At 49.8% G+C, this 140,405-nt stretch overlaps 3 protein-coding genes, 1 long non-coding RNA gene and 1 pseudogene across 26 annotated transcripts; 3 read left to right on the forward strand and 2 right to left on the reverse strand.

Annotated features, from left to right (window-relative positions):
• The first annotated feature begins 7,735 nt into the window (after positions 1-7,735).
• Positions 7,736-12,703, forward strand: RCOR2 (REST corepressor 2). Of its 3 annotated transcripts, XM_038564169.1 has the most exons (13): positions 7,753-8,251; positions 8,356-8,418; positions 9,010-9,066; positions 9,374-9,454; positions 9,690-9,742; positions 9,829-9,990; positions 10,104-10,228; positions 10,322-10,391; positions 10,468-10,683; positions 11,029-11,106; positions 11,242-11,299; positions 11,439-11,668; positions 11,770-12,703. In XM_038564169.1, the coding sequence occupies exons 1-13, from the start codon at positions 8,125-8,127 to the stop codon at positions 12,082-12,084; spliced, it is 1,635 nt and encodes a 544-aa protein (XP_038420097.1). In that variant the 5' UTR covers positions 7,753-8,124; the 3' UTR covers positions 12,085-12,703. The 3 variants fall into 3 exon arrangements, with proteins under 3 accessions (XP_038420099.1, XP_038420097.1, XP_038420098.1); XM_038564170.1 differs by lacking the exon at positions 8,356-8,418 and having other exon boundaries at positions 7,761-8,251; XM_038564171.1 differs by lacking the exons at positions 8,356-8,418; positions 11,439-11,668 and having other exon boundaries at positions 7,736-8,251.
• Positions 12,704-12,910: 207 nt separating this feature from the next.
• On the reverse strand, positions 12,911-73,348 carry MARK2 (microtubule affinity regulating kinase 2). 13 transcript variants are annotated; one of them, XM_038564160.1, is made up of 19 exons: positions 73,214-73,348; positions 29,044-29,223; positions 28,768-28,821; positions 25,932-25,980; positions 25,552-25,617; positions 25,394-25,464; positions 25,117-25,173; positions 24,158-24,394; positions 23,343-23,462; positions 23,139-23,238; positions 22,949-23,061; positions 21,860-21,992; positions 21,375-21,556; positions 20,990-21,087; positions 19,818-19,979; positions 18,909-19,166; positions 17,852-17,878; positions 15,771-15,815; positions 12,911-15,128 (listed from the first exon to the last, which is right to left on the reverse strand). In XM_038564160.1, exons 1-19 carry the CDS (start codon positions 73,265-73,267, stop codon positions 14,768-14,770), a joined length of 2,367 nt encoding a protein of 788 aa, XP_038420088.1. In that variant the 5' UTR covers positions 73,268-73,348; the 3' UTR covers positions 12,911-14,767. The 13 variants fall into 13 exon arrangements, with proteins under 13 accessions (XP_038420088.1, XP_038420083.1, XP_038420084.1 ...); XM_038564155.1 differs by lacking the exon at positions 73,214-73,348 and adding an exon at positions 36,801-36,937; XM_038564156.1 differs by lacking the exon at positions 73,214-73,348 and adding an exon at positions 36,801-36,935 and having other exon boundaries at positions 21,375-21,553.
• LOC111091006 lies at positions 37,951-49,595 on the forward strand. 2 transcript variants are annotated; one of them, XR_005373652.1, is made up of 5 exons: positions 37,951-38,453; positions 45,432-46,003; positions 47,185-47,274; positions 47,382-47,523; positions 48,313-49,595. It is a non-coding gene; the product is annotated as an uncharacterized LOC111091006 (long non-coding RNA). The 2 variants fall into 2 exon arrangements; XR_005373653.1 differs by lacking the exon at positions 47,382-47,523 and having other exon boundaries at positions 48,313-49,594.
• A 9,551-nt stretch (positions 73,349-82,899) lies between the features above and the next one.
• Positions 82,900-98,679, reverse strand: SPINDOC (spindlin interactor and repressor of chromatin binding). 8 transcript variants are annotated; one of them, XM_038564175.1, is made up of 7 exons: positions 98,502-98,674; positions 94,951-95,033; positions 94,704-94,821; positions 94,465-94,614; positions 94,197-94,334; positions 93,839-94,036; positions 87,357-88,159 (listed from the first exon to the last, which is right to left on the reverse strand). In XM_038564175.1, exons 1-7 carry the CDS (start codon positions 98,626-98,628, stop codon positions 87,948-87,950), a joined length of 1,026 nt encoding a protein of 341 aa, XP_038420103.1. In that variant the 5' UTR covers positions 98,629-98,674; the 3' UTR covers positions 87,357-87,947. The 8 variants fall into 8 exon arrangements, with proteins under 8 accessions (XP_038420101.1, XP_038420103.1, XP_038420100.1 ...); XM_038564173.1 differs by lacking the exon at positions 87,357-88,159 and adding an exon at positions 82,900-84,419 and having other exon boundaries at positions 94,704-95,033; positions 98,502-98,679; XM_038564172.1 differs by having other exon boundaries at positions 94,704-95,033.
• A 20,517-nt stretch (positions 98,680-119,196) lies between these two features.
• LOC100686822 lies at positions 119,197-119,708 on the forward strand (annotated as a pseudogene).
• The last annotated feature ends 20,697 nt before the right edge of the window (positions 119,709-140,405 follow it).

Here is a 140,405-nt window from a genome sequence, read left to right on the forward strand (position 1 = left end):
AGAATGAAGTATCAACAGTGAGGGTTAAGAAGCAGGTGGGAGGTGAGCCTGCAGGGAGCTCACATCCAGAGCAGGATGGCCTCTCTGTCCAGTCCTGCTCAGACACCGAGGGAGACCATACCCACCAAGTGTCCTTTAGGTTTAGAGATAAAAGCCACTGGTGACCTTGGCAAGGACAGTCTCTGCCGAGTGGCAGAGAGACTCGGCACTGCACTGGGCTGAGGAGTGAGTGGGAGGTGAAGACAAGGATAAAGGGTGTGAACAACTCTTTGAAGATGTCCAGCTTTCAGAGAGAGAAAGAGAGAGGGAGGGAGGGAAGGCAGCAGTAGCTTAACTGAAAGGGACAGCTGAAGGTGAACATGGGATGGAGGGGTGCGTGTGTGATCGTGTGCTGGATGTAGGTGGGGGGTGGGAGGTTTTAGGAACGAGGGACTCAAGTAAATTGATGTTCAGACCTAGGAGTGAGGGCGGACAGGTACATGGGGACCAAGGACCCAGGAGTGTGTGGAAGCACATTAGTGGAAAGGGGTACATGGGAGCCAGGGACCGAGTTGGTCTTGAAAAGAGAAGCTGTAGGTACGATTGGAAGGGAGCCAGAAAGAGCTGAATCTCTGGGTGTGGGGGTTCCTCCCAAGTGGCCTCAATTCTTTCTGGAAGTAGGAGGCAGGGTCATGCATGTGCTAAGAGTGGTGCAGCGGGTGGTGTGGTGGAGGAAGAGCATGAGGGCAAGCAGGGTGCTGGCTACCAGGTCAGGAGCCCTGTCGGAGCAGCGCTGCTTGCTGGAGCCAGCAGTCTCAAGGGAGGGGCTGGGCATAGGGCATGCAAATAGGTGGGTTGGGCCAGCATTTGCAGATGGGGCACCTGGGGCACCAGGTAGGGCTCAGCAGATGGTGAGCAGACCTGCTTGGCTGGATCAGAAACAAGTTAGAAGGCCCTTGGGTCCTGGGTTGGGAGAGAAGTTCCAACTTTGCCTGGAAGGCAACAGGGAACCATGAAAGGTTATTGAGCAGGAATGGGCCATGATACAAGGAGTATTTAAGAATCTGTATCCAGGGATGCCGGGGTGGCTCAGTGGTTGAGCGCCTGCCTTCAGCTCAGGGCATGATCCTGGAGTCGAGTCCTGGAATCCAGTCCCACGTCAAGCTCCCTGCATGGAGCCTGCCTCTGTCTCTGTGTTTCTCATGAATAAATAAAATCTTAAAAAAAAAAAAAAAAAAAGAATCTGTGTCTAGAGGGGTGCCTGGATGGCTCAGTTAGAAGAGCATGGGATGCCTGGGTGGCTCAGCTGTTGAGCGCCTGCCTTTGGCCCAGGGCACAATCCTGGAGTCCTGGGATCGAGTCCCACATTGGGCTTCCTGCATGGAGTCTGCCTCCCTGTCTCTCTCCTTCTCTTTCTCTCTCTCTCTCTCATGAATAATAAAATCTTAAAAAAAAAAAAAAAAAGAACAAGAAATAAAGAAGAGCATGGGACTCTTGATCTTGGGGTTGTAGGTTCGAGCCTCCATGTTGGATGTAGAGATCACTTAAAAAAAAAAAATTGAGATGCCTGGGTGGCTCAGCGGGTGAGCATTTTCCTTCAGCTCAGGGCGTGATCCTGGGGTCTGGGATTGAATCCTGTATCAGGTTCCCCACATGGAGCCTGCTTCTCCCTCTGCCTGTGTCTCTGCCTCTCTCTCTCTCTCTGTGTCTCTCAGGAATAAATAAAATCTTAAGAAAATCTTGGGGCATATGGGTGGTTCAGTCAGTTAAGCATCCAACTCTTGATTTTGGCTCGGGTCATCATCTTGGGGTTGTGAGATGGAGCCCCAAATCAGGCTCCACTCTGGGCATGGAGCCTGCTTAGGATTCTCTCCCCCTCCTCAAAAAAAAAATAAAAGTAAAATTAAAAAAAATATTTTTTTAAGATTTTATTTATTTGAGAGAAAGAACACAGAGGGACTCCCCACTGAGCAGATAGCTGAAACGTGGCTCCATCCCAGGACCTTGATATTCTGACCTGAGCCAAAGGCAGAAGCTTCACTGACTGAGCTACCCAGGGACTCTCTAAATTTAAAAATCTTGGGATCCCTGGGTGGCTCAGCGGTTTAGCGCCTGCCTTTGGCCCAGGGCGTGATCCCGAGGACCCAGGATCGAGTCCCACATCAGGCTCCTGCATGGAGCCTGCTTCTCCCTCTGCCTGTGTCTCTGCCTCTCTCTGTGTGTCTCTCATGAATACATAAATAAAATCTTTAAAAAAATAAAAAATAAAAAAATAAAAATCTTAGGGCAGCCCAGCGGCTCAGCGGTTTAGCGCCACCTTCAGCCGAGGGCGTGATCCTGGAGACCCAGGATCGAGTCCCACATCAGGCTCCCTGCATGGAGCTTACTCCCCCCTCTGCCTGTGTCTCTGCCTCTGTGTGTGTGTGTGTGTCATTAATACATAAATAAAATCTTTCAAAAAATAAAAATCTTAAAAAAATATCTGTATCTAGCTGTGCACGCATAATAAATTAAATCAGACTCAAAGAAGGAATCTGGAGTGGTTGGTGGATGAGTCTGGAGGGAGGATGTCAGGTGGCAAAGGTGACAGGGGAAGAGTCTCTGGCTCTAGAGGTCAGACCCAGGGCCCTAGGGGGCAATGACCTCAGGCAGTCCACAGAGCAGGGGCTGCTTCAGAGAGCAGAGAGGGGACCTCCAGTCCCGTGGGAGGTGCTCGAGAGAACCCTTGCTTTGGAGGGAAACCAGCATCAATGGAGGCCCTAGTTACAGTCCCTGTGAGATGATGTTGGATCCTCCCAATAATCAGACGTCAGAATTATTGGCCTCTTACAGAGAGGGACTGGCTGAGGCTCAGAGAGGCCAAGTATCTCCCCTCAGGCCACACAGCGGCGAGAGCAGAGCCGGAGCTCACTGCGCATCGGAGCTCGGAGCTCGGCGGCCTACACTCTCCTACACTCCTGCACCCTCCCTGCTCTTCTCTCTCCTCTGCCGTTTCTCTGAGGGTTTCCGCTCTCTCTGACTTTGTGCTGGGAGGTTCTGGGTGGCTCCAGGCCAAGGAGGCTTGCTGGAGATTGGGTCTAAAGCTCTGGAACTCCAGAAAGCCCAGGGGTGGGGAGCGGGTGGCAGCCTTGATCCCATTACCCCAGAAGAACGGGTTCCTCAGGGTTCAGGCTCAGCCTCCCTGGGTGGACACTTGTGGCCAGTGTGAGGTGGGACCCCACCCCCAGCCGCTCCCCACCCCGCGCCCCGTCCACACTGTTGCCGCCAGAGGGCGCCCGCTGTTGCCCAGGTGAGGGCAAGGGGGGGCCCCCTTCCGGGCCTCGGGAGCGACGGAGCAGGCTCCTGGGTCTGGAAGCTGCGCCTGGAGGGTCCAGGGAGCCCGTGTTGCCTTCTCAAGTCTCTCAATGAAGGGCTTGCTGACCCTTCCTGCTCAGGTCCTGCTTTCCTGGGGGGTCCGATTTCCTCGGCGTCGCTGTGAGGAAGCCCGGGGTCCCCGGGTGAGCTGCCGGCGTCTGCTGCGCCCTGCCCCAGCTCACAGACGCGCCGCCTCGCCTCCAGCCTCGCCCCCCGCGGCTCCCTCCTCTCGCCGCCCGCAGGGCAGAGGCGGTGCCAAGCACCAGACTGCACCTCTGTCACCTTCTCAGCTCTTCACCACCTGGGTGGGGTGTGGGCCAGTGCAGGGAACTCAGAACTGGGACCCCCCCCCCCACCCCGCAGCCTTCCAGTGAGCCCCTGGGGCCAGGGCACTGGATTCCTGTCTGGGCAGGATGGAGGGGTGGGGGCCCCGGAGGGAGCTCCCTGGGCTCCTTCCACACGGTAAGGGCATCTTTTCCACCTCCCCCACTGCATCTCCCCTGAGGCCTCCAGGCCAGGGGAGCACCTCCCCCCAGCTCCCCAGCTGCTCAGCCAGGTTGCGGGCTTAGACTCTGCCAGCCTCCCTCCCTCACCCCAGGGCCCGCCCGCCTGCCTTCCTCCTTCCCCGAGCTTCGCCCCTTGGCCGTGGCCACCGAGGGCCTGGCCAGGGTCCCAGGCACCACACCGCAGCGGCCAGCCTCGCTGGGCCAGGGCTCGGGACAGTCCCAGTCTGTCTGGCAGGGCTGCGGGTTCAGGATTGGCTGGAGCTGCCCCCGCCTTTGGGAGGAGGGAGATGCGAGGGGAGGCCGGTAGCTCTCTCAAGGTCACCCTTCTTTTTCCTCCCAGCATCCCTGTTTAACCTTTGTCCCCTCTGCCTCCCATTGAGGAGGAGAGAGGCCAGATGCCCAGCAGACAGAGGGGACAGAGGAGTCTAGGGAAGAGGAAGCTTTTGGGGGGCTCCCGGCATTTACTCACTCAGCAAATATTGAGTGCCTGCTGTATGCCAGGCACTGAGAATACGGTGGACACAGTCCCTGCCCACAGCCCAGCAGGGAGACAGACAGGAAATAAACGATCACACAAATAATGTAAACTTGTGTTCCTAAGCTGTGTGGCAGAAGCACCAAGCTGGGATTCAGTCTGGCTTCTCCCGGGATCTCAGGAGTGACGACTCTTATCTGGCCTAGGAGAAGAGGCAGGCTTCAGACAGGCAGATGTCTTTTCTGAGGCCCGTGGGTGGGGTGGGGTGGGGTGGGGTGGGGGGGCCAGGGCCCAGCAAAGCTTCGGTTTTCTCAACCGGGAAATGCAGAAAATAAAGGTGCCCTGATCACAGGGTTGCTGCATGGCACTGGGCTGCATCCTGGCCCCCGGTCCTCAAAAGGAAGGGCCTCTCAGCCTCCCTGAGGAAGGGCGAGTGGGAGCTCAGCAGTGAAGATGGCGGGGAGGTGATTCCCAGAGCCCAGAGGCTCTCACAAAGCTCAGAGGTGGCCTGGGGAGTTCAGGGACCCCAGTCCTAGTGCCGTGCTACGGAGCTTTGCAGGCCCCACCATTCTAAGCCTGGAGGAGAGGAGGGGCTGCTCCCTGGGCTGCCTCTCTGTCTCTCCCCTCCCACACCCCCATGTTCCTGGCCACGTGGCACCTCTGCGCCCTGGGCCTGGGGAAGGGTGTGTGATTCCCGACCTGGAGGCAGGGGGCAGGGGGAAGTGGGTGGGATTTGGGGTTCTACCGAGATCAGGTCCTGTGGAGCAAGGCTCTACCCCGCCCCACCGTCCCCGGGGCGGCAGGGAGGGGGTGCTGTCTCTTTAAGAGCCTTCAGGCTGCTGGGAGCAGATGGCCAGGCCGGCCAGGGCCCCTTGTCCTTTGTGTGGCTTTGCACAAAAGAGGGGGCCAGCTGGGGAGGGGGCAGAGGCAGCAGGTGGGAGGGTGGGGCCTGGCCCCTCCCCCTCCTAACCCTGCACCATTGCCCCTTGGGGAGGGGGTTGCTCACTAGGAATACGCCTCCTTCCGCGACACTTTGGTCCTCATAGTTGCCCCCAAACTCCTCGGATACCCCTCCCTTGTCATGTCCCATCTCCTAGGAAGAAGCATCATCACACCAGGGGCCAGAGGATGCCCCCCCCCAACTCCAAGGAATAAACCTCCCCTCCTTGCTCCTACCTTCAGAGCAGAATCTTTCTCTGGCTACGAGCTCCAGGCTCCAGGGAGCAGAAATAGATTGTTATAGGGCTGGGGGTGGGGGGCAGAGAAGGAGGGCTTGAGAAGGACGGACTCCAGTGGCTGGGGGTACCTGGGGTAGCCCTAGAGGAAGGAGCCACAAATAAGTATGATGCTGAGGCCTAGGGGTGAGGGTCAGGGCCCTGTACCTGAGGTATTAGGACAGAAAGAAGGCAAAGGTGGTGGTGGGGGGGCGGCAAAAGAGGGCCTGCCTGACTGGGGGCGCCGCGTGGGCAAGGTGGAAGAAGACTCCATCATATGAGAGGGCTGTGCACAGTGATGGCTGCCTGCCAGCCAGGAGGGGATTCGATGTGCTGGGCACCACGAGGTGGCACCTTGCCACTCAGGAGGGGTCAGGCCGGGAGACTCTCTTTTCATCTCCAGGCCGACCCCTTAGGTCAGACCTGCCCTGGGCCCATTTATTTTCCTCCTTTGTCCAGAGCTCCCCACCCTGGGGCTTGGTGCCCAATCCATGATTTAAGAGAAGGAAAAAGGCTCCATAGGTCTGGCCCGAGGTGTGGCGGGCAACGTGGCCGCGGGCTGGGTGGCCCCATGTGGCCCGACAGCACCGCAGCCGGGTGGGGTCGTGGCCGGCTTGCCCGGCCGCCCACAGGAGCCCACAGGAGCCCACAGGAGCCCCCAGGAGCCCCCAGGAGCCCCCAGGACCAGGCAGGCCCCAGCCGGGTCGTGGCCCGACCGCAGGACCCCGGCCGGCTGGCCGCAGGCAGCGGGTGGGGGCGGGGATCCCTGGCTGGGTCCCGGGTTGCTTCTAAATTTAGGAATCTGATTACAGAGCGGCCGAGGAAGGGAAGGGAGAGGAGGGTGCGAGCGCAGGCTCGGCTCGGTCTGGGCACAGCGGGGTGTGCCCGGGCGGAGGTGTGTCTAGGAATCTGGGGCTCGGGTGGGAGGGGCGGCAGGCGGGGGCTCCGGCCTGTGTGCGCCGCAGCACGTGCCCTGGGCGGCGGGGACCGGCACGGGCGCAGCTCGCAGGCTCAGAGCCGCCGCCGCCGGGGTGTGCGCTGGCTCTTTGTGTGCCTGGCAGGGTGGCTGGGTCTGGCTTTGAAAGTCTCTGCCCACCCCCTCCCCCATCTCCGTCTGTGCCGCTCTACCCGCTTCCCGGTCTGTCACTCTGCCCGCGCCCGTCCTGGGGGAGGGGGATGCTGCTCCCAGCTGGGGTGACAGTGAACCCAGGGGGGAGGAGACCCGGCTCCTCCCACTCCCTCCCAGCGGTCCAGACCTTCCTCTACACCTCCCACTCCCCAACCCTCAGCCCCTTATGCCACTGCTTTGGGGGTGCATGCTGCAGCAAAGGGAATTGAGGTGACCCCTGGAAGCCCACAGATGGACCAGAAGCCAGGCTTGGGCCCAGTAGCTCTTGGAGGAATTCATCCCTTGCCTGTCCGGCCTCCCATCCGCTCCGGCCCCCAAGGGCGCAAGAGGGAGGGGGTCCCCCTTGCGGAAGGGGGGGCGGGGAGTTCCTTGGCAGGAAGGGAAATGGAAGGAAAAGCTGGGCTCCACCCGGGCGGGCGGGCAGGCGGCCCCAGGGCCCCCGGGGCAGGCGGCGGTAACCCGAGCCCACTGGTGTGCGGGGCTGGGGGGCGCGTGGGTGGAGCTGACCCCAGGGTCCTCCTGGGGGGCCTCAGGGGTCTCCCGGGGGCAAGTCAGGGAGCCCCCGGGGGCCCGCCGAGGGACGCGCTCTCCGCCCGGGCCCTGACCCCACCCCCTGGAGGTCTAGCCCCGGCCCCAGGCCCCGCCCCCCGGGCCCTCCCTCCCACCCCAGGGCCAGATGTTCAGCTGGCGGAGGCATCGGCTGGGGGAGGGGTGCTGAGGCCGCAGCCGGCACTACTTCCCTGCCAGCAGCTTCATTGTGTGCGCGAGGAGCGAGCGGCGGCGGAGAGCGGGCGGGCGAGCAGCAGCCCGAGCGCGGCGGGGAGAGCGAGCGCGCCGGGGAGGGTGCGAGGCGGCGCCCGCGGCTGCGCTCCGCCCGCCTCCCGGCAACTCTGCTCGGCGCGCCGCGCCGTGCGCGCCGTCCCGCCGCCGCCGCCGCCGCCACCGCTACCGCCGGGGCCCCGCCGCCTGCCGTCGCAGGCAGGGGTCCGGTCGGGACAGGGGTCCCCGCCCGGGGACCGGGGCATCCCGGTGCAACCGAGGGGCGTGCAGCCCGCGGGGGGCGCCACTTGCGCCGCAGCGCCCGCTCTCTCAACTGCGTGGGCCGGGAGGGTGGTGGGGCTCCGGGGCGCCCCGAAGGCAGGGTGCCCCGACCGCTCCGGGGAGCCCCAATCCCGTGGAGCGCTCGGAGCGAGCGCGCCCCAGCCGCACCGGACCTTGCGCTCGTCCCCCGCGTACCCCACTTCTGCACAAACTTTTCTGACGCTCTCGCCCGTGGGGGTCGCGGAGAGCACTGAGCCGTCCGCAGGGTTCCCGCCCCGCGGGACCCTGGCCACGCTGACCTCCTGCCTCTCGTAGCCTCAGTGGCGACCTCTCCAGGCCGGGCCGGGCACGGCACTCGAGGCGAGCGCGGCAAGCACCGCGGCTCCCCGAAGGCTCCCGCGCCCCCCGGGGCAGCTGGGCGGGGTAATGCCCTCGGTGATGGAGAAGCCGAGCGCGGGCTCCGGGATCCTGTCCCGCAGCCGGGCCAAGACGGCGCCCAACGGTGGACAGCCCCACTCGGAGGATGACAGCAGCGAGGAGGAGCACTCGCACGGTGAGCCCGGCGGCCTAGGGTTAAAGGTGCACCGGCCGCCAGTGGGGCGGGGGGAAGAGTTGCGGACCGCGGGCCTTTTGGACTTGGTGGTTCCTGCCTCCTAGGACCGGAGCCTCCGGCTTGCTTCTTCCCCGGGCCTGGGGGCTGCCGACACAGGGAGTCTGGAGGTTGGGCCCCTGGCTGCGGAGGAGACGGTCCTACCCACCCCCGCCCTGCCCTGCGCCGCCCTGCCCTGCCCTGCGTCTCGGAGGGACTCGGGCGGCCCTCTTTTCCACAGTTGGGGCCCCACATACCTTGCCACCTTGCAGGGGACTGAGGTCTGGCTGGGGTAGGGGCTGGAGAGACACTTACACACGGAGCTGTGAGGCTCATGTGGTGGGGAGGAGCCTTGGATTCCCTGCAGGGCTATGGTCCAGGTCTAGGGGCAGCAACCCCCCCCCCCCCCCCAAGCCAGAACAAAGGGCTCTGCTTGGCCTGGGCTTTAAACTGGCCCCGTTGTCCTCACCACCACCCTGCCCGCCCCCCCCCCCCCATGGGCCATGACTAGGCAGGGTCTCTCATCTTCCAGTTTCTTCTGTGGCTGAGGGTAACTGAGAGGGGAGATCAGGGAAAAGTGAGCTTTCTGGGAAGGTGAGGGCCCCGGGTGTTCGGGAAGGAGAACCCCAGGCCAGGCACCTCCCCCCCCCCCCAACCACCACATCTTCCTGTCCTCCCTCCCTCCGTCCCTGGAGTCCTGACTGCCTCCCCTGGCTCCACAGACAGCATGATCCGCGTTGGAACCAATTACCAGGCCGTAATTCCGGAGTGCAAGCCTGGTGAGTGGCAGGACAGGCTGCAAAGGGAGGGGAGTAGAGGGCCCATGGCTTGGCCCCGAGCCCCACCTGGGGGAGCCTTTGGCTGGCACCCACTAGAAGGACAAGCCAGCGAGCAGGCAGGCGGGGGTGGGTGGCCCATGGCATGGTTAGTTTTCCTGCTCTGCCTTCCTGTCTGGGACTCTGCCCCTCCTTCCCTCCTGGGCCTCACCTCACAGGCCCCACTTCTCTGCCACCCTCTGGCCATGGGTCCAGGCTGGTGCCACCAGGTTGATCTGAATGTCTTCCCCTTCCTGCTCCTGTCTTTCAGAGAGCCCTGCACGCTACAGTAACAAGGAGCTGAAGGGGATGCTGGTGTGGTCACCCAACCACTGTGTGTCTGATGCCAAGCGTGAGTGGGGCAGGATCCCGGTTCACTCACAGCCCTGGGAGCTGGGGGTTGGGGTTCATGCCAGTTGGTGACCATCTCTTCTCAGAAGTGGGCAGAGGCTGAGGGGTACAAGGTCAGCCCCTGCCCTGGGGCTCAGGTTCAGGCTTAGCCTCCGAGGGGCCTACCTCTGTCTGGGCAGGCTTGGGTCAGGGAGTTGTAACCCCTTCTCCATACCGGATCCCTCCCATCCCTACAGTTGACAAGTACATTGCGATGGCCAAGGAGAAGCATGGCTACAACATTGAGCAGGTGAGCCTTGGCCCCGCATCTATTTTGGGGGGGTGCAGGTCAGTGCTGGGGCAGCTGAACCCGAGTTCTTTCCTCTTCTGGGCCAGGCACTGGGCATGCTCTTGTGGCATAAGCACGATGTGGAGAAGTCACTGGCCGACTTGGCCAACTTCACCCCATTCCCAGATGAGTGGACCGTGGAGGACAAGGTGCTGTTTGAACAGGCCTTTGGCTTCCATGGCAAATGCTTCCAGCGGATCCAGCAGATGGTAAAGCCCCTTCCTTACCCCTGCCAACGTTCCTTAGCTCCTCCCGTTGTGATGTGCCTGCCCCGGGGCACTGGGTCTTGGGGGGGCCCCAGCCTCTGGCCTTGCCCTTTCAGCTGCCTGACAAGCTGATCCCCAGCTTGGTGAAGTATTACTACTCATGGAAGAAGACCCGCAGTCGGACCAGTGTGATGGACAGACAGGCTCGGCGACTGGGGGGCCGGAAGGACAAAGAAGACAGGTGGGGGGGCCCAGGGTGTCCAGGGGCAGGGCAGACTGAGCTCTGGGGGCCCTGGCCTCTGCGTCACGCCCTTCCTGGTGCCTGTGTCCACAGTGATGAGCTAGAAGAGGGCCGAGGAGCTGTGAGTGAGGGAGAGCCAGATGCTGGAGACCCCAAGAGAGAGGTGAGGTCTGGCTCTGCCTCCCCGCCTGCCTTGTCCCTGGGCTCCATACCACCCACTCCTCTCCTTTCCCTGGCAGCCTCTGCCCTCTCGGCCCCTGAATACCCGCCCAGGCCCCGGGAAAAAGGAGGCCCAGGGTTCTCAGTACCGCCACCATCCGCTGCGAACCCGGCGTCGCCCACCCAAGGGCATGTACCTGAGCCCCGAGGGCCTCACGGCTGTGTCAGGAAGCCCAGACCTCGCCAACCTCACGCTTCGAGGCCTTGATTCCCAGCTTATCTCCCTGAAGCGCCAGGTGGGGCCTGAGAAAAGAAAGGGCCATGTGGGGGTGGGGGGACAATGGGCAGCTGGGAGCTACGTTTTGGGGACGGTTGAGGTGTTAAGGGGAGAGGATGTTGCAGGCGCTAGGACTGCCTCTGCCCTATCCTTGAGGCTTCTGGGTAACTTGGTCTTCTTTGCTGGGCCCTTTAAGGAAACTGGTCTGATCTGTGATGAGAGGGGGAGAAGCCCGTTGTGAGGTGGGAGCTAGCTGGATGGTGGGTGGCCACGAGCTGTGTTGGGAAGTAGAGCCCTGATGAGAGTTGGTATTGGTGGCTGCTCTGGCAGGAGAGTTTGATGTGTCATTGCTTGGCCTTTGCAGGTGCAAAGCATGAAGCAGACCAACAGCAGCCTCCGCCAAGCGCTGGAGGGTGGCATCGATCCATTGCGCCCTCCTGAGGTAAGGTGACTTAAGGTATGGGTGCGGGAGGGGCACCCCCTCCCACAGTGGAGCGGAAAGGGCAGTTCTGCTCAGAGGGCAGGGCCTCCCGTTTCCGTACTTTTGAGTCTAAAGGATGAATTAACTGCTGTCCAGGCCAACACCAAGTTCAACTCCCGCTGGACCACGGATGAGCAGCTTTTGGCTGTCCAAGGTGGGTTGGACTGGGGAGCATGGAGAGCCTCTGGTAGCTTTTCCCACCTTCCAAGGAGCTTGGGCGGAGGGGAAGGATCAGGGAAGGAAATGGTTTTCTAAGGGGTATTCACACCTCGCTGCCCTTTTGACCCTTGCAGCCATCCGTAGGTATGGCAAAGACTTTGGGGCTATCGCAGAGGTGATTGGGAACAAAACTCTGACCCAAGTGAAGACCTTCTTTGTGAGCTACCGGCGCCGCTTCAATCTGGAGGAGGTGCTGCAGGAGTGGGAGGCTGAGCAGGATGGGGCCCCAGGAGCCCCAGTCCCCATGGAGGAGTCTAGGAGAGGGGCCTCCTTGCCAGCCTCGGCCCTAGAGGAAGATGATGAGGTGAGAAGGGGTGAGGGGAAGCCTTTTGGGGGAAGTGGGGAGAGGACCACCTCCATCCTGAGATGGGGGTGAGGGTGTGAGTCTGGTTTCCCTTTTCTCAGGTGCAGATCACCTCCGTCTCGACCTCTGTGCCCCGATCGCTACCCCCCGTGCCTGCCCCCCCTCCACCTCCCACCTCCCTGTCCCAGCCGCCCCCACTGCTGAGGCCACCTTTGCCTACTGCTCCCACCCTGCTCCGCCAGCCACCCCCGCTCCAGCAGGGTCGTTTCCTCCAGCCCCGGCTGGCCCCCAACCAGCCCCCCCCACCTCTCATCCGCCCTGCTCTGGCTGCCTCCCGCCACAGTGCCCGCCCCGGCCCACAGCCTCCACCCACCCTGATTGGAGCCCCTCTGGAGCCTCCAGCACCCTCACTGTGAGCCCTGAGGCCCTCCACCCACCAAGCTCCAGAACCCTGTTGCTGGCTTCACTAAGGACAGAAGGGACTACAGAGCTTTTGGCCAGGCCTTTTCAAAGATCCAGAGCTGCCAGTGGGCACAGTCTGGACCTGTGGGCTCTGCACAAATTTCTGGCAGCTGAGCCTCTCTGCCCCCACCTGGCCAGGAGCTGGGGCTCAGGAGCCTTCAGAGCTGACCTGAGGGTACTTTCTCTTCCTGGCTGGGGCTGGAATGGCTGCCTCCTAGTCTGCTGGGGCTTGGCCTTTGGGCCTGGCCCTTTGTGTAGAGGGGGTAGTGACCTTAGCTTGGGGCATGGGGGAGAGGACAGCCTTGGCTGCTCTCTTTCTTTTAGCAATAAGTTGGGAGGAGGTGGGGAGGGGGCTGGAGGGGGGAGGTGGGCACAGGTTCCTTTGGGGCCCAAGTGTGGCAGAACTGGATGGGCAGCTCTCCTGTCTTCTGGAGCCTGCTGAGAAGTGCTGAGGAGCTCTGAGGGTGCCCACTATACCCACAGCCCAAACGCTTAGAGAAAGGAGGGCTGGGAACATATGCAGACATGGGTTTATTTTTCAATGTTTTTAAAAAATAAAATCTTCCACGCTCACGGAGTGCTCTCTCTTTTGGTGTTGAGGGCCCTGGGCTTTGCTTCCTGTCTGCCCTGAGGATGGGAGGGAGCAGCCACCCAGCACCGGCCTCCCCCAGGCCCCAGACTGGAATCCATTCTCTCCTGCAAGGCTGGCGGGCTGAGCCACATCTTGCCCACAGGGACTGGGTCCCTGCCTGGCTGGGAGAAGAAACAGGAGGAGGCAGCTCAGATTCCAAACATTCTCTTTATTACGTGTTTGATCCAGAGGAGAAACTAAGTGCGGGTGGGGGGTGGGCTGGTGGGGAGGGGCCACCTTGCCTGGGAGCCCCCCCCCATGGGCCACCACCCCCCTCTGAGAGCCAAGCCATGCCCTCCTGGCCCCCTGGCCCCCTCAGAGCACCCGGGCTGTTCCACTGGGCAGGAGGGGTTGGGAGGGAGGAAGGGAGAGAAGGAGGGAGGGAGGAGGAGCCCTTGGTCTGAGCCTGAGCTCAGCTCAGAGTCCACAGTTGGGGCTTGGGGCAGGAGGGCTGAGGTTGGCTAGGCCCCTTCCTGGAACCCAAGGGCTCGACTTGCCTCAGAGCCTGGGCTGGGAGTGGGGGGTGATGAGTAGGGGTGGAGTCATCATAAATCAAAAAAAGAAAAAATAAAATAATAAAATAAAAAATAAAACCCATCACAAAAAAATGTACAACTCAGGTGAGGGCAGGGGCAGCCTCTGTGCAGGACCTCCCTCCCCCAATTTCTCAGGAACAGAAACAGCAAAGAAATAAATTAAGGGATGCAGCGGCCGCCACCAGCCAAGCGCCCATAACCAGCCACTCCCACACTGGCCAAGGAGGTTAGCAAGCTGGGAGTCGCTGGGCCTATCTGTCCCCCCACCCCCTGGGAGGGCAGATGCTCCCGGCCCCGCTGCCCTGTCCAGCCTCCTGCCAGGTGGCCATGGAGGCCCTGGGCAGTGTCTCCTGAGAGGAGGGGCGACAATGTCAGGAAGAAAAGGCAAGGCCGGGAGATGAGTGGTGAGGGGAGTCACTGCTATGGAACGAGCTGGTGCCCAGATTAATGCCAATGAAGGGGGCAGGGGAGAGGAACAGCACGGGGCTGTGCTTTCAGACAAAGGCTCTCCCATAACGGAGAGTGCCTGGCATCCCTGTTCAGAGACTAGCAGCCCAGGCGGCCCCCTGGGGGCCGAGGAGCCAATCTGCCCTGCATCCGTCCCCTCCCTCTCCGGCCCAGGGGTCAGCCCCGCCTTCTACCCAGGAGGGGTGGGAGAAGATGGCACAGAGTTTTGAGGAGGGGAACAAAAGTCCCCACAGCAGCTTGTGGAAGGAAATGCCCAGCTCTGGGGAAGGAGGGGCAGAGGATACAGTAGGGAGGGGGCCAGGGCCCGGGCCTCACCAGTCAGCCCAGGGCAGCTGCCAGCCCCCCACCCCCACCCCCACCCAGCGCAGCGCCCCGCCCCCAGCCCGGCCCGGTAGGCCTCCAGCCCCGTGGCCTGAGGTCAGGGGAAGGCCACCTCTGGTGGTTTGCTTGCAGGGGAAGGGGGGAAGGAGAGGGGAGAAGCCCAAAGTGGGCCTGGCGGAGGGCCTGACAGGGAACTCCACCACTCTTGCCTGAGAGTGTTCCAGCCCTGAGCCACCCTCCCGGGAAACCCCACAGATCCAGTCTCAACTGTCCCAATGGGGCAGGGAGGAAAGGTGGCCGCTGGGATTTTTTTTTTTTCTTTTTTCTTTTTGGTAATAAAAAATTTCTTGGTTTAGGCGAAATACTCTGTGCAACCGCAGTACCGAGGGGGAGCCCTGCCCCCCCACCTCCCTCCCCTTCCTTTGCCTCCTGTTGGGGAGAGGGGGGAAGGGGGACTTTCTGGGCAGGGGTAAATGTTGGGGGAGGGGAAGAACCATCTCCCGTCCCCCCCCCACCCAACAAACATGGAAGAAAGAACCGAGAAGGGCGGAAGGGAAGAAGTGCCAGCAGGGGGAGACACACCGATCCATCTCCACAGTCTCGCCCAGGTGGGTTGGAGCCCGGCCCCAGCAGCTAAGTCCAGCTGGCCCGCCTCCGTCGCCCCCCACTCCCGGCAGCCTGTTAAAGCTTGAGCTCGTTGGCTATTTTGGAGGCAATGTTTTTGAAGGCCATGGAGGTGCCCGATATCCGCTTAAATCGGACACCGTTGAGAGACAGCCGCGGCAGTTTGCACACCTCCATCTCCCACTGCACGAAGTTCTCGTGGCCAGGCGTGCCGTGCATGCACAGCAGCATGTACTTCTCGTGCAGCTCACTCTGGCAGCTGTTCGCGTCCAGCACCTTGCGGATCTCCCGCATCATCTCATTGGGCTCCATGGAGCTGGTGGTCTTCATACTCCACGTGAAGCGTAGTGAGCGCGGTTTGGCCTCCCGAAACTCTTCCTTTTCTTTGTCGTTGCCTCCACCGCCCACCACGTGAGGTCTGCGGAGAGGGCAGAGGTGGGGGTCAGGGTGGGGGGCTGAGGCACCCCACCCACGGGAGAGCCACCCGGGCAGACAGCCCCCGAGACCAGAGAGGAGAGCGGGAGGGTGCCCGGGAGGCGACAGTGCCAGAGGAGGGAGCATCAGACCTGGTTGGGGGAAGCAGAGGGAGGGTGAGAGGGGTGGGCTGTTCTGTGACTTCCATCTCTCAGGGAGGGCAGAGAAGGGGAGGAAAAGCCAGGCCCCGGCGGGAATGGGAGGGCGCAACAGTTCCATGCTTGTCTTTGACGAGGGGAGGGTCAGAGAGAAACAGGGAGCACGTGCTCAACAGCCCTGAGCGGTTCACAGACGGGCAGAAAGCAGCAGCTGAGGTACAGAAAGGTGAGCTGGTTGGTCGGTAGGAATCTGTAGCCCCAACCGCCCAGCCTAGGGCTCCTGCTTCCAGAATGCACCAGATGGGAGAAGGACCCATGCCTTCGGCAGCTGGGCTGGGGTTTCTCTGAGGAAAGGGAGGCCCCAAGAGGGCGGGCACAGGGCAGAACCACCGGAGGAAGAGCCAGGTGGCAGAAGGAAGAGAGGAGCAGGAGGCTTGTGGCAAGCCCGGTGGCCTGGGCAGGGCTGGTGCTGGCTCCAGCCCTCTCACCTGAGCGTCTCCACTCGGTCTTTGCTTTCAGGTTCATTCAGGTTCCTCAAAAAACAGAGCGAGGGAGAGTTTAGTGCTGGGACCTCTCGCTCCTTCCACCGCCGCAGACCCAGGTGAGGGTGGGTCTGGTGAGGTGCCACTGGACGGTGAGCAGGACCCAAGCTCCAAGGTCACCTGCCCATCACCTGGCCTGGCAGGCCTATATGGCTCTGCAGCACCTCACACAGGCAGCTCAACTGTCCCTTTCCAGCAGGGAGCCCAGCACGTGGGGCCTGTCCCTCCCCACGCTCCCAGACATCTGTGCTGGGGAGAAGGAGCCTCTGCTCTGGGGGAGGAGGAGGAGGAGGGATGTACAGGCACACGCATCGAGCACGCAGCCACAGCGTGAGGCAGCTCCCCTACCAGCCCACAGCCAGGGTCTCACGCTGTGAATGGGTCTTCGACGCCAGTGTACCTGGGTCCTGAAGGTACAGTCCTTTTGAAGGGAAGGGGCTGCACTGGGGGACATGCTGGGGGAGCTGGACAGAAGCCTCTCTCAGGAGGCTCAGAGGGCCAAGAGCTGGAACTGTGAGTGGGCCTGGGGATGGGTGCCTGGCCCTGAGGCCATCCATGGACAAGCCTGTCTCCCTCATTCTTTTAGAGCTCCCTTGCCTGCCAGGCTGCCAGGCCATCTGCTTGGACAGAAGGGAGGACAGAGGGCAGGGCAGGGCCAGCACCTTGGGAGGGTGGGTGGGGAAGAGGTCTGGCCCCGCTGAGCGGCTTCTCCAGCTCCTGGCTGGAAGATGGGTGCCTGGAGCCGGGAAATTGGGGACTGCAGAGGAGGATGAGATAGAGCAGCAGCAGCACATGGAAAAGGAACACAAGGACACGACAGACACACGAAGGCACACAGGCGCAGGGCAAGCAGGGAAGGAGCCTGCTGCTCTCCCAGCCCCACCTGGTCCCTGCCCTCTTGGGGGAGGCGCCCTGCCGGGCAAGCCCCCACCAGGGCCTGTGAATCCACAGCCAGCCATGCAGTGAAGAGCTGGGTGGGGAGCAGTGGTTCGAAAGGGGCAAGCCTAGAGACCCTGGCCATTAGTCAGCTGCGTCACCAACGTGTCTGCCAGGTGTCCTAGCCCCAGCACTGGGCCCGGGCTGCCAACCTTGGGGAACTGGTGCTCCCAACCCAGCCCTTGGTCTTCAGCTTGGTATTTGGCCCACCGAGGCCTCCGAGAGAATGAGGACAAGGCCAGTGGGTGGCAGAGCCAGGATTCAGCCCAGGAAGGGAGATGCCTGGGGGGAGGGGTGGAATCCCCCACTGTTTTGTCAGAGCTAAGGAGTAGATGGCCCCTGGCTCTCTGGAAGCCACAGACCCTATCCAGAGAATAGGGCCCAGAGGAGAGACTTGGCTTGATTCTTCCAGGTACCGCTGGAGGCAGGAGATGTGCTGGGTGGGGGTGGGGGTGGGGGTGGGGGTGGGCCTAGTTCTGCAGGAGCTGCCAGAAGGGGGTGCTGTGCCCACTCATGAGGCAAAGGCTCCCCTGCATCATACTGAAGCCTGGGGACCCGGGCATCCCTGTAGTACCTCCAAAGTCCTGCTATCCACAGGACAGGGGCAAGAGGTCACACAGGCTCTGAAGTGTCCAGGGTACCAGCAAAGGGAAAGACCCAGAGACCCAGAATGAGATCCCATCCCAGATGCTCTTGCAATCCCCATGGAGCTTCTTCACAGCGCATGCACAGACAGGGGAAAGGGCCAGGGAAGGAATCCAGGGCTTGAGACCAACACCCAAACCCAGGGAAGGGGGGCGTGAGGAGACAATCTTAAAGGGAGAACTCCCTGAGAAAGTCCCCCATGCCTGGGGACAGGCCCCTCATTTTCAAAGCCATCTGCCCTGAGTGGCTGCCCAGTCAGAGGCAGTCTTCATCCCTTTAAGATGGCAGAGAGAGGGCCACACAGACGTGGTTAGCAGATGGAGGCAGGAGCAAGAGCCAGAAAAGGGGAGTTAATGATGGAGGCAGGACACAGGACACAGGACACAGGACACAGACACACAGACACACACACAAACACACACACACACAGCGGGCTGAACGCCTACCTTCTGGCAAACCTGAAAGACAGATTTCTAAAAAAAACAAACAAAAAAAGACAAAATAAAAAAAGAAATAAAAAAAACCCAACAAGACAGTATGTGGATAAGCAGGTGGGGAGTGGGCTTTACAGGTTCAAGGGTCACCCTATTTGTGGAAGAGCCGCTCAGCGAGACTAGACTAGAGTCCTAGACATCGTGACCTGCCGCCACCCCTGCATTCCAGGGCTGGAAAGGGGCATGGCTTTTGGCTACTCCAGCTGAGTGAAGTGCAGCAGGAAGGGCAGCATGCCTGCTCTCCTCAAGCCCGCTGCTGTTTCCTGAGCTACGCCAAGGTTGGAGAGGAAACGGTGGGATGGGGACAGGGAGCATCCCACCAGGCTGGTTTGCTGGATGCACCTTAAGAATCAAAGCTGTCTCTTTGGGGTGGCTGGGGTCAGGTGTGAGAAACCTCATGAAGAGAATCCCCACCCTGCTTGCCACTTCAGAGAGCATTAACCCACTGGGCTATGAGGGAGGCGCCCCCCACCCCGCCCCCACCGGCTATTTCATGTACAGCCTTCATCCTGACGAGCCCCGGGTAGAAGCCCAGGGTAGGAGGACGCGCTGAGGCAGAGACAGTGGCTACAGCTGGACCCAACCAACTAGGTGGGGGAAAGGAGGTCAGAGGGGGCGAGACAGAGGACCAGGAAAAACTCTCTTTGCCGGCCCAGCCTGTCTCAGGCCTTATGACTTTGCAGCTGCGTCACCAAATATAAGTTTCCATGGGAACCCAGGAGAGAAGAGGGGGGCTTTTATTTTAGCATCTGAGTTCACACTCTCCTAGAGAGGAGGCGGCAATGGCCATCTGCTCTTGGGGCCAGAGAACGAGGGGTATGTACAGGAGCTGGGGAGAGACAGGGAGGGATGGACAGGTCTGGGATCATGAGGAGAAGCAAGGACCGGATTCTTTAGGCTTCCCCAGGCCTCTTCTAACCCCAGGACCCAAGCCTAGTCCTCATCCCACTCCCAGGCAGGTAGGAAGACCTGGCCTCATTTTCTCTACCACTCTTAGCCCTCTACTCACCTGCGTACAAACTTGGAAGTAAATTTGCTGAAGATGCTCCCTGAGGCCCCCCGCCGGCCCTGGCTGTTGCCAGAGGGAGAGGCTGGGGTCACACCATAGGGCAAATTCTGCTGGTCCCGCACCTGCCGGAGCTGCCCAGCATGGAAGGTGCTTCGACTGGACACACCCCGGGGGAAATTAGTTCGGTCGGGGGCTCCACCGCTGCTGCTGATGTTGTGGGCGGAGGGGGAGGCGACAGGGACGCGTTGAGGGGCTGTGCTGTGGGAGAAGAGGTGGGGTTGAAGGAAATGCATCAGGGCACAGGTTCACTGTCACCACCGAGCACCTGAAGTGCCCCGGGGTGGGGACAGGGAAGGGGGAATGCTAGGGCAGAGGCAGCCATCACAGAGGACACAGAAGGAAGGGGTGTGACCACTGAGGACACCGGAGAGGAGGACATCTGGGTGGAGGTGGACGTAGATGGTTTGGGGGAGGGAGGGAGGCGAGGGAGGTAACGTGTGTGGAGAGCTGTACAGGCCGGAGAAGTGGCTCCTTGGGAGCTAGGGACACTGGCACCTCAAGGGGACAATGTTGACCAATCCTCAAGGACTGAGTCCCTTTGATGCTGACTGTCCTTGGGGTCCTAAGGAAGTCCAGGAAGGTTCAGAACAAAAAGGCTTCCTTCTGGAGCCTCAGGATGGCTTCTTGCATATCTGTTCTGAGAGGGAGAACTGGAGGGAAAGAGGGGCATTAAGCTATTTTTTTTTTTGTTCTCTCTACTTCCTGACTGCAGGGGACAGAGCCATTTCTTGTGGCTAAGATGCCAAGAATAGAGCAGGACCCCCCCAGGGGTGGGGGCAGAATTTGTGGAGGGTGGGGGGTAGGGCAGGCTGAGGGCACCAGGTGCACCAGCTGCCTCAGCACACTTGCCTGGGCCGCGGCACCTCACAGTTACTGTCCGTGGGGGGCAGCCCAGTGGCCTTGTTGGGGTGCACGGAGGCCGACATGGATTTCTGGTGCTGGCGGGGCCGGGCCGCAGAGACTGCGGCAGAAGCAGAAGCCGTGGAGGCCCGGGACCCTGGCATGGTTAGGCTAGGAGACAAAAGCAGCGAAGAGGCCTGGGTTAGGGGTGGGTGGGGGCAGGAGGCTAGGTTAGGAAGCAAGGGCAGGGCAGAAGCACCAGAGCTGGGGAGCCTCAGCAGGATGCAGATCAGGTCCGGGGAGCAGCAATGGGACTCCAGTCAGAGACGTGGAAGGTGGGGCTGGGAAGGGGAGGGGGCAGGGTGAGGAAAGCCAAGCAGGCCAAAACCTGGGGGAGGAAACCAAAAGTGCAGGAAAGCCAACAGGAGGTGACTAACTGCCTCCAGGTTGTGCTGGTCTCCTAGGAATTCTAAGAACAAGGATGTTCTGTCGATAGAAAGAGCAGGGTGTTGCTAGGGGAATTTTCATTAAGCTCAGAAGAGGAGGAGCCAGAGATGCAACACAGCAAGAGATGCTGATGGTCAAAGCTTGTGGGGTGGTGGCGGCGGAGTGAATGTTCTCATAGGCACAGGGGGGTCACCCTCAACATATACACCTCTCAGATGGGCATCTCTTGGTTCTGCCCTGAGCTGGAGCCCCCAAAACAAAGCCTCAGGCACTGATGCCAAGGGGAACAGGGTTGCCATGCCCTGGTTGCAGTCAGGGAGGCAAGAAGGCAGGGGCTCCTGGCCGGCTCAGTCAGAAGAGGTGTGACTCTTGATCTCGGGGTTGTGGATTTGAGCCCCACACTGGGTATAGACATTGCTTAAATAAATAAATACGTTAAACTTAAAAAAAAAAAACAAAAAAAAAAAAGGAAGCAAGAAGGCAGTCGAGATGACCATGGAGTCCTATTTGGTACGCCCGCTGCAAGGAGCAGTCCCAGGAAGCACAGGGGAGAGGAGACTGGGTGGGGGGAGGTGAGAGCAGGGAGGAGGTGCTGGTGTGTGGACAAGCTAGACTGGACAGAGCCAGGACAGAACTCCAAGGAGCAGGGAGGGGAGGTGGGGCTGTTGACAGACGTCACTGCTGTGAGAGATGGCTCTGGGGCAGCATGGTGGGCAGGGCCTGGGTCTGCTCACCTGTCTTTGCCATTCTGGATGGAGGCCTGGCCAAGGCTGGCCCTCTCCAAAAGTGGGGAATTCCTGCTTCGATTTGTGCTGGTGGAGAGGACGCTGTTCTGTGGGGAATAAAGGGCAGAGCTGTATCACAGAAAACTAAAATTTTCTTCTGTTCACAGGACTGGCTTCCCTCTGCCTTCCAGCAGGCACAGATAGGGGTGGGGAAAAGAAAGAATTCTGCTCTTCCTCTTGGGGGTAGGCTTTCTATAGTAAGCAAAAGTGGCCTGGGAGGCAAGATCAGGTAGGCAGCCAGAGGGAGCTGCTGGGAGAGGCCAGGCCCCACTGCAGGAGGGCTGCAGGGAAGGGAGTGGGGGCCGGCTGGTGGGGGACCAGGAGGGACACTTACCGTGGAGGGGGTAGGGGTGGTCTTCTTCCTCTCCAGGCCGGGCAGCGGGCTGGCAGGCACTTTGGCTGTGCTACTGGCCTTCCGCCCTGACTCCCGGTCTTCCTCAGGCCGCTTATTTTCTGCGTTGTTACTCTGCGTCTTCTTAGAGTAGGAATTAGATGTGGGAATGGCAGGACCAGCTGCTGGGCCAGAGGGATGATGGGAATGGGTAAGGGTGAGGGGCCCTCTGAGTGCCTGCCACCCACACCCACCTACCCCTCCCTCCCCACACATACATAAACACAGTGCTCTCCTACAGTCTTGCCAGCAACTTGGCAAACCCCTTGTCACAGAGGGTGATGGAAGTTAAGTGGCTTGCCTAAGGCCACGCTACTAGCAAGTGGCTGAACTGGGGCTGAAACTCAGCGGTGTCATCCCAAGCCCCCAGAACCTGTGTCCTTCAGGAGAGGTTTGAGTCCCCACCTGCAACTCCCCAAAGCACTCACCCTGGTCACTGAAGCGTCGTTGCTTGGGGTTGGCTGAGACACTACGCTGTACCTTGTGGGAGGGGGAAGGGGCACTGCTATTGGTCAGATCAGCTGAAGGCCGGGGCTTCAAGGTGATGGTGTCGCCTTCCAACTGCAAGCAGAGAAGGGGGCCAAAAGTCATCGGAGATATGTACAGATGGACCCACTGACACACCACCCTGCCTGACACAAAGCCACTCCAGACTCACATGAAATATACCCCTGCAAGATCTAGGTGTTCCTAAACACTCCTGGAGACACATATGCCCCTACACAGGTCCTGACAAACAGAGCCAAAGAGCCCCCTGCCCCTGGCACACAAAAGACCTCCAGCCCCCAGAAGGGATACACATGTCCCTAGGAACACACATTCAGACTCAGAGAGTATGCCCTCTTGCCCCCAACTAGATACCTCCTGAGCAGCCTAAGGTGAGAACTAAGAGAAGGAGCCCAACACTACCAGAGGGAGCACAGGGAGGCCAGGAGTGCACGGGGGGACACAAGACCCCACTCCCACACAAACCCACAGACTCACACACAGCCATGGCTACCCAGATGGGGAGAACAAACACGGAGCCTCCAGATGAATAGACGGGAGGATGGATATACATGCACACAGACACAGAGCCAGACAGAAGCACTTGGCAGAAGCAGTACAAAGACTCAGGACTCCTACAAGAAAGGCACGGAGACCCACACACCCAGAGATGGACACTTCCAGATGCAGAGGAACACAAACACATGGAAACAGACACCAAGATTTCCAGATCAAGAAAGAGCTGATCCAGCCAGACTGACCTAGACCCAGCCCAGCCAACACAGACCGAGCCAGAGCTACTCACCCACATGGAGACCCAGACCCAGGCCTAGACACCACTAGCTTTCCTATTCATTCGCTGATGGAGACCAGTGAAAGCAAGGGCCAGAAATCCTTACCCACTAGAGTTAAGGCTTAACATTTGTCAGCAGAGAGAGAGCACACCTACTCAAAGAGCTTCTGCTGGAAGCACAGGGGTGCTATGACAGCAAAGCTGGCTGGCTGGCAAGAACAGAGCAGGGGGCACACACCTCAGAGCTCTTGTAGCCCAGGAGCAGGTAAGTAGCCATCACCTCGTTGTACCTCTGGCCCACCAGTGAGTCTTGGATCTCTTCCCGTGTGTAACCCATGGAGACCATCAATTCTGCACAGGAGGGACATACAGTTAAGGCTGGTCCAAAGTCCTAGGGAGTTTAACCTCATAGCTCAGCGGACCCTCACCTGTCCGCCGGGGGTCCTTGTAGTCAGGGAGTGGCTCCACATAAGGCTTTAATTCATCATCTTCATGACCCACATTCATCCATCGATCTTTCATGATTTGCTGGGGAGCAAAGGGAAGGGTATGGCAGGGAGGAAGGAGATTCAGCTTGGAGGGGTCCCTGAGAATCCTAAACTTTCCAGCCCACCAGGCTCCAGGATACTCACCTCTAAAGTGCCTCTCTTGCTGGGGTTGAGAATGAGAAATTTCTTAAGCAGGTTTTCACAGTCCGTGGACATGTAGAACGGAATGCGGTATTTGCCCCTCAGGACCCGCTCCCGTAGCTCCTGTAGTAGGAGAGAAATTTATTTTATTACTTTTTAAAAGTAAGTTCTACACCCAACATGGGCCTGAACTCACAACTCCGAGATCAAGATTTGCCTGCTTTATCAACTGAGCCAGCCAGGCGCCCCAATAGGAGGGAAATTTAAATCACTCCAAGGCCAAGGGAAGAAACCTAATATCCAGGCTCCTGAGAAAGACCGACCAGGCAGACATACATGAAACATGGTAGGAGCAGAGAGCCTCAGACAAGGCACCTCACCAGAGAAGCCTTGAGATCAAATACCCTATGCCCATTAGCTTGACCAGCCCAAGGCCTGCCATCCCAAGTGCCTTGGAGGGGTGAACGGACACATAATCTATCCCATCCCTTGAGGAAAGAACATGGGTCATTACACTGGGCACAGAAGACCCTGTGTCTGCTGCTAAAATTTAGCAAGTTCTCTGAAGCTCTGGCTTGGGGAAAATGTAGAGGTGGCAAAGGTGAGAGAGGTCAGGGGTAAGACCAGAGGCCAAGACTGGAAAGAAGCAATAAAAATGATCTTAGCCTCAGGGGCCTGGCTGCCTCAGTCGGCGGAGTATGCAACTCTTCATCTTGGGGTTGTAAGTTTGAGCCCCATGTTCGGTGTAGAGATTACTTAAAAATAAAATCTTAAAAAAAACCCCACAAACAAACATCAAAGCCTGTGCTTCACTCCACCTTGAGGTTCTGTCCATCAAAAGGCAGGGATCCACTGACCAGTGTATACAGGATAACTCCCAGGCTCCACACATCTACCTCAGGTCCATCATATTTTTTGCCCTGGAAGAGCTCTGGGGCAGCATAAGGGGGACTGCCACAGAAGGTATCCAGCTTGTTCCCAAAGGTGAATTCGTTGCTGAAGCCAAAGTCTGCTATCTTGATGTTCATATCAGCATCCAAGAGCAGGTTTTCTGCCTGGGAGGTAAGATGGAAAATATCAGGACCCAGCAGACCATGGTAAGGCACCAAACAGGAAGGAGCTGAGGGGAACAGGAGCACAAACAGGTAGCCATCCTCAGTCTCCAAACTTTCTCTACCAACTCCAGGGCAGGCCTTCAGTCTGTGCAGAGGCTGGGCTGGAGAAGGGCAGCGCAGGCCACCCCTCACATAGGCAGCGGCAGGAGTGTGGGGGTCTAGGGGCTGCACCACATCACACTCGGGTTAACTGCAGTCATATCTGCCAGGACCGCGGGGCCAGGAGCCTCCGAGGTGGTTCACACTCTAACATCTCAGGGAAAGAGGTGAGTGAATGCTAGTCACAGCAAAGCCGGCTTTGCTGCAAAGCCGCTGTGAGGCAGCTGTGGGACAGCCAATGCTCTGTCCTCAGTCAGCGGCTGGGCTGCCGGAACAGCGGGCAGAGCCTACATCGTTTCCCACCACACCCTGTAAACCCTGGAAGGTGACATGCCCAGCGAGGGGACAACAGAGAACTTCTCTGTTCACTGGTTGAGATGAGATCTAAGTCCAATTATAAGGCTTGTGTCAGAAGCAGCCCTAGGTGCTTTCTCATCATCTCCAAAAATTTAAAAGCTGGAGTTTCTCTGAACACTCAGGGCCTAATGGTTATGTCATTAATGACAGAGGGTAAACAACCCAGCCCCGACTCAAGGGACACAGGGGACAGGAGCATGCCTTACCTTTAAGTCTCTATGAACAATGAACTTCTGGTGGCAGTACTGCACAGCAGACACTATCTGAAAGGAAGGAAGAAGGGTTAGTCCAGTAGCACCTGAGGGGGGGCCATGGGGCTGGCCAATCTGTGATCCTAAGACTCAGCCTTATTCTGTGATAGGGATAGGCAAAGCCTAAAGGACCCTCTACAGGCCACTCAGAGAGAGAGGCAGCTCCTTCTTGTATGCCAAACCCCAAAAGGCAGAGATCAGGCCCATTCGGTGCAAAAGGAGCCACACCCACCTGGCGGAATTTGGCTCGAGCCTCTTTTTCTTTCATCCTGCCATGAGCCACCAGGTAGTCAAACACCTCTCCTGCAAGACACGGGGTGGGGGCTAGGTCGGAACTTACTGGGGCTGGGGGACACAGGGAAACCCAGGAAGAGGCAGTTCCACACCTACCTCCACTGGCATACTCCATGACAAGGTATAGAGTTTTCTCAGTCTCAATCACTTCAAATAACTTAACTACAAAAGAAAATCGCAAGCCACAAGTCAGAGAAGTAGTAGGAGCCACATTCTGAGCCCCAATGTGAACAGAGGCATCCTGGGGATGAAAGCCCTCCCTTCCGCCATGAGGGCAAGTTCCTTGCATGGCAGCCACACTACTAGGGATGGCCTGGTGTGCCAGAGGCAGAGCTGGATTTTGAGCTAGGCTTCCCCAGAGGCATCCTCAAGGACTCCAAACTTCAGAAAGCAGCGGGCCTTCAGGAAGAATACAGGCTGGGGAGTGGAGTTGTGCTGTGGGGGAAGAAGGAAGGACGACGACAGGTGGTTCTCACCTATGTTGGGATGATTCAAAACCTTCATTATTCTTACTTCGCGGAATAGCTGGAAAATAAAACATCAAGGGTCATGATTGCTTTACTTGCTCCCTTCAGGTCCCTTCCAAACAGAGCCATTGCTAGGATTTTTCTCCCAAAAGAGAAAAGGGGCAGAGAAAAGAAATAGGACAGCTGTCCAGGTCAGCCAGGCCTGTCCCCAGTGGCTGAGAAGTAGGTGAAGGGGAACAAGAGCAGAAGTGTCAGCAAGAGGAAAGCCGGGCTCTAGTGACTTGTACCCTCGAGTTCAGCATCTGGATAAACCAACCACGTGCCCTCTGTTGCAGTCTTCTCAAATCCAACCCCCAAACAGCAGACAGGTTTGGCTGGGTGCCTCTGAAGGAGGGAGTGTGAGCCCATGTACATGAATATTCAGAACCAGGGCTGCCGCTAAAGTTCAGTGACAAAACAGACTCATTTGGTCTGTGTGTGTGTGTGTGTGTGTGTGTGTGTGTATGTTGGGGGGTGGTCGGAAGGGGGTCCCCATCATCTGGTTTACAGAAGTCAGAGGACTCTGCACTAGTGAGCAGGCCCTCCTCTGCTGGGCCTCTGGGGCGGTGACAGAAGAAGCCGCTCCTATATATAGCTGATGCCAATTTTAATCAAACCCACCTCCACACACTCACGCTCTCTTTGTGAAACAAAATCAGGGACTCCAAACCATGTATTTCCATAAAGAAAGATGACAGAAACGAACTCCATTCTTTCTGCGGGGGCCAGAGAACTGGAGGTGGGGTTTTGGTAACTCCCAGGCCTCACCATTTGCACAGAGAGCAGAACTAGTTGTTTATATTTTGTTTTGGTTTTTCTGGGGGGAGGTGAGGTCTGGAGACCTAATTCAGGATAGTTTATGGAATCAAGTGAACATGGTTTTTCCTCTTAATGAGGTCTGAGAGCTTTTGTAATCTGGAAAGGAAAAGAAGAGACAAGCTTTCCAATCTTCAGGAGTCTGATTCTGAATTTGGCTCCCTTTTCTTGTTAGAGCCCAGGTTTCTCGTGCCTTCTTCCCTGGTCCAGCAATTGTCTTGGATAAGGAGGCAAAAAATCCCGGATACTACCACAGGGGTGGGAAGCAACACTGAGATGGGGTCGGAGGTGGGGGCCAGGGCTCTCCTCCTGAGAGCACCCACTGGCCTGGAAGGGGCATTCTCCTAGGATAATGTGGAGTTTTCTAGGCTTAGCTGAGAACCCTGAGGGGGGACAGATTCTTCACTATTGTCCTTTTTACGGATCACTGCTGGGATCAAATTTAAACAGTGATTTGGCCAGAATCAGATTGGCCTTGGTAAGAGTGTGTTAATAGGCTTTTCAAATGGCTACATTTGTCTGGCATTGCTGCCTTCCAGCCAGTCAGGAAGAGGCAAGGAGAAAAAAAGGGAGATAAGATGGCTTGACTGACTGTGGCTATTACCATATGGCAGGCTGGACTGCACCAAAGACCAAACGGCCCACACCAAACTGGCTTCCACCCTGTAGGGTCTGGGCCAAAACATCAAGAGTAGCCCTCTTTCCCTTCCTTCCGGAAAGCTCTAAGCAGGAAAGCCCTAGTGATGACAGCAGTGTTTCCTCTGAACCAAAGAACCTTGAGGGGATCCCAGGGCTAACAAAAAAATAGGAAACACCTTGGTTTTGGATGCCAGCGAGTCAAGGCACCTCAACCTCCATGATGCTAGTGCCTCTCTCAACACCAGCCCCTAAACCCTGCCCTAAGCTTCCCAACCTCACTGTAGTTGACTGCTGCATGAAGTTATGACCTCTCCTAACTCAAATAACACATGTGCTAATGAAAAAAAAAATTCAGTCTATCTCATGATAGAAAGAACTAAGGTGAATCAAGGTTAGCACATTTGAGCCAGGGTCAGGGGAGTGTGAGGGCACAAGGAAATCTGACCCAACTGACCAGGGGCAGCTTTTGGGGAGCCAGATGGGCTATTTCCTCCTTCCCCCTAACTGCTTGGAGCACAAGATGAGGGGAGAGGGCAGAGAGTCTCCAGTTCTACATCAACCTGTCACCACCAGCAAGCTGTCCCATACTGCAAATAAAAGCCTCCTTTTCATGTCCCCACGAACTCTTCACAGTTTCCCAACCAGGGGGTAGGTGTTCCTACCTAAAGGAGTCCCCTGACCAGCTAGCTAACATAGACCTCAGTTTCCCACCCTGAGTTAAGGAGGGAAGGAAAAATTCAACCTCACCTAGTGAACACTACATGCAAATGATGTCATGACTTTTAGCCAAGAGGAACTTAGGAGTGAAGAGGCAAACTGGGAGTACCTGTCCTCCACTTGCAAACTGTCACAGGCTTGACCTGGAGTTTAGCTTCTAAAAACCCCAGTGCCAGTCTTCCATATTCTCATCCCCTAAAATGTAGCAGGCATAGAATCTGGTGGCAGGGTCCCTGTATGTCTAGAGCCACTCCTCTGGATCATTCCCGATCTTGCAGTTACCCAAAGGCATGTTTCTAGTAATGGCTACGAAAGTGTGTTTTTGCACAGAGCTGGCCACAGGCCAGAAGATAACAAGATGTAGGAAGTAGGTCACCTAGATAGGCCAAATGGCAGGGAAGGGCAGAAAGACTTCTAAAGAGCCAGTGCCTGTGGTCAGGAAGCCTATCCAGGAGGGGTTAACGTGATGGATCCAATCAGAGCCCCAGAGATAGCAGAGCCATGGAGCAGTGAGGACAGTGAATGACTAGAGATTTTTAAAATTGGGGATTCAAAGGGAGGCCCACATGAGATCAGTAGATCACTGACCCCTAAAGAGAGGTTTAGAAAGCAACAGGAAATGCTGTATGCTTACTTTCTGGAGACTGGAGGAGTTCAGTTGAGTCTTGTCAATGATCTTCACAGCTACCTGCACATGAGACAAAAAGCCCCAGATTCCCTCTTTAGAGCAGGCTTAACCCAGGACTCAACTCTCCTCTCCCTCTTCCTCTATATTTCCACCTCTTCTGTGCCCCATCCCTCTCAGCACTTCCACCTGACAAACCAGAAGGTGGCTGCGGCAGTGGTGCCACCGCTTCCTGCTGGGTGCCAACAGCTGGGAGGTGCGGCCGGCCCCGCCCCCGGAGCTCACCTCTTTCCCAGTCAGGATGTGCCGGGCCAGCTTCACCTTGGCGAAGTTGCCCTTGCCGATGGTCTTAAGGAGTCGGTAGTTGCCGATATGGGGCTGCTCGTCAGCAGAGGCGGCTGAGTTGCGGCCCCGCAGCATGTTGGACTTACTGGTGGGCTTGGGGTCGAGGTGTCCCAAGGTGGGCTGCAGGGTGGAGACATGCACACCTTTCCGTAGGCTGCCCTCAGTTCCCCAGACCCTTGCCCTTCCTTAGCTCTCGGCAAAAAACCTAAGAGGCTGGAGGAATCAGGATGGACTGCAGGGGGCTGGCAGGCAGGGAAAGGATCCAAACGCAGGAGGGGGAAGAGAAATGAGCCAGTCTTCACTCCAAGGGAGTAGAGCATATGGTCCAGTGCCAACATCCTGTGGGACCTGTGGGACCTATGGGCATGGGAGCTCAGGACTGGCATTGTCCCACCGCTGTGCCACTGCTGGCTCCACCCTCAATAAGCCACCAGCATCTCCGCACCTCCCCCCTGTGGGCGAGTGCCTCCTGCTGGCCGCCCTGCTGCCTGTTCACACTGTGACAAGGCTACACGGCAAAGCCCCAAAGCCCCAGGAGCCGAACAGTCAGAATTTCGTCAAAGCACTCATCACCACCCAATGCTTCACCTTTACTTTTATTATCTATCACTTTACATTCATTTGTTGTCAATCCCGACGAGAATGGAAGCTCATGAAGGCAGGCATAACTCATTTATTCCCTGACACATCCCAGTACCTACACAATCTGAGTTATGGTACATGCTCAATGAAACTTGTGCTGTGAACAAACTGAATGACAGGGTCGGAGCAAGGCGACTGTCTGCCCTCCTCAGATATCCTGTTGCTCGAAAAAGGGTGTGACAAAGCAGAAGTGATGGCCAGGGCACCGAACAGCTACATACACATAACCCCAAAGTTGCACGGCCCAGAGGAAAACATCCATTTACTAAAAAATCTGTGTGCTCCTCAGGTGGCTAAACACAGAGCTGCTATGCCCCTTGGTGAGTATCTAAGAGGAAGGTGACGGACAGCCATACCAATGTGTGTTCATAACATCCTATGCTCACGGGAGCCCCGGAAGGGAAACACCATGAATGGCCATTAAGTGACAGATGGAGAACACACTGTGGAGAAAGCCACATAGCGGGATGCTGGTCGGCAATGAAAAGCAGCGAGTACTGACACCTGCTACCACATGAGGAGCCTTGAAGGCAGGACGTTGAGTGAACAAAGCTGGTCACAAAGCACCACACATTATATGGTTTCCATTTATCTAAAATGTTCAGAATGAGCAAATCCACGGAGAAAGATTAATCTAGGGCTGGCTGAGGGTGGGGACTTAGGGGGGACAAGTAAGGGGTGTAGGGTTTCTGTGATGACGCATGTGTTCTAATGAAGTGCTGACAGTGGTGATGGCTACATGGCTCTGTGAACTTACTCAAAGCCACTTAATTGTACATTTTATTGGGACATCTGGGTGGCTCACTGGTAGAGCATCTACCTTTGGCTCAGGCTGTGATCCGGGGGTCCTGGGATCGAGTCCCATATTGGGCTCCTTGCAGGGAGCCTGTTCTCCCTCTGCCTGTGTCTCTGTCTCCCATGAATAAATAAATAAAATCCTAAAAAAAAAAATTGTACATTTTAAGATTTTATTTATTTATTTGAGGGAGAGAGAGAGAGAGAGAGAGAGAGAGCAAGCGCACACACAGTGGGGGAGCCACAGAGGAAAAAGCAGACTTCCCACTGAGCAGGGAACACAATGCGGGGCTGGATCCCAGGACCCCAGGACCATGACCTGAGCCGAAGGCTGATGCCCAACCAACTGAGCCACCCAGGTGCCCCTAACTGTACATTTTAAACAGAGGAATTGGGGCAGCCCCGGTGGCGGAGCGGTTTAGTGCCACCTGCAGCCCAGGGTGTGATCCTAGAGACCCGGGATTGAGTCCCACGTTGGGCTCCTTGCATGGAGCCTGCTTCTCCATCTGCCTGTGTCTCTGCCTATCTCTCTCTCTCTCTCTCTCTCTCTCTCTCTCTCTTTCTCTGTGTTTCTCATGAATAAATAAATAAATAAATCTTAAAAAAAATAAACAGATGAATTGTGTGGCATGTGAATTATATTTGAATAAGAGTCTGGTCTAAGTCTTGTTTGGGGACCTGATTTACCACTCAAAGAGCACCTAATGCCATTGCTCTCACATACTGGGAACAGAGTGCTGCCAGAGCCTCGTCCCAGAACCATCCACAGCTACCTTGGAAACTTCAAGGAGACCGTGTGGAGGAAAGCAGGGTGACCAGAAGAGTATAAGTCCAAGTCTTCCTTTCATGGCCCCTTTGGGCTGTCACGAAGCCCTCCACAACCACAGGAACAAGAAGGACTTGCTACACCACCTAAGGAACTGTCCAGGGTTCTTTGCAAGAAGCTTGTTTCCCTAACCAGATGCTTCCAGGCAGAAAAACAAGAACAGAAAACAAATACCCTGCCACTGCCGTTCCCCCCCCTTCCTCCTTGTGTCAACTGAGGGCCTTTCTTTCTCTTTGCATAGTAGCTGCTGGCTGGTTTGGGGTAAACTGTCTGACTCAGATCCCAAAAGCTCATGAATTTAGGCGTTCGAGGAAAAAAAAGAAGAGATCCCATGCATATGGTCGATTTTGAAGGGAGAGCTTCCTGACATCTCAGCAGAGTCCTTTTCAACCTCTTACACCCTTTAGGGAGTGTTCTCTTTCTCCTGCGAGCCCTCACCAACCTTCCCATCTCCACCAAGTCCCTGGGGTCTTTGCTGTCTGCCCACTGCAGCCCACACAACTCTCTTGCCCTCAGTGTTTCAGACACCCTGTTGCTTACCTATGTCTGGTTGGTCCTGAAACAGTGTTTGCTAGACCAGTATATTTTCAAACACCCATTTTTTACCTTTCCAAAGCAACCCTTGGGGTCACACCCCTTGAAAGGAGGGCATTCCTAGGCCCTGCTGGTACCTGCCTTCAGCACAGTCTACCAGTTACCCTGAGCCCCCTCCATCAGGGTCCTGACAGCCTGGCCTCCACGGCCTCCCTCTTCTCAGCCCCATCTTCCCGGCAAGTGCTGCTAGACTGCCTACCACCCTACCTGGCCAACCTCAGGGTTTCCATGAACAAGGAAAGCCTTCTTCTGCCCGGCTCTCATGAGAGGAAGATGGGGGGCAAAGTGTCCTTGGCAACCTCCAATTCACCCCCCCTAGGTTTTTTGTTACTCCCCTCTTTTCTGAGGATATGAGCCAAAGGCGGCAGAAGCTTGGCCGTCTCCAAGTCTTCAAAACTGGTAACAGAAATTTAGTGTTGACTTGAAGATCTGGGCCCGTCGCCCCTCTGAAGCCAAACCTGGGAATCCTACTGGGCTTCCTAACCTCTGCTCTGCTCCTCCCTCCTGGTGTTTCTGGCCCTGGGGGCTCATCCATGCAGTGCATGCAGCAGGACAGCATTCCCCACCAGGCTCTGCTGCACACCAGACCTCAGCACATCCATAACCACAAGAGGGGCTCTGCCATCCACCTCCCCCCTCACACACAGAGAGAGGTGTGGTTAGAGTGTAAATGCCAGAGACAAACGGCCAGCATTCAAATCCTAAATCTGCCAATTACTCAACACATGATAACTTTATTATTACTAACACTAAACTTAAGTGGGAGAGGAGATTATTACAAACGGGGAAGAAAACCATCCAAAAGAGGACCAGCGCAGGATGATTTCACATACTTGTTGTCAGGAGATGGTCCAGTGGGTGCCAAGGAGCACTGTCAAGCAGAACCAGGTTCACATCCTGGCTCCCCTGCTTACTGGCATTAGTTTCCTTATCTGTAAAGTGGTGATAAAATATTCCCTACTTCACATTAGATGAGAGAACACACGTAAAATGCTCTATCCAGTGCTCAGTGAAGAACAACCACTTTTGCTATTATTTTTAGTTCCCAAATACGACTGCAAAGTCAAAGGTCTCTTTGTCAACGAGACTTCCACGTCTGAGTGGAGCCCTCTAAAGCCAGCAGTTGCCCAGCAGAGACCAAGGCCACAAGAGATGCTCTGGTCCTCCCCACTGGAGAGGGGTCTAGGCTGAGCTGTGGATGCTGTCCCATTTGACCCACGTTGGTAGCCTGCACCAGCCCTCCTAGCCTTCGTGGAAGGTGACCAGACAGGGTAGCTGTGAAGGGTTGGTCCCAAGCAGGGCATCCGGTACAGAAAGAGAGAAGGTTCCACTTGTCCAGGACCCAGGGAAGCAAAGAACACTGATCCATGCTCCCAAATTCACCCCATACCCCTTTCAGGACCAAAATCACCCAACTGTCCGGACTCAAAGACCAAAGACTACAGCCCTCCTCTCCTTCCCCTTCACCTCTTCTCTGAGACATTTCCCACAGCAAGGATGTGGGCCAAGGTGAGGAAAGCCCAGGGAAGGAAGCCGAGAGAGGGAGTGGAGAAAGGAAAAAGTGTCCAGTAGAAAATGTTTCTTGGACCATGGCCCCACACGAGGTCGCTGCCCTGAAGGCTGAAGTGGAGGCAAGGGTATGGAGACAGTCTCTTCTGTGGTCCTGACTAGGCCCACTCAGCCTGAATCCAGATCTTACCACCAGTTGGGGGGGCTGAGGACTGGCTGCCCTTCGAGGCCAACAAAACAGGATCTGGGTAGTCACACTCTTCCCTCTACCTCTGTCCTCCCTGCTCACAGTAAGATAGGAACACCAAACATTCTCAAAGCCCACAGCACACCACAAGCTAGCCCTAAAAACCTGAGGAAGTCTGTTGCAAGTTGACAGCCCGACTCTCAGGCAGCCTTCAGAAAGAACAGGGGGTCGCCTTGTGAGGCAGTATTTGGAACCAACAGCAGACTACACAGGTGACTTAGCAAGCCTGACTCAGAAGCAGGACCTGAACAGCTTTGGAGGCTCAACAGAGAGATGGAACATAGGACCCGGGGAGAAGAGAAAGAGCCTTCTATCCAGCAGGCCCTTCAACCTAGGATCTCTAAACTCAGCCTCAGGCGTGTTGCCAGGTTTGCCTGGAAGACAGCCTCCACCCCAGAGGCCCAGTGCTGACTCAGGTAGGTAGGGCTCCTTCCCTAACGCTGGGGGCTCCTACTAACAGTTCTCCCCTAGAAAAGCTTGTGTGGTGGGACTCCGCATTCAGGCCTGGACTTAAGTGTCCTGAGACTTCCCCAGGGTTGGGAGGAGTCAGGCAGGTACTCCCCAGCCAGAGGCACAGTAAGCCCAGGCACTGTGGGAAGAACAGGGTCCCTCGGGTGCTGGCTCCGGGCGGCCACCCCAGATCCGAGTCTCCCCTTACTGGAGCACTGGCACGCCCTCCCTGGGCCTCCATTTGTCCCCCCCGCCCCCACTCTGGGTGTGACTGCTGATTCAACCTATGGAGACTCTTCTTCCGGTATTTGCCCCCTCTTCCTTTCCCAGCCAGTGCCTCTTTCCATGAATTTTACTACCTGTGCTAGCGCCTGGCTCCATTTAGCACTTCTTTAAAGATCCTGTGTTTGGGTGGTTAAGAGGAAGGGGCAATCTCACAGCAGAAAAGGGGAAAACATACCCGGCTGGAGAAAGGGGCAAGGACTACCAGCAACTTCCATTCAGCAGAGCCCACAGCAGAACCTGTCAGGCAGCGAGGGCAAAGTACAGAGGCCAGGAAGAGCCAGGCCCAGGGCGGGGGCTGCCGGCTCTGCCAGCCACCCTTACTCAGCCGAAGCAGGCGACACCTTCCACCACCTCCTCAGTGAAAAACAGTGAAGCAGCCAGGCCCGAGAGGCTCCTGCCTGGGAACCTGGACTGTGTCGCAACCGAAACCACCACTAGCAGAGAGAGACCAGGCTTGGCAAGGAGACCGACAGGGACAAAAAAGCCCCACGGCTTCCCACAGGCCAGGGCCTGGTGGCCAGAAAGTGCATGCGGTCCCAGGACACTACAGGAGTGAGGTGGGAGGAAAGGGACAGGAGGCAGTGGGGAGGGGGGAGAGGGAGAAGGAGAGGGAGAGAGAGAGGGAGAGAGAGAAAGAAAGAGAGAGGCGGGTTTAAGATCAACTTCCTTTTCCCTCCCCCTCTCCGGAAGTGGGCTGCCCCACCCTCCCAAAGGTGCTTTGCTGGGTAACAGCTGGGAGAGGGTGAGGAGACAGGGCTGTCATAAAGTCCTTATCTCACCTGCAGCAGGTGGGACCTGGGTAGGGGCTCCAATTGGCTGGGAGGAGTATGTGTGAATCAGGCCTGCTAACCCTTGCCAAAGACCAGCAAACCACCTGAGAACAAGGCAGGGGTTAAACAGAAACCAGCAATCCAACAGTGGCAGATGGACCTCCTGCCTCACAAAAAGCAGTGTTTAACTTAGAAAAACGCACATTCCACTTATACACAAAATATTGGGGACATAACTTCAGGGAAGTCAGGAACCCTTTAGAGGTCAATGGGTTCTAGACTAAAAACTCTGGTCACCACAGAATGAGACATTTAATCCTAAAACTCACCCTAAAGATGGGAAACCAAACAAATGTCCCTCTAAGTCCCTTCCGGCCCTGATTCTGGGAGGCCAACCCTTGGTTCTTGTCCAACCTCCAAGCAGTCTCCATCACTCCCCCTCCCACATCACTGCTTTAAGAACTCTGAGGGCCGGGGCCAGCAGGGATGCTGGTCCTCATGCCTTCCTCCTGCAAAGCTTTCCTGTCTGGGCATCTGCTAATTTGGGGCTACTGGAGCCCTCCCTCGTCTGAGTTCTGTGTGCCGGTCATGCCTTTCTTCTGGCTCCCAGATTTACTTTGACTTCATCCTATTTCTCCAGGCTATGATGTTTCCCACTAAGCAACTTTTTTTTTTTTTTTTTTTTTAAGATTTTATTCACTTATTCATGAGACACACACACAGAGAGACGCAGAGACATAGGCAGAAGCAGGCTCTCATGCAAGGAGCCTGATGCAGGACTCAATCCCAAACCCCGGGATCACACCCTGAGCCAAAGGCAGATGCTCAACCGCTGAGCCACCCAGGCGTCCCACCACTAAGCAACTCCTGAAAGGTCTCACGTTGGTAGGCCATCAACCCATCTAGGGAAGGGCAAAACGTCCTGTGTGCCCTCCCACCACCTGAGCACGGATACTAGGGAGACCATGCTACTCAGTATTCATCTTACACAGGAGCCCTGATCAACAGATTGGACGTTCCTGACACTACCTTCTGCAGCCCCGTATTTCCTATGTTCTCCACACCTGCAGGGAGCACCCTAATATTACACATAAGAAACTGAATCACAGAACTGGGATCGGAGCCCAGGGCTTTCAAGTCCAGGTCAGCACTCTGCTGTTCCTTGAGGCCTCCTTTGCTGGTACCCACCCTCCCAAAGAAGATAAGGAAGTGGAGAGGGGAGCAGGGTGGGGGAGTGGGGAGATGCCTAGGGCAACAGGAATGCCTGGTGTCTGGCTCAGGCCTACATGTAGGGCTGTTGTGAGGACATAACCGGGAGGTCCCACAGCACGTCCTGCTCCTCTATCTCTCTCCAAAGTGGGCCCCCATCTCAGTGCAAGAGCTGAAAGCTTATTCCAGACCCTGGGCTCAGGACTGTCTGTGATCACCTTCCCCTTCGCTCAGAGGCCAGAATAGGATCAAATGGCTTCATTTTTCCAGTCCCTAGAGTTTTGCAATGTAACAGAAGGATTGTTTCCTCAATCCTGTTTGTGGGAATCAGTAAGGGGTTTTGTAAACTGAGGAAGTACTAAGCACTGACCTCAGAGAGGCTGGGGAGAAATGGGTATGGCTGAGCTGACAAGTCATGTGGCTGTGGCAAGTTCTTTAACCCTTCCTCCTTCACTGCATCCAGGAGACCTTTTTGCATCCTTTAATCCTGAGCAACTGTCACTCTCAACTGCCAAGAGTCAACAAACCAGAGGAGCATTGTGGGTAGGAGAGATCTTGTAAGGCTGTGGGAAGCACTAACTGGTAGAGAGCTTGGGTGCAACCTCCCTGCACTCAAAATTAGCCATGGTGGCTCTGCCTGGGGGACCCCCCACCCACCTTCCCTTAATACCCTGGTGCAGAAGGGAGGTGGGACTGTGTCAAAGTGTCAGAGCGCTGCTCTCTCTTTGTAGCCGGGGCAGGTGCTCCTCCCCGACAGAGGAGAACTGCAGAGCTGGCAACTGAAGCCCAAAGAGTGGTAGTTCACTGCCTGCTAGCTCTTTGAGCTGCAAGCCTCACCTGAAGGCAGAAGCCAGCATGTGTCTGGGGGGACCAGCAGACAAGACCTGACCTGGAGTGAGACCAGAACCGATCCAGCACCTCCAGCTCACTCCCCTTCATGCATGGAAGCCACAATGCAATAAGTACTTCTCAAAGCTCCGGCCTGTGCAGCTACTTGAAATGCTGGGCTCTTCCTCAAACAGGACAGATTCTACTGAGCAAGCAGAGCTTTACCAGCTTCTAGTACCATTTCATCCCTAAGAATCTGCTCACTGGGGTCTGGTCTCTATCTCAATTCCCAATTACTGTTGCCAATTCAGCAAACCTTTGTTGAGGGCCTACCTCTGGAGCCAGGGCCAGTTTGCAAAGTTCAGAGAGATCTGGTTTCTGCCTTCTAGAAACTCAGAGGAGGAAACTGTATATTATATTAGACGCATCACAGTTACCTCTGCTTACTTAGTAAGGGAGGCAGGATAGCACGACAGAGCTCTGGAAGCAGACGGCCCTGGGGTGAGAGCCTTGCCTTTGCTCCTTACTAGTTCACTGAGCACGACCAAGATTCTTTGACTTCTTTAGCGCCTGTTTCGTTATTTGGGATATGTGGACACCAGCTGTACCCACTTCACAAGATCGGCATGAAGACGAAAGGAAGAAACGCACCCCAGTGTGGACCGCAGTGTCCGGCGTGCAGTAAGGTCTCAACAGTGTTTCCTAAGATCTTGCTTCTCTTTCAGATAGGAACCTGCTTCCCATTAAGGGGTCCTCTGAGCCCAGAGAAGAGCTATTATCTCTAAGAACTTGACTCAAAGCATCAGTGGAGTGAAGCTAGTACAGGGAAAAGTCAAATTTCTACCATGGCTGGGCTGTCAGGCAAAAAGGACCCTCTTCCCTAACCTAAAACCAGCCATGCCTCTGGCCTCTTAGCCCAGAGGAAGAGGAAGGTGTGCCTGCTTTTTCTCTTCCTCGTGGGCTCCTTAACTCCTTCCTCCCAGAAAAGGTCTAAGAAATAGCCGACATACCAGTACCACATGGTGCCAAGGGCTGGGGGAAGCTCACATTGCCAGCCTCACACTCCATTCGGCGCCGCCCCGTACCAGTGGGTTACTGTAACCATGGAGACCAACAAGTTCCTCCATATCACAGGAGAGAGGCTGCCAGCAGCCCAGGGCTCTGGGGGAGGCAGAAGGCAGCCTGCAGCAAAAAGGTTTGGCTCACTTTACAGAGGATTGTGGGATATTGATGAAGACTAACCAGTGCAGCTGAGGTGCCTGGGCCTCCCTCTTCCTTCCTTTTCTATGCCTCTAGTTTGTGTTTTTATTTAGCACACAGTCTGGCTGTCTATGGTGCAGTAGCAAAGCGCATCACTCTGGGGTCACAGATCAGCAGCTGGACCCTAGCTCTACCACTCTGCCTGCCAGGTAGGGAATGGCTCAGAACTGTGGTATGAGAGTTATACACAGATGCACACAAACCCCCTGAGAGTGAGTCTCCAGCCATCACATAACATCTTTTAAGGGATCCAGGTCAGTAAACACTCGTAGCCCCAGTTTATCACAAATCCTTTTGTTCAAGGAATTACCAAACATCTTCTTAGCATAGAGTGATCTCTCCTTTCTCTGGATCTCACAGGAGATCCTGTCTCTATCCATTCATCTCTTTGGACTCAGTTGTCACCACACCTTCCCCTCCTGGAACTCTGAAAAATCAGAGACGGTGTTGGGCTCACCTTTTTATGCCTTTTAGTGCCTAAAGCTTACTACCCGCATCTAGTTGGCCCATGTTGAAATACTTGAGGAATAAAAATGGTACAAGTTTTTGATCCTTACAGTCACCTCACCCTCCTGGAAGGGAAGACAAGGGCAGAGGAGAGATTGAAACCTCTTGCCACAAGACCCATTTCTCCTCTTTCTAGACAGCTGCTGCCCTTTGGAGTCATTGGTTCCTGTATGGCCTTCCCACTAGGCAGTGCTTTAGAGAGGGACCCGGGTCCATCTTATTCATGGCCCCCACAAAGATGCCTCTAGCACAGTGTGTAAGCATGCAGTAGGTACTGGATGAATAAATGTGTATGAAGCAATAAATAAGAAAAGGTGTGGGGGTATCTTCATGATGGTCTCGGGGACCCATACCAATAACCCACGTCTGGGTCCTCCAAAGACAACATCCAAGCTGGTGGGAACCACAAGATCCCCCCTCTCCCAAGAATGGAGGGCATCTATGGAGCATTAGTTCCATGAGCAGGTGATGACAAGGCCTTTGGTGCTCTCTCCTGACACAATGCTGGAGGTGAAAGTGGTCCCCAAGGTAGACTGGAGACGGAATACAGGCAGAGCTAAGGGATAGGAAGGCCTACCCCCCCAACACACTCTCTCATCCCTGACACCCCTCAAACCTGAGCCCCCTCCTTTTGTCACGGGGTGGGGGGGGGGCTCTCCTCTGAACTTTTTTTTTTTTTTTTAAGATTTTATTTATTCATGAGAGACACACAGAGAGGGGCAGAGACCCAGGCAGAGGGAGAAGCAGGTTCCATGCAGGGAGCCTGATGTGGGACTTGATCCTGGGTCTGTAGGATCAGGCCCTGGGCTGAAGGCGGTGCTACACCGCTGAGCCACCCGGGCTGCCCTCCTCTGAACTTTCTCATGCCACTGAGCCCTCCCACCTAAGACCGCTCTCTGCCTCTCCACATTCCTTCAACCTCACAACTGCTCTGCTATCAAAACCACTGTCTTGCTGTAACAATGCAATACAGCTCGAGCCATTCTAAGAGCTACTGATTTGGAGAAGTGAGTGACTTGGAGGAGACATTTACTGTGAGATCACAGTAAATCACAATGAGCTCTGCTTTAATATTTCCTCCTGGAACCAATGTAATGACTGTAAAGCCCTGTCAACCTTAGAATGCCAAAAAACTTCATCCATACACACCTGCCTCCTGTCCTGCTGCACAAATCGGCATTCCCACCCTGCCCCCGACCCCTCCCCAAGCTGCCTCCTGTTACAGAAAAGCAAAGGAACTAAAAACGGCAGCTGGGGAGCTCAGTTGACTCACCCAGCATAATCATCTCCTCCCAGAATCTCCCATCTTCTCCTGGGGTTTTTGCCAACACAAAGTAAAAAAGAAGCACGAGATACTAAAATATACACACACATACACAAAACTTCTCTCAGCGTTTATGCAACAGCCTTTCCACCTGAGTGCAGGTTTAACCCTTTGTATTTGCCCTTCCAACATGGTTTCCCTTAGAACACCTTCACTCGGAGAAGCAGACCCAGCTCCAGGCTGGGAAACAGCCTTCTGGGTCTTACCCAGTTCCAGCTCCACACTGGAAGGTGCCGAATAAGACATGTGCCTCTTGCCACTGTATCTTCCTCTGGAAGTGGAAAAAAGACTGCCTCCTTACTCCTCCAGCTTCAAAGAGGGTGTTGAAGGAGGAGGAGTAAATATAAGAAAAAACACTGGGACAGTGCTTGCTGCCCCAAAAGTCACCCTGGCCAGAGGTCAGAGCTCAAGCAAGGAAATAAGTAAAGGAAACCACCTAAGGTTATCCCTGCCACTCTTGCCTTGGAACGGTCCCCACCTGGTCAGGCTGCAATGTGGCTGCTCTACTTATGTGACCATTAAAAATCCAACTGGCCACTCTGTGCAGGAGCAAACTCCCACAAGGCTGTCCTTACTCACAGGTGGAGGTGTCATCTTCCTTCTACAACAGATTGATAGGAACCCAAGCAGGTGACAGCACCTGAGCAGTGGCACTGGGGTAGGGGTCGGGGGACTGTTTCTAGCACCTCCTGACAAGGAGTCCAATCAGCTAAAATTGAGAATTTGGTCTCACTCAACCCTTAGAGCGATCAAGGGAGTGAGTGTAGCTCACAGACAAGCTTTCTGGGGGGTGGAAGCAGTGCTTGTGTTTCTTTTTGTCTTTGTCATTTGGTATCTAGAAGGACAACTTATTTTTTGTAAGAGATGCTATGACTACAAACTAGTAAGAACACTTCCACAAAGCATATGCAAATATACTGCGACACACTGGTCAAGAAATCTCCAACTTACCAAAAGTTCAATTAGGACAAGGAACAAATGTATCTTAGACCAACTCATGAGGGCCCACCATTGTATCTGGAGTAGTATGTTAACCATACTTAAGGATTTTGTAAAGATTTTATTGGGGGATCCCTGGGTGGCGCAGCAGTTTAGCGCCTGCCTTTGGCCCAGGGCGCGATCCTGGAGACCTGGGATCGAATCCCACGTCGGGCTCCCAGTGCATGGAGCCTACTTCTCCCTCTGCCTGTGTCTCTGCCTCTCTCTCTCTCTCTCTCTCTCACTGTGTGACTATCATAAAAAAAAAAAAAAAAAAAAAAGTTTTTAATTTTTTTTTTTTAATTTTTATTTATTTATGATAGTCACACAGAGAGAGAGAGAGAGAGGCAGAGACACAGGCAGAGGGAGAAGCAGGCTCCATGCACCGGGAGCCCGACGTGGGATTCGATCCCAGGTCTCCAGGATCGCGCCCTGGGCCTAAGGCAGGTGCTAAACCGCTGCGCCACCCAGGGATCCCAAAAAAAAAAAGATTTAATTGATTTATTTGACAGCACAAGCGGGGGGAGGGGCAGAGGGAGAAGCAGGCTCCCCATTGAGCAAGGAGCTCAATGTGGGGCTTGATCCCAGGTATCTGGGATCATGACCTGAGCCGAAGGCAGACGCTTAATGGACTGAGCCACCCAGGCACCCCCATACTTAAGATTAAGAAACAGTCCAGAATGGGAAAATTAACTCAAGAGTTCTGCCTTCGGACCTAGGAACATCTCTTTGCTCCCTAAGCAGCACGGACAGCAGTAACTGAGGCTCTGTAACCTTCAAACCTTGGGTGAGGAGCTCTTGAGCTGGGGGAGGGGGCTTCAAAGCATTTGGGGTGGTCAGGTGGGAGGGAGGGTCTGAGGAGAAATGAACCAAGGCTGAGTTGAAAAATGAGGCTGGAGTTTGTAAAGGAATTTTGAGTAGGTACTGTCTTACAGGAGAGAAAGGCTAATTAGGGAACACCTTTTGAGCTCTCTCTTCCAGCTAGAGAAGAAAAGGGAGCCTGGGACAGTCCCCTGACCTATCAGGAGCAAATGCTCCTTAGAATGGTCTCCCAACTCGGCACCTAAAGCCAGGGATGTACTTCCCATTTACCTCACTGGGATCACTGTGGCCTCAACCCTGGACTTAGGGCGGAGACCACTGGACCCTGTTACTAAGTGGCCACGAACTGGGCGGATGCCTCAGCTAGCTGGCCAGATATTTGGAAAAGGGCTCAATGGTCAGAAGTTAGGTTGAGAAGACTGGAAAGCTTCTCAGTGAGACTGTATATATGTCAGCTTCTGCTTGTAGGCCTGGTATCCCCTAAAGCCAAATATTGCTCACTTACTGGTGGCAATGGCAGCTCTACTCAGGGCACACTAGTTGTTCATGCAGCTGCCCTAGGGAGCAGAGAGTATATGGAGAATGAGAAGACAGCCATTATCCATTTTAAGTGACTTCTTAACAAGTACTTTTTATAGTTAATTCATCTTTTCAGACAGAGTCCTAGGAAGAGAGTCTGAGCTTTTTTTCTTTTTTAAAGATTTGTTTATTTATTTGAGAGAGAGAGCGCACAAGCAGAGGAGGAGGAGGAAGAGAGAATCTCAAGCAGACTCTACACACAAAGCACAGAGCCTACTCGGAGCTCGATTTCAGGATCCTGAGACCTCAACATGAGCTGAAACCAAGAGTCGGATGCTCCACCAACTGAGCCACAGGCGTCCCTGAGGGTCTGAGCCCTCTGTCCTCTGATATGAACCTGGGAGCAGGGATCTTTGGTGTGGATTACCAAAAGAGTAAGAGTAATAAGTAAAGAGTTCAGTGTGGTGGAAGCCATCTGGAACTAGAACCATCAATTCACAGGTGGTGCTGGGGAAGAAAGAGGCTACTGTTGGGTATTGTTAAATGCACTATTAAACAGACTGCAGACAAGAGAATGCTGGGTATTTTGAAGGAAGCAGGCAGCCAAGTCTCTAGCTCATCACCTTCAAATTCACCTAGAGAGGGCAGGAAAGAAAGGGTGCCTACAGAGGCAAACAGACCCTTCCTACCAAATCCCAAAGGGCAGCTCTAATTGCTAATAGGCATGGTGGCTTAAATAAGGATCTGAAGACTGAGACAAAAAAACCCACCCCGGATGCTTCTGATCAGAAGAAGATCTGATCTTCTAGCTGGGCAGCAGGAAGTCACTGCTACCCATTCTGTTGTTCTATCTAGTCCATGCAACCACCACAAAGACCCCACAGGCATAGAGGGGTTCCTACCAAGAGAATACAAAAGGTATCAAGTCAGAATTTACCAAATATCAAACCCCGTCCAAAATACTTAGAACAATGCCTGGCACATCCTAAATGCTCACGACATGCTGGCTATTATTACTATAATTCCATATGCTTTCCCAACTTCTTCTGTAGGTTACCAAAAAAGACAGGATTTTTGGCTTTAACTTCTTTACCTAATGCTCATCACAAATGCTATCTCCAGAAAGAGATGGATCTTTCTGAACTGGCCTGGCAGAGCAATTGAGATGAAGATCAAGTGCTGCTCATCTGTTGGCACGACTGGGACCTGGACTTGGGTTTCTGGCAGAGCCAGCAAAGGCTTCAGCAGCTCAACTGTTTTATACCTTCCATAAAAGGCCACTCTACTGTGCCTTGATAAAAAGCACATTAAACCCATACATCCCACCCTAGGAAAATCCGGAGTACATCCCCCCAGCTCCCACGATAGACAATTGTCAGCAATATTGCCAATATTTCCTAGATATACAGATCTGGAATCTTGCAAATCAGTAGTCGAAATGCAACATGTAACTAGCATTTAAGAAATGGACACACATAGCTCATACACAGTGTGGCTGGAGTCTCTGGCGTGTCCTGAAGAGTGCTGCCTCTTCAGCTGTGAGACAGGGAAGCCTGTGTGAGGGGAGGGGGTGAGAGTGGTGGTGGAAATTTAGCTGCACTCCCAGCTCCGGGGTGGTTCTGGCTCAGAGACTCAGCAGCCTTCAGCGGCAGCCAGGCTCCCACCACCAGCTGTTCTTCACACAACACAAGATCACTGTTTGGGAAGACAGGATTTTGGGTGTTGGGTTTTATATCCATGAATTAGCATGCATCTGTCTCAGGGGCAGTTTCCCGAAACAGCTGCATGTCCTGGGCCCCTGCAGCCAGGATTTGAGATATAGGAGAAAGAGAAATGAGACACCAGAAGTAGGAATTCGGGAAGAGTGAAAGCAAGATGAAATGAAACTGCCTTCTTCTCACCCCTGTCCCATGGGTGCTGACTTTCCCTACCTGGTCTCCATTAAGGAGTCACATCCCTACCGCCCCTTACAGCAGTCCCTGCTTATCCATGGGAGATATTCCACAGTACTCCCCGCTGGACGCCTGAAGCCAGAGATGGCACCAAATCCTATATACACCTGACCCTTGAATGATGCGAGTTTGAACTGTGCGGGTCCATATATACACGGGTTTTTTTCGATACAATACTATAGATGTATTTTCTCTTCCTTAGGACTTTCTTAGTAACATTTTCTTTTCTCCAGCTTATTCTAAGAATACAGTATTTAATGCATATAACATACAAAATATGGGCTAATCAACTGTTCATATGATCAGTAAGGTCAACAGTAGGCTATGGGTAGTTAAGTCTTGAGGGAGTCAAAGGTCATACACAGATTTTCAACTGTGTGGGGGTCAGCATTCCGAATCCCTTGTTCAATGGTCAACTATATATAACTTGTGTTTTCTGATAGATACATACCAATGATGAAGTTTAATTTATAAATTAGGCACAGGAAGAGGCTGACAATAATAACTAATAATAAAATGGAACAATTTTACTTTTTAAAAAGATTTTATTTATTCATTCATGAGAGCGGGGGTGGAGGGGGGCAGAGACATAGGCAGAGGGAGAAGCAGGCTCCATGCAGGAACTGATGAGGGACTCGATCTTGGGACCACAGGATCACGCCCTGAGCCAAAGGCAGACAGACACTTAACCACTGAGCCACCCAGGCTTCCCAAAATGGAACAATTTTAACAGTATACTGTAATAAAAGTTTTGTGAATGTGTTCTCTCTCTCAAAATATCTTCCTGTCCTGTATTCCCTCTTCTTGTCAGGACGTGAGATGACACCGTGCCTATGTTGTGAGATGAAGTGATATGAGTGATGTGGGCATTGCAGACTGACCTTTGGATAATGTGTCAGAAACAGGACCATCTGCTTCTGGACCTTGGGTGGCCATGGGCAACTGAAGCTGTGGAAAGCGTAACTGGCTAAGGGGGGACCACTCTACCTACCTTGGCAGATGCAGGCTTCCTCCTGGCATCTCCACCTCTCTACCCCTGACAGCTCTGCCACGTCAAGTGACTGCGGTATCTAAAGCTGATACTGGTTACCCCATGAAGAGAGGTCATATGAGCTGGCCTGACACGTTCTGCTGCACTTGTTTATAGGCCAGAGGATTAAAACAACCTGTCAGGGGAGGGAGGGGGCAAACCCTGTACACAGGGCAAACACTGGCAACACAGCACAGAGGCCTCCCGCCAAGAAATCTTTTGCTCAAATATAAAGCTGAAATCTCTCACCAAACGCCAAAGCAGCTAACCATGCCAAATGCACTTATGATCCGGCGACCTTGAGACACTGACCTTGAGACACGTCAATTCCTTTGACGTTCTTCTTATGAAAGGTTAGTTTCTTTTGGGGGTGGAGGGATGGGCAACATAGGACTCCTTGAAGAGCCCGAATCTAAGTTCATACTCAAGAACAGCCTCTCTGGCCCACCAAGAAATGTCTGAGGTATAAGGTTTATACAAAAAGGGACGTTCCATGGGGATATTTGGATAAAGCAAGTACTTGATTCTCAGATGCCTATAGGCTCAAACTACCCAAACAGAACTTCCTACAATCATTTCTTGCCCTACTCAAAGTCAGAATTGGGAGGCAAATTAGATATACCTCCACGGCAGAAGGGCTCAGGCAGCAAGGAGTCTGGGGACCAGATCAGGATCATCTTCTCTAACCAGAGGGTCAACCTGACAGTGATAGCACTAGCCACAAGACACAGAAAAGAGGAGGGAGACTGTTTAGCACCAGAGCCCGTGGCTTCAGGCAGTCTAAACTCTTGATGGCGATGCTGCAGAGAAGCTGGCCCCTGGCTCTGCAAAAGGAGGTTCTTTCTCAAACTTTGCTCCTCTGCAAAGCCATTTGTCACAGCCCCTAAATAATCAATCCTCCTCTCTCAGCAAGCTTGAGCTACTCTGGTCAGGTGTCTGCATCAGGCACTCGAGCCCTAGGAGCAAGATGATGTTTCCATTTGGGTGTTCCCTTGGCTGGCTGGAGAGGTGGGCAGAAGAGGGCTAGGGTGGTGCCCCTTCTCTGGCCAGCCAGAGGGGAAATGTGAAACATCTGCTGGCAACCTGTGCTCCCTTCCCCAATATCCCCCTTCTAGCAAGGGGGGGGGGGGCAGTTGCCATTTTCCTGACCTTCTACTCACAGTCTAGCTGAGGCCAGGGAAGATAAACCCCTACACTTTAAAAACAGAAGGTAGCAGTCTGGCTTAGGAACTAAAGAACCTGGCTTAGGAAAAAGAGGGATATTGTGCTGCAAGGGATTCCAAGAATAACCTCCCCAAACCACCCACCAAGCTCTTCTGAAGAGTGGGGTGTTTAGAAGCACTTTCCATTTCCCCATGCATCAGAGAAGAGGGTGGCCTTGGGCAGACACACATCTGGCTGGGTCACCATCTCCTTTAAGGAGCCCTGGTCTCCCTAACACCAGAATGAGTCCATATCTGCCACAGACAACTAGCCCAAGACAATAATGTGCTCTGGAGTTCACATACTCATGTGGGCATTAATCTTCCTACAGATAGCTGCTGTCATGCAGGGCAGTGAGGCAGGCTGAGTCCCTCTGGGAGCTTCTGAGATGGTCACTCCAGTTTGCTTGGCAGTTTCGGAGGTGGGTCAAGGTGGGGGGAAGAGGGGGAGGAAGGGAGATTATGATTCTCTATTTTCAAGCCCAGCCTCTAAAACCAGGGAGGGAAGCAGCTGAGTACCCCATTGCAGGAGAGCTCCAATCTCTGGGCACTACAGAGCCAACCAGCTGTGTAAGGAATTCTGGAGAACATGCACATCAAACACCCTGGGAAAAGGAGGGGAAGCCAACCCAGGAAGAAGTGAATTGGTCTCCTGCCAAGAACTCTGAATGGTACTCCTATCAGAACTAGAACATAACAGGAGGCGGGCAGGTTTATGGTCCCTGGGGAAAGGCAGAAAGGGAAACCGTAAAAGCCAGGCTAGCATGGGAACAAAACTCACTCCCTGGCAGGAGAGGGGGCAACCCAGCTGTTTGCTGGACAGTATCCATATGTGGTCAGAAGTGAAAGACTGTCCCATACACCTTGCTGAGGCGGACAGTCCACGCTCTAACCTTAGGTCAATTTTTACACGCTTTGCCAGCTTTGCTCTGAACCTTGCAGTTTGTTTTTTGTTTTTTCTTTTTCTTTTTAAAGATTTTATTTATTTATTCATGAGAGACACAGAGAGAGAGGCAAAGACATAGGCAGAGGGAGAAGCAGGCTCTATGCAGGGAGCCCGATGAGGGACTCAATCCAGGGACCCCAGGATCAACCCCTGGGCTGAAGGCAGGCGCTAAACGGCTGAGCCACCCGGGTTGCCCTGAACCTTGCAGTTTGGAGCACAGTCGTTTCTACAACCTTGTAAGTTAAGATCTGCCACTCCAGCACTTGATGATGGGCGGGAAGGGAGACTCTCACTGGCTGTGTAGTCCGAGCTAATCAATCTGTGACCAAGGGTGGAGCAGATGCCACAGGTAATGGCCCCTCCCATGGGGAGGGCAGAACCTTTGCCAGAGCAGATCCCAAGGCTGCCACAGAGAGGTGCTGTTTAGCGACAGAAACGTCTGTCAGGAGTGGCAGGAGGGACAGTCACCAGGTACTTCCTCTTTCTCACCAAATGCTACTACTGGCCTCCACAGGCTGCCTCTGAAAAGTTGGCAGAAGCTCAGGTGGCAGCAATGGCCTGTGAGTCACTCTTCCATGAGAAAAGGGAAATTGGTCCTGACCCCTGGGTCTGAAGAAGCTCCAGAGTGTCTTTAGCCAGCCTGCTCCAAAAGAGTTGCCCCACCAGGACTGTGGCCTCTGTTTCCTCTCCACCCAAACCAGCATGGAAAAAACCAGCCCGGTCACCCTACAACATGGAGTCAGGGCACCAACAGTCATGACAGCAGGGCACTCAGCACTGGCAAGAGGAAGTAATGGCTTCAGAGTCAAAGTATCCCTTCAACACACATGACTGATTCATATAAATGTGTATATACATGTGTGTAAGGGTGTGTGTGTGTGTATAACTGATTTTCAGACTAGACCCACATGGCTTCTGGATTTTTCCTTCAGCTGCATAATGAGCTGGCTGGCTCCCTTTCCCTGTCTGCAGCTCCAGCCTGGCCCCTGCCCCTTCCTCAAGTCTCACTGGGCTCCAGCCAACTGTCTTCAAATGTAGAATGTTCTCTCAGACCTCAAGGCCTTTGCTACAGTCTCTCACTGCCCCAAGTATTTCTCCTCCATCATCCATTCCCATTCTTCTTCCTGGTTAGCTTCCGCTCAGACATGGCTTCCAGGAAGCTTTTCCCTGCTCCATCCCTCTGACTTCACAAGGTACCAGACACAAATCACTTCAAGTCTCCTGTACAAAGACTTCGTGGCTTGCTGAAGGACCTACTTCACAACTCTTGGTGGCTGCCTTGTTCACTGTTACACAAGACTGAGAGCAGCCTGAGGGCAATTTCCAGGACTCAGGTCACCTCTGTCCTCAGTGCCTAGGTGTAGTACCTGGCACCTAACAGGCTCTCCATAAATGCCTTCTTAATTCACAAGGGAAAGTCAGGGTCAGGGTCTTCCTGCTTTTTCCGGAGTCTCCTCACCTGAGAGTTGTCACACAACCCTTCTCCACGTGAGCCCTCCAACCTAGGTCAGGGCTAGAATGTTGGTACTCGTTGCTTTCAATCCATTCCCTAAGGCCTTGTGGCACCGCTATGGATGGAGTGTCTGGCAGGATTTCAGAACTCATCTGGTATGTGAAGCTGGGGGACTGCTGCCTTTCTACCTATCCTTTTCCAGCCTCTCTTCTGCCATGAGGTCTGCAGGTCAGCCCCTACAGGCCTTCTCAGCAGCAGGACTGCCTCTGAAATGGAAGCAATGGGGGTATAGTGCCAAGGTAAGGTCCCCAAGAGATTCTAGGCCCACCCCATTTTTTAAAAAAGATTTTATTTATTTATTCATGAGGGACACAGAGAGGCAGAGACATGCGCAGAGGGAGAAGCAGGCTCTCATGGGGAGCCCAATGTGGTACTGGATTCCCAGACCCAGGATCACGCCCTGAGCTGAAGGCACTCAACTACTGAGCCACCCAGGCGTCCCAAGACCCAACCCCATTCAAACAAGTCATATTACCTTAAGCAAGTCATTCACCCTCTTGGGACCTGTGTTTCCCCACTTGCAAAATGAGGGTCTGTCTTGTGTGGGTGTGAGGGTTTTCAGTGCCTCTGTACTTTTAAGCCTTCCAGCCCTGTCCCTGAGACTATAGCAGGAAGTGGGCATGGTATGCACATCCTGAAGACCACATCCTGACCTTGGTTTACATCAGGTCAACCTGCCTAAAAGTCTGGCCTATATAAACCTCATCTAATATGCCTTGGACAATGGGCTCATATACTGGAAAATCTTCTCTGCCTAGGGCTGAAAAAAAATTAAAGTTAACCCAGGTGACTACTCCAGACTTAGAAACATTATAACATTGAACTCAGTGTGCTCTAGGGAAAGATCCTCTCCCTCCCCAGACTTCATTTACCCACAATTTATAAGCTCCTCAACCCTCCCAGCTTCTCTGCCTACTATGAGAGTGGCTACAAGGCACAAGGGAAAGGCACCATGACAGAGTCTATTTCCAGCAGGCCCCAGGGCTCTGCATGTTGAGCATGAGCAGTGCTGAAGAGGCACACCCCTCGTAGGGTACGTGGCACACCTAGTGCCTATGCCCATCCGCAGCAGGATTCTCCAGCAGCCTGGCTCCTCTGAGAGCTCCTGGGTGGGGAGCTGCCCACCTGACTGCCCTGGGGAGGTGACCCACGAGGAGAGACTGGCTTGGCAGAGCCCCAAGCAGCAGTTTCAGTCTCCCTGCCCTGAGTAAGGGGAGGGGGAAGTGGGTCCAAGCAGACTAGTCCAACAGGTCCTTTTGCTACCACCCTATACAGCTAGTGCCTTCAGCACCAGTTCCAAAACAGGAGATTCAAAAGTCAGAGCTTTCACACCCTGAGTCACAAAAATCAGCGAATTGAGAAGAAAGAAAAAAAAAATGGTCATCTTTCTCATTCTTGCCTTATACACAATGGTCCTGGAGAACATGGTCCCTGATTTCACAGTTCTTGGTCAATTCACAAAAAGCAACTGATCTCCCCCCAAGATGCTCAAAGAAAAATCTGGGTTCTCGTCATCATCAGGCACTGAGGTGGTGTGAAATCAGTTCTTCCTGTGCCACGCTCCTGAGCTTTTCTCCCACTATAAATAACTCCAGCCTTCTGACCACATGATCTCTCCAACTCTGGACAAAATTCCCAACACTTGGGATCCCTGGGTGGCTCGGCAGTTTAGAGCCTGCCTGAGTCCCAGGATTGATTCCCACATCGGGCTCCCCACATGGAGCCTGCTTCTCCCTCTGCCTATGTCTCTGCCTCTCTCTGTATCTCATGAATAAATAAATAAATCTTAAAAAAAAAAAAAAATCCCCAACACTCAGTGTGTACCTCTGTTCACCCATCCAAAAGAGAGAAGGATGAGGACAACTGAACCAGAAGCAACAATGTAGCCAGAGATGTCAAAGGCAAGAAAAGAACTCAGCAAAATTAGGAGGGCTTGCTTTCTGGCTCTAGTCCCTGCTTCAGGAAGCCAGACAGGGCTTCCTCAGCAGTGTGTTCTCCCCATATGGTTTCCTCTCTGGGTTCTTAACACAACCCAGTAACAGCATTAACTTTTCTCCTTAACCTCTCATCCTGAAAAAGTTGTTCTCTTTAGTCATTATTACACCTATTAAGACACAAATTAAGACTTATATGTCCAAAAACTGGATAAAGAGGTGTCTGATTTACAAATCAATATGGCCACACTCCCTCAAGAGTGGCTGTAAGTAAAGAATGCCTATTTTATAATTTTTCTGGCTCTTTATTTTACAAATAATTGAGAGATGACCATGCATAAAGCACTCCAAAAGACTCTGGGGGAGGAAGGAATACAGAAAAAGATAAAACAGCCCAGACGTCAAAAGAGCTGATTACTTAGTAAGAGAGATAAATAAGTACAAATCATACAGTCCAATGTGGGACCAAATCCAGGTATTAAATAAAATTCACAGCCTGCCTATTCCCCCAGTTTACTAGAAGTCTATGGTTTTGTAAGTACCATGGGCAGAGATCTGAAGGTCGCAGGTCTCACTTCTAGCTAGGACCACAGTTCTGAGTTCTGCCGGGATCTATCTAAACCCTGGGGTTTCTGTGAATGGGATGCCCACCCACTGGGTCAACCATGGTGAGTCATGTGATGCTGGCATAAGGGGAAGTCAACCCAGGGAGGGTCACCAAAGAATCAATCATTTAGCCTTCCCGGTCTCCTCCCCATCTGGTAACTAGGGACAGGCCTAACAGACAAGCAAAGATGATATGGGAAGAGCTTAAACACAAAGTCAAAAAAGTTGTTCAGGACTCAGATCATGGAAACGAAGTCAGAATAAACCCCTAGCAAGAGAACAAAAGACGGTGCTCTTGGGGAAGATTTGGAAGGGACTCCTAAAGCTCTGCATCTACAACCTCCATCACAGTGCTGACTACGAATAGGGAGGCTTTTATAGGTTTTTCCTTTTATTTCCCAAGTGTTGGTTGTCAAGCCTGGTCTCCCTCCTTAACTCCCACTCAATCAGTCCCATAGCTAAGTGCACACTGATACCAGTTTTTTTATTTTTATTTTATTTTTTTTTAATTTTTATTTATTTATGATAGTCCCACAGAGAGAGAGAGGCAGAGACACAGGCAGAGGGAGAAGCAGGCTCCATGCCGGGAGCCCGACGTGGGATTCGATCCCGGGTCTCCAGGATCACGCCCTGGGCCAAAGGCAGGCGCCAAACCGCTGAGCCACCCAGGGATCCCGATACCAGTTTTTATTTTTTTTTTATTTTTTAAATTTTATTTATTTATGATAGTCATCACAGAGAGAGAGAGGCAGAGACATAGGCAGAGGGAGAAGCAGGCTCCATGCAGGGAACCTGATGTGGGATTCGATCCTGGGTCTCCAGGATCGCACCCTGGGCCAAAGGCAAGCGCCAAACCACTGCACCACCCAGGGATCCCCCGATACCAGTTTTTAAATAGTAGCTTTACCTATCAGGCTACCAGCAGTGCCAGAGCTCTTTTAGAAGATAGTAGAAAGGAACAAATACTCACTCCTGAAAGTACCTGAGAAGAAATAAAATTCCCTAGACAAACAAAATTCTGTGCCATTACTTACTAAATAAATAAATAAATAAATAAATAAAGTCATTCCAGGGCCTGAGGATAAAGATCAAGGCCCAAGTCCTCCTCCACCATGAGGAAAAACAATTTTGAAACCAGTTCTTTTTTTTTTTTTTTTTTCAAACCAGTTCTAACTTAAAAATGGGAAAAGCTGGTAAGAGAGTTGGTCTAACTCACCTCAAAAGAAAATCACTTCCTGAAATTAAATAAATAAATAAAAATTTAAAAATTAAAATTAAAAAAGCAGGGGAGGGGGAATGGGAATTGGATTTGTTTAAAACCTTTCCTGCATAGTAGAGAGCAGATTAGCTATACAAGACCCTTCAGGAATGGTTTACCATGAAGAATGTTGTAATGTGGACATTCTGGTGGTGAAACCGGGAGCTCAGCACCTACACATGCATTACTGAGAAAATCCTCACACCACAATCATGACTACAGTGTGCCGTCAGTGTCTGACATTTGTCATTGGGGTGGGTTAACAGTGCAGGTTTGGCAGCTTGCCCTGGCGGCTGTTTCACAAGCAGTTTCTGTGGTTTCAAGAAAGGCAGTGTTTGCTTTTAAATACTATCTTAGAAATATATTTCAGAATAGAGTTCAACCATTCCAAGATAGGAGGGAATGAACAGCAAACCAAATAAAGGAATTTGGTTCTATCAAATAGAGAGGGAGCACAGAGGGGGCAGGGAAGAAAAAGACATATTCACCATGTGCACCAAAATGGCAAGAAAAGCCAACTTCGTGCTTGCTACCACGGTAGAAAATAAGAACACAGAAAAACCCCTAAAAACAGAAGATTAATCCCTACTCAGCTCTTCAGCATAAATTTACCTGGCTCAAATCTATTTGTTTATTTAAAAATGAAACGAAACAAAACCACCCAACAGTTGTGCATCAATGCAAAGGACTGTCATCTAATCAATTAGCAGCCACACCTCTCTGCCAGTGTGATGTGGTAATTAAGGTAGAGATTTTTCTCCCTGGGAATACAAGTACAGAAGGGCCGAGCCCCTATGGGCCTAACCCATTATGGCAGTCTTTTTATTAGCAAGAAAACACTGCCATGCACTCTCCAAGGAAGCGGTAGCCCGCATCACTAGAGAACACCTGTGTGTGAACAGTGGCTACCTCTGCTAAGAGATAAAAATATGTTGGAGGTGGGTGTGGGGAGGGGAGATCACTCATAAACAGGCCTAAAGACTGTGCTTCTCCACGTAATTTACGTGGACCTTGGTTTTACCCTTGTAACAAAAAAGATGGGTTCTATAGTAATTTAGAAATGGCACATAACCATTATCATGGAGAACCAAATCAGATTTGAAACACAAATCTGAATCTTCTAGTTGGACTCCCTCTCTTTGCTCTGTAAAGGCAGCAAGAGGGGCATGGGTGGGTCAATGATGCTTGCATTAAGGCCAACAGATCACCGGTTTACTCTCACTCCAGGCTGGTGTCTTAAAAATAGCCTTAAAATGTCAGAACTTGGGGATCCCTGGGTGGCGCAGCGGTTTGGCGCCTGCCTTTGGCCCAGGGCGCGATCCTGGAGACCCGGGATCGAATCCCACGTCAGGCTCCCGGTGCATGGAGCCTGCTTCTCCCTCTGCCTGTGTCTTTGCCTCTCTCTCTCTCTCTCTCTCTCTCTCTGTGACTATCATAAAAAAAAAAAAAAAAAAAAAAGTCAGAACTTTTCGGGCAGCCCTGGTGGCTTAGCAGTGTAGCACTGCCTTCAGCCCAGGGCGTGATCCTGGAGACCCGGTGTCGAGTCCAGCGTCGAGCTCCCCGCATGGAGCCTGCTTCTCCCTCTGCCTGTGTCTCTGCCTCTAATAAATAAATAAAAGCTTTAAAAAAAAATTTCAGAACTTTTAATAAAAGAAAAGGCACTACTGCCCAGGTGAGACAACCAAGTAAATCAAATCATAAACTCAAGTTAATTAAAATTCCATTGGGGGCACAGAACAATGACTCTAAGACACAAATGCAGAGGTCTGGGAGAACCAGAAGCATAGCTATAGGGCCGAGCGTCAGGAGAAGGAACCAAAAGAAAGACCGGACAAAAGCAAATAGGAAGTAGTGGCATATAAAACAAGCAATGGGATAAAAGAGGCACAGCAGGAAGCCAGAACTCAGCTCCCAGGACTGAACTGGCAAGGCGCAAATGCACACAGCGGCCTGGCACTACCAGCTACAGTGCTCAGCGCCCTTGGCAGTAAGGCTGAAAGCAAGCAGCTCTGGCCCTCTGTGGAAGTAGCAGGTAGAGGGCTGTAAAGGGAAAACATTATTTTCATGATAAAATGTACACGTTAAGATCCACACACAAAAGCTTTTTTTCTTTTAAAAAAAAAAAAAGCTTTTTTCTTTTCTTTGTGGGGGATGGGTGGGTGGGAATGTGGGAGAGTGCATACAAAGAGAGTTCTAGAATCCCAGCAATTCGTGGGTGCTACAGAGGACAGTCAAATCCAGGAATTTAAGCTGTCTCATACTATGAGGTACTTACTTGCTGGTTACAGATTTTGGGTCTCAGGACTGACTTTTCTCAAAAGGTTTTTGAAATGCCAGAAGATGAGAAGATAGAGAGAGGACAATCAGAAGCCAGGATTAAGTAAAGTCTAAAAGGGACGCCTGGGTGGCTCAGAGGTTGAGCGTCTGCCTTCGGCTCAGGGTGTGATCCTGGAGTCCCAGCATCAAGTTCCACATCAAGCTCCTTGCACGGAGCCTGCTTCTCCTTCTGCCTGTGTGTCTGCCTCTCTCTCTCTGCATCTCTCATAAATAAATAAAATCTTAAAAAAAAAAAAAAAGGTAAAGTTTAAAAAAAAGTTTCCCATAGCTTAGATGGAGCTGTCAAGACCAGGGAAGTAAGCCCAGAGAGCTGCATCTGCACCCTCGGGCCACAAAGGGTGGAAAGAAACCATCTGGGGCAGAGGAGGCCATGTACAACAAAAAAGCTAACCTGGGAGATGGGTTTTACCCCACAGTGTTTAGGAGTGAATTCTAAGGGATTCACCTCCCACTGCCCAGACACAACTGAAGCAGAACCAAAGGGTTCACCAACAGTCAAGAAAATTTTGTTCGGACACAGACAAACACTCTGGACCACTTGGGTTTGTAACCTTCAAGTTACTCAACATTTCTGGATCTCTATTTCCTCATCTGTAAAAGAGTAAGATCTACCATCTCACAAAGATTAAATGAGTCAATATAAGACAGCTAAACAAGTGTCTGGCACAAACTAAGTGTTCAATACATATTGGCTATTATTATGTCTATAGCTTCAGTGCAAATGATGCCCTGGGAGTGAGAACGGGCAGGGGTCATCGACCCTTCAAGTACTCAGTCCATTCTCTTCAAGAGTTCCCCAACCACTTGGGAGAGTAATGTACTAGAGGGCCATCCAGGAGGCACCGTTACTGAGTCATTGCCTTAGCTAATAGAGTGAACAAATCTCCTTTGAAAGCAAAAGTCTATCTTCCATAGAGACCAGCAGCAGAAGAGAGAGAGAAAAGCACATCAAGTTCAATTCTGGAATTGAAATGAAAGCCACATGTGAATCTGAAAAGAAATAAGCTTTGTGTAAAAAGCAGAGGATTATGGGACTGCTGAGTGATGGGAAATGGAGCTATAATCCCGCCAAGTCTATATGTAGACTCAAATTGATATAAGTTAAGCACTTGATTAAACAGTGTTTTTTAATGACCCTATGAGAAGTGATTCTGAGCAAATGAGATGAATTTTAAAAAGATCTGCTTCAAGCTGGTACAAGTGACTATTGCTGGGGGGGGCCCAAGGTCTACCACCAGCTGCCCCAAGGGAAGCCTTCCAAAGTCAGAGGGGCCACAGAGACTAGAAGATAAGTAAAAACAAAAGAAGGAGGCTGAGAATCCTAAAACACTTTAAAAACAGTGTTATCTATGGCTATTTTACCTGTCCCTTAAAGCAGGGATGCCTGGGTGGCTCAGTGGTTGAGCATCTGCCTTTGGCTCAGGGCATGATCCCGGAGTCCTGGGATCAAGTCCCACATTGGGCTCCCTGCACGGAGTCTGCTTCTCTTCCCTCTGCCTTTGTTTCTGCCTCCCTCCCTGTGTCTCTTGTGAATAAATAAATAAAATCTTAAGGAAAAAAAAGACTCATCAAGCAAATAAAATTCACACGCTGTTACACACCAAATCTGCTTACCTCTTACAGGAGAAAATAAAGCGTACCTCCGTTAAGTGTGGGATTTGGCAGGCATGTTTCATTAGGAAACAGAGCCAACAAAGAGTTAAACACAGAAGAAATAGGAACAAAATGTGTGAGCTCTGCAGCCACCCAGGGAACAGACTGTCGGGTGTTCTGGCGTGTTCTGGCCGTAGTAAGCGACTGGAGCTGACTGGCCTTCAGCTATTATAGGCACCAAGGTTCTTCAAGGATAGAGGCTAAGCAAGCTTTGCAGTTTTCAAATTTGGAATTGACCAATAGCCAACACATAAGCTTAAAAAAAAATCTGTCATAATGAAATCCAAGTAAGCCAAATGATCTTTTTAATGGCGGGGGGGTGGGGAGGCCAATGCTTTGTATTAGAAGGAGGAGAAAAGCCAACTTTGGTCAAAGTCCCTCAGGTCACCGAGAACCAGCTTCCTCAGCTAGAATGACTGCAAACGGAGGCAGCAAGTACCTTCCTGCAGCTTGGGCAGCACCCTGGGAATTGCAAAACAAAGGCTCAGTATGAGGTCATATCAAGTAACCAACCAATCAAGGACAGGGATGATCAACCCCAAGCTTGTCTACAAAAGATATTCTCACACTTCTGTCTGGAAACCCTTTACACTCTTAATTATTAAGGGCCTTTTTTTAAAGATCTTATTTATTTATTCATGAGAGACACAGAGAGAGAGGCAGAGACATTGGCAGAGGGAAAAGCAGGCTCCATGCAAGGAGCCCAATATGGGACTTGATCCCAGATCCCAGGATCACACCCTGAGCCAAAGGCAGAGACGCGCAACCACTGAGCCACCCAGGCGACCCAATTATTAAGGACCTCAAATAGCTTTTGTTTATGTGGGTTATAACAACTGTATTATAATTAAAACTGAGAAAATGTTCAACTATTAATTTATTTAAAATATTACTAAGCCATTACAACTACACATTTTAATAATTACATTTTCTAACATTAACTCAATACATAGCATCAGACTAAAACCTGTGTTAACTTTTTTTTAAAAGACTGACATATTTATTTGAGAGTGTGTACACACACACACACACACACACACACACACACACACCTGGGTGGGGGCAGAGGGAGGCGAGAATCTCAAGGAGACTCCCGGCTGAGTGTGGACCCTCTGTGGTGCTCAATCTCACAACCCTGAAATCATGAACTGAGCCTAAACCAAGAGTCGGATGAGCCACCCAAGTGCCTCCTGAATTAACTTTTAAGATGGAATTAAAAGGCAGCCCAGATGGCTCAGCGGTTTAGCGCCACCTTCAGTCCAGGGTGTAATCCCGGGGACCCAGGATTGAGTCCCACGTTGGGCTCCCTGCATGGAGCCTGCTTCTCCCTCTGCCTGTGTCTCTGCCTCTCTCTCTCTGTGTCTCTCATGAATAAATAAATAAAATCTTAAAAAAAAAAAATAAAAATACAGAATTTGTTTAAATGACGAAAAACTTCTAGAAATAGTAGATGGTTACATAACACTGTGAATGTACTTAAATGCCACTTGACTTAAAAATGATTAAAATGGTAAATTTTATATGTATTTTACCACAATGAAAAAGCGAATTGGAACATAAGGCCATGAGAAGATTGGGGAACATTCTATAAACTAACCAGTATTCTTCAAAACTGTCAACATTACAAAAGACCTGGCAAGACTAAGAAGTGGTCACAGATCTAAGGAGACTATGGAGACATGACAATTAAATGCAATGTGGGATCCTGGACGGGTCCTGGAACAGAAATCACACATCAGTGGAAAAATTGATGAAATCTGAAGAAGTTATGTACTGTGGTTAATAGTATTATACCAAGGTTAATTCTTAGTTTTGATACATGTTCTGTGGTTATGTAAGATGTTAACATAAGGGGAAGCTGAGTGAAGAATGTACAGGAACTCTTTGGGTTAGTTTTGCAACTTTTCTAAATTAAAATTATCTCAAAATTAAAAAAAAAATTAAATGTTTAAAAAAGCCTCACAAGGCCAATGCTCTGTATTTGAAGAAGAAAATGAGCCAACTTTGGTCAAAATCCTTCAGATCTCTGAGAACCAGCTTCCTCAGCTAGAACAACAGCAAACCAAGATGGCAAGTACCTTTCTGAGAACCAGCCAGGACCAAACAGGGGCTGGGAATTGCAAAATGTTTTTAATGAAATTACCAAGAAATTGACCAACCAAAGACAGAAAGAAGTAATTCAAGTTTTGTCTACAACTCTGATTCTTTTTTTTTTTTTTTTTTTTTTTTTTTTTTTTTTTTTTTTTTTTTTTTTTTTAAAGATTTTATTTATTTATTCATGATAGTCACAGAGAGAGAGAGAGAGAGGCAGAGACACAGGCAGAGGGAGAAGCAGGCTCCATGCACCGGGAGCCCGATGTGGGATTCGATCCCGGGTCTCCAGGATCGCGCCCTGGGCCAAAGGCAGGCGCCAAACCGCTGCGCCACCCAGGGATCCCTACAACTCTGATTCTTACACTTCTCGGTTTCAGAAATTCTTTGCAACTATTAAAAATAACTGAGTCCCCAAAAAGCTTTTGTTTCTATGAACTATTATCTATTAATACTTACTGTATTTAGGAATAGGAGAAAGAGGGGATCCCTGGGTGGCTTAGCGGTTTAGCGCCTGCCTTTGGCCCAGGGCGTGATCCTGGGGACCCGGGATCAAGTCCTGCACTGGGCTCCCTGCATGGAGCCTGCTTCTCCCTCTGCCTGTGTCTGTCTCTTTCTCTCTCTCTCTGTCATGAATAAATAAATAAAATCTTTTAAAAAAAATAGGAGAAAGATTTATTTACTTATTTTTAATATTTTATTTATTTATTCATAAGAGACACAGAGAGAAAGGCAGAGACATAGACAGAGGAAGAAGCAGGCTCCATGCAGGGAGCCCGACGTGGGACTTGATCCCAGGACCCCAGGATTGTGCCCTGAGCTGAAGGCAGAAGCTCAACCGCGGAGCCACCCAGGCGTCCCAGAGAAAAGATTTAAATAAATATCCAGGGCAGCCCAGGTGGGTCAGAGGTTTAGCGCTGCCTCCAGCCCAGGGTGTGATCCTGGAGACCAGGGATCGAGTCCTGCGTCGGGCTTCCTGCATGGAGCCTGCTTCTCCCTCTGCCTGTGTCTCTGCTTCTCTCTGTGTCTCTCATGAATAAATAAAATCTTAATATCCATCCATTTAAAAGAACATAATAAATCCATTACAAAGGTAACACAAGTTATCTTTTTTTTTTAAAAATTGTTTTTTTTTTTTAAAGATTTTTATTTTATTTATTCATGAGAGAGACATAGAGAGAGGAAGGCAGACACATAGACAGAGGGAGAAGGCTCCTCGCAGGGAGCCCGATGTGGGGCTGGATCCCTGGACCGGGGATCATTCCCTGAGCTGAAGGCAGATGCTCAACCCAGGTGTCCCTAATTATTTGGTTTAGAGAGAGAGAGAGATAGAGAGAGAGAGCTTGCACGGAAGGGCCGAGAGAGAGGGGGAGATATATAGAATCTCAAGTAGACTCCACATGGAGCACAGAGCCTGATGTGGAGCTCAATCTCATAACCCCGAGATCATGACCTGAGCTGAAACCAAGAACTGAGCCACCCAGGCGTCCCATGAGTTACTTATTTTTAATGGAAAAAAAAAAAAAAAAAAAAAAAAAAACAACACTGTATCTGCCGAACCACAATTTCACACGTACCAAAGGAAGTCCACCCCATGAGCTGATCTCATAATCCCCAATCAAAACACAATACTAGACAAAAACTCAAAAAAACCCACCTTAAAAAAACAAAGAAAAAAAATAAGGAAAACTTGAAACAAAAGAATAAAGAGAAAGGGAAAGTGAGAAAAAGAAAAAAAAAATAAGGAAAAAGAGGGAAGGGGAATAAACAAACAAGCCAAGATAAAACAACAATCAAAAACCTCACGGGGCCAATGCTGTATGTATGAGGAAGAGGAAATAAGTTAGCTTGGGTAAAAGTCTCTGAGGCCAAGACAGGGGCCATATGCAGCCAGAATTGTAAACAAGGGCTCCTTATGAAGTCATTGCAAATAACCAGCCCAAGAAAGACCATCAACTCAAGTTTTGTCTATAAAGTTTTTCTCACTCATTGGTCCCCAGAGTCTACCCTCTTTCATAAATTACCGAGGACTGCACAAATCTTGTTTATATGGATTACAGCTATTGATAGCTACCTTATTAGAAAATGAAAAGGTAATTTAAAAGACACTTTTATTAATTCATTCAAAATAATAAGCCCATTACATGTTTATTTGGAAAGCCTATTTTTTTTGTGTGTGAAAAAAACTGTATTTTCTAAAACAAAATTAAATCCATGGCAAAAGTTGCATTGTTTTACATTGTACAATCTTTAATGTCTTGCTTAATGGAAGAGGGCCAACTTCTCACACCTGCTTCTGCATTTGATGTGTTTCGTTATGTTGTTCTGGTTGTTAAGATATAAAGAAAATCTCAAAAAAAAAAAAAAAAAAAGAAAGAAAAAGAAAAAAAAAAAAATAAAGAAAATCTCACTTCATACAGACCTGTCATTGGAAAATGGAGTTTAACAGCTCTTCAGATATTGAGAATTTTTCTTCTTTGACACCAGACCAAAACTCAAAAGTAATTTTTTGAAAACCTAGTTTCAGTGTGCAATCTGAAATTTTACCAATGAATTTTTTTGTGTACTTTTACATTAAAATCCATTGGTCATCTTGCACTTTGAGTGGCTCTTTTACCTACTGACAATCTGGGACATGGTCCTTTGCTGAATTATACAGAAATTTCCAAATACTGACATTTCATACAATATCAAAAAATCACTTTCCATTCATTTCACCACTGATCTCATCAAAAAAGTCTCTGACAAATACAAGTTTTCAAAAATTTCATTTTCGCTTGAAAGTTTGAATTTTATCACTGGCAATGGTGACAGACTCACTTTGTTCCATTTCAAAAAAATGTCCACTAAATACTCAAGTATGAATAACTATAGTTTACCCATCAGTTGTTCTTTCAAGTAAAAATGATCCACGCAGCTACTTCAGCTCCAACACACTAGTGCATCTTCTCAAGACCATCACTATACTATGGTTGGTACCTAGGCTCCATGGCTACTTGGCATTTCATCACTCAAAATTCATTCATTCGTTTATTCATGAGAACACAGAGAAGCAGAGACAAAGGCAGAGGGAGAAGCAGGCTCCCCGCAGGGAGCCTAATATGGGACTCAATCCTGGAACTCCAGGATCACACCCTGAGCTGAAGGCAGTTGCGCAACTGCTAAACCACCCAGGCACCCCCTAATCACTCAAAATATTAAAAACTTTTATTACAGGGTTAATATTTAATAAAAATTACAAATTTTTAGTGCTTCCTCCAAGACATTATTAAGTGAAAATGTTTTTTGTTTTGTTTTGTTTTGTTTTTAAACTCACAAGCATAGAGCAGGAAGGAAGTCCATGACTACTACCACTAGTAGAGTCCTGGTGCCACTGCCTTGATTGTGTTATGATGCCAGCAATTTTCTCTGCCATTACTTCTGCACAAATAGTCCAAGTGGAAATGAAGCTGTTCCAAGATGAACCAGGAGAGTCAAAAGAATTATTCAATCCCTTGCATATTTATCACTACTTGTGTTCACCGCTGGGCATTCACATAAAAGAAAATTCTTTGAAGCATGGTTGGTGCTGACACAAGTCGAGCCACATCTGTAAATCTGCTCATTTTTAAGGCAAAAGCACAACTCTATAAACAAGACATGAACTCAGTCTTTGTATGTGTAGCTAGATTTTTAATTTGACGACTCATGGTAACACATGAAGTGGCCCTGCCCTGAATTTTACTGACTTTTCATCCAGTGGGTTTCAGCAACATCTGCTGTTCAACACTTAGTCTCTCGGCTATTGGGTGGGTTTCTCCAACCAAAGCAATGTCATAACTTATCCTGTACGATTCAGTGACATTTTCATTTCTAGGTTGGAAAGCTGGAGCAAATTCTGGCTTTTAAAGAGCTCACGGTGTGTACACTTAAAATACTCAATTCCTTTTTCATTAAGCTCTGAATGATTGGTATTGATGTGATATTGCAACTTAACACAAACGTGTTCTGTTGCATAAGATACAATAAAGTATGTTGTTATCATCTATAAAGCTGAGGAGAAGATAGCTTTCATTGTGATATTGTTTCTTTTAATAATTTTTCATTTCTTATTTACAGTTTTGCCTAGGTTCTTCAGATTCCTCCCATTCATTTGTTGGTGTATCCATTTCAATAAACAGAGATTGCAAGCCTTCTAATCTCCCTTTTTAAAGCCAACAATTCATCCTTAAATATAAGAGAAATATGATAAATCTTCCTGTTTTAGAATAAAGTGCTAAAATAAGTTGTAAGTGAATTTTTTTAAATCAGAAGCTTTTCCCGAAGTTTTTACAAGTTAAGTTTTACAAGTTGTACTTACTTCTTGTGTTTCCTCGAAGGTGCCAGGAAAATGCTGGGATCTCAAAATAGTGATTTATAGGACAATAATGAGGTTTGCAGGGATTACAGCAGACACAACTGAAGAAAGCTAGTAAGAGTCCAGAAGTACTGAGAACAAATGGAGTTCATCAATGCAAACTTCCATATTTATACCTTAAAGGACTACCTTAAACATTCCAGAAAACACAAGAATACAGAAGCACACATTTCATCAGCCAAAGGTGATGATGTCAGCACACATCATTCAGTCTCTGGAAAACTCCACTGTACACCGAAAGAATGAGAGTGGAAAAAGGCAAATACTGCATTAATGTTGTGATCAAATTAATTTTGATTTCATATACTGCCGTATGGGTCTCAGGGAGCCCCAGGGTCCTCAAACCTGAGGACTTCGGGAGCCAAATTCAATGTCGTATTATCACAATTACACTTTGGGAGCCAAATTCAATGTCATATTATCACAATTAACAAGTGCATCCTCAGATCTCCCCTAAGACAGGGTCCAGTGTTGTAGCATTCTGGATAGGCCACAGGAAACAGCCGAGAACTAGCTTAGACCCTGTCACTAGGGAAACTGGGATGCCAACCCTAATAAGTTGTCAGATCGCCAAGCTTGGCTTTACCAAGGAAGGTGGCTCAAGAGACATAAAAAGAAAATGTTTTCTAAAGCAGCGAATCCTTAACTTTATAAAACTCAGAGGAATAGGAGAAGGGACTGGGTGATTCTGGGATTCTATACATGAAGGAGATCTCAGACTATCAGAATTCCCCTCCTGAGCCCTGCCACAAAAGAGGCACAGAAACAGGTCAGGCAGAGCAGGACATAGAGATAAAAACCTGAGATGGACAGTGATAATGAAGGAACAGAGTTCAAAGAAACCAAACCGAAAAAAAGAAGTGAGAGAAGTCAGCAAAGGGGTCAAAAGGAAGAGGAAAATACAGTGAAAGAAATTCCCTGATGAGCTCTGGGGTGGCACTGTTACCCTTCTCCTTGGCCGCAGTTGCAATGTGAAAAACCTAAGCAACTTACTTGCTGTTCCGACCAGGCATTCAGGCTCTAGAAGCCACAAGAGATGAAGATAAACAAGGAACCAACTGAGACCAAAATCTCAGCCCAAGATTCAAAGCCTGCAAACTCCTAGGAGCGGCTGAGCAATGGCTGCGGTCCTTCCAGGCCTCACAAAGGGGAGGCTTTGTTCTCACTTCAGAGAAGCCAACAGAGATAGCAAGGACCTCCCCCAAAAGGCCCCTTTACCAGTGAAAAAAAAAAAACAACAAAAAACCTAAAATCATTAGCTGCTAGGTTCACAACTGGTCTTTAAGAGAAACGGGGAGCTTTCTCCTGCTGCCAAAGGGTTAATACTGCACCTGAAGAAAGGACTGAAGGACTGTGAAAGAAATCCCATGCTCCATCCCATGCTCCCTCCGGGGAGGTTCCCTCTCCCTCATTGGGTCTCCTGTAACACCTGGATCCCAGCACTCACAGAAACCTCGGGTGACTTCAGACTCAGCCTCCCAGGCACTGATGGGGTTGCACATACACATGGCCGCCGCTGCCACGACCACCACCACCACCACCGTTCACAATTCAGAAATATGGGCAAGCAGATGGTAATGTTTTGGGTTGTTTCTTTTTTCTTAATCGATAAAACCGGGATCCCTGGGTGGCGCAGCGGTTTGGCGCCTGCCTTTGGCCCAGGGCGCGATCCTGGAGACCCGGGATCGAGTCCCACGTCGGGCTCCCGGTGCATGGAGCCTGCTTCTCCCTCTGCCTGTGTCTCTGCCTCTCTCTCTCTCTCTCTCTCTCTGTGTGACTATCATAAATAAATAAAAAAAAAAAAAATTAAAAAAAAAATCGATAAAACCACCTAATATCGATATCCTGTAAATAGTGATCTCCATAGTACCTCAACCTCTCCAATAGCATTCTATTCAGATAGCTGTTTGGTTTTATTTTATTTTTTCTTATTGATTGATTGATTGATAGATTGCTGTTTGGTTTTAAATACCACCACCACCACCACCACCACACCATTCTAAAATAAATAAATTTTTAAAAGTTGCTCGAAAAAGCAGCTAAGAGACCCTAATTACTAAAAGAAACCAAGATTCTTTCAGTTAGGAGAAATTCCAATGTACATTCACCTGGAGTTGTATGGTGCTCAGAGAAAGCCCACTGAGTTGCTCAACTAGAACACTGTGGACAAGGATTATTTCGTCCTGCCAGGCATTATTCTAAGTGACTTAATATTCATTACCCCTTTTAATGCTCACAATAACTATACCTACAAGATAGGTACTATCATTACTTCTTTTTTACAGATAAGCAAACAGGCCTGGAGCAATTAAGTAAACCCAAGGTCATAGTAGCGGCTGACCAAGATTCCAGTACAGGGAATTGAACTGTAGAGCCTGCTGTAACCACAACACACTACTTATTCGAAGTCCCCAAGTGCTGGGATCTCCTTTCAACTCTGCCATAAGCTCAACTCAATTAGAATGCTCTTGCTAGACCAAGCCGACCTAAAGGGCCCTACTTCCTGTGACTAGAGAACCAGTAATTCAAACTCTTGTGGGCAAAAAAAAGCAACAAGCCGCAAGTGCATCCAACACCACATGCAAAGACACTCAGATGATGGCCATCTGTGGGGAAGTGATGGGGGGGGGGGTGCGGTAGCGGAAGGCCAGCAGACCCTTGGGTCTAAAGAAGGGGGGAATCCCTGGGTGGCTCAGCGGTTTGGCGCCTGCCTTTGGCCCGGGGTGCGATCCTGGAATCCCGGATCGAGTCCCGTGTCGGGCTCCTGCCATAGAGCCTGCTTCTCCCTCTGCATGTGTCTGCAATGAGTAGATCATTGTAGTAGGAACAGGAGTAGCCTACTCTCACAGGCAAGGGCAAGAACTCTATTTGCAGGTGGTTTCACTCACTAATCATCAAACTTTTGGACGTGGGGGTTTTCCATTTAGCAGGGGCTGGGAAAACGATCCTGCTGTATTAGTAGTGCTGCCAGTCACAGGAGCCTCAGAATCCTCTGTCCTTTTCCTGAGAAAGATTTCCTGCCACTGTTTAGGAAGTGCCAGCACGAGGTGACCGATAACCCCCATCTTTCCTACAGGTACCAAGCAGGAACAAACTCACACTGTTCCCTGCGGCTGACGTACCTGCTGAGTTGCCAGAGACCAAAACCCATTCTTTTCTCTTCCTCAGCAGGCCTGGACAGTCCCACTGCATCAAGCCAAAAGATCTGGGGTTTTACACGATTTAACCACCAGATCACAGAAGCCAGGAGTCAGTTCCCCATCCACAAACCACCGCCCCGGTCCCTTTTCCCGGACCAGGCTGGAGGGCCTTCTGCCAAGCCATGACCTGCGAAAGGGCCTAAGAAAAGGAGCTGTATCTTGGAGTGTCCAGTGAAAGGTGTGTAAGGTGAAGTTGCCCTGAGCAGCACTGGGGGTGGAGAGAGCCCACTCACGTAGAGGCCCAGCTCAGAGACCCATTCAGTATTGTGGAGGGGGGGGGGGGGTTTACAAACCTCATCCAGACTCCTACCTCAAAGAGCACAGCCCCAGAGGAGGCAGACCTTTGTATTGCCAACTTCCCAAAGAGCACACAGAGGAAAATAGGCCGAGGCTGCTCAAAACCAGCTTGACTGGTTCTACAGAGAAGCCTCGGGTCTGTTCTGCCTTCTTTATGTTAAAAAGAAAAAGATGGCTTGGAGCCAATCACTGAACACACCCCTCCTCTTCTCCTCTCCCCCTGCCCACCTTCCTCCCCCCTCCTATCTGCTGTTCCTCAGGATTCACCTAGCCATCAATATCAGTGTCCATCCGACCTTCACCTACCAAAACTGTGCTTGTCCGCCTTCATAAGTCTAACATCTGATGAAGAAAAGGAAATGCATTTGTTTTTGCCCCTTCTACCCTCATTTTCTGATAAGAAATGTAGAGAGAAATGGAAGTAGGGAGAAAAGTGCCTAGCGGCCGAGAAACTTTAAACCCTCTAGCAAAAGCAGACAGGCAGATGAAGGGATCTGACCTATTTCTACCTCCCTAAAGGAGGAGTGGGGTGAGTGGGTAAGAGAAGGAACTGGAATCTCTCCTTCAATGAATGATAACTGAAAACCAAGAGGCCAGGTTCTCTCATAGTACTGTTTCAGAAGCAGATGTACCATGGCAGCCCAAAAGACAGCAATGGCACTCAGTAGCCTCTACCAAAAGGGCTGTGGTGGGGTGGTGACATTCTGCTTTGAGAGCTAGAGTTTTCAGAGTTAACGTCAGGAGAGATGGCCTCTTCCCATGCCAGAAGTGGAAATGGGTGGTTTCCTCCCCCACAAAGTTTGTAAAGGCTTACTCTTCCCTCTGCTGAGATAGAAGGGGAAAATGAACAGATAACACTGCAGTGACTCACTCGGGTTTGATGAAACCTGCGAGAAAGCCTGGAGAATCCAAGCTAGAAGTGCAAAAAGGTACAAATGCTGGCATCTCCCATCAAGAGAAGGAAACTCAGCCACCTATCTGGTTTGTCACTTTGCTGAACTTCCGTTGGAGGAAGGCCTAGGTTTAAACTCCACCCACCCTTTCCCCATCCCTCTCAGTTTTTGCTTTGCTAGGCAAGTGGCAAACCTGGCAGCACCACCGGCTCCAAGAGAATAAAACCCTTTCTCCATCTCCTCTCACAGTGGCAGCCTAGAAGCCACAGTCTACAGCTTAACCAAGCAGCGGGGGCTGGGCGGGACCTGGTTACTGCAAGAAAGCCTTATCAGGCAGTCTTAGGGAAGGAAGGACAACTACCTTCCTTGCCCTTTCCATCTGCTGAGGTTACTTCATCCCAATCCATTAATGGGCTTCAAAGTGCTGCTGGAGGTGGGGGGGGGGGAACGGACGGACAGACGGACGTCGGACGGACTCGGAGAGTCCATTTAGCAGAGCTATCATGGGGCCAAAGGTGGCGCCCAGCCCCCATCCGGCTTGTGGATAATGGGCCACAAAGTCTGAGGCTAGGCTGCACTCTAGGCATAAAATATTCATTCCAGTCGACATAATACATATGTAGGAAAGTCATGGAAGCTCCTGGGAGAAGAGAAAGGCCAGCCAGGGGGCTAAGTGTGCAATGTGAAAGAGTTCACAGCGGCACCGGTTAGTCCTGGTCAAATGCCCACTGAGAACTGGGCTCTTTTGTCCAAAGGGGAAAAGTGTCTCGTCAGAGAAGTTTTTGATTTCCAAGAGATCTAACCATGCAAATCTCTCAGGCAGACAATTCTTGATTTTTTCCTATCTTACAGTGAAGGGCAGCCTGGATGGCTCAGCGGTTTAGTGCCACCTTCAACCCAGGGTGTGATCCTGGAGACCCAGGGTCGAGTCCCATATCAGGCTCCCTGCATGGAGCCTGCTTCTCCCTTTGCCTGTGTCTCTCATGAATAAATAAATAAAATCTTTAAAAAAAAAAAAAAGTGAAAAGAATCTCAGGCCCAATCTTTGGTCACCATATGAAAGATGGCAAGTCATTCCCTGTGCAAACTTGATTTTAATCTAAAGCAGGCCAAGTTTCAACGACATCTTGTATCCATCTGTTTAGCTACTTCCCAAAGTCCACAGATTGTAGAGAAATTATTACAATTTACTAGGTGGTTAGCTGTGCTGGGTTCAAAGATTATGGTAGGAAGAACAACTATGTGAACTCCAGACTCCTAAAGTCCTTGTTCTATCAAGGCCTCACTTTAATTTCTAGGGCCATGCAGGAAGTGAGAATGTATGGTCTGACACCCACCCAGACCTCTGACAGGAAGGCGACACCACCAAGGAGCCCTTGGCTAGAGTCAAAGGGTTGGAGTCTGTACCCAGAGCACAGTGCTGCACAGCTACCAGGACACAGAGGGAAACGAGAGCCAACCAAGCTCTCTATCAGAGTCGCCACTAAAACCAAATTACTCAATGCAACATTCAGCCAGAATCAACACTGGCATCCAAGGGATACGTGTTTGGAGCGGCTCAGCTGTTCTTTACAGGATTCTGTATGTTAGATTTGCTCACTTCAGCCAGACTTCCACACTCTTCTTCCTAGAACCACCCAAAAGAATAAACAATGCCACTCACTCCCCAGAAGAATGACGGCAAACCCCACCCTTGCCCACTGCAGCAGAGTTGGGGCTGGTAGTGAAAGGCTCCTGCTTTTTCTCAGGAGCCCTCCCTGTGGTTCTGGAGACCCAGGGGTGGGGCAGGTCTGAAGCCAGTAGGTCCTCTACCAGGTATTACAAGAAGCTCTTGCCAGCAGCAGGAGAGCTCTGAAGTTGGACCCCTCTCCACACCTGCCTATTACTGCTGCCCCTGGCTAGAAGACAAACAGTCATCTTGCTGATTGCTTTCACCATAGCCAAGCTTCTAGGCCAGCAGAGCCATTTGGACAAGAAGTGGACAGAATGCTCAGCTCGCAGACTGAGAATCCCCAAAACTACCAGCCCCAGGTCATAACCCTCCTTCTGCAAGTGAAAGAGAAGTCTATGGCTGTGAAAAAGCATATCCACAACCAGGTGTCACAAAAATCTTAAAGACAGGCTTGACTTTTATTTCCCACTTTCACTGTCAGAAGCAGAGTTGACAGCAAACAGGCACTCTTCCTGCAACACAAGGTTTATTTTTATGCTTCCACATTTTCTGTGTGTGTGTGTGTGTGTGTGTGCGTTATGGGTGTTTAATTCAGATGTGATCAAAGAGCTCCTGGAAACAGCTTCTCATTAGCCACAGGTTTTAATAAAGAAAGGGGGCGAGGAAGAGCAAAAAGTGATTGGAGCTTGAAGACAACCAGAAGAGTTTATTTACCTATTTCCTGGTAAAACCAGTTTAAATCATTTAAACCTAAATAAAGTGATGGAGAATCTTTGGGGCGAAGGAATCAGCACAACCGAATCCCTTGCTTTTTATTTCATAACATTATGGCTTACTGCAAAGGTTGCACTTCCGTGACTACTTTGACCAGAATCAAGAGCTTTCTTGCTCTTACCTGGTGGCATGATCTAGTCTAAAGGAGGCCACTGCTTCTGGCATCACTGGCCTGGTGACCAGAAAGGCTGCTACTTATTTCTTGTTTTGAAAAATACAGGCATCTGCCTGTGGTAGGTGTAGCTGAGCTTTCCCAAAAGCTGTGCTTTTACTGGGACGAGACTTAATATCAAGTGAGTAGCATGACTGGCTACCTTGAGAACACCAGAAGTGATGAAGTGGCTCAGGGGGACCCAAGTCCATGAAGAGTGCAAACAGGATGAGTAATTCATAATTTGTAACAGGGTGACAAAGTATGCAGCCACTGCTCCAGACAAAGTTATCAAAGAGCAGCTTGCAGTCCCAAATGGTTCACCCCCCATCACTGCTCTTATAAAATCAACGGGTGTGTACCGACTTCTTACTATGCACTCAGTGGTGTGCTAGGCATGTAGGAAAAAGAGGAAATCAATGCACACATTGCAAGAATGAGACCACGGTGAGAATACATTTACATTTAGTAAACAGCACAAAGAAACCACATCGAGGCAGTCTGTTACTCTACTTTGCTGAACACAATGCCCCCCACAGCCTCGGCGGACGCCACTCCCCACATGCCTGAGGGTGCCAGTCAGTAGTCACTTGGCCTCCTCCTACCAGCTCATAATCAACAGTCTGGGAAAGTTCTCTGGTTAAGCAGGGTTTACCTGCTAATACAAAGGTGGTGATAGGAAAAGGAATGGAACAGGCCACCTCAGGAGGGCCTGGAAAAAGCGGTTCCCAGCAAGGAGAGAAACAGTGGCAAGTGAGGGCAAGACTAGGAGCTACAGACCACGCTCTGGTTTCCAAAGACTTCAGTCCCATGCAGAGCCAGTTGCAAAACCCGGTGATGAAACTTGAAATCCACCAGCCCTCCCTCTCAACTCGTTTTGCCTCCAGAAGCAAGCAATCCATCAGGAACAAAAGGGTCAAGCGTGGCAAACAAAAACTCCTCCCGAGTTCCTGATTGCCCAGGTGAAGTAGAGCCAGGGCAGGGGACACAGAAACACAGGAAAACGCAACCAGGGCAGAATGTCCAGGGAAGGATGTGAACACGCAAGAGAAGAGAACAACAGTTCTACTGGGCTAAGGAGTGAACGAGAGGAAAACATAAAGAATGTCACATAGGAGAGGATGCAGAAAGGTGCTGCAGCCCCAGGGGAGAAGAGCTCCTTTTTCAAGTCAAGTTTTTCTGGCCTAGTAAAGTTCTCCACCGACAAGGGTGTGCCAGGCAGGGGACTCTCCCCAGAGCAGGCAGCAGTCAGCAAGGGACGCGGTGAAAGAAAGAGGAGGGGTAGAAAGTGGATGCCTCTCAGCTCACAGGTGAGGTGACACAGAAAAACGTTAAAGCTTGGGTGACAGATGATAGCAGTGATTGCCAGGAAGATTGGGGGGGGGGGGGGTGTTGCGGCGTGTAGCTCAAGAAACAAATATGCTGAGTGCCTGGACTAGGACTTAAAAACATAAGCCAGTCGGGAAGGAAGGGACAGGGGCATGTGTGGGGCAAAGACAGATGATGTGAAAAAGGCAAGAGGCGAATCCGGAGATGAAAGGCAACCCTGGTTAAGAGTAAAGACCAGGTGAGGGTAGAAAAACCAGAAAGCATCAAGCAGGGAGGAAGAAACTATGGAAAGTGACAGAACCAGGAGTGGAGACACAGGAGGGCATCATGGTTTGTGTTGCACTGTGAGGAAACAGAAAGGCAAGGATGGTGAGGGAGCGTGACCAGGGAAAGGATTCAGCAACAGGTTGTATTAATATGATAGAGCGGGGCTGGAAGGAAGAGTCCAGGGAGCAGGCTGGTAAAGCATTCGGTGAGAAACAGGAAGCCTGGAGACTAAAACCCAACCTGGGGAAAACAGAGCTGGAGAGGTCCAGACTCTGAAGGGAACCCTTCAGACTGGAACCCCAAAGACAACCTGTGGGAAAACTATGCGCATGACAGCAGTATGGGAAACACGGAAGCAACAAATGCCAGCGCGAGGCACCAGGGAGCTCCTGAAGAAGGGAAAGTGATGAGCAAAGAGTAGGCGAACCATTTGGAAAGGTGATGAGGGTGGAGCTGGTGGGTTGCAAGCACGAGGGAGAGCACGATTTGGAGAAGAGGGTAAAAAAAAAAAAAAAAAAAAAAAAAAAAAGGCTGGGGAACTGGAAGGGGATCGGGATCGAGAATACACTCCGGAGCAAGGACCCTGAGGGTGATAACCAAGGACTGGGAGAACCGGTGCGGGGAGAGGAGAAGCAGGGCTAGAGAGATGGAGGAAGAGGTGGACAACGATCTGGGGCAAATCGCGGGGTGCTATTCGAGGAGCAGGAGGGTGGCGGCTTTAAGCGTGGGTGGAGGAAGACCAGAAAGGCCCCTGAGAGAAAAAGGGAAGAGAAGGGGAAGCTAGGGAGGTAACACGGAAGAGCGCAGGAGGGCGGTGAGGAGAGAGGGAGGTCAGCAGAAAAGACAAGTGTGCAGCTTGGAGTCAGGACGAGGTGGGTCCCAGGACAGGACTCAGAGGGGGATGTGCGAGGCCGAGAGCCAGATGACAGGGCAGCCAGGCTTGCAGGGTGGCAGCAGGGACACGAGTAGAGCAGAGGAGGGAGGAGGCTCTGCAAGGTGCAGGGGCCCAGCCAGAGAATTCGGGGAGCCCTCGGGGCTCCTTACCTGCTCCGTGTCCCTCTCGTTCAGCGTGGGTAGGGGGGTCCGGGCGCTGGACATGGCGCCGGTATCTCAGGGGAGGGAACCGAGAAGCTTGGAGGAAGGGAGGGAAGGGAAGGCGCGGAGCCCGGCCGGGCGGGGCTTCTCACAGCAGGGGCACCCGCCGCATGGGCCCCGGCCGGGGGTGCGGGGAGGCCGGGCAGCCGCTCACGCCAGCCCGGGGATGCGCCGCTCGGGCTAGGCCGCGCCGGCTCCGAGCGGCTCCGGACCGCACCCCCCCGACCCCCGGCTGGGCTGTGCCGCCTTTCGGCCGGGCCGCGCCGCTCCGCCTACTCTCTGCCGCCGCAGCCGGCCGCCTGCCTCGCTCCTCCCCTGCCCTCAGCGGCACCGCTCCGCGCCCGGCACACAGGCAGCCGCCGCCGGACCTGCTGCTCCCAACATGGCCGCCACCACCGCCGGCCCTCGGCTCTTTCCGCCGGCAGCAGCCGGAAACAACCGAAGTGGAGAGGAACGGGAGGGGGGCGCGCCTCCTCCTCCCGGCCGCCGACTACGGGTGAATTCCGGAAACACCCGAAGAAGGTAACCCCTGGGGACGCGCGCGCCGCCTCGATTCCGAAGCCCAAGTTTCGGCTCTGTTTACGGAAATCCACGAAGCCACTCGGCAGCCCACAGTCACGCCCATAGGCTTTTCCCCGCCCACTTGTAGCCGCCTCGCTGCGGTTTCCGGAAATACCCGAAGTGGCTCCGCGTGCGGGGAGCCGGCCCCGCCTCCGCCCCGCCCCGCAGCCGACCGCGGTCGTCGGCCGTTTCCGGCAACACCCGAGACCCGGCGAGCCCGGAGTTGTTCCCTGGAGCAGTACCCAGAGCTTGACTCCTCGTTTCTTTCCGTCAGTTTCCGGGTATTTTCAAACCTTGCACGGGAAGCTTGGATCACCTGCGCACGTTATTATTCGACTAAATAGGAAATAAAGCTATTAGCCCGAACCAACGGTTGGCATCACTTGGTTCTTTCTAAAGCAGCTTCCCCGTCTGCGTGTCAGTCTGTTGGCTCATAAAATCCATCTCGTTTTTCATCCAACATATCAACATGTGTGTCACCTGTCAAATGCAGCGCCAGTCTACTACCTGTCTAGCTAGGATTCTTCACCTGCCATCGCCTCTCTGGGCTTCTGCCTCTCCACACACCCCACATTTGGTCTGCAGTGTTTGTTCCTTAAGGTCTAGCAGCACCAGGTCAGCATCCTGGGCGCCCCGCGGTGGGAGGCTACAGGGGTCCCCTCAGCTCCCCCGCTCAGGGGAATGAAAATGCAATGTGATCTTGGAAGGATTACATAACACCTCCGAGTTTAGACTCCTTGACGTCCTTATATTAAGAGAATTCATGCCTTTTGTTCCAGTGATGACATTCTAAATAACGTCTTTGAATTCCACTTACCTTTTTTTAAATTGTTCAAAATAGCACAAAATGACATTGCACTATGGTAATACTGAGTCACGCCTGTTACCTTTTAAAATACCCCTGTAAGGTAAGGCAGGGGAGACATTCTCATCTTAATTCATTTTTCATTTATCCCTCTTAAGACAAGAAAACTCACAGAAAAGAGACACTGGTTGGAAATGAGGGTTCCTCAGGATGGTACAAAGAATGGGCACTAGGGGAAGTTCCCTTCCTTTCCTCGGCTACAGTTTCATCAGTAAACTGAGGACCCTCTCGTTTTTTGAGAGACCCCCAACTCCAACAGGGAGTCCACGTGGCAACCTGAGTCCACTCTTCATTTCCCCCTAGACTGTTTCACCAGGGAGAAGCAGTAGGCCGGTTTCATGCCTCCCACTCCAAGCTGCCTCCACTCACTGTGGACATGTGTGGAACTTGCCCCACCCCCACCCCGGGGCTCAAGGTGGACAGAAGCCAGAGGCCCCACCTGAGCCAGGGACTGGGCTCAAGCAACAAGTCCCCAAAGGTACAAGAGCAGAGAGGCCCCTGAAATTGTGGGGAGAAAGTGCTGGATGGACCTCTGACACTTGACTTTCAACTCCCATCTTGGGCAGAGCCCTTGGCCAAGTCACCCAGAGAAATAGGCAGCTGGACAGATGCGAGGAGAGGATGTTATGAAAGCGATTCCTAAGGCAACAGGTGCAGCTTATGGTACTGCAGGGCACCTCCCCATAGCCCATCCTGGTCCAGTCAGGCACTCAGCCACTGAGGAAGAAGTTGATGAAGGAGCACAGGAGGAGGTGAAGGGAAAAGAGAGGAAGAGGTAGGGACAGAGGATAGTCTACTCCCCCCACCCCAAATTCATCGGGAAAATCCATGAGAGTGACCTGCCCTCTGGTGGCCAAAGGGAGACACACTGCTGATTCCCCATACCATTCCAAGGCTTGGGTCTGGAAAGAAATAAAAGAAGGGAAATGGGTTTAGGAGCAAAGGAAGGTGCACTTGAGAGTCTTTCCTGGCCATGTTCTTGTCTAAGCAAACCCTACCTTCTCCATGCTTCTAACTCACTCCAGTTCTCACCCCTGCCTTCTGTCCCTTAACCCCTACCCCCACCCCACATGTCCCTTCCTCTTCCTCACAAGGCTGCCTAACTGGTCTCCCTGCCTAGACTCTCTCCAACCTATCCCACCAGACATGCCAGAATAATCTGCCTAAAGTCCAGCTCCAATTACATCTCTGCCCTGCTAGAAGGCTCTCACCAGTTCCCATGTTGGGTAGGCAGAGCTGGCTTCCTGGGCCTGGGACCTATGCACATAGGACCCTACTCTTAGAAGGGCCTTGAGCTCGATTTATTTTTATTTTTTTTTAAGATTTTTTATTTATTTATTCATAGAGATGCAGAGAGAGAGAGGCAGAGACACAGGCAGAGGGAGAAGCAGGCTCCATGCAGAGAGCCCGAGGCGGGACTGGATCCGGGGTCTCCAGGATCATGCCCTGGGCTGCAGGCGGCGCTAAACCGCTGCGCCACTGGGGCTGCCCGAGCTCGATTTATTTTATTTTATTTTTTAAAAGATTTTATTTATTTATTCATGAGACACACACACACACAGAGAGAGAGAGAGGCAGAGAGAGACACAGGCAGAGGGAGAAGCAGGCTCCATGCAGGGAGCCCGACGCGAGACCCGATCTCAGGGCTCCAAGATCACAACCCGGGCCAAGGCAGGCACTAAACCGCCGAGCCACCCAGGGAACCCTTGAGCTCGATTTAAAACTCTGCTGTTGGCAGGGGCAGCCTGGGTGGCTCAGTGATTTAGTCCTGCCTTCAGCCCAGGGTGTGATCCTGGAGACCTGGGATCAAGTCCCACATCGGGCTCCTTGTGTGGAGCCTGCTTCTCCCTCTGCCTCTCTCTCTGTGTCTCTCATGAATAAATAAATAAAATATTAAAAAAAATAAAAATAGAACTCTGCTGTTACCCTTTTGAAATTTTCACCAAGGAGGCCTTGCATTTTCATTTTGCACTGGGCCCCACAAATCTGGTAGCTGGTCCTGGTGGTAGGAAAAGCGTTGGCCTGTACTCAAAACTTTGCACAGTCTAGCCTCAACTTATCTTGCTACTATCCTCTCCAGCTAGATATCACTAACTGATACCTTCCCCTAATTCCTGCCCTGCCACCAAGCTCTCACCTTCAAGTTTTGCACCACCCTCTGCTTCCAGATGTAATATAACATACTTCAAGATTCAGTTCAAATGTCACTTTCTCAAATCCCCTAACCTACCTAGTTCTCCTCAAAAATTAATGATTGCCACACATATACCCCTCTTCAGTCTGCAAATTCTTTCATTCACAAATCTCTATGGAGCACCTGCTATGTGCAAGACATTGTTCTAGGTTCCTCAAGTATACCAGTGAACAAAATAGACAAAGATCTCCACCCTGAGGAACGTATATCTCAGAGGAAGACAGACACCAAACAGAACAGTAAAGATTAAATAAAAAGCAGTCAACTATGGGTGATAAGGATTGTAGGGTGAGTGGGAGGAATGAGTTGTAGTATTAAGGTTATCAGTGTAGGCCTCACCTGAAAGGGTGACACTTAAAGACTTAGAGAAGGCGAGGAAGTGAGCTCTGTGGCTATCTGGGGAAAGAGCTTCCTAGGCAGAGGGGATGGCCAATGCAAAGGCCCTGAGGCAGAAGAACAAGAAGACCACTGGGACTAGAGCAAAAGGGGGGTGAGTAGTAGAAGAGGGCAGAGAGGTGTCATGGAGCCAGACCTGGTGGACCACTGCTTTGGCTTTCCCTTGGAATGGATGGGGAGCCACTGCAGTGACATGATCAGACTGGCTGCTGAGTTTAGAAGGGAGTAAAGGGGCAGGACAAGACTAGAAGCCTGGAGTCTTCCTAAAAGGAGACTTTAAGGATAATTCAAGGGTGAGATAACAGTGGCTTGGAAAGGAGCAGCAGCAGTGGAAGTAGTGAGAAGTGGTTGGATTGGGGATATACTTGGAAGGCAGGGCTGACAGGATTTCTTTTTTTTTTTTTTTTGCTGACAGGATTTCTTGATGGATTGGCTGAGGGGACATGTGAGAGGGGAATTAAGGGTAATTCCAAACTTTCTTACTTGAACAAAACAAAACAAACACAAAAAAATTACAGGGGATGCTCAGTCCAGGCAGGCCACTCCTCAGGGTGGGAGGCAGGGTCCAGAATTGCTCTCTGACCAAGCGTCAGATGTCTGGGGTGAGGCAAGACCCATGTATGGCCTCTGACCTGCCACAGACCCTCCCATCTCCCAGAGCTTTATCCTATTTTTCTTGATGTCTCTGAATTTCCGTCATGTACTTTATCACCATTGCCAGACACCATATTGAATTTAGGACATTTCAGAAATGTTGGAGTGTGAAAAAAAATGTACATTGTAGCATTCATGATGGACTAGAAGTTTATTACCAGTGCCCCTGCCCAACCACCCCCAGGCCTGACATTACCATTCCCATTCCCCCTTCTTGGTTTTGCTAACACTCATCGAGAGCTGTGTACCGTGGGGACACCATTAACATGAGCAGGAGGCACTGTTACTTCTCCCAGGTAACTAATAAGGAAGTCAAAGTGTAGAGAAGCTCAGTTCCTTACTGGAGGGGTGAGACTAGGGGAGTCAAGCTCAGGCTTCCTCGCTCTAGAGAGGAGACTAGGGTAGTGGGCATGACACATGCCCTGCTGCCAAGCTGCTTCTTAGTAGCTATGTGATCCTAGGCACTCTTCACCTCTCTCTGCCTTAATTTTTCCATATTTTACCTATTTATTTAAAAAAAATATTATATTTATTTATTCATAAGAGACACAAAGAGAGAGGCAGAGAGATAGGCAGAGGGAGAAGCAGGCTTTTTAATTCTCTCTGCTATAACCTTCCCCACCTCCCTAGAGAACAACACTGGACTAGAAGAAAGAGAGCCCATCTGGTTGCAACTCTGTCACTAATGGATCACGTGAGCCATTAGGTAACTCCCTTCCCAACCTTGAGGGTTCAGGCTCCTTGTCTGTATGATGAGGGGGAGCTGGACTCACTGCTCTCTATGGGGTCATCTGTAATGGTGTCATCTGAATGTCAGGATTCATAAGTTGCAATTCTAACTCCCCTAGGTGATGGTGATGGTTTTGGGAAGTGATTAGGTCGCGAAGGCTCTGTATGATTTACTAGGCATAATGGGATTAGTGCCCTCCTAGAAGGAGCCCCACAGAGCTCTCCAGTCCGTCCCACCATGTGAAGACACAGCGAGAGGACTGCCTTCTGTGACCCAGGAAGCAAGCTCTGAATCTGTCAACGCCTTGATCTTGGACTTCCAGCTTCTAGAACTGTGAGTAATAGATTTGTTGTTTACAAGCCAGGAGTCTATGGTATTCCGTTACAGCAGCTCCAGGTCAAAGACAGTCTCCAAAACCCAAACCCAGCAACAATATCCCTCTCAGCCTTCCTCAGCCAAGGGCTGGTTCCACCACGTCTGGGATAGAGGGGACAGTGTCCCTGCCAGCCTTGTTCACGTGTGCTCAGAGTGAAACAGGGTAGCCATTGCATACCACCCTAGGCGGGGGGGGGGGGGGGGGGGGGGCATGGGAGGGGAAGGGGCATCAGGCAGAGAAGCCACCTTCAGAGTCTGTTCTCCTGGGAGGAGGTGCCCTTTTGGACCAACCCATGTTCCCACACTGGGTCACTGTCCCCGGGCAGGGTTCTGCTGCCACCATCACTGAAAAGGCTGGGTGTCCTGGATGGGGAGGGGTGCTGCCACGTTGGCAGAGGTCCTGTGAGAAGCCAAGGGTAAAGCAGAAGTGCACAATTTTTAATGCGGCTCAGAGGGAGATACCCAGGGTGGATGATCTGGGGCCTCTGGGAGCATGGGAACGGGAGGGAGTAGCACAGAAGGTTTCTTAGGGGAGGTGATGCTGAGTCTGCCCCTGAGGGTAAGCAAGTGCTGCAAGGAAGAACTGACAGAAATTGGAGCAGCCCTCAGCGGCCGGAAGAAGATGGCTCTCAAGGAGTCCCCATCTCAGGAGGATGTCCAATGGCCTTGGACTTGCCAACTTGGGAGTTGGCAGAGGGAGTTGGTACTGGCTGGTGTCCAGGGCTCTAACTCGCTTCCTAGAGGAGGCGGGGGCAGGCCGGGCCAGGACTCACTAGTGTGCCAAGAGGCCCTGAGTGGGGATAACCACGGCTGTACAGTGTCACACCTGGAGCCGGCAGGCAGGGTGTCTGTAGACAGAATTCCCACTTTCCTCCCCTGCCACACCCCTAGGAAGAAGAGCCCGAGCCCCCAAAAAGGCCAAGGACACTTTGAGGCTCTTGGTTGCATCCTTGGTACCTGGTGCAGAGCCTGGTGCAGGCTGTCTATGAATCCCTTGGGAATGAAAGCCACAGAACTCTGGCTCCCCTGGTCCCCTCTGCCCAGAATTCTCTTTTCCCATTTAACTGAATGACTCCCTGCTTCAGTATCCTGTCCCGAGGAAGTCCTCTGCAGCCCCCACCTAGAAATCACATCCCTTCGTGGATGAATGTGCCACACGATGTCACAGGGGTGCAATCAGTCAACTCCAGGATTCAGGAAATTCTGTTTATAGAACAAGCCACCATGTTCTTAAGAAAAAAGAAAAGAAACAAGGGGGCAGAGGGGAAAGTAAGGTTGTCTCCAGTTGGAATGCAATGTGTGGACTTTACTTAGCTCCCACTTCAAACCAATCAGCTGTGAAAAGAAACTCAAGGAAGAGTTCTGGAGATTGCTTGCACAACAATGCAAGTGTACTTACTGCTGCTACACTTGCAGATGGTTAAGATGACAAATTTTATGGCATGTGTATTTTCAATGCAATTAGAAACTTAAAAACAAAAACATTCATGGACCAATTGAGGAATATGAACAGTGACTAGATATTAGATAACATTAAGGGAGTATTAATTTTTTTAAAAGATTTTATTTATTCATTTGAGAGAGAGAGAGAGAGAGAGCACAAGTGAGGGGAGGAGCAGAGGGGGAGGGAGAAGCAGACTCCCCACTGAGCAGGAAGCCAGAAGCAGGGCTCCATCCCAGGACCCCAGGATCATGACCTGAGCCAAAGGCAGATGCTTAACCATCTGAGCCACCCAGGTGCCCTGGGTTTATTATTTAAAAAAAAAATTTATTCATTTATTTGAGAGAGAGAAAGAGAGAGACAGAGCTGGGGGGCGGGTGCAGAGGGAGAGGGAGAGAGAGAATCTCCAGCAGACTCTCTGCTGAGCATAGAGCCTGACTGGGGCTCAACACCATGACCCTGAGATCATGACCTGAGCCAAAATCAAGAGTTGGATGCTCAATGGACTGAGCCACCCAGGCACCCCAATTTTTTAAAAAGTAGGCTCCATGCCCAACATGGGGCTTGAACTCATGACCCATGTTCTCCTGACTCAGCCAGGCAGGTGCCATAAGGGATTATTAATTTTTAAAGATTTTATTTATTCATTTGACAGAGAGAGAGAGAGAGAGAGAGCGAGCACAAGCAGGGGGAACGGCAGAGGGAGAGGGAGAAGCAGGCTCCTCACTGAGCAGGGAGCCCAGCCTGACTCAGGGCTCAACCTCAGGACTCCGGGATTATGACCTGAGCCAAAGGCAAATGCTTAACCAACTGAGCCACCCAGGTGCCCTGGGATTATTAATTTTTAAAGTGTGATATTGATGTGTTTCATTGAAGACTGTCTCTTAGAGAGATACAAACAAACCCATTTACAGATGAAATGATACCATGTCTGAGATTTGCTTTAAAATAATCCAGAAAAGGGGGGGAGGAGCGCCTGGGTGGCTCAGATGATTGAATATCTGACTCTTGGGATCCCTGGGTGGCGCAGCGGTTTGGCGCCTGCCTTTGGCCCGGGGCGCGATCCTGGAGGCCTGGGATCGAATCCCACGTCGGGCTCCCTGCATGGAGCCTGCTTCTCCCTCTGCCTGTGTCTCTGCCTCTCTGTCTCTCTCTGTGTAACTATCATGAATAAATAAATAAAATCTTTAAAAAAAAAAAAAAAAAAAAAAAAAAGAATATCTGACTCTTGATCTCAGAGTCATGAGTTCAAGCCCCAAGTTGGGCTCCATGCTGGGTATGGATCCTACTTAAAAAAAAATTAAAGAAAAATACAATCTTAAAGAACAAATAAAATAATCCAGAAGGGAGGATAGTGTGGGGAGACAAAGATAAATCCAAATTGGCCATATTTGTTGAAGCTGGGTCATAGATACATCAGGATTCATTATGTCATTTTCTCTTTCTTCTTTTGAGTGTGTTTGAAAATGTCTATGATTGGGTGCCTGGTGGCTGAGTAGTTGAGCATCTGCCTTTGGCTCAAGTCATGATCCTGGGTTCAAGTCCCACATCAGGCTCCCTGAAGGAAGCCTGCTTCTCCCTCTGCCTGTGTCTCTGTGTCTCTGTGTCTCTGTCTCTCATGAATAAATAAAATCTTAAAAAAAAAAAGAAGGAAAACGTCTATGATCAAAAAAGAAATAAGAAAAAATAATGCCCCTCTCTCACACCCTATTTTTTTTTAAATAAATTTATTTTTTATTGGTGTTCAATTTCCCAACATACAGAATAACACCCAGTGCTCATCCCGTCAAGTGCCCCCCTCAGTGCCCATCACCCATTCACCCCCACCCCCCCTCCTCCCCTTCCACCACCCCTAGTTCGTTTCCCAGAGTTAGGAGTCTTTATGTTCCGTTTCCCTTTCTGATATTTCCCACTCATTTCTTCTCCCTTCCCTTTATTCCCTTTCACTATTATTTATATTCCCCAAATGAATGAGAACATATAATGTTTGTCCTTCTCTGATTGACTCATTTCACTCAGCATAATACCCTCCAGGTCCATCCACCTCGAAGCAAATGCTGGTTATTTGTCATTTCTAATGGCTGAGGAATATTCCATTGTATACATAAACCACATCTTCTTGATCCATTCATCTTTCGGTGGACACCGAGGCTCCTTCCACAGTTTGGCTATTGCGGACATTGCTGCTAGAAACATTGGGGTGCAGGTGTCCCAGCGTTTCATTGCATCTGAATCTTTGGGGTAAATCCCCAGCAGTGCAATTGCTGGCTCATAGGGCAGGTCTATTTTTAACTCTTTGAGGAACCTCCACACAGTTTTCCAGAGTGGCTGCACCAGTTCACATTCCCACTAACGGTGCAAGAGGGTTCTCCTTTCTCCACATCCTCTCCCACATTTGTGGTTTCCTGCCTTGTTAATTTTCCCCATTCTCACTGGTGTGAGGTGGTATCTCATTGTGGTTTGGATTTGTATTTCCCTGATGGCAAGGGATGCGGAACATTTTCTCATGTGCTTGTTGGCCATGTCCATGTCTTCCTCTGTCACACCCTATTTTTCTTCCAGGTGCTCATCCTGGCTGCATATATGGAGAACCTCCTCATTTGCTGTCCATCTTGCCCAGAATGGCCCTTGGTTCTCTTGTCCACGTCTGTGTCCCGAGCACCTGGAACTGTGGCACGTGCCTCTCACCCAGCTCACAGCCTGGGCCGGGGCTGCAGGGTCTCTTGAGCCTCAGCTTTGAACCACTGTACATGTGCAGTTGTCTCAACCCCCGTTGTGACTTTGGTGACACTGTGGGTGAGTGTCTCAGAGGCAAACTGCTCACCCAGGAAGATGTGGGTGCCATGGGCAAGAGGACTCACTTTAGGCCGGGAGGGGTGTGGGGGAAGAGCAGGTTCTGGGTTAGGAGTAGCTCCCCATGCCCTCTCCCTAGAGCAGTCCAAGCTCACATGGACATTGTTGTACCAGGCCTTGAGATTCTTGTGCCATCTTGGTTTGAGCAAGGACTATAGATAACACCCTTAATGATGTATTTTTTTGAGGTCTGGTCATTTTTCTGTGATTACATTGTAGCCACCAAAGAAAAATACTCCCTAACATCCTGGGCCAGGTGGTCTGGTCTGTTCCCTTATCTCTTGTTCACTCTGGCTATGCGCTTTTGCCTGCCAGGACTAGTGTCAGAGCTTACTCAGGGGTCCCCTACTTTTCCCTGCCTATACCTTAACCCTTTCCTTACTCACTAGGACCTGGGGGGGGGGGTGCTCTGGAAATTGGCATGGTGAGGTCACAGGAAATCATCATCTGAGGGGAGCAAAGGAGGTGCTGAGCATTTGTCATAGTTGAAGACCTTCCCCACTCCCACCTGACTCCATTTCTGCCTCACACCCTGAACCTACCACAAGTTCCCAGGCTCTCAAGGGAAGAGGTATCAGTCCTGAAGCAGAAACAGGCCATGCAGTGTGGGAGACAAGAGCTCTGGGGTCAGACAGATCCAGGCTCAGACTGGCTCTGCTCCCTCACCAGCTCTGGAGTGGCAGGCAAGTCACCTTGTTCGTCTTGCTGTGGCTGATCCCTCACCTGTATAATGGGCACAATGTGGGGTGACCCACAGTGGGGACACAGCGGGTGTCCTGCCTGCACTCTGTAGTTTCTGCCTGTCCGCCGGGGGCCTTCATTCATGTCTGTGGAATCTGAGCCCTGAAGAGTAATTGCCCTGGCCCCTGGCTCCCTTGCTGCTCCTGCTTCCTCAGGCCACCCAGAGAGTGGGGTCTGAGGAAATCCGAGGCACTGAGATTGCTGTTAGACCAGAAGTCCTGCACTGCTTCCTCCTCTGAAGGCTGGTGTGTCCTTTGGGTGGAATGAGGCTGTTCCCTCTAGAGGGGAGAGGGACTGACAGGATCTGGTGTGAAGGCTCTGGGCCAATATCTGGTCCTGGGAGGGCTGGAAAACAGACACACCTTACCAGTTGCTATGCCTACAAAGCAGCAGCCCCTCCCTGCCCGTGCTGCCCATGGGGAGGTGAGATGGTGCCTCTTTCCCAACAGAGCCGGTGGGGTGACACTGAGAGGCTGCTGTCCCATCGGAGATGCTCTCCCACTCCAGCTCCCCATCCTTCTACCACCCCTTGGGGGTATGAGGACTTTACAGTCTCATTTGAACCACAGAACTACACAGCTGTGTGTGAGAGAGGCGGGGCGGGGTCAGATTGTAGGAGCAGCCTAGTCTGGACCAGACCAGCGACGTAGCTGGGGTGTCACATGGGGCCCAGCCAGTGTCTTCTCTTCCCAACCACACACTTACACACACCAGTTTCTCTTTGAGGAGGGAAGGGGCTGTTTCTTCCTTTGTCCTAGACCAGCTTTAACTACACAGCTGTTACTGGTATCCAGAAAGCTCTCCCCTACCTGGACCCTGAGGACGGCAACTGGGAACAGCAAGGGATGGCCCATTTTGGAAAGCAAAGGGAATTAGAGGCCAGGGTATCAAGAGTTGGGGGCGGGCACCCCCCATGGCCAAGTGGTTTAGTGCCGCCTGCAGACCGCGGCGTGATCCTGGAGACCTGGAATCGAGTCCCAGATCAGGCTCCCCGCATGGAGCCTGCTTCTCCCTCTGCCTGTGTCTCTGCCTCTCTCTCTCTCTCTCTCTCTGACTCTCTCTGTGTCTGTCATGAAAAAATAAACAAAATCTTAAAAAAAAAATACTTTGGCTTAAGTTATTTAAAAAAAAAAGAGTTGGGGGCAGTGCACCCTCTTCTCCCACCCCTTCACTCAGCATTGTGATTGGGCCTCGGCATCCCATCTGGAGAAAGCTGCCACCACCAGCCCCGGGTCACTGCTAGTGTGTGAGCCTTCCTTGGCGTTTGGGTAAACGGTTGCAGCAGCATCTGGTCTGGAGTTGTCAGAGACAGGGGTGGAAGAGGGACTCCCCCACCAGAGCCACCAAGCTCTGAGTCACCAATGTTAGGAAACTTCTGTACTTCAGGTGGAATCATGTCCTCGGCTCTGCTCTTCATCTCTCCCTGGAAGCCCAGAGGTGCCCACTGGGAGCTCCAGCCACACGCACTCATACAGTCCCTAGGGTCCTGGCCAAGGCTGGGCGGACGGACTCCTGCCAACCAGAAATGTGAGGATGAAGTCACGGAACCACTGTGCCACCTGCAGCCACTGTGGCTGCCACCCCGTGAAGGGAGCCGCACACACTAGAGACCAGCTTGCCCTGGAAAATGTTGCATGGGAAGACACATCAAGAGAGCGCTTGACAACTGAGCACCTACTATGTGCTGGGCCCAAGCAGGACCCTAGGGAAACAAAGTCAGGGCAGCCTAGTCCTTGCCCAAAAGGAGCTCACAGTCTAGTGAGCCAGCCATCAATCACGTCAACAGCAGCGAAGGTGCACTGAATGTCTCAATTTTACGGTGAGCTTCAGACATTTTCTCAACTAAACACCCAGCAACACAGCCACATCAACTGAAAAGCATGCTGGCATAAATGTAAACAGTCGTGATTGTGTGAAGGACAGAAAGACCTCACCTACAGTAACTCACATTCACGTTTCAAAGCCTGATTTTCAGCCTTATTCCTTCCTGCCTGTTAAGTGGGAGAGAAGTTTTACCAGTTTGCAGAAACAGTGGTGGAGATGCAGTGGAGGTCTGTGGCCCACCTGTCACGCACTGGTGAAGCCACCCGAGACACAAAGTGTTCTGAACCATATCTGTGCCTTCTTATCCCCTGCTTGTTAGGAGGAGCTTTGCCCTCCTTCTCCCAAGCTTGTTAGGGAGAAAGGACCACATCCCGGGAAGCCACCACACAGAGACTACCCACCCCTGGCCCACATCTGGGTGACACCAGCTCAGAGCAGCACCCGCATGCTTGCAGTATGCTCATACCTAGATCCCTCCTGATCTCAAGACTAGCTTTCCGGTTAGTCTCAAAACCCAGCTAGCTCAGTGTCGTAGGTGAACTCTTCCTTCAGAGTGCTATCAAGGCCTCACCTCTGCCCTGATACGCAGTATTTATCAGGAGCAGGAAAGCAGTCCTGGTGCAGGGGGTGGACTGTCCTGATGCTCCACTTGCCTCTGGATTCTAAATATGACAGTGGGGTTTGGGGTCTGGCAGGGAGCTCCCCGTGTCCCTCTTCTATGCCCATATCACCAATGGGAGAGAAACAAGATTCTACATAGATTTGGCCTGTGATGTTGGTTTAGGAGGGTAAGGAATCTGGTGAAGAAACCCAGAGTGGGCCATCTCTTGGTCCAGGGAATGGGGAAACCAGGCAAAGGAGGGAGTTTTTAATCAAGCCAGGGAGAGGGTGGGCTAGAGTAAGGCACCACACGCCTGCCTCAACCATTTCACTTTAGAAGGTCAACAAGTAGGGTGTAATTAGCCCCTGTCCCCCACCGTGGGCTCTCTGGGACAAGGTTCACTAGGTGAGTCAGAAGGTACAAAACATTAAAGAGGAGGTGTTTTCTTTTCCCTCCCTCCCTCCCTCCCTTCCTTGGATTTATTTATTCATGAGACAGAGAGGCAGAGGGAGAAGCAGGTTCCCTGCAGGGAGCCTGATGCGGGATGGGACTTGATCCTGGGACTCCAGGATCATGACCTGAGCTGAAGGCAGATGCTCAACCGCTGAGCCACCCAGGCATCCCAAAGAATGTTTCTGACCCCATTTCAAGGGCTGGGAGAAGGGGTGCAGGGTCTCTCTGTGACTCGCGCCCAGTCAGCTCCACACCTCCATGGAGCCAATGAGGCCCTACCCTGGCCCTGCTCTGCCCTCCCACCCAGGACAAATTTCCAGCCCTCCTGCCCCTCAAGGTCACTCCAGGAGCCTGGAGATCCTGTTAGCAAACCCCTTCCCCCAATGATGACCCAGACAGAACTCTTAATAAAAAAAAATAATTTATTGTCAACAAAGGAGATATATACAACAGGAAAGTAAGTGAAAAGGAGGGAGTGAACAAAGCCCCCAGGTGGTCTGCTTGGGCCTCCTGCAGGGATGGAGCGGGAAGAGGTAATGGAGGCCTCCTGGTTTAGGAGCCTGAACAGGTGGGGGAGGAGAGGCGTCCCCCGAGGTAGTGGGACTCAGTTCAAACCCCATCGTGACCACCTCTTATGTAAGGCACTGTGCCAAGGGAGAATGGTGGGGGCTAAGAGGGGGGAAGGAAGGGGGACGGAGAGGTCTGGGTCAGCAAAAGGATTGGGGTAGGTGTTCTCCACAGGCCCAATGCCCTACCATACGACAGCCCTGAGGCCAGCCTTGCCCTTCCCAGGGCCTGGTCTTGTGCCTTGCCAGGGGTCAACATCTTCCAGTGCCCCCAAGTAACAACGGATGCTGCCCCCCATCCTCTCCTCCATCCTGCCTTGGCACCTGGTTTTACTCTCTCCATCAGGTGGCCAAGCTGGGCAGCTCTGAGTGATAAGCCAAAGGGGGACCTTGCCTCCTCCCTCCCTCCCTCCCCAGGAAAGCGAGAACCTACATGCCACTCCCTGCCTCTGGCTGCCCCCCCATGGTGGTGCTGGACTCTGACAGAACCACAGGCCAGTTGGGGGGGTCACCTCCTCCCACACTCTTGGTGCCCTGGGGGTGCTTGGACCAATCTTGCAGGAGGCTGACTGCTGGGGGCTCCTCCATCCGTACGCGGATAACCTGGAGATCCAGCGTCCCGCGAAGCCCCGGAGGGGGAGCTGGGCAGCGATGGGAGCAGAGAGCAAAAGTCAGGGCCCTTTGGACCCCCATCCCGAGAATGGCCCCTGAAGGCTTCTGCATTACCATTTCTAGCTCTTCCTTTCCACAGTCCAGGGCCTGGTATGAGGGGGAGCCCAAGGAACAGAGGAAAGCTCCACTCTTGGCTCATCCAAGGACCCCAACAAACCAAAAGATGAGATCCTTGCTTCTTAGGTAGAAGTCGGGCACACCCTGTTGGCTTCCTCCCCCATGTGTTTTGGTACACACATGCTCACTGCTGTATGCTCACCTCTTATGTAACTTCAGCTCACTCCACTTCATCTAAAACTCACTGGGCGCCCCAGCCTCTGTGGGCAGAGGTGGTGGGGGTGGGGAACACCCCAAAGAGAAGATGGCTCTGCCCACTACGGGGCTCACAAATGGATACAGAGGGAAAGGAGGGAAAACCTGATGGCCAGTCCTGGGTTAGAGTCCCAGCTCTGCTCTGCGAGCCCCACCAGGCCCTTCACCTCCCATCGGGACCCACCACATGGGGAGATCGGACGTTTACCATAACTGGGGAGGAGCTGCTCCAAATAAGCAAAGCCAGGACCCCAAGGAGGGGAGAGCAGACCCCCACAGTGACTGTGCAGCCATGAAAGCATCCCCTATCACATGGGAATGCACAAAAGTATTTTACATGGAAATCAGAACCAGACATGGTGACTGCAACTGTCCTGATGTCTGTTTTGGGAAGGATCTTTCACAGCAGGCCAGTACCTATGCAGTGGGTGGGATAGGGTAGAAGTGGGATCCTGGGGAGAACATCACTAGTCACCAGGAGAACTCTAGCTTCTTTTCTGGAGTGTAACAGGAATAGCAGTGACAGCGCCCAACTTGGTTTGCACTGGGGACCCTGTACCGTAGGAGAGGAGACCATAGCGGGCAAAGACCAGAGGCCAGGAGCCCACGGAGAGGACTGTTAAAGGAACCAGGCAAGAGATGGCTGGGACCAGGGCAGCCTCAGCGAGTGGGGGGGGGGAGGGGTGAGACAGGAAGATGAATTCTGAATGGATTTTGGAGGTGGGGCTAACAGGATACGCGGGAGGTTCATGTGGAGTCTGAGAAACAGAAGAGGATGACGCCAGGATTGAGCCTGAGCAAAGTGTAGAATGCAAGAGGGGAGAGGAGGCTGGGAAGAGGAAGGTGGCTGGGGGCGGGGGGCGGGGGGTTCAGTGTGACAGATCTTACAATCACAGACCGGTCACATGGGCATCTGGAAGAGAGGCTGGAATCAGCAGATCCGGCTGGGAGCTGGGAGCAGGTGAACTTGGGGTGGATCGCTCTGGGAGTGAGGAAGGCCCTGCTGGTTGAGGTATCTGGTATCCGGTCACTCACTTAACCACTCACGCACCAGACACGCGGGCAGCACATGGATCGTCTGCCGGGTGCATCACAGGAAACGAAACAGACACATATCCTGACCTGAAACAGCTTACATTCAAAAAAAAGGAGGAAAGATAATCAGCAGATCCGACTCAGGGAGCCATGTGTGAAAGAGCAGAAGTGGAACAGCCAGTGAGGCTAGAGGAAAACCCAGAAGGTTGCCTGGGAAGCCCACAGATGGCAAGTGGCTCTGGGAAAGGCCGAGGGCTGGGGTCACTGTTTTGTCACATCGGGAAGGGCATGGACTGAGAATCGACCACTGGATTCTCATTTTAGACAAGTCAATGGTGACCTTGCTGGAAAAGCCACGTCAGCATGAGGCTGGAAGATGGGAACAGGGCTGAAGCGGCTCCCAGAGAGACGAGGGTTGGTTAGTGCAGAAAATAGTCCCCAGCCTTGCTGAAAAAGTTTGGCGACAAATGGGACAGTGGCTAGCGAGGGATGAGGAGGCAAGGGGGAAATCTCAGCTTGCATCGGCTGCCGGATGCAATCTACAGGAGAGGGAAAACTGGACGGTGGACAGAGAGCAGAGGACAGAGGAAATGGTGGCTAGCAAGGCAGACAGCTGGGGTCTAGTGAGAGGCCCAGGGGGCCAAGCTTTGCTAGCGGGGTTTAGCTCCAGCAGCAATGAGAAGGCAGAGGATGTGGCTTGGATGCTGCAGAGGAGAAGGACACAGGTGGAAATGCACACATGCTGTCGCTTACTAGGTGAGGGGCCCTGAGAGTGCCTTGCCTCCCCAAGGCTGTGTCCTCTTCCCCAAATACTGTGTATGGTGGTTGTGGGAATTTAAGGAGACAGATTACACAAAGATGTTAAGAGTTTGGCACATGGTAAGAGCTCATGAACTTCAGGACTTCTCAAAGCAACAGGATTAAGTACCAGTTCCTTCTGGTAGCATAGAGGGCAGAGGTGAGGGTGGGTGTGGAAGGGAGCCTCAGGAGAGTGAGGCCTGACTTGTGATGCCCTTCCAGAAAGCATGCATGATCAAAGCCCAGGGCCATGAAAGAGCAAGCCAGAAGAACCTATCAGCCCAGGGACAAGCTGAGCCCCATCTGCACTCCAAACCCAGGGCTGGCCCTCCTCCCTCCTGGGAAGCCCAAACCCCTCTGCTTCCCAAGCTCTGTTCCTCTCTCCTCTACATTTGTGCATGTGTGTGTCCACGAACACACCTTCTCCAGAGGGTAGGCCTGAGTCCTTTTCTCCTGTTTCTCATTAAGGCTTGTTTCTGCTCGGGGACTCTGAAAATGTTACCACCAAATGACGGTGAAGGCAGCCACTACCCACTATTTCAATAAATCTTTACTGAGAGCTTTCTTTGTGCCAGGTATGATACCAAGTACCGAGGATATAGCAGCGAATAGAACAAAGACCCTGTCCCTTGTGAAATTCACACATGCTCACACTCATGTGCACAGGTGCCCGCATGCATACACGTGCGCGCGCGCACACACACACACACACACACACACACCACACCTTTTCCTTGGTCCAGCCTGGAAACATACTGGACCTGGCCGAGGTATCTTAAAAGCCAGGTCTCTAGATCTTACTCAAATCAAATACTAGCAAGACAAAGAGGCTTTTCCTTACAATTTGTGAGTGGGGTCCTCAAGGCTTCCCTTCTCTCTGGCTTGGACACTTCCCCTCCCTCTTCCTGCAAAGCCCTTTGGAAAGCTCCAGAAAGTCTCCTCTGCTTCACACTGTGATCCATCAGCTCAGCTGACCTCACCGTAGTGACCTCACCAATTTCTAAATCCTTGACTTTTAAACCTTTTTAAACTGATAGAATTAGAATCTTTACTCAAAATCTTTTAAGAACTTCAATACAAAAAGCAACTCAACATGAAGATATTCTGGTTGAAGCCTCACAGGGTTTTGAGAAATCTGCCCAAGCTTTGGGATCCCCAAACAGTCTGTGGCCACCGCTCTGGAAGCCTTTGCTCCGCACAGAACTACAGTGGCTGCGTCACTCCTCCAACCTGTACCTTCAAACAGACAGTAAATTTCTTGGGGACAGAGAAACTCTGTCCTCACTCATGTTATTTTCCATAGTGCTCCCCTGAGGGCCCAGCCTGGCTACAGGCAGGAACACTTACACAGCGTCCACTGTGTGTTCCCGCCACCTCCAACCTCCCTAGATTCTGCCACCTGCTGAGAAAAACCCTCTCATGTCAATTATATTCATGTATCCCAAGGCCTCAGACTTTGCCCACGTACCCCAAAGGAATGTGAGGTCTCAGGGACTCCCTTCTCAGCTACTCACCACTCCAGACAGGTGAATTGGGGCACAGGGTATCCCAGGTTTCAAAATGAAGGCTCCCTTTCGAGAATGAAACCAGAAGACCCATTAAACAGTGGAAGCAGTGAGCCATTTAAAGCAGTGATCCACCGAAGAGAACGAGGAAGCTCAGGGAACGCTCAAGTCCAAGCAGAGCACACAGTCTCGGGGAGGCAGGACTGGAATGTGGCTCAAGCTGAAACTTGAGACAGTTAAGACCGTGATCTACGTGAAGAGCTGACGCCTGCCTCAAGATGAGAAAAAACAGAGCCTATCTTGGTAAAATAGAATTCAGTGAAAAGTGCGTGTACACACATACAGGCACACGCTGAGCTTCGTGAGAGGTCTCAAGACACAAAACCAACTATTAACAGTGCTCACCACTGTTGAGTGAGGTGGGGTGGGCAAGAGAAGGGGCATATTTGCTTTTTCTTCCTTTCTTTTTTTTTTTTTTTTGCTTTTTCTTTGTACAAAAAGTCCACCTCCTTTTTGAGACCCCTGCTCTGGGGAGCCCCTGGTACCTCCCGTGCTAGCTTTCCCTGGGCTCTAACTCCGAATGCACTATTTCAGGCAGGCCACGACAAAGTGCTCTGTGTGTCACCTGGTCACTCCTTCAAGAGCCATTTCCTGGGCAGCACGGGTGGCTCAGCGGTTTAGCGCCGCCTTCAGCCCAGGGCCTGATCCTGGAGACCCAGGATCGGGATTGAGTCCCACATCGGGACTGCATGGAGCCTGCTTCTCCCTCTGCCTCTCTCTCTCTGTGTCTCTCATGAATAAATAAAATCTTAAAAAAAAAAAAAAAAAGCCATTTCCTGAGCCCGAGGCGCCTGGCATGGAGAGATGAAGAGGAATGAGGCTCAGCCTCTGCCCTCCCAAGGCATGTTCTGGTCTAATCTGAATCCAGCCACTGCCTGGCTATATGACTGTGTTGCTCAAAGATATCCCACTCCCTAATCCCCAGGATCTCTGACTATGCTATCTTACGTGGCAAGGGAGAACTGAGGCAGTAGATGGAATTAATGTTGCTAACCAGCTGACTTCAAAATAGATTGTCCTGGATGATCTGGGTGGGCTCCACAGGATGACAGGGGTCCCAGGGGGGGGAAGAGGGAGGCAGACAAGTCAGAACAAAGACGACATCCTCAGAAAGACTCTACTGGCCACTGCTGGCTTTGAAGACGGAAGGAGACCATAGCCAAGGAATGCTCGCTTCTAAGAAGCTGGGCAGGACAAGAAAATGGATTACCCCCCAGCGACCCCCTGCTGGAGCCTCTGGAAAAGAATAGGACCCTGCCGATTTTAGATGGATGAAACCCATTCTAGACCTCTGACTTCCAGAACTGAAAAGTAATAAAGTGTATTCTTGTAAGCCACTAAGATTTGTGGTAGTTTGTCATAGAAGCCACAGGAAACGAATACAAGGATCAAGGGAGGGAAGAACCAGCTGAGACTCCACCTTCCCATGCGGAAAACAGACTTTTCTAAGGGCCAGATGAACTACATAGAAAAGTTTCTTGAAATTGGTTGAACATGATACAAACGCAAGCACTTCATGCTATCATTCAAAAGTCACTGAGCTGCTCTCTACGGAGGTGCCTGCCGAGTTGACCAGGGGTCTGTTCTGTTCCAGTCCCACTCGGGCCCTGGCTCCACCAGGGCGAGCTAGGCACCTCGGGTTCCAGGAGGAATCAGCCATAAGTGTGCTGATGGGTGTCAGGCTCTGGGGAGTACTGGCTTAGCCCAACCTAACAACCAACTCCAGGACACTCCCCAGGAGCTAACAGAGCGGCTCAGCTTGCTGGCCAGTCCCCACCATTCTGGTCTGCCCGCCCTCGGCCCCGCGTCTCAGGGGCCCTGAGCAGTAACCACCTGTATCCCAGGCTCTGCTGCAGAGCAGCCTTGAGGAGGCCAGACCCCAGGGATGTAGCCTGGCTCTCTCCGACCCACCCTTGTCGTCCCCTCCCAGGAGCTCACCTGGAGAGGGGCTTTCTGGCTGGGGAAGGCCTCCTGCAGCAACCCCTTCTCTGGGTGAGTCCTTGCTGTCTGAGGCCCTGAGCTGTGTGTGAGAGAAGAGCTGGAGGACGAAGCCCGGGGGGAAGCTGCCGTCGGTGAAGTGACGGACCTCAGCAGGAGCAGCAAAAGTCTCCGTGGGTGAGTCAGGTGATGGGGGGTCTGGAAGGAAGGACAGGATAGAACAGAGTCTGTAAGGCTGTGCTGCCTATGGCCACTGAAGCCAGAGTCCAGAGGCCTGGACGGCCCCCCTGCCCTGGCGTGACTTTCCTCTTGGAGCACTGCGCCTGGAGCCCACGCCCGTCATGGGCCTCTCCCTCACCTGGGTCAGGGTCTGGGTCCAGGTCCAAGTTTTTGGTCATGGGTCTGCCTCTTTTCTTTCTGACCGGTTCTTCTCCAGGGGGCTCCTTCCATCTCTGACCACGGGGCTTCCTATTTCCTGCCTCTGAGGCAGGGGCAGCTACAGAATGAGAAGACCTTGTACCTTTGAAAGGGGCCACGCCTGGGCCCTGTAGCCTCTCGTCACACAGAACACAGAATGCGCACTCCCCTCTCCCCAGCTCAGCCGCAAGGGCTTCCCAAAAACTGACCAGGAAGCTCGAGGGGGCGGAGTCCCCTGGGCCGGCTCCTTTTCGGGAGAGATGGGTTGTCCTCAGAGTCGAGGAGAACAACGATCTCTGCTGGCATTTTGGCAGGGTCTGGGTCAGAGTCCGGGTCAGCTTCGACATCCTGGCCTGAGTCTGAAGAAGGCAAACACCCAGTGAGTTCCAAGTGCTCTGTGAGTCCGACTTTTCCCTTCATCCTCCACCCGACCCTCACTTCCAACTACCTGAGGTGGGCGAGGAAGGCTGCTCAGCTCTGATGTCTTGCAAAAGGGCCACTCCCTCACTCCAGGCCTCCAGGATGTTGCTTTTCTCTGAAGGGCTCAGGTCCAGGGTGTGAGGATGCTGCTCCAGGATATGCATGCGCGCCGTGTCGGCAGAGGGGGACCGGATTTCGGACCCACACACCATGCACAGTGCCCGCCCGCTGCCTCCGGGGCTGTTTCCCACAAGGAACTCCTGCTCCCAAGACACCTGCTGCTTGGGCTCCTCACAGCCATCGCTGCCTGCCTCCAGCAGGTTGGGCCTAGGCGGTGGGGTCTTCTCCTGCTGGGCCACTACAGAGGGAGACGTGCAGGAGGATGTTACCAGTAGAGGTACCCATGGCCTAGAATACTTACATGATTCCCCAAACTTGGTGGAGGGCTGGAGGGCGGAGGGAGGCACATTCTTACCCCAAGTCTCTCTCTCTCCTCTCCCCTGCAGCCCGCGAGGCACTAACCATACTAAACGCAACCTGTGTGCATCGGCATCCCACTATCTGTGTATCTGCTTTTTTTTTTTTTTTAAAGATTTTATTTATTTATTCATGAAAGAGAGACAGAGAGAGGCAGAGACACAGGCAGAGGGAGAAGCAGGCTCCATGCAGGGAGCCCGACGTGGGACTCAATCCCGGGACTCCAGGGTCATGTCCCAGGACAAAGGCAGGCGCCAAACCACTGAGCCACCCAGGGATCCCCTGTATATCTCCTTTCAATCTGGCTCCAGACCACAGGGTTTCCAACAGGCTGTGTTCTTGCAGGTCTTCAGCTTTGGCACATTCATCTAGACCATTCTGATTGGTCTGACAAATTCCTACACTTCCTTTATGGCCTTGCTCACATTGTCACTCCTGGGAAGCCTTTGGGACCTCCCACCCTGACGGTTGATTATATCCACCTCTGACTTCCAGGCCATGCTGCATACTTTCTTGAGAACATCTGATTGTCTCACTGCCCCCACAGGGCCTGCCACCTAGGAGATGCTCCGGGAGCCTGCAGTCAGCAAAGAACAGGCATGCCTGTTTCTCCACCTGGCAAGGACCCTTCAGAAGGCTGCCACACCCCATCACAATCCCTCTCCCACCTCCCAGAGCATTTGCAGGGGTGATCTCATTCCCAAGGGTCTGCCTGGCATCTGTTCCCTGTGCACATGGGCCACAAGCTCTGGCAGGGCAGGAATTCTTTCCGGTTCAACAAAGGCAGCCTTGGACCCCCATTAGCCTGGCAGCTCCATGCTTCTGCAGCAGAGTCCCCTTGCTCTTTTGTAACCGCATCTCCTTCCCATCTGAGAAGATGGGATGAAGTAAAATATGAGGGGCCCTGACGTCTGGGAACCGTATGGATAAGTGGCATATGAAACGGGTCTGAGAAGTGGCCAGGACTCGGAAGATTCAGGTCCGAGGCTGGGCTGTTCCTATGTCCCATGTGACCATGCACAGTAACCTTGACCTCTTGACTGCCATTGGGCTTTCTTTCCCACCACTGCTCGGAAACAACTCCCGTCAAGGTCACCAAAGCTAAACCTGGCTGTCAGTTCTTAAATTTCATCATTTGGCTCGTCACTTCTTCCATCTAGGTTTTTGTTACTTGGCTTCCAGGCACTGCCTCCTGTTGATTCATTCCTTTCTTCCCTGGGGCTCTCTTGCAGTTGCTGGTACTGGGTCCTCCTCACCTCTTTTCAGGTGCCTGTGCAGCTCTCTCATCTCTTTCAAGGAATAGCCTGAAGAACTATCTTTTTACCACAGCCCTCTTGCCTCCTGCAGAAAGCTGGACACCCGATTCCCCTTTACCCCTCATGTCCTGCTCCTCAGCCCACACCACCATCAGACCTAACGTGTGTTTTACTTGTGCACCATGCCTCCCCACTGCCCAGTGAGCTCCAGGACAGCAAGACTTTGGATCGTTCACACCTGGACCTCCAGCATCAAAAACAATGCCTGGCATGCAGTGGCATTCAGAAATCTTTGATGAGGGACTGACTCAATCTCCAACCTGCAGTCACTGGAGAGAGCTCCACAGTTCAGTTTTTTAGACCTCTCCTATCTAACTCCTTCCTCTGACAGGTGTTGTCCCGTTGCCTGGCGGCTGACAACTCCCGTATCTATACCACCAGCCGCTCTCCAGTGGCACTGAAATGCATGTGTCTGATGCCTATCTGGCCTTACAGCTTGGATGTGTCACAGGCATCTCAAACTCGCCCCATTCAAATCTTAACTCTCTGTCTTCATACGCTTGCATCCTAGTCGCCTGGTCTTGGGATGCGGGAGGCCTGTCCTTCTGGGTGCTCAGGTCAAAAGCCTTGAATTCATCCTTTTCTCCTCTAAACTCTTTCAAAAAGCTTCTGCTTCAGGACACTTACACTTGCTATTCTCTCTGCCTAAGATGCTTTCCCTCCAATCATCCACAAAGGTTCGTTCTCTCCCATCCTGGGAGTCTGGGCTCAAAATTCACATTGGAAAAGAAGCCTTTCTGACTACTTGATATTCCAAATAAAACGCCTCCCAATCCATTTTCTCCTCCCTTTGCTCTGGTGTTCTCTGAACCACTTATCGGCACCTGACACCCTATGCACTGAATTACGTTTGTCTTTGGTCATTCATTTATACGTATATGTAGATGAGACGTTACATCTTTGTTCATAACCATTTGCATGTCCAGCCTAAAACTGCCTCGTTTATAATAGGTGCTACTAATAAAAACCTGTTGAATGAATTAACTTCTCCGGACTTCTGTTTCCCCACCGTAACAGTGGGGAATAGGGCCTCCCTTAAAGGGTTGTTGAAACAATTAATTCACGCAGCCTAGCATCCAGCACTCAGTAAATACTAGCACAAATACGGAAAAGAACCTCTGCTAGATCTAAAGCTCTGACAAGGGCAGCAGCTTTCATTTCCTCGACTTGTTTTAAAACCCTGCAGATTCCAAAAAGGCTGAGAGGCAGTGCACGGAGATAGCGTGTTCCGCGGGGATTAAATAAATGGCCTTACTCTCTCTTTTGGGTACAATCCCCTTTATGGGAAGAGGTATCTTAAAATAAACACACGTTCGCATTTCTACGAAAAAGATTTTTTTTGGCATTTTCGCCAGTATTAAGTTTTCCGTTTAGACGGCCCTTTGTTTTCTAATGGTCTGCAAGATCCTGCGGACTAAAGAAATTGGTAAAGGGGGAGGGGAAAGCAAGTGTTCCCAGACCGTTCCTGCTATCCCCTCCTGAGGCCAAGCCCCTTCCTGCGTGGCAGAGGGTACCCCTGGCAAGCGCTGTATCCCATTCACCCCCGAAGCGCTAGAATCTGACACCTGTGGCTTACTCAAGTGTTAGGCAGGAGATGCAAAGAGGGGTTGGGGGACAGGAAGGCTTTCCGTGCGGAGGGCCCTGAAAATCCTCCCCTCGGCGGGCGGCATCCTCCAGCTCCCTCCGGACAGCAGGCCGCCGCGCCCAGCCTCGGGCCTGGAGGCCTCGCTGCCCCTCGGCCTGGACCGCAGCCCGGCCCCCGCCTCCGCGGGGCGGGAGGCCGCGGCCGCCGGTGCGGGGCCCGGGCGAGGGGGCGCTCGGGCACCGGAAGATCCGGAGTGCGCGGGGCGTGGATCGAAGGCTCCAGACCCCGGACGGGGGCGGGGGAGGGGGAATTCGGGGAGGCCCCAGATTCCAGACCCCGGAGGGGGCGGAGCCAGAGCGGGGGAGGGGGCGCCCGGGTCCCAGGCCGGAGGGGGAGGGGGCGCGCGGGCCGCGCCGTGACGCGGAAGTGGGGTCCCCTCCAGCCTCACCTCTGAGCATCGGCTCGGGCCGTGGAATCACGGCCACCACCACGGCCTCTTCCTCGTCCTCCCCTTCCTCGCATTTGAGCGTCACCTCGAAGCAGTCGAGCGCGGCGCCCTCGGCCTTCAGGGCCATGATGCGGCCGAGGCGGGGGGCGGGGGGGGACGCGGTGACCGGACGCGGGAGGCCGGGCGCGCCGCCAGGGGCCCCCTCCCCGCCGCCCGCCGCCCGCCGCTCACCGCCCGGCCTGCGAGGGCGCGACCGGGCCTCCCCGAGACCGAGCGCGTCGGGACCCCGGGCGGGGAGGGCTCAATCCGGGGCCCCAGGCCCCCGCCGCTCCCTTTTATGGAGGCTCATTGTCGGCGCCCGCCCGGCCGGCCCGCCGCGGGCCCGCCCCCGACCCCGCGCGGCCAATCGCACGTGGCCCCGCCCCGGGCACGCGGCTCCGTTACCTCCCCGGGACCCGCAGGGCGGCGGGGGCGGCGGGGCGCTGCCGGCCGGGAGAGGCCCGAGACCCCGCGCTGGGGGCCCCTCCCCGGGCTGCCCCCCGGCCCCCGGCCCCCGGCCCCCGGCCCCCGGCCCCTGGGCGCGCGTCGAGAGCGCTCGCGGGGCCCCGGGGGCGCTGCGGTCGCTGGTGCCTTCCCCGAACGAGCCTGCCCCCGCCGGGAGATGCCCAGGCGGGAAAAGCAGCGGCGGGGCGGTGAGCAGGGCCGCGGCCCGGGCGGGGGACGGGACCCCGATGGCTCGCGGGCGCCGTGACCTTGGGCTCGCCCTCTGTTTTCTTAGACGACCTCATCCTTTCTCCGAAAACGCCGCGGAGCCTCCCGGACGAGGGGGGCGACGGTGGAAGAGCCAAGTGGAGGGTGGGCGCGCGCACCGCGCCGGAGGGTTTGGATTGCCTTTTTTTTGTTTGTTTTGTTTTTTTGTTTTTTAACGTGAGTCTAGAAATGTGGAGCCTCCTCAAGGTCACACGAATCCCTGAGAGCCCTGAGACCAGGGTCCAGTGGCCGTGACACGCGGCTGCATCATAATCCCGCTCGGTGCAACCTGGGTGAGCTCTTCTCTCTGTGACGTAGAATGGGCATCTCTGCTGTAGAAACTCTCCTGAGATTTGGGTGGGGAAAATGTCTGACGCTGGAAATCCGTCTTAAAATGCCACCGCGTCCGACCAGACTCAGTAGGAATTCAGAATAACGTGTGGAGTAGGTTGGAGGTTGGAGGGCAGATACGAACCGGTATTATCAGGACGACCATAGGTCTTTAAGGGAAGAATTTTGTTACTTTCAAGAGTATCCAGGACTTTAAAGATTTTTCAAATAAAGGTGTTAACCAAGCTGGTTTAAGTCATTTCTACCTCATGATCACCTAGTAACTTTTGCAGGGATCCCTTCGTTGACCTGCTCCCCTCTGCATTGCCCTGCGCGGGGCCGATCCCCAGGCTCCCAGGACTGGGGCCTTCAGGTCTGGGTTAGGCCATTGGGAGCCAGTGGCAGGAGACTGGAAAATCGAAGGGAGGATAAAGCCAGTGTGTTTCTTCTCTTTCTGTCGCTTGCTCAGGTTTGGGCAGGTCTCCAGCTGTAGATAAAGCTCCTCTGTGGCTCTAGCTCTTACTGGATAGGCTGCCATGGTTCCAACTTTTGGAGGAGGATCTTCACTTCCAGGCTACATTAATTCCATCTCCTCCATTTGTTCCTCCAGTTTAGAAGTGATGGGAGTGTCCTGTCATTGCTAATCTCTGGGTTACCTCTCTATCCCCTGTTGGACTACTCAGCCCTGTCACTGGTGTCACCAATTCCCTGCATTAAATTCTTTGTTTTACCTACTTAGAGTAATTCCTATTGCCCCCATTGGACTCCGAGTAATACACTCAATACTATACTAAGGCACTTTGTCCTCACAAGCCTTTCTTCCTTTTTTTTTTTTTTTTTTCCAAGATTTTATTTATTCATGAGAGACACAGGCAGGAACATGGACAGAAGGAGAAGCAGGCTCCCTCCGGGAAGCCTGATGTGGGACCGATCTCAGGACTCTGGGATCATGACCTGAGCCAAAGGTAGACACTCAACCACTGAGCCACCCTGGTGCCTCTGTCCTCATAAGTCTTATGTAGTAGACTGTATTGTTCCCATTTAACAGAGTAGGAAGTTGAAGCTTAAAGGGTAAATTACTTGCCCAAGGGAAAAAAGCAAGAATCCTTTTTCATCAAATCTAAAATGAGTGTTTTCTCTACATTTTAACATCCTTAGTATGGGCATGCTTTCTATAATGGACATCACTGTGAAGTTTTAGGAATATCAAGACAAAAAAAAAAAAAAGGAATATCAAGACAGTTTAAGATCGCTCTTTTTTTTTTTAAGATCGCTCTTTTGATATTCATATGGTGATGTTACCAGCAGAAATAAATCATGCTCAGAATGCGACATAGGCAAGGCCACTTGGTGACCACAAAGATGACTCTAAGCGATTGCTGCTCCTTTACCATAGATCACTCCAGCTCTGCTTGCATCCTCCTGTATCCTAGATGAACGTTTTAAAGATACCTAGTTTCTAAGTTGTCCCTGCTTTTTGACAGCGTTCAATCCAGAACTGGTCCCTCACTTCCTTAATCCCTCCACAGAACCTTGGAGTGCAAGCCTGAATTTAGAGACTCACGTGAGGGCTTCCCTAGGGTACCTTTACCTTTATAGCAACAAGTTAAATAAACCTAACTTTCTTTTACAGCAGCTGTGTTCCTGGTGGTCTTTGGTCAGAGGGTTTTGACAATGTTAGCCAATTTATTTTGCATACATTTTCATTTTTGTGTATATGAAGAGTGATATACACGAATAGACATTTTTTCAAAGAAGACATTCAGATGGCCATCCAAAACATGAAAAGACACTCAACATCACTCATCATTAGGGAAATACAAATCAAAACCATGATGAAATAGCACCTCACACCTCTCAGAATGGCTAAAATTAACAACATAGGAAACAACAGATGTTGGTGAGGATTTGGTAAAAGGGGAACCCTTTTGCACTATTGGTAGGAATATAAAATGGTGCAGCCACTCTGGAAAACAGTATGGAAACCTTAAAAAAAAAAAAAAAAAAAAAGAACTGCTCTCAATCCCGGAATTGCACTACTAGATATTTACCTGAAGGATATAAAAATACTGATTTGAAGGGGGCATATGCACCCTAATGTTTATAGCATTATAAACAATAGCCAAATTATGGAAAGAGCCCAAATGTCTGTTGACTGATGAAGAAGTTGTGTATACACACACACACACACACACACACACACACTGGAATACTACTCAGCCATCAAAAAGAATGAAATCTTGCTATTTGCAACAACGTGGATGGAGCTAGAGGGTATTATACCAAACAAAATAAATCAGTCAAAGACAAATACCGTATTTCACTCATATGTGGAATTTAATTTGTTTTTTTTTTGTGTGTGTGTGTATATGTGGAATTTAAGAAACAAAACAGATGAACATAGGGAAGGGAGAAACAAAGAGAGAGAAGCAAACCATAAAAGACTCTTAACAATAGAGAACAACCTGAGAGTTGTTGGAGGGAAGTGGGGTGGAGGGACTAAATGGGTGAAGGGCATTAAGAGAGCACTTGTGATGAGCACTGGGTGTTGTATGTAAGTGGTGAATCACTAAATTCTACCGTGAAATCAATATTCCACTATATGCTAACTAGAATTTAATAAAATTTTGAAAAAAAATTTAACAAATTAAAAATGCGATCTTTGAACTGGAGAAAAAATGATATAATAAAAGTCTATGGGCAGCCCTGGTGGCTCAGTGGTTTAGCGCCGCCTTCAGCCCAGGGCAGGATCCTGGAGATCCAGGATCGAGTTTCGGGTCGGGCTCCCTGCATGGAGCCTGCTTCTCCCTCTGCCTGTGTCTCTGCCTCTCTCTCTCTCTCTCTCTTTCTCTGTTCTCTCATGAATAAATAAATAAAATATTTTTTTTTAAAAAAAGCCAAATTCTGACAGTTTCTTATCTCTTCACGTTATATTTTATAGTTAAGTTAAAGTTCTCTTCCAGACTTGGTGACATTTTGACATAGACTTTTATTTTTTTTTTTAAGATTTTATTTATTCATGAGAGACACAGAGAGAGAGAGAGAAAGAGAGAGAGGCAGAGACACAGGCAGAGGGAGAAGCAGGCTCCTCGCAGGGAGCCCGACATGGGACTCAACCCAGGGACCCCAGGATCACGCCCTGGGCTGAAGGCGGCGCTAAACCGCTGAGCCACCCGGGCTGCCCAGGGAACGTATTTCCTAGACAAGTACATCTGTAACTCATCTTTTGACTTTGTGAATTTAGCTTTGGAGTATGAGATTCCGAAAACAGGAAGGACAGCCTGGAGATGAGAGAGATGGGAATGGATTGCCTGTTCCAGCAAACAGCTGCTCGGGGCCACTCTCCGTAATGTCCCCTGGGCTGGAGGCCCACGTTGGGATGAAGCATTTCCTCTTGGTACAGCTTTTACTACTGGTGGCATTCTAGGGCCCCAATGATGACACGCGGACAGAGAGTGAAAAGCTGCAGGAAATAAAGCTGTATGAAGCTCTAAATGTGGAGAGGGCTGTTGAGGGCTGAGTGAGAGGGTGGATGTGTGGCTTCACTTTAACTTACTTGGCATTTTGTAGTGATCTTCAGCTAAAGTCATGATAAATATCTGTCCATGCTCTTTGGCTCAGTAATCCTATTGCCAACAGGGGTGCTTGTGTGGCTCAGTCAGTTAAGTGTCTGACTCTTGATCTCAGCTCAGGCAGTGATCTCAGGGTGGTGAGTTCAAGCCCCGCATTGGACTCTGTGGAGCCTGCTTTAAAAAAAAATAGTGGGGGGAGATCCCTGTGTGGCTCAGCGATTTAGCGCCTGCCTTTGGCCCAGGACGTGATCCTGGAGTCCCAGGATCAAGTCCCACGTCGGGCTCCTGGCATGGAACCTGCTTCTCCTTCCTCCTGTGTCTCTGCCTCTCTCTCTCTCTTTCTCTATGTTTATCATAACTGAGTAAATAAATAAATCTTAAAAAAAAATAGTGGGGATCCCTGGGTGGCTCAGCGGTTTAGTGCCTGCCTTCTACCCGGAGCATCCTGGAGTCTGGGAATCGAGTCCCATGTTGGACTTCCTGCATGGAGCCTGCTTTTCCCTCTGCCTGTGTCTCTGCTTCTCTCTCTCTCTGTGCGTCTCTCATGAATAAATAAATAAAATCTTTTTTTTTTAAAGTGTTAACCTGAAGTCATCTAAAATAAGAAAAATAATGACCTGACACAGATATCATGGCAGTGTTTGCCACTTGAACTACTCATTCCCTAAAACTTAGTATACTCTCACTCCTAGGTGCTAGGTGAAATGTTACTTAGTTCTTGCATGTCGTCAGAGGTCCCCTTCTCTTGGCTCTTGAACCAGCTGGTCCAGCTCTCTATGAAACTAGGCACAGCATACTATGATGATCTGTTTGCTTGTCCCAGTCCCTGTGGTTTCTGGGCTCCTAGAGGGCGGGTCATTTTTCTGTCCATCTTCTAGTTCCAGCATTGGCCCAGGATCTGGGGCATTAGCACCAGCTTGGGGCCTGCACGTCCGGGCTCTCATTGCAAAAATGTCAACCCAAAGTAGCTCAGACAAAATGGGAGATTTGTTGGCTTGTGGGTTTCAAGGAAGTGCTGGACGCCCCATCATGGGAAGGGCAGCGACACAGGTAAGCTTTGGGAATGATGGGATCCAGCACGGGAATGCCACTGGGACATTCTTTTCATCTCTGGTCTCTGCCTCTTTCTGGATATAAGACTTATTTTCTCCATGTCGATGGACTTTTCCCACATGGCAGGTGATGTGGCTGCTCTTTCCATAGACTAGCTTCTAGCTCTGTACATTTCAAGCCTCATTTCTCCTCCTCTGCCAGGATGTGCTTCCTGCCCTGGGCTCTGCACCACACACTCACATCACCAAGTGACTTCTGGCCCTGCACTTTGATGCCAGAAAATGAGCTGAATCAGCTTAGTGGGCAACAGGAGAATCTCTGGAAGCCGTTCCTATTGAGGACCAGTATTAATCACTGTCTAGGGAAGTGGATACACACTGTAAATCTAGAGCAGTAAACTGCTCTTACTGACTTGCTAAACTACCACTGAATTCAACAGTCGGAAAATGCCAACCACTGGCCCACCTCTGCTCTGTATGAGGGGAAGAATGGTGGAAAAGAAGGCAGAAGTGAAAAGCAAACAAAACCCTCAGCCAATCAATACCATAAGAATTTCTGGGTTGAATGAATATAACAGTAAAATACTAGAAATAACCACAATGTCTAACAACAGGAACTGACTGACAAATGATGGTGTGTTAGCAACCAAAAAGAATATCTAGATTGTGGGATGCCTGGGTGGCTCAGGGGTTGAGCATCTGCCTTTGGCTCAGGGTGTGATCCCGGAGTCCTGGGATCAAGTCCCACATCGGGATCCCTGTGAGGAGCCTGCTTTCCCCTCTATGTCTCTGCTTCTCTCTGTGTCTCTCATGAAAGAATAAATAAAATCTTAAAAAAATACCCAGATTGTAACAACATGGAAAAGCATTTATGAGATATTGTGAAGTGTGCAAACCCACAAACACGTACGCCAGAATTATGTGGAAACAAAAAACTGAAGAATATTGATGCAGATCAAAAGTAAATAGGAGGGATGCCTGGGTGGCTCAGGGGTTTAGCGTCTGCCTTCCCCCCAGAGTGTGATCCTGGAGTCCCGGGATCAAGTCCCACATTGGGCTCTCTGCCTGTGCTTCTGCCTCTCTTTCTCTCTGTGTCTCTCATGAATAAATAAATAAAATCCTAAAAAAAAAAAAAAAAAAAGAAAATAAACAGGAGAAATGGAAATGAATGTGTAATGATAATGGAATTATTGATGAAAAATGTTTATAAACACACACAAAATGTAGTAAGTACCATAGGATTCATACGAACACTAGAAATAATGATCTAGGGTGCCTGGATCAGTCGATTAAGTGCCCAACTCTTCATTTCAGCTCAGGTCATGATCTCATGATCTCAGGGTTGTGGGATCGAGCCCCATGTTGGTCTCTGTCCCAATTGTGGAGACTGCTTAAGATTTTCTCTCTTCCTGTCCCTCTGCCTCTCCCCACTCTTGGCTGCTCTCTCTCAAAATAATAATGCTGCTGCTGCTGATCTATGTTTTTACATAGAAAGATATTATTTTCTTTAAAAGATTATTTATTGGGCAGCCTGGGTGGCTCAGAGGTTTGGCGCCTGCCTTCGGCCCAGGGTGTGATCCTGGAGACCCTGGATCAAGTCCTGCGTCGGGCTCCCTGCGTGGAGCCTGCTTCTCCATCTGCCTGTGTCTCTGCCTCTCTGTCTCTCATGAATAAATAAATAAAATCTTAAAAAAATAAAAAATTAAAAGATTATTTATTTACTTATTTGACAGAGAGAGAGAGCACATGTAGCGGGAAGGGCAGGGGGAGAGGGAGAAGTGGGCTCCCCGCTGTGCAGAGAGCCTGATGTGGGCTCCATCCCAGGACCTTGGGATCATAACCTGAGCCAAAAGCAGATGCTTCACTGACTGAGCCACCCAGGCACCCCTGTAGAAAGATATTCTTGAAATTTTAACTGACAAGAGAGATTACAAAACAGTATGTATATCGCGATTCTGATTATGTTAAAAATAGCTTCAGTGTGATTATATATATGTGTGTAAGAAATTCTATAAGAATGAACATGAAACTATAACCTTGGCTAACCCTGAATGGTGGGATTCTGGCTGAGTTTTACATTTGAAAATTTTCTGTATTACCTGATATTTTTACTTTTATAATCATAATTTTAAGTGTAGTAATTTCTATCAAAGAAAAAAGAGCCCGATACAGCAGATATTAGACAAATGTGTCATAAGGTAGGAATGGCAAGTATTTGGCCCAGTAGCTGTGGTCAATTGGCTTGTTTTCAGCTATTCCACTCCCCCTGTACTGAGATTACACACCCAGCCCCGTTACCTTGAGAATTCTCAGTGCCTCTTACTAGGGAGTGAATACTTTCTCATTCCACTGACTTTGGGCTTGGCAATGTGACTTGCTTTGGCCAGTAGAGTGCGAGCAGCCGTGGAGTAAACTATATCCTAGCTGAGGCGTTATGGATATTTGCATGGTGGGGCTGGCCTCTTCTGTTGTGCTATCAGCATGAGAAGAACGTGCCCTGGGGAATGCTGATCCTTTAGCTTGGGTTCTTGAATGGGAGACACCCAAGTCCACCTGAGCCCTGCCACAAGCGGCACAGTTTATCCATGAATCTGTGAGCAAGAAATAAACGTTTGCTTTTGTACACTGCATTGCCACAACAAGCTTATACTCTAGGCCCTGCGTCCTCTCCTCAAGCTCCTTGTTATTATTTTTTTTAATGTTATATGGGTGCGGGTAGTGTGAGGGGGACCAACCCTCTAGGTTTGCCCAAGTGACAGAGGGGTTTCCTGGGACACAGGACTTCCAGGGTTTTATTTATTTCTTTAAGAGTCATTTATTTATTTATTTAATTTAAAATTTATTTATTTGAGAGAGAGAGAGGATGAGCATGCTCAGGTGGAGAGGCAGAGGGAGAGAGAAAGGGAGAAGCAGACTGTCTGCTGGGCAGGGAGCCTCATGCAGGGATTGATCCCAGGGTATATGACCTGAGCTGAAGGCAGACACTTAACTAACCGAGCCATCCAAGAGCCACATATTTATTTTTTTTGAGAGTGCGTGCATGAACAGGGGGAGGGGCAGAGGGAGAGGGAGACAAGTAGACTCCTTGCTGAGTGGGGATCCCAACCTGGGTGATCCCAGGGATCATGACCTGAGCCAAAACCAAGGCGTCCCTCAATTAAGCTATTTTTAATAATCTGAAAGTCAGGCAGCCCCGGTGGCTCAGCGGTTTAGCGCCACATTCAGCCAGGGCATGATCTTGGAGACCTGGGATCGAGTCCCACGTTGGGCTCCCTGCATGGAGCCTGCTTCTCCCTCTGCCTGTGTCTCTGCCTCTCTCTCTCTCTCTCTCTCTCTCTCTGTATCTCTCATGAATAAATAAAATCTTTAAGAAAAATAATCTGAAAGTCTCAGGAGTCTCTCTCCCTCTGCCCCTTCCCATAAATAAATAAAGCAAGCAAGCTTTATTGAGATATAATTTACATTCCATAGCATTCACACATCTAAAGTATACAATTCAATTTGCAAACAACATCACTACAGTGTGATTTTAGAACATTTTCGTTCCTCCTAAAAGAAACCCCATACCAAGGGTGCCTGGGTGGCTCAGTGGTTGAGCATCTCTGCCTTCGGGCTCCCTGCTCAGTGGGGAGCCTGTGTCTACCTCTCCCTTTGCCTGCTGCTCCCCCACTTGTACTGTCTGGCAAATAAATAAATAAAGTCTTAAAAAAAAAAAAAAGAAACTCCATACCCATTAGTGGTCACTACTCATTGTCCCCACCACCACTCCCATCCCATAGCAACCGCTCAGTCATCTACTTTCTATCTCTATACATTTGCATATTCTGGGCATTTCATATAAATGGAATTATACAGTACAGCCTTTTGTGATTGGCTTTTATTTATTTTTAAATATTCTATTTGTTTATTCATGAGAGAGACAGAGAGAGAGAGGCAGAGACACAGGCAGAGGGAGAAGCAGACTCCCTGCTGGGAACCCAGTGTGGGACTTGATCCCAGGACCCCAGGATCACACCCTGAGCCAAAGGCAGATGCTCACCCACTGAGCCACCCAGGTGCCCCTGTGATTGGCTTTTAATTAGCATAATGCTTCCCAAATACACTCTTGTAACATGTAACAGTACTTCATTTCTTTTTATTGCTGGATAATAGTCAACTACATAGACACCACATTTTACTTATGCATTCATCAGTGATGGACATTTGAGTCGTTTCCATCTTTTGGTTATTGTGAATAGCTCTCCTGTGTATGTTCATCTGTTTGGACATCTATTTTCAATTCTTTGGGTAATATGCTAGTTCTATGTTCAACTTTTTGAGAAATTGCCAAAGTGTTTTTCCACAGTGGCTGCACCCTGCATTCCCACTGGCAGTGTAGGAAGGATCCAACTTCTCCACAACCTTGCCACACTTGTCCATTGTTTCTATAACAGCCACCTTCCTAGATGCTCAGTGGTATATCAGTCACAGTGGTTTGATTTCCATTGGCCCAATGACTAATAATGTTACACATCTTTTTTTTCTTTTAGTAAACTCTACCTGCCTAATGGGGCTCAAATTCAGCATTTCAAGATCAAGAGTTGCATGCTGTACTGACAGAGCCAACCAGGTGTCCCAACATCTTTTCATGTTTATAGATCTTCTTTGGATAAACGTCTGTTCAAATCCTTGCTCATTTTAATTTTTATTTCTATTTGTTTACTTTTTAAAGTAGGCTCCATACCCAGAGTGGAGCCCAATGCAGGGCTTGAACTCACAACCTAAGATCAAGCCCTGAGCCAAGATCAAGAGTTGGACGTCTAGGGCAGCCCGGGTGGTTCAGTGGTTTAGCGCTGCCTTCAGCCCAGGTCCTGATCCTGGAGACTCAGGATCAAGTCCCACGTCAGGCTCCCTGCATGGAGCCTGCTTCTCCCTCTGCCTGTGTCTCTGCCGCCCACCCTTTCTCTGTGTCTCTTGTGAATAAATAAATAAAATCTTAAAAAAAAAAAGAGTTGGATGTCTAACTGACTGAACCACCAAGGTGCCACTTTGGATCTTTTTTTTTTTAAGATTTTAGTTATTTATTCCCGACACACACACACACACACACACACACACACACACACAGACACAGGCAGAGGGAGAAGCAGGCTCCATGCAGGGAGCCCAATGCAGGACTCGATCCTGGATCCTGGGATCACACCCTGAGCGGAAGGCAGATGCTCAACTGCTGAGCCACCCAGGCGTCCTCCCTTTTCCTTTCTTAATGGTATTGTTTGGAGCACAAATGTTTTTAATGTTGATGTAAGCCAATTTACTTATTTTCCCCACGGTCAGTTGTGCTTTTGGTGTTGTTTACCTACTTCCTTGATCAGGGCAGACATCTCTAAGCAGTTTTGGTTTTCTTTCTCACTGAGCTTGGACACCACCTACCCTGAAATTTTCCTGGACACTGTGCTGTAGGCATTGATTGCCGTGGTAAAAATCCTAAGCTCTGGAGGCAACCTGTGTGAGTAGAGATCCCCACTAGTGCTACCACTTGCCGATGGCATTTCTCAGTGACTTCAGGGTCACTTGCTGAGTGAGCCGAATTCTAGGTGTAGGCAAGAGAAATCAAGAATGGGAATAGGTGAGGAAAATAATGAATATAGATTATTCCGTGAATCCTCTTGTAATGGATTGGACTTAATGCAGTGGACCTGAGAGTTCCTAAAGCAGACTTTCCAGGAGCTCTCTCGTGCATGACTTCCAATCCTCTCGGCCATGCCTCTTTTTCAGGTTCTATGGGGACTTTGTCAACTTTGTGTAGGTGCAACCTGATTGCACCTTTCCCACACCGTGTACCTTTCACACCTCGCATCTTCCACTTTTTGCTCTGGGGTTTCTCCAACACCTCAGCACGACTCTTGTGGGAACCCACTCAGCATGAACACATGTGCATCCTAAAAGTGAGTGGTCTATGGAACCATCACAGACCAATAGGGACCAAGGCTAATGAATTAATGAATGTGTTTGCCCAAAGGATACCAAAAGACAGGGTGAAGGATACTGAACAGGTATACTCAGCTTCCACTCATTCTGGAAAATCAGAATCTACAGAAGGATTCCAGGAATCTGTATTTGTAACAGGTCCTATAGGTGGTTCCTATGCATACTAAAAAATTTGCAAAACACTGAGTCAGACCATTTTCAGAAGGAATTTACATTATCAAAGGAGCAATGATTATAATTCTGGCTCTCTTGCACATTCCTTGTGTCACACAAAAGCAGTATATGACTTGAGACTTCTTTCCATCTGCATCTTTATGGCTGCCTCTCTTCTGACTGCTTTCTGGTCCTCAGATTCACCCTGCATGTGTATGTGAACTCCCTTCTCAGTCTCTAAGTAAGACAACTCTCTTCCTAAAGAAGACTCCACCCCTTTCACAGGAGGAGATTTTGCTTCTGTTCCTTCCTGCATCCTGTTGTTCAGAGCAGGTCCTGGGCTTCAGCTAGAAAGTCCCTGGTGTTCACTTCCTGCCAGGCCAGCAAGCTCTGGGTGCTGAATGGTCTCTAGCACCCAAAGCAACTATAAGTGTGGTGAACCCATGCAGCTGAAAGAATCAATGTTACAGAGCCTGGTGGTTCCCTTATGAGGTAAGTTTCTGGAAGCAATAAGTATAGATATGTATCTAAATAGCACCCTCCTGTCCATTTGCATGGCTCTCAACTTATGTTTTCAGATAATATTCCTTCCTGAACTGCCTGGGTCTTGGCAGTGTTATAAATCCATACACAGTTTTAATGGACGCTTGGTTTAGTACCCAGGGGGTGGTATTGACATTCATTAAAGTCTTTTGATTTAGGGTCTACCTGTTTTTTTTTTTTTTAATATTTTGTCCATTTCTTTGGCAGAGAGAGAGAAAACACAAGCAGGGGGATTAGCAGAGGGAGAGGGAGAAGCAGGCTGCAGGGAGTCTGATATGGGGCTCAATCCCTGGACCCTGAGATTGTGACCTGAGCCCAAGGTAGATGCTTAACCCACTGAGCCACCCAGGTGCCCCTAGAGTCTATTTCTTTCTTTTTTAAAAAGATTTTATTTATTTATTCATGAGAGACACAGGCACAGGCAGAGGGAGAAGCAGGCTCCATGCAGGGAACCCGACGTGGGACTCGATCCCAGGTCTCCAGGTTCACACCCTGGGCTAAACGCAGCGCTAAACCGCTGAGCCACCCGGGGTTGCCCCCTAGAGTCTATTTCTGATAAAGTTGATCGTGGTGGGATTCGGGATTTGAGGGCCAGTATAACAGAATGGATCTGGCTTTGGCCTGGGGCAGAGGGATGGGCTCTGCATTGTCTGTAACAGGAACCATGTTTTTCCCCTGCTTAAAACCCCTCCATGGTTCCCAGTTACTCCAGATAAAGTCCAGACTTGTCAGCCTCACATTCCAGTCTTATATCACCTGGCCCCTGCTTGTTTCCTGTACAACTTAGGACTCTTCAATTGCAGGGTGCCTGGGTGGCTCAGTGGTTGAGCATCTGCCTTCAGCTCAAGTCATGATCCCAGGTTCCTGGGATCAAGTCCCGCATCAGGCTCCCTGCACGGAGCCTGCTTCTCCCTCTTCCTATGTCTCTGCCTCTCTCTGTGTGTCTCTTATGAATAAATAAATAAAATCCTAAAAAAAAAAAAAAAAAGGACTCTTCAGTTGCAGACGATAGAAATCAAATGCCAACGAGGTCAAGTGAAAAAGAGAAAGCACCAGTCCATGTATCAGCAAAGCCCTGAACTACTCTGACGTCAGACACTGCTGGGTTCAGGAGCACACATATTTTCAGGAATGTCATTTCTCTCCATCTCCAGGCTCAGTCTTCTACACTGGGTTTGTTTTCAGGCAAAATCCACCATGTGGTGGCTAAAATGAACACCTGAGCTGAAGTGGAGAACAAAGGCCAAAAAAAAAAAAAAAAAACCCAAAAACTAAAACTAAACTTCCTTACAACTTACAGCCTATTTTTTTTTTTAAGATTTTATTTATTCATGAGAGACACAGAGAGAGAGAGAGAGAGAGTGGCAGAGACACAGGCAGAGGGAGAAGCAGGCCCCATGCAGGGAGCCCGATATGGGACTGAATCCCGGGACTCCAGGATCATATCCTGGGCTGAAGGCAGGCGCTAAACCACTGAGCCACCCAGGGATCCCCACAACTTACAGCCTATTAAACAAGTACTTGAGACAGGCAGAGTGCTGGTCCTCAAGGACCTTAGCTTTCTAGGAGCACTTGGGTGGCTTAGTCAGTTAAGCTTTTAACTCTTTTTTTTTAAAGATTTATTTTTATTTATTTATGATAGAGAGAGACAGACAGACAGACAGACAGGCAGAGGGAGAAGCAGGCTCCATGCCAGGAGCCCGACGCGGGACTCGATTCCGGGTCTCCAGGATCATGCCCAGGGCCAAAGGCAGGCGCGAAACCGCTGAGCCACCCAGGGATCCCCAAGCTTTTAACTCTTGATCTCAGGGACTCTTGATCTCTGGGGCCTGAGTTCAGTCCCCACCTTGAGCTCCATGCTGGGATGGAGCCTTCCGAAAAACAAAAAGGAGTTTAGCTGCCTCAATGTTAATACTTTGCTAGAGGCAAAAGGCAACCTTAGCTTGACATTAGCCCGACCTCTAGGATCCTTTAAAAAAAATCCCTTTGGAAACTTCATCTCTAACACCTCCCCACCCCAAGACACATATTAGCAATCATCCTCTAAACATATGGCCACTGATCTACATTCGAAGAGTGTCCTGACTAAGGTTTTACTAGACAGTAGTAAATGACCTTTTCCTTACAACAGCTAGCCCCTCAATGTCCTAGAAACCTTGAAACCTTGCTTCTAAATTCTTTAGAGACTTACACTACCCCAACCCCCTCCCAACTTGTGAGTATATAATCACTCACCCCTCATAACCCCAATGCAGCTCTTCCTGCCCACAGGTCCTGTCCCTGTGTTTTAATTAAAACCACCCTTTTTGCCCCAAAGACATCTCAAGAATTCTTCCATGATCATTTGCCCCTGGACCCCAACATTTCACATCAATAGCCACCGCAGGTTTACAATCTGGTACTTTTGTAAGCTCAACAGAGAGTAAATGCATCTTGTCTAAGAAATTCCAGAAAAGTTCAGAAGTTACCTCTTATTAGTGAGACTAGGTCATATGCCCACCCTTGAACCATCGCTGTAACTCTTGTTGTGTCTTCCTGATGCGTGGGGAGGTGGGGGTGGGATCATCCCATTTGAGCTACTTTTTTGAGAGTGATGTGTGGGAGTTTCCAAAGTACCTTTGGTTTGTTGTTACTGTAGAAGAATGTGGCATACTCCACCACCTGCCTACCAGGTGGCTCAGTGGTTGAGCCATCCAGGTGCCCCATATTTGCTTTTTTTTTTTTTAAGTAGGCTCTGCACCCAGAGCAGAGTCCAACACAGGGCTTGACCTTATGACCCTGAGATCAAGACATGAACTGAGATCAAGAGTTGGACGCTAAACTGACTGAGCCACACAGGTGCCCCTGAAGAATTTATTTTTAAGTAATCTCTGCACCCGATGTGGAGCTTTGACTTGCAACCTTGAGATCGAGAGTTGCATGCTCTACCAATTGAGCTAGCCAGGTGCTCATGCCTATTTTTATTTTTTTAATTTTTATTTATTTTTTAAAGATTTTTATTTATTTATTCATGAGAGACAGCAAGAGAGAGAGAAGCAGAGACAGGCTGAGGGAGAAGCAGGCTCCATGCAGGGAGCCTGATATGGGACTCAATCCATGATCCCAAGATCACATCCCAGGCATCCCTCCATGCCTATTTTTAACTTTTATTTTCTTTTTGTGGTTGAGTCATAAGAATTCTTTACACTATGGACACAGACTCAATGAATTCATGATTTGCAAATATTTTCTCCTGTTCTATTGTCTTTCCACCCTCTTGAGAATGTTTTTTGAGTTTTTAAAATTTTTGATGAAGTCTAATTTGTCTATTTTCTTTTTTTTGCTCGTGCCTTTGGTGTCAGATCTAAGAAACCATTGCCAAATGGAAGGCTATGATGATTACCTGTATGTTTTATTTCAAGAGTTTTATAGTTTTAGCTATTTATTATATATTTACACATAGTTTTAGCTTATATTTAGGTAATTGATCCATTTTGAGTTAATTTGTGCATACGGTGTGAGGAAAGGTCCAACTTCACTATTCTGCATGTGGAAATCCAGTTGTCCCAGCACCATTTGTTGAAGAGACTGTTCTCTCCCCATTGAATGCTCTTGGCACCCTTGTCAAAAACCCACTGGCCTAGATATATAGGTTTCCTTCTGGACCTTCAATTCTTTTTTTTTTTTTTTTTTAAATTTTTATTTATTTATGATAGTCACACAGAGACAGAGAGAGAGAGAGAGGCAGAGACACAGGCAGAGGGAGAAGCAGGCTCCATGCACCGGAAGCCCGATGTGGGATTCGATCCCGGGTCTCCAGGATCGCGCCCTGGGCCAAAGGCAGGCGCCAAATCGCTGCGCCACCCAGGGATCCCTGGACCTTCAATTCTATTCCGTTGATCCATCTGTCTTTCCATATGCCAAAACCATACTGTTTTGATTACTTAAATTTTACAGTAAGTTTTGAGATTGGAAAAGTATGAGTTCTATAACTTTATTCTTTTTCAATATTGTCTTGGCTATTTGGAGCCCCTTGAGATCCCACATGAATTTTAGAATGTGTGTAAGTATCTGTAGTTAGACTCCTGATGTTGAGTGTGACCCATTCCTCTTCTCTTCTGCTGCAGTTTACAGTAGGTATGACCGCAGGTGTCCTAGGAGTGGCCTGGCTGCTGCATCCCTCACCAGGAGCCAGAAGGAAGTGGGGAAAACAATAAAACCAAGGAATTATCCTGATAGCAACCATTTAGTGTGGAGAAATCTTGCTTAGCCAGCTGGTGTAGAATTCAGTTTATTGATTTCATTCTGTTTTGTGATCACTTAGGCTTATTTTAAGGGAGCTATATAAAAGTACAGGAAGTCTTTATTTGGAGAAACACAGTGTAATGTGGATTCTACATTAGTTGGATTCTATTATGAACTGAATGTGTCCTCCTCAGAAATTCATGTTGAAGCCCTAACTCCCAACGTGATGGGACTTGGAGGTGATGCCTTTGAGAGGTAATTAGGATTAGATGAGGTCGTGAGGATGGGACTCCCGCTTTGAGACAGTGTCCTTATAAGAATAAGACAAAAGTTCTCCTCCCGCTCCCCCTCATGCAAAAACACAGTGGGAAGGCAGCTGTGTGCAAACCAGGAAGAGGGTCTTCACCAGAAACTACATCATCTGGCATCTTGCTTTTGGACTTCTAGTCTCTAGAACAGTGAGAAAATAAATTTCTGTTGTTTAAGGCACCCAGTCTGTGGCATTTTGTTATGGCAACCCTTGATGACTAGGACACTCCTTATTTCCAGGGGAATGATTCTAATATTTCTCCTTTTTAGGGTGATGTTTGCATTTAATTTAATTTTTAAAAATGAGGTTAAACTTACATACAATGAAGTGTACAAATATTCATTGTATATCTTGATAAATTTATATATATATATATATATATATATATATATACACACACTTGTGTAAACAAATCAAGACCTAGAACATTTCAAATACTCTAGAAGGTGCCATCATGTACCCTCCCAGTCAGTAGCCATTATTCTTAAAAAAAATTTTTTTTATTAGGGACACCTGGGTGGCTCAGTGGTTGAGCATCTGCCTTTGGCTCGGAGCGTGATCCTGGGATCTAAGATCAAGTCCTGTATCGGGCTCCTTGCATGAAATCTGCTTCTCCCTCTGCCTATGTCTCTGCTCTCTCTGTCTCTCATGAATAAATAAATAAAATCTTAAAAAACTTTTTTTAAATTTAAATTCTAGGGGATCCCTGGGTGGCGCAGCGGTTTGGCGCCTGCCTTTGGCCCAGGGCGCGATCCTGGAGACCCGGGATCGAATCCCGCGTCGGGCTCCCGGTGCATGGAGCCTGCTTCTCCCTCTGCCTGTGTCTCTGCCTCTCTCTCTCTCTCTCTGTGACTATCATAAATAAATAACAATTTTAAAAAATTTAAAAATAAATAAATAAAATTTAAATTCTATTTCGTTAACATGGAGTGTATTATTAGTTTCAGGGGTAAGATTTAGGGATTCATATAACACCCAGTGCTTGGGACAACTGGTTGGCTCAGTAGGTTAAGCATCTGCCTTCACCTCAGGTCATGATCTCAGGGTCCTGGAGTCAAGCCCTGAGTTCTCATAGCTCCCTGCTCAGTGGGGGTCTGCTTCTCCCTTTCCCACTGCTCCTCCCTCCTGCTCATGCCTCCTCTCAAATAAATAAATAAATAAATAAATAAATAAATAAATAAATAACTTAAAAACAAAAAACAAAAAAACACCCAGTGCTCATTACATCAAGTGCCCTCCTTAATGCCCATCCCCCTACTCATTTCCCCTCTAGTAACCCTCAGTTTATTCTCTGTCATGAAGTCTCTTATGGTTTGCCTCCCTCTGTTTTTTCTTTATTTTATATTTCCTTTCCTTCCCCTGTGTTCATCTGTTTTGTTTCTTAAATGCCACATATTAGTGAAATCATATGGTATTTATCTTTCTCTGACTGACTTATTTCTCTTAGTATAATACCCTTTAGATCTATCTATGTCATTGCAAATGGCAATATTTCATTCCTTTTTAAAAAATTTCATTCTTTTTGATGGTTGGGTAATATTCCATTATATATATATAATATCTTTATCCATTCATCAGTGGATGGACATCTGGGCTCTTTCCATATTTTGGCTATTGTGGACATTGCTGCTATAAACATTGGGGTGCATGTGCCCCTTTGAATCACTATTTTTGTATCCTTAGATAAATACCTAGTAGTGTAATTGCTGGGTAAGATAGTTCTATTTTTAATTTTTTGATAGTAAGATAAGATAGTTCTATTTTTAATATTTTGAGGGAATTCCGTACTATTTTCCACAATGGCTGCACCATTTTGAATTCCCACCAACAGTGTAAGAGGGTTCCCCTTTCTCCACATCCTCTCCAACATCTGTTGTTTCCTGAGTTGTTAATTTTAGCCATTCTGACCAGTGTGAGGTGGAATATCACCTATTATTCTGGCCTCTATTCCACAGGTTACTTTTGTTTGTTTTTAAATGTAGTATCAGTAAAATAAGCAAAAAACTTAAAAAATAATAACTACTCTTTGCATCTGTTTAAAAAAAGATTGATTTATTTATTTTAGAGAGAGAGAGATAAAGAACAAGGGGCCAGGAGGAGGAGCAGAGGGAGAGGGAAGGAAAGAGGGTGTGAAGCAGACTTCCTGCTGAGCACAGAGCCCTACACAGGGCTTGATCCCACCACCCTACGATCATCACCTGAGCGGAAATCAAGAGTTAGATCCTCAACCGACTGAGCCACCCAGGCAACCTACATATGACTTTTTTTAATTCAATATATGTGTATAAAATTCTTCCCCATGTATGGACCAAAATTTCAGTAAGCTGTGGATAACAAAATATGATTAATTCAATTCTGTGATCTGGGTCTTAAAAAAGAAAGGAAAAGAAAAATAAGATGTGTATGTATGTGTGTGTTTCTGAAATGAGTAGTGTTTCTTCAGAGAACCTTAGATTTTATAATTTTATAACAAGATAATTCATGGGACATCTGAGTGGCTCAGCGGTTAGGCATCTGCCTTTGGCTCAGGGTCTGAGGGCCCAACCAGGAAGATGGGAGCATGAGAACCTTAAAAAAAAAGGAGGTAAAATTCAGATAACAAGATAACCATTTTAAAGCAAACGATTTAGTGGCATTTTGTACATTTCACGATGTTGTGAGGTCATCAGCTCTGGCTCCAAAGCACTTTTATCACCATAGAAGGAAACCTGCAGCCCTCTCCCCTCAGCCTCCCATGACCACTGATTCATCTTCTGTCCATGAATTTGCCTGCCCTGTACATTTCATATAAATGGAACCACACAATATGTGGCTTTTTCAGATCTGGCTTATTTGACTCACTATAATGTTTTTTTTCTTTTTAAGGTTTTATTTATTGGGGGACCTGGGTGGCTCAGTCTGTTAAGCGGCTGCCATTGGCTCAGGTCATGATCCCAGGATCCTGGGATCAAGCCCTGCATTGGCTCCCTGCTGGATAGGCAGCCTAATTCTCCCTCTCCAACGCTTGTGCTCTCCTTCTCTCTCTCTCACTCTCTCTCTCAAATAAGAGAGAGCACGAACAGGGAGGAGGGTCAGAGGGAGAAGCAGACTCCACACTGAGCAGGGAGACCAATGTGAGGCTCGATCCCAGACCCCTGGGGTCATGACTTGACCCAAGGTAGATGCTTAACCCACTGAGCCACCCACGTGCCCCTCTGCTGTAATTCTTATTGTTTATTTTGTTCTCGTTTTATTATTATTTATATTTATTATTTCTTTTTTATTTTATTATTTTTATTTGATAAAAAATATACATTTGAATATGTTGTTACTATTATTACTTTGGACAAACTGTTATCTGATGAATCAATTAAGAATAAGAAAAATGGGCAGTGCATCTGGAAATCACGTGGATCTGTCTCTTGCTTCAACAGTGTTTGGATGGAATAGACCCAGGGATACCCCTTCTACCAGCCTCTGACCACCCTCCAGCCTTTTTTATTCTTTTTCTTTTTCTTTTTTTAAAGATTTTATTTATTTATTCATGAGAGACAGAGAGAGAGAGGCAGGCAGAGACATAGTCAGAGTGACAAGCAGGCTCCATACAGGGAGCCTGATGTGGGACTCGATCCGGGGACCATGCAATCACTCCCTGAGCCGAAGGCAGATGCTCAACCACTGAGCCACCCAGCCTTTTTTTTTTTTTTTTTCTTTTTCCAATCACAACCTTTGGAGCCATCTTCTTGGCCACCCTCTGCCTCTGGAACCAGCCAACACCCTATTTTGAGCTTAGCTCCTATTTGCAATCAACCATGAGCTCCCAGATTCATCAGAATTATTCCACCAAGGTGGAGGCTGTCATCAACCACCTGGTCAACATGCATCTGCGGGCCTCCTGCACCTGCCTGTCTTTAAGCTTCTATATTGACCATGACAATGTGGCTCTGGAAGGCATTGGCCACTTCTGCAAATTGGCTGAAGAGAAGCATGAGGGTGCTGAGACTCTCTTAAAGATGAAAATCAGTGCTATAGCTATGCTCTCTTCTGGGACATGCAGAAGCTGTCCTAAGATAAACCCCAGATGCCATGGGAGCCACAAGGGTTCTGAGAAGAACCTGAATCAGGCCCTTTTGGATCTGCATTCCCTGGGTTCTGCCCACGCAGATTCCCATCTCTGTGACTTCCTGGAGAACCACTCCTTAGATGAGGAGTTGAAACTCACCATGAAGCTGGTGACCATTTGACTCACATCTGCAGGCTGTTTGGTCTCCAGGTGGGGCTGGACCAGTATCCCTTTCAAAGGGTCACCCTCAAGCATGACTAGGAGCCTCTGAAACCCAGTATCCTTTGAAGGACCCCTATGGCATCCCCCTCGTGTTAGGGCTTGGGCCTGAGCCTCTTCCTGTAGCCACTAGGCAGCTTTTTAACTACCCTGGAGCCCTCTCACAAGTCATGGACCACATGGGGCTCAATCCCCAGGACCCTGAGATCATGACCTGAGCTGAAATCAAGAGTCAGACGCTTAACTGACTGAGCCACCCAGGTGCCCCCAGACCAGGAATTTTTTTTTAAGTTTTTTTTTAAGATTTTATTTATTCATGAAAGAGAGAGAGAGAGAGAGAGAGAGAGAATGAGGCAGGGACACAGGCAGAGGGAGAAGCAGGCTCCATGCAGGGAGCCTGACATGGGACTCGATCCTGGGTCTCTAGGATCATGCCCTGGGCTGAAGGGGGCGCTAAACTGCTGAGCCACCCGGTCTGCCCCCAGACCAGGAACTTAAAACAACTATGATTAAGATGCTAAAATTGTATCCATTAAGGGCTCTAATGGATAGAGCAGACAGCATAAAAGAACAGATGGGTGATCTAAGCAGAGAGATGGAAATCCTACAAAAGAACTGAAAGAAATGCCAGAGCTCAAAAACCCTGTAGCAGAAATGAAAAACACCCTTGGTAGGTTTATCAGAACTTGACACAGCTGAGGAAAGAATCTCTGGGCTTCAGGACACATCAAGGGAAACCTTCAAAACTGAAAAGCATAGTGAACAAAGATGGAAAATAACAAAACAAAACATCCAAACTCCATTGGACAGCTATGAAAGGTGTAAAATGGGAAAATAGAAGGAGAGGAAGGAGAGACAAGAACAGAAGAAATAAAAAAAAAAAAAAAAAAAAAAAACAGAAGAAATATGAGAATTTCCACCAAATTAATGTCAGATACCAAACCACAGATCCATGAAGTTCAGAGAACACCAAGAAGGATGAATGCAAAAACAAAAGTTTATATCTGGCATATCACATTCACACTACAGAAAATCAAAAATAGAGAAAAAAATTCTGAAATAAGGTGGAGGAGGGAAAAAAAAGCTCCTCACTTATTAGGGGAACAAAGGTAAGAATTACATCTGACTTCTCCTCAGAAACCATACAAGCAAGAAAAGAGAGTGGAGTGAGAGATTTAAAGCATTGATAGAGAAAAACCAACCAATCTAGAATTCTGTATCCTGTGAAATTATCCTTCAAAAATGAAGGAGAGGGGAAAAAAATGAAGGAGAAATAAAGATTTCCTTGAATAAAAGTTGAGAGAATTTTTTGTGAGTAGACCTGCCATTTCTTTTAAGAAATGCCAAAAAAGTAATTCTTCAGAAAGAAGAAGAATATAGATCAAAAATTTGAATTTACAGAGGGGTACCTGGGTGGCTCAGTCAGTTAAGCATCTGACTCTTGATTTCAGCTCAGGTCATGATCTCAGGGTCCTGGGAGCGAGCCCCATGTTGGGGCTCCCCGCTCAGTGGGGAGCCTGCTTCTCTCTCTCCTTCTACACCTCCCTTCCCGTAGCTCGTGCTCTCTCTCTCAAATAATTAAATAAAATCTTTTATTTATTTTTTTAAATTTTTATTTATTTATGATAGTCTCACAGAGAGAGAGAGAGGCAGAGACACAGGCAGAGGGAGAAGCAGGCTCCATGCACTGGGAGCCCGACGTGGGACTCAATCCCGGGTCTCCAGGATTGTGCCCTGGGTCAAAGGCAGGCGCCAAACTGCTGCGCCACCCAGGGATCCCCCTAAATAAAATCTTTTAAAAAATAAATTCCTGGTCTGATAATTCCAACATCTCTGCCATGTCTGCTTCTGGTGCTTGCTCTCTCTCTTCAAACAGTATTTTTGTTTTTTGCCTTTTAGTACATTTTGTGAATTTTTTTTTGACAGTCAGACATGATGTACTGGGTATAAGGAACTGCTGTAGATCAGCCTGTAGTAATGCAGGTGGTAAGGTGGGGAGGAGGAAGCATGCTATAGTCCCATGGTTAGGTCTCAGTCTTTTAGTGAGCCTTTACCTCTGGACTGTGAACTTCACATGTGCTTCTGGAATTGTTTTTTCTCCCCTCCTCCCTTAGGTAGGACAGCATGTTTAGAGTTCTCTGGAGTCGGGTATTTTCTTTCCCCCAGATCAGTTAGGCTCTGGAAAAAACCCAGCAGGTTAGGCTCTAGTTAAATAGTTTTTTTTTTTAAGATTTTATTTATTTATTCATGAGAGACACAGAGGCAGAGACACAGGCAGAGAGAGAAGCAGGCTCCGTGCAAGGAGCCAGATGTGGGACTTGATTCTGGGAATCCAGGATCATGCCCTGAGCCGAAGGCAGACGCTCAACCCCTGAGCCACTCAGGGATCCTAAAAGAGTTTTTTGATTGTTGTTGTTTGTTTTTCTTATTTTTAAAGTAGACTTCAGACCCAACATGGAGCTTGAACTCATGACTCTGAGATCAAGAATCACATACTCTACTGACTGAGCCAGCCAGGTGCTTCTAAAGTTTTTCTTGAAAGCAGATCTTGGTAAGAAGGACAGAATATGTGGCATATTTCAAAATGGTTATTTTCCCTCTCCCCCTGCCAAAGTGTGAGGGGACTTTTCTCTGATACTCACTGTGGGAACTAGGTCAGGTTCCTGGAGATAAAACTTACAAAAGTGTCCAGACCCACTTATGACGGAGTCCTCCCAGCCCCTGAGATTTTAACTCTCAGCACTGTCCACACTGAGCCTCCAGCAATTCGTCACTTATAGTTCAGGGTTCCCTACCCTAGCACTGATTCCCATGGAGGTTTCAGCTTGTGGATTTCTGCTCTGGTAGGTTGTGATTCCGTTTTCCCACTGTCTGTTCCTCAAATTTTCCAGGCAGCACTTTGATGCTCTCACTTCTGGGATTCACTGTGCATGTCCCCATCACTCTGAGACCTTTTATCACTTGCTGGGACCTCACTTCTCTTACAGATCTAAGAATTGTTGATTTTTCGGGTTGTCCATCCTTTTCCTTGTTGTTATGACAGAGGTAACTTTCAAGCGTTGTACATACTAGACCCAAAGGACCATTGTCTTTTATACAGACGGCTTCATCTCCCACCAGAGAATGTTCTACCTGTACTCTTTTAGGCTCAGGCACTAAGAAACTGACCACATCCATTTAGTAAGGGATGGAGCTCAGTGGGGGATGAGATCTGGTTTTACCAAGACTCTATCTACCATTTGTTTCATCCTCAGTCCCCAGGCATGGTCCCTCTTCAGGTCTGGAACCTCTCTATCTCAGCCAGTGCAAGATTTTATTCTGAGTATTGGAGATTTTGAGCTTAACGCTCCTGCCTCCTGCCCCATGTATCTTCAAAATATGGCAAATATCCTTTGTTTCAGGTAGGTTCTCTTTCTCGAATTGGACTTTGTCTTCTAAACACCATGAAACTGTAGAATATTTCACTTTTTTAAAAAAAGATTTTGTCTATTTATTCCTGAGAGATGCAGAGAGAGAGGCAGAGACATAGGCAGAAGGAGAAGCAGGCTCCCTGTAGGAAGCCTGATGCAGGACTTGATCCCAGAGTCCTGGGATCCAAAGGCAGATGCTCAACCACTGAGCCACCCAGGTGCCCCAAGATTTCACTTTTTTAATGTAGGAACTTGCAAGATCCTGCAGCTCCTCATGGCCATCAAAAGCTCCTCTGGTTTCTCTTTCTCCCAGTAGAGTCCCTTTGCCTGAACTAAGCTTTTGTCCCCAGAATTGGCAATTGCCCCAGCGAAGAGTATTCGGGCAGTGATCCTCAGCTCATTCAGGAAGGAAAGCCTCTTCCCTCTTTGAAATTTTCGTTTATCTCATTCATCCAGAGTATTGCATTTATAGCTCTCTGCTAACTTTAAAAAGACAATTCTTGCAATTTTTCTCTTTTCTCTTTTTTCCTTCTAATTCTTGCAGTGGGAGCACTGACCTGCTGAAAACTCTCTATCTTGGTTGGAAACAGAGCCTTTATTTTTCTTTTTAATTTAAATTCTAGTTAGTAAACATATTGTGCAATATTGATTTTAGGAGTAGAATTCAGTGATTCATCACTTACATACAACACCCAGTGCTCATCATAGCAAGTGACCTCCTTAATAACCTATCACCCATCCAGCCCTTCCCCCACCCATCTATCTTCATCAACCCTCAGTTTGTTCTCTATCATTAAGAGTCTCTTATGGTTTGTTTCCCTCTCTCTTTCTATCTCTCTCTTTTTTAACCTCTTCTCATATATTCATCAGTTTTGTTTCTTAAATCCCACATATGAGTGAAATCATGATATTTGTCTTTCTCTGACTTATTTCACTTAGCATAACACCCTGTAGCTCCATTCACGTTGTTGCAAATGGCAAGATTTCATTCTTTTTGATGGCTGAGTAATAGTCCATTGTGTGTGTGTATGTGTACACACACACACACGTATATATCATATCTTCTTGGACATTTGGGCTCTTTACGTAATTTGGCTATTGTTGTTAATGCTGCTATAAACATTGGGGTGCACATGCCCTTCAAATCTGTATTTTTGTATCTTTGGGTAAATACCTAGTAGTGCAATTGCTAGGTTTGGATAGTTCTAGTTTTAGCTTTTTGAGGAATCTCCATACTGTTTTCCAGAGTGGCTGCACCATTTTGCATTCCCACCAACAGTGTAAGAGGGTTCCCCTTTCTCTGCATTCTCGCCAACATCTGTTGATTCCTGTTTTGTTAATTTTAGCCATTCTGGCAAGTATGAGGTGATATTTCATTGGGGTTTTGCTTTGTATTTCCCTGATGTTGAGTGATGATGAGCATCTTATCATGTGTCTGTTGGACATCTGAATGTCTTCTTTGTCTTCTTTTTTAAAAAAGATTTTATTTATTTATTCGACAAAGAGAGAAAGAGAGCACAAGGAGGGAGAGCAGCAGGCAGAGGGAGAGGAAAAGGCAGGCTCCCTGCTGAGTAGAGAGCCAGATGTGGGGCTCAATCCCAGGACCCTGGGATCATGACCTTAATTGAAGGCAGATACTTAACCGACTGAGCCATCCAGGTGTCCCTGTATGTCTTCTTTAGAATAACATCTATTCATGTCTTCTGCCCATTTCTTTTTTTTTTTTTTTTTCCATTTCTTAACTGGATTATTTGTTTTTTTGTGTTGACGGAAACAGAGTCTTTGATCTTTTTTTTTTTTTTTAGTCTTTGATCTTTTATTTTATTTTTTTTTCTTTGATCTTTTAAAAAAGTCTAGTAAATGTATCTTTTAAAAAATTTCTTCATACATTTTTCTCCTATGTATTTTTATGTTCCTCTTTTTGAAATGTTATTATCTGGGTCTTGTACTTCAACTTCTATCCTCTGTTTTTCTTTTATATTTTCTACTATTTTTGTTTTTTGATTCTTCCTTCTGGGAAAATTACTCAATTTGATCTCCCAGTTCCTTAATGTTTTCTTCAGCTGTATTCATTCTATTTATCCTGTCTACCTTGACTGGGCTCGTCAGGACTTCTGGTTTTAGGGGTGCCTAGGTGGCTCACTTTGGTTAAGCGTCTGACTCTTCATTTCAGTTGGTGGAATTGAGCCCTGTGTGAGGCACCATGCTTGGCAGGGAGTCTTCTTAGGATTTCTTTTCTTCTTCTCCCTCTGCCCCACCCCCTATTTACACATATGCACACTAGAGTGCATGTTCTTTCTCTGAAATAAAAATAAATAAATAAAATCTTAAGTAAAACGATCTTCTCTCTCTCTTTTTTTAAAGATTTTATTTATTTATTCATGAGAGACACACAGAGAGAGGCAGAGACACAGGCAGGATTTTCTGACAGGCAGGACCAGGATTTTCTGGATTTAAGGGGCTACTAAAGAGTAATCAGACTGCTATATTCATTCATTCATTCATTCATTCATTCATTCATTCATTCATAAGTTTATTGAATCCTTACCTTGTGCCAGGCTGGGCTCCAGGCATGAGGAATTTAATCACCATCTATAAAAATAAAATTGCCAATTTAAACCTCCAGCTCAGATCCACATGAGCAATAGGCTGCTTGACATCAGAGGCACCTTGAACTCAACATGTATGACATTGAACCAGGGGTCTCCCTCTAATCAGGCTTCTCAGTGAACTGAAGAGTTCAGGGTGATTTCAGGCCTGGCTGATATTAGGGGCTCACAGAATATTGACAAGACTCAGCATTGGTCTTTCTCTCTCTTGCTTCTGCTGGCTTCACTTTCAGGCCTACCCCATCACATGGTCACCAGCGGCTCCAGGCTTACAGCCTCCAGCTCAGCAACACCAGTACACAGGGATCTCTCTTCCTCATAATCCCATCATTAGCCCCATGCTTGGGTCCTGCTGACTTTGCTTGGGTTTTAGGTTCAGTGATGAACCAAGCATTGCAATTTGAAGAATATTTGGATGGGCCAGATCTGGGTCTTAGGCCCTCTCCTGCAGCTGATGTTATGTTCTGCTAGCTTTGCAACCTGGTGGAATATGACAAACTCTTTTCTGAGAGCTCCATCAATGTCCAAAGGGCATTGCCATCATCAGCCTGGCTTAGGACTCCTGGCCTTTTCCAAACCAACCTCTGTGTCCTCTTACTAGGCCTCTTAATAGGCCTGGATCTAGAGTTGCCAGATATAGTAAATAAAAATACAAGACATTCAGTTACTTTTAATTTCAGATAAACAATGAATAAAGTTAGAAGATCAGTATGTCCCAAGTATGCTTCCTGCACTTTATTTGGCAACCATACCGGACTTATACCAACTCTTTGATGTGGGGGATGAGAGAAGTTTCACCCAAACTACTTGGTTGTAGTGACAAGGAAAAATTTCAAGAGGGAAAATGGAGGTGCTGTTTCCAGAAAGAAGCATGGATGTGAGCTGCATTTGTCCTTGCTACTCTGTGTACTTCTAGCTTACAGCAACCAATTAGCCCTTCTTCAGCTCCTTTACCTCTGGAACCTCCATCTCCCTCCCCAATCTGTCCCCCTATTTTGTTGAATTTCCTCCTTCAGGAACTCTAGAATCTGTCTCCTTTCTGCATTTCCCACCACCACCACCACTGTATTCCCCATGGCTCCTCATTTCTGTCCTGGTCCAATTCAACAGACTTTTATCCAGTCTTCCTGTCTCTACTCTCTGTTCTCTGCAATATATTTCCACAGTTATCTTTTCAAATTATAAATTTGATAATCACACAGACATAAACACGCATTGCTTAAAGATGCATTGCTTCAGATGGGGCACCTGGGTGGCTCAGTGGTTGAGTGTCTGCCTTCCTCTCAGGGGGTGATCCTGGGGTGCTGGAATCAAATCCTACATCGGGGTCCCGACAGGGAGCCTGCTTCTCCTTCTGTCTGTGTCTCTGCCTCTCTTTGTGTGTCTCACATGAATAAATAAATAAAATCTTTAACAAAAATAAACAAACCCTTCAATTACCTCCTCTTGTTCTCAGAAAAAAGATCAAAATCCTTAACAGAGCCTTTAAAACCCTGCATGTTTGGCCCTGCCTCATCCCAAACCTCATCAGTGATACTTTATTTTTTTATTTATTTTATTTTTTAAGATTTATTTATTTATTTATAAATATTTTATTTATTTATTCATGAGAATACACAGAAGAGAGAGAGAGAGAGAGGCAGAGACACAGGCAGAGGGAGAAGCAGGCTCCATGCAGGGAGCCGGACGTGAGACTCGATCCCAGGTCTCCAGGATCACGCCCTGGGCTGAAGGTGGCGCCAAACCGCCGAGCCACCTCGGCTGCCCTCTATGTTATTTATTTTTTTTTCTTTTAAGATTTATTTATTTATGAGACACAGAGAGAGAGTCAGAGACAAAGGCAGGAGGAGGAGAAGCAAGGCTCCAGGCAAGGAGCCCAATATGGGACTCGATCCTGGGACCCCGGGATCATGATCTGAGCCAAAGGCAGACACTCAACCTCTGAGCCATCCAGGCGTCCCTCTTTGTTATTTTTTAAAGATTTTATTTATTTATTTGAGAGAGAGTGCATGGAGGGAGAGCACGGGGGAGGGGGGGTTGGAGGGGCAGAGGGAGAGGAAGAGAGAGCAGCAGACTCCCAGCTGAGGAGGGAGTTCAGTCCCAGGACCCTGAGATCATGATCTGAGCTAAAGGCAGATGTTTCACCTACTGAGCCACCCTGGCGGCCCAGTATTTCCTCCTCCTCCTCCTCCTCCTTCTTCTTTTTTGTTTAAGATTTTAATTATTTATTTGTGAGAGACACACAGAGAGAAGCAGAGACATAGGCAGAGGGAGAAGCAGGCCCCTCACAGGGAGGCTGATGTGGGACTTGATCCCAGGACTCTAGGATCACGCTCTGGGCCCAAGGCAGATGCTCAACTGCTGAGCCACCCAGGTGTCCCTCCGTATTTCCTTCTTAATAGGAGTCTGTTCCCTGTGCACATGCTAGAATGCCTGGAATGACCTCCACCTGCAGTCACCTGATCCTTTCCTGCTCTGCCTTCAGTTGTCTCCATTACTCTGATTTTCTCAGGTGAGCCTTTTGCTGACCGCCTAGATCCACTGCTAGACCCACTTTCCCAGAGCTCGACAAACTTCTTGAATACAATCCAGAGACTTTCCTCGTTGCTCCCAAGACCTTGGAGGTGTCCACAGGCATCTCTTCTCTGCCTCCCCTGGAATCCTGCCAGAACTGTCTTCCACTCCTGAGATCCTTCCCTTCTGGAACAATCCTGCTACTCTGCTTTTATTAACCTATTTCAAATTCAGTGGCCTGCTAATTCTCCCACAGCAGCAAGAACAAAAAGCAATACACCCTCTCCCCCTGAAAAAATGTTTTTAATATCAGTTTGAGTTGAGTTTTCTGTCATTGACCACAAAAGTGCTCTGACTCATACTAAGAACTAGGATTAATAAAGTGTTAAGCAACCACTGGAATGCTCTGTGTTGGGTGACAAGGTCATAAAAAAGGGACAGAGGAATCTCAAATGGCCAGTTTTGACACATTTAAAGAGGGACAGGAATGAAGGCTTTGCTTGTCAATTACTCCTCATTCCCCATTTCTGCTTGTAGCCAAATCAAGGAGTTGGAGCACTGTGGGACTTGTCCTGAGTAGGATAGAGAAGTAGCGGGAAGGTTAATATCCTTAAATGTTTATGCCAGATCAGGAAGAGTAGGACACTGGGACCATCTTGGAGGCATCCCTACAACCAGGAACAGGGGACCCAGCAGCAGGCCAGCATCTGAGACTGGTTCTGAGGACCTTCTGATGCATCCATCTATGGCTCTCTGCTCTGGCAGGACCTCAGGTCACTTGAACCCTGGCTCTTGGAATTATCCTTCCTTTGGATAGGGGCAGGTAGGTTATCCTGTATTTTCTCATTGATCATGTCACCCGAGTAAATTGTACAGCCTGGGCATTGAGAGTGCTTCATTGGACCAGGCCCTCCGGAAGCCAAATCAGAAATCGGAGAGTCAGAGCTAGGGTTTTTATCTGTGAGTCAATCTTGGTGGCAACATCTGTAACAGATGTTCAAGAAACAAGAATTGAGTGAAAGAGTAAATGAAAAGACGAATGTGTTTGAGAAGAAACTGTATGGTGTGGAGGTGTAAGAAATTTGGAAAGTTTCAGGATTAACACTATAGAGGGATACCATTTATTTAAGTTTTATAAACATGAAAGTCGTTGATTTATGTTGCTTTTGGATACATGGGCAGTAAAAGTTTCAGAAGTGGTAAGGGAATGACAAGCAGGCCACAGGGAGGGTTGGCTTGGGGAGGGAAGGAAGGAGAAGGAGAAGGGAGCAGGAAGGCTTTCGGAGGAGCTCAGCCATCTCTGTGATATTTCATTTCTTAGCAAATGTTATATAGCAAATATGTCAAAATGTTTAGATTTGTAAAAGCTGAGAGGTATGAGTATATATATGTATGAATATAATAGCTTTTTTCTCATACATTTGAAGTATTTTATAATAAAAAATGTGTTTTTAAGTTTGTCAGAGATTTGCAGACTGGCAGGCTCGGGGGGCGGGGCACTAATTCTTATACCAATTACTAGCTGTGGTTTTTTTAAAAAAAAATTCAATTCAATTTAATCATCATATAATGTATTATTAGTCTCAGAGGTAGAATTTACTGATTCATCAGTTGCATATAACACCTAATACTCATTATTTCAAGGGCCCTCCTTAATGACCGGCACCCAGTTACCCACCCCCCCCACCCCCACCCCACCGCCCGCTAACTGTGTTTTTGGACTTCCCATCAGTGACTGTCCCTCTTGGGATGTCACATCCTATTCACCTAAACAGAAGACTGGATTAAGTTAACACTGAGGAATAGCTTACCAGTTTTCTTTTCTTAAAACAAAAATGTTATTGGGTGCTTCATTTTCAAATTGAAGGGCTGGGGTCAAAACTCCTCTCCTCCTTCTCCCTCAGCACGCACATACAAATTGGAAGTTTCAGTTTATACCAGGAGATAATCTTTACATCTGCAATTCCTTTGGAATTTTACAAGCAATGATTTATTTTTTATTATTTATTTATTTAGTAATCTCCATACCCAATGTAGGGCTTGAACTCACAACTCTGATATCAAGAGCTGCATGCTCCTCCAAACCCAGCCAGCCAGGCCCCCCCACGTGATTTAATTTACAATCTACATGCAAAGCACCTTTGACACTCACAGGCTTCATGGGCCAACTGACTTGTTCTTTGACAGAGATCAGGTCTACCCTTTGGAGAACGTGCCAAGTCTACTTTTCAGAACCAGTATTTGCTTTATTATTCTGAGACTTACTGAAAAGTAGAATCCAGGGGTGCCTGAGTGGCTCAGTCGGTTATGCATCTAATTGTTGATTTTGGTTCAGGTCGTGATCTTAGGGTCCTGACATGGAGCTTCATGTGGGGCTCCACCCTGGGCATGAAGCCCGCTTAAGATTCTCTCTCTCTCTCTTCCTCTGCCCCCTACCCCCTGCCCATGTACATGCTCTCTCTCTCTCTCTCAAAAAAAAAAAAAAGAGTAAATCCAGGATTTGTGGCAAATTTGGGTCTAATGAGGGCACCTGGGTGGCTGAGTCAGTGAAGCATGTGCCTTTGGCTCGGTTTGTGATTCCGGGGTCCTGGAGTCAAGTCCCACATCAGGCTCCCTGCTCAGCAGGGAGTCTGCTTCTCCCTGTCCCTCCTCCTGCTCATGTGTGTGCTCTCTTTCTCTCTCTCGCAAAAATAAATAAGTAAAATATTTTTTAAAAATTGGGTCTAGGGCAGCCCCGGTGGCTCAGCGGTTTAAGCGCCGCCTTCAGTCCAGGGCATGATCCTGCAGACCCGGGATCGAGTCCACGTCGGGCTCCCTGCATGGAGCCTGCTTCTCCCTCTGCCTGTGTCTCTGCCTCTCTCTCTCCTCTCTGTGTCTCTCATGAATAAATAAATAAAATCTTAAAAAAGAAAAATTGGGTCTAGCAAGGATGACATATTTGTTGCCTTAAAAACGTCCTTTAGGAACACTTTCCAGTTCTCCTGTTCTAGTTATCAGCCAGGCTCTTCCTTCAGTGGGACGGCCCAAGGGGCCACTGAGGCACTGGAGATGGATGGCTCCAAGGCGACCTGAGTCACTCTGACCCTTGCAAGCTGGGACCAGCCACCCTAAGAGCCCGTGCTGGCTGGGGACATAGCCTGAGTCAGAGGCTCCAAGGGGAGAGGCGAGGCGAATAAACGAGGGCTCCTGGGCTTGGGGCGGCTCCAAGGTTGCCAGCTCGTGACGTAGTAACTGAATGAAACACGGAGGCTGTTAGACGGAGGTGACTCTCTTGCTGTGGCGCCTGCCTGAGCAGACCAGAACCCAAGCCCGTGAGTCCTCAAGGTTATGGAAGCAGCACCTAAGAACCACCGACCACTCACAGTAAGCACCCAGGATTTAAACTAGAGCCAATCAATGATTTCCTTCTTGTTTCCCCCCATCAACTTAGTTTTTCCAGCTCCCGCTGATGGAGTACTTCTAACTAACTGATGTGAGGGACAAAGGCTAAAGAGATATAGAAAAAAATCAAAGTTCTTTTCTTTTTTAAGATTTTTATTTATTTATTCATGAGAGACAGAGAGAGAGAGAGAGAGAGAGAGAGAGAGAGAGACGGAGAAGCAAGCTGCATGCAGGGAGCCCGATGTGGGACCCGATGATGTGGGACCCGGTCCCCGGCTCCAGAATCACACCCTGGGCCAAAGGCAGGCGCTAAACCGCTGAGCCACCGGGAGATCTCCCCAGAGTTCTTTACAACATACAGCCCACTGACAAGTACTTGAGGCAGGCAGAGTGACCTAGTGACCTCCCTCCAGGAAGTCAACCACCTCAAAGTTAATACTTTGCTAGAGGCAAAAGGCAACCTTAGCCTGACATTAGCCTGACCTCCAGGATCCTCTAAGTCTCCTTTAACATACAAAAAAAAAAAAAAAAAAAAAAAATCCCTTTGGAAACATCCTATACCCCCGCCCACTCCATACATGTTAGCAATCACCCTCTAAGCATACGGGCCACTGATCTACATCTGAAGCATCTCACGACTAAGGTTTTACTAGATAGTAGTGAATGACCCCTCAAGGTCCTGGAAACCTTAGAGACTTAGGCTACCCCTAACCCCCCGCCAACTTGCAAGTATATCATCACTCACCCCTCACAACCTCAGTGCAGCTCTTCTTACCCACGGGTCCTGTCCCTGTGTTTAATAAAACCATCTTTTTGCACAGAAGATGTCTCAAGAACTCTTTCTTAACTGTTTGCTCCTAGACTCCAATATTTTTATAAAAGATTTATTTATGTATTTGAGAGAGAGAGAGAGAGAGAGAAAGAGAGAGAGAGAGTGCACATGGGCAGGTGCAGAGGGAGAGAATCTTTTTTTTTTTCCCTAAAGATTTTATTTATTTATTTGACACAGAGAAAGAAAAGGAGCACAAGCAAGGGGAGTGGCAGGCAGAGGGAGAAGCAGATTCCTTGCTGATCAGGGATCCCCATGTGGGGCTTGATCCCAGGACCCTGAGATCATGATCTGAGCCAAAGGCAGGTGCTTAACCGACTGAGCCATCCAGGTGCCCCAAGAGAGAGAGCCTTCAAGCAAACTCCGTGCTGAGCATGGAGCCTGATGCAGGGCTTCATCCCGTGACCCTGAGATCATAACCTGAGCCGAAATCAAGAGTCAGACACTCAACCACCTGAGCCACTCCGGCACCCCACAGACCCCAACATTTCACATCATTACCTCTTTTACTTTGGCACTGCCCAATTCGAATTGACTTTTGCTCAAATAAATATCTAAAATTTAAACATGCCTCAGTTTATCTTTTCACAGTTCTGGAAGGCAGGGGAATCTGAAGGAGACCCCCAAAGGCCCAGGAGCAGTGAGCAGCCGGCTGTCAGCACTCATGGGCCCACTGAGCTCATTGCTTTCTCACTGGCTCTGGAGGTGGCAGGTCCCTCTCTGATTTTCTTCATGTTTCTTTCTCCAGACTGGGTCTGGGGTCAGCCATGTAAAACAAACTGGACTGAGTCCAGGATCAGACCGGTCCAACTTAGAAACTGGACTGGGTTCAGCGCAAGGCTTTGGGTTATAGGGGGGAAAAAGGAAGAGAAAAAATATGTTCTTCTGCATCCAAACAATCTGAGTGACCTCCATCTGGGACCCCAGCTCACTAGAGGTATGAAGATTACAGGTCCAGAGCCTGTATTTCCTGAGCCAGTGGGCTAACCTTGCTAAAGACAATCTGAAAATTCCTCTAGAGAAAAAGGATCTCAAATTTCCCCCAAAACAACAGGATGCAGGACGCCTGGGTGGCTCGTTGGTTGAGCGTCTGTCTTTGGCTCAGATCATGATCCTGGGGTCCCAGGATTGAGTCCCACATCGGGCTCCCCTCAAGGAGCCTGCTTCTCCCTCTATGTCTCTGCCCCCCTCTCTGCGTCTCTCTTTTATTTATTTATTTAAATAAATAAAATTTAAAAAAAATAAATTGCAAAAGCCAATAAACTTCTGGGCCTGAAGACACAACAGCTCCAAGGACCGAGAAGACCTCCCTGCACACATCAAGCCAGTACGGAGAGGTCCTCCACACGGGAGCACTGCACCCTGAGGTGTCTGCCTTCACTGTAAACCACCAGGGGTCTGGGGCAAAGGGAACCCCCCTGCCGAGCCCATCTTTCCACAGACTTCCACCTATTAATCTAGATTGTTTCTCATCGGAGACAGTCTTACAAAATTAGATTGCCAAAATAATCATAAGCACTGATGGGGCTCTGAGGGACCCTCGGGTAAACTGCTACCCATCACGCCTCTAAATGAGCAGGGGAAGCTGAGGTAAAAATTAAAGGAGGAGCTTGTTTAATGTTGGTGGCAGCCGGAGCCACTTTATCTATGTGAAACCCTGCTTTCATAAAACAGCAAACCCCTTGGAGTAAAGAGAGTATTGCTTTCGTGGGGGTTCCTTTTTTTAAAAGATTTTATTTATTTATTTCAGAGAGAGAGAGAGAGAGAACAGAGGGAGAGGAGAGGGAGAAGCAGGCTCCCTGTGGGAAGCCTGATGTGGGACTTGATCCCAGGGTCCTGGGATCCTGGGACCTGAGCAGAAGGCAGACACCCAACTGACTGAGCCACCAGGCTCCCGTACTGGGGGTTCCTAAGCAAATTCAAAGGGCACTTAAATCTAAATCAGTCCAGATGACACTAGGGCCATTTTTGGGCCCATACTTTTCTCCCATGAGACACTACGCCAGTCAACCTATTGGGACTTGATTTGCTTTCTAAATTGAAGAGTCATACAAAATTTAACTCAGAAGGAAAAATGACGTTAGGGGCGCCTGGGTGGCTCAATGGATTAAGCACTGGACTCTTGGTTTCGGCTCGGGTCATGATCTCAGGGTTATGACATCAAGCCCCATGTGAGGTTCCCCACTCAGTATGGAATCTGCTTGGGATTCTCTCTCTCCCTCTGCTTCTGCCTCTCCCCCTGCTCTCTAAATAAATAAGCAAAATCTTAAGAAAAGAGGAGAGAGAAAAGAAAGTATGAGAGCCCCAATCTCTCAGAAGTGCCCGAACGCCTATAGGCTTCTTCCTCAACCGACAGAGGCAAAATTAAGAGAGCTGAATCATAAAAATATTCCAAACTCCTGCCTAAATTGACTTACTATCCTCCCAAACCAGAAGGTATCTGAGGGCTTTCATCACCTGGAGAAGACTAAATAAAGCAAAAGCTGGCTCCTGCGACACTCCCATCTTACCCATTAAAAAATCAAATGGAGGGACGCCGGGGTGGCTCAGTGGTTGAGTGTCTGCTTTCAGCTCAGGTCTTGATCTTGGGTGCTGGGATCGAGTCCCATATAGGGCTCCCTGCAGGGAGCCTGCTTCTCCCTCTGCCTGTGTCTCTGCCCCTCTCTGTGTGTCTCTCATAAATAAATAAATAAAAATCTTTTAAAAAAAGCAAACGGATGAGGTGGGAGTTTTGTTCAGGATCTGCATGCAATTGGTAAAATTGTGATACCAAGGTTCCCTGTAGCTCCAAATCCCCAACACCCTGTTGTCTAATATACCTACAGACTCAGAAAGGTTCCCGGGGATGGCTCTCTGCTCTGTATTCTTTAGTAGCCCCGTTGAAAAGAAAAATCAATATTTATCCACCTTCACGTGGAAAAACCAACAATATACCTGGATTGCTTAAGGCCCATCCTTCTTTTTCACAGGTTTTACATCAAGACTCGGCAAACTTACAGTTCCCTAAGAACTCTCCAGTCACTCAATATGTAGATGACCTACTGGTACACTCCCCCCCGCCCCCGCCCGTCCCAGAGGCCTAAGAAATAGATTTGATTTATCCATTACAGCAATTAGCTTGCAAAGACCATAGGCCTCCAAGGAGAAACTGCAGAAAGACAAGGTGCACAACCTAGGACATGATTTGATTGCAAAAGGCAGTCTCTCTCTCACCTAAAAGAATAAAGACTACTCCAGACTTCCCCAACCCTGCAACTAAGCGACAATGAAGGAGTTTCCTTGGACTGGCAGGATGTTATGGATCTTGGGTTCCAGATTTTTCTCTGATTGCAACACCCTGTATGAGCTTACAAGGATCCCAATTCCAGAGCCCTTACCCTGGGAAAATAAGTGTGGGCAATGCTTTAGCCAACTAACGTTAGCCCCGCAACCAATTCTAGCCCCAGGACTCCTATACTATACGAAAGCTTTCACCGTATTTGTCCACGAACATGATAAAAAGGCTCTAGGAATTCTTACACAGCAGTATGGAGGAAAACATAGCTTACTAGAGCTTACCATTTGACCCAATAGCCAGACCATATCCAAACTGTTGGAAAGCAGAAGCCACAGCAGGTCGATTGGTGGAACTGGTATTAGGACATGGTTTACAAGTACCCCATGCTCTCTGATCAGGCTCATGTCTTATGAGACTTATGTCTTATGAGAACCTTGCCCTCTCACCTTCTAACCTCCATCCTAAGTGCTTGGCAACTTGCTCAGTGAGCCCTTCTACTCTGCTACCCTTGCCTGACAACGGTTCAGATCACCATACTGGGCGGGCTGCGGTCTTGACTCGCATTGACTCGTAGTACACGCTGGAACACTCAGATGTGATATTCTTCGTCGATGGGTTCCATGCTATGAACGCACTAGGGAAATACTGGGCAGGATGTGTATCCTAACTCAGTATAAACTATTGGAAAGGGGGGCGTCTGGGGGCTCATTCGGTGAAGTGTCTGCCTTCGGCTGAGATCAGAACTCTGGGGTCCTGCTCAGCGGGAAGCCTCCTCTGCCTCTCCCTCTGCAGCTCCACCACCTCCCTGCTTGTGTGCGCTCTCGCATGCGTGCTCGCTCTCTGTCAAATAAATAGAATCTTAAACTTATTGGAAAGAGAAATCTTCCCCAACTGAAGTTGATACCACAAAGCAGAACTCCATGCCCTCCCTCAGGGTTGTCAGCTATCCAAAGGTAAGCCAGCAAGCATTTATACGGATAATAGATATACCTTTGCGATGGTCCATGACTTGGACACGTTATGGCAACAGAGAGGGTTCCTCACTTCTAACAGACCCCCATCAAAAATGGGCCACAATGGGATCCCTGGGTGGCGCAGCGGTTTGGCGCCTGCCTTTGGCCCAGGGCGTGATCCTGGAGACCCGGGATCGAATCCCACATCAGGCTCCCGGTGCATGGAGCCTGCTTCTCCCTCTGCCTGTGTCTCTGCCTCTCTCTCTCTCTCTCTCTCTCTCTCTGTGACTATCATAAATAAATAAAAAAATTAAAAAAAATATATATTGAAAAAAAAAACAAAAAAAAAACCAAAAATGGGCCACAAGTAGTAAATGAACTACTCTGTATTATGCTATTCCCTAATAGCTTGCAATGATTTACACTGAAGTTCATTCTAGATAAACAGGAGCTGAGTATCAGTGCAGTACTCTAGTGAACTTCCATGCTGAATCGGCCAGAACTAACACTGTTCCAGTAGGGCAACTTGACTGAGCGAGGATGCAAATTTAATACTAGCTGAGGACTCATTGAGGCCAGGTTCTTTTATTTATTTATTTTTTATTTTAAAAAAGATTTTATTTATTTATTCATTAGACACACACACACACACACACACACAGAGGCAGAAACACAGGCAGAGGGAGAAGCAGGCTCTACCCAGGGAGCCTGATGTGGGACTTGATCCCAGGACTCCGGGATCATGCCCTGAGCCAAAGGCAGACACTCAACCGCTGAGCCACCCAGGCGTCCCTGCCAGGTTCTTTTTGATTGTCATTACTAAAAGCCCTACATTCTGCAACAGAATGTAGGCACAGATAAAATAATCCAAATTACAATAAGTATTGGTGGGGTAACTGCTCCAATGTTGCCTAATTGGTTTACCATTTTGGTTATGAAATTGGTTAGTCAGTTTTTTGGCTGATTTGTCAAACCCATAACTCTGGAAAGACCATTAAGGTAATAGATGGAGCATTCCCACAACCTACTGGGCCATGTTAAGACTTACAAATGGATTTCATTCAATTGCCCCCTGCAATGGGTTATCAATATGTTCTTGTAATTGTTTGCGTGTTTTTGGATGGTTTGAAATCTTCCCATGTAGAACAGCTGACACCACAACCATGACTAAGAAACTTTTATTTTTATTTTTTTTTTAATTTTTTTTTTTATTTATTTATGATAGTCACAGAGAGAGAGAAAGAGAGGCAGAGACACAGGCAGAGGGAGAAGCAGGCTCCATGCACCGGGACCCCGACATGGGATTCGATCCCGGGTCTCCAGGATCGTGCCCTGGGCCAAAGGCAGGCGCTAAACCGCTGCGCCACCCAGGGATCCCGAAACTTTTAGAAAATATATTTCCGGGGTGCCTGGGTGGCTCACTTGGTTGAGTGTCTGCCTTTGGCTCAGGTCATGAACCCAGGGATGTGGGTTTGAGCCTTGCATCGGGCTCCCTGCTCGGGGGGCATCTACTTCTCCCTCGCCCTCTGCCATTCCCCTCACTTGTGTTCTCTGGCTCTCTCTATCCCTCTCTCAAATGAATAAATAAAATATTAAAAAAAAAGAAAACATAATTCCTTATGGGGTATCCAAAGAGAGAGTTCCTGTGATAGGGGAACCCATTTCACTGGGTAAATAACTAAAGAATTAAACAAGGCCCTGCTGACACAATGGCATTACCATTGTCCTTATCATCCTCAGTCATCTGGTAAATTTGAATGGACAAATGGTTACTTAAAACTAAATCTACCAAAATCAACAAAATCAAATGGATTGCCACGGCCAAAAGTTGTGCCATTGGCTTTGATGACAATTAGATCAATATCTATGGGAAAGCATAACGTAATGCCTTATAATAGAAATAGTAACAGAAAGCCCCATGCCTTTGGTGCTAGAACCCCTGTATTCATAAATTCTGATATGTGTGTCTCCTGTGTTTGTGTGTGTCTCCTGTATTCATAAATTCTGATATGACTCCGTATTGTAAAGCTTTAACGCATCATGCCAAAGTGAATCTCCACCAGGTAAAGGAAGCTTTCTGTGATCCTCCTATAGATGGCAAACCTCCCACATCTTAGAACCTGGAGAATGGATCTTCTGGAAAGAACACCTAAGAAAGACTGCCCTTGAACCTTCTTGGAAGGGGCCACACCAGGTTCTCCTCACTACCCAGGTGGCAGCCAAACTTCAGGGATTTGAACCTTGGTTCCACATCTCCTAGTTGAAAAGGGCTCCTGGGACGCCTACGTGGTTCAGCGGTTGAGTGTCTGCCTTTGGCTCAGGTTGTGATCCCGGGAAGCCTAAGATGGAATCCTGCATCGGGCTCCCTGTGGGGAGCCTGCTTCTCCCTCTGCCCGTGTCTCTTTCTCTCTTTCTTTCTCTCATGAATAAATAAATAAAAACTCTTAAAAAAAAAAAAAAAAGATCAGTGAGATTCCTCTTGAGAAGCAGCAACATCTTGAGGCAGACAGCTCTCTTAAGATCACGGATCAAGATCTTCGTCTCCAGTATGGAATATTTATCTCTATTTTTTAAGATTTTATTTATTTATTCATGAGAGACAGAGAGAGAGAGAGAGAGAGAGAGAGAGAGACAGAGAGACAGAGCCACAGGCAGAGAGAGAAGCAAGCTCCATGCAGGAGCCCGACGTGGGAATCGATCCTGGGACTCTGATCACGCCCTGGGCCGAAGGCAGGCGCTCGACCACTGAGCCACCCGGGTGTCCCTTATCTTTTATTTACCTACTATTTGCTTTTCTCTCATTAATGCCTGGGAAGACAACATTGTAATTAGGATTTCGTAAATAATACTACTACAGGAAACTTCCTGTTTCCTAACTGTTGGGTTAGTCATGCTGTGCCAAAATCAGGATGTAAAGGGAGAGCCCCCTTAATTCACCCTACAAGTAATTTCGCTGACATCCCAAATGCTACTGTATGACTAAGTTTTCCACAGTCCCCTTTTATAAAGCTGAAATGCTAAATCCATAGACTCCCATTCTTTGCCTCAACTTAACCTAACCCTGGGATGGGAAAATGAGATCCGTTAAAAAAAAAAAAATGACATTACAGAGCAGCTTGTGGTCTGCCCTTCCTTCCTCCCTCCCTCCCTCCCTCCCTCCCTCCCTCCCTCCCTTCCTTCCTTCCTTCCTTCCTTCCTTCCTTCCTTCCTTCCTTCCTTCCTTCCTTCCTTCCTTTGAAGACTTTATTTTTTTACTCATGAAAGACACAGGGAGAGGCAGAGACACAGGCAGAGGGAGAAGCAGGCTTCCTGCAGGGAGCCTGATGCAGGACTCGATTCCAAGACTCCAGGATCACGTCCTGGGCCAAAAGCAGATGCTCAACTGCTGAGCCATCCAGGTGTCCCTTTTTCTTTCTTTCTTTCTTTCTTTTTTTTTTAATATTTTATTTATTTATTAGAGAGAGAGAGAGGGAGAGAGGGAGAGAGAAAGCACAGAAGCTGGTGGGAGGGGCAGAGGGAGAGGGAGAAGCAGACTCCCTGCTGAGATGACTCCTAGGACCTTAGGAATCATGACCTGAGTTGAGTTAAAGGCAGATGCTTAGCTGCTTAACCAACTGAGCCATCCAGGAGCCCTGCAGAGCAGCCAGTGTTAATCAGACTGTTTGCAGGCTTGCTGTCAGGCCCATATGCTTAGGTGGTCTTTCAGTATGTGATAATACAGTATTTGAGTCGTGCTAACACCTCTATACCGCTGAATGGGTTCATA

Source organism: Canis lupus, chromosome 18 (assembly GCF_011100685.1).
Source record: "Canis lupus familiaris isolate Mischka breed German Shepherd chromosome 18, alternate assembly UU_Cfam_GSD_1.0, whole genome shotgun sequence".
Classification (NCBI taxonomy): Eukaryota; Metazoa; Chordata; class Mammalia; order Carnivora; family Canidae; genus Canis; species Canis lupus.

Excerpts from the sequence above, each read along its gene's own strand:
- RCOR2 (XM_038564171.1), top strand. The coding sequence starts at position 8,125 with ATGCCCTCGGTGATGGAGAAGCCGAGCGCGGGCTCCGGGATCCTGTCC. Across the intron at positions 8,252-9,009 it reads CGAGGAGGAGCACTCGCACG|ACAGCATGATCCGCGTTGGA; the intron begins GTGAGCCCGGCG and ends CTGGCTCCACAG. Across the intron at positions 9,991-10,103 it reads TCCAGCGGATCCAGCAGATG|CTGCCTGACAAGCTGATCCC; the intron begins GTAAAGCCCCTT and ends TTGCCCTTTCAG.
- SPINDOC (XM_038564172.1), bottom strand. The coding sequence starts at position 98,628 with ATGGCCCTGAAGGCCGAGGGCGCCGCGCTCGACTGCTTCGAGGTGACG. Across the intron at positions 94,615-94,703 it reads GCCTTCCTCGCCCACCTCAG|ACTCAGGCCAGGATGTCGAA; the intron begins GTAGTTGGAAGT and ends TGCCTTCTTCAG. Across the intron at positions 94,037-94,196 it reads GGACCCAGACCCTGACCCAG|ACCCCCCATCACCTGACTCA; the intron begins GTGAGGGAGAGG and ends CCTTCCTTCCAG.
- MARK2 (XM_038564155.1), bottom strand. The coding sequence starts at position 36,908 with ATGCAAAAAGGTCTCCTGGATGCAGTGAAGGAGGAAGGGTTAAAGAAC. Across the intron at positions 29,224-36,800 it reads TTCTCCCCAGCCTCTCTGAG|CCCACCTTGGGACACCTCGA; the intron begins GTCAGTGCTTAG and ends TCCACCCTGCAG. Across the intron at positions 23,239-23,342 it reads GCAAGAGAGGCACTTTAGAG|CAAATCATGAAAGATCGATG; the intron begins GTGAGTATCCTG and ends TTTGCTCCCCAG.